General features: G+C 39.0%; 7 protein-coding genes and 2 long non-coding RNA genes across 18 annotated transcripts; 5 read left to right on the forward strand and 4 right to left on the reverse strand.

Moving 5' to 3' along the window:
* The first annotated feature begins 4753 nt into the window (after positions 1-4753).
* LOC124071078 lies at positions 4754-7579 on the forward strand. Its single transcript, XM_046411511.1, has 5 exons — positions 4754-4808; positions 5051-5356; positions 5742-6062; positions 6636-6764; positions 6978-7579. The coding sequence occupies exons 1-5, from the start codon at positions 4754-4756 to the stop codon at positions 7067-7069; spliced, it is 903 nt and encodes a 300-aa protein (XP_046267467.1). The 3' UTR covers positions 7070-7579.
* Positions 7580-9307: 1728 nt separating this feature from the next.
* LOC124071079 lies at positions 9308-11790 on the forward strand. Its single transcript, XM_046411512.1, has 4 exons — positions 9308-9529; positions 9872-9924; positions 10274-10579; positions 11408-11790. Exons 2-4 carry the CDS (start codon positions 9876-9878, stop codon positions 11788-11790), a joined length of 738 nt encoding a protein of 245 aa, XP_046267468.1. The 5' UTR covers positions 9308-9529; positions 9872-9875.
* An 11159-nt stretch (positions 11791-22949) lies between these two features.
* LOC124071029 lies at positions 22950-31947 on the reverse strand. Of its 2 annotated transcripts, XR_006845281.1 has the most exons (4): positions 31453-31947; positions 31230-31354; positions 29419-29493; positions 22950-23044 (listed from the first exon to the last, which is right to left on the reverse strand). It is a non-coding gene; the product is annotated as an uncharacterized LOC124071029 (long non-coding RNA). The 2 variants fall into 2 exon arrangements; XR_006845282.1 differs by lacking the exons at positions 22950-23044; positions 29419-29493 and adding an exon at positions 26245-26292.
* On the forward strand, positions 24872-32627 carry LOC124071027. 2 transcript variants are annotated; one of them, XM_046411454.1, is made up of 4 exons: positions 24872-25384; positions 25970-26308; positions 31943-32074; positions 32493-32627. In XM_046411454.1, exons 1-4 carry the CDS (start codon positions 25114-25116, stop codon positions 32606-32608), a joined length of 858 nt encoding a protein of 285 aa, XP_046267410.1. In that variant the 5' UTR covers positions 24872-25113; the 3' UTR covers positions 32609-32627. The 2 variants fall into 2 exon arrangements, with proteins under 2 accessions (XP_046267410.1, XP_046267409.1); XM_046411453.1 differs by lacking the exons at positions 31943-32074; positions 32493-32627 and adding exons at positions 26465-26596; positions 27029-27588.
* Positions 32628-33626: 999 nt separating this feature from the next.
* Positions 33627-40197, reverse strand: LOC124071030. The gene is made up of 3 exons (XR_006845283.1): positions 39852-40197; positions 39179-39257; positions 33627-34205 (listed from the first exon to the last, which is right to left on the reverse strand). It is a non-coding gene; the product is annotated as an uncharacterized LOC124071030 (long non-coding RNA).
* LOC124071028 lies at positions 35580-39074 on the forward strand. Of its 2 annotated transcripts, XM_046411456.1 has the most exons (5): positions 35580-35724; positions 35964-36025; positions 37343-37663; positions 37818-37949; positions 38180-39074. In XM_046411456.1, exons 2-5 carry the CDS (start codon positions 35971-35973, stop codon positions 38260-38262), a joined length of 591 nt encoding a protein of 196 aa, XP_046267412.1. In that variant the 5' UTR covers positions 35580-35724; positions 35964-35970; the 3' UTR covers positions 38263-39074. The 2 variants fall into 2 exon arrangements, with proteins under 2 accessions (XP_046267412.1, XP_046267411.1); XM_046411455.1 differs by lacking the exon at positions 35580-35724 and having other exon boundaries at positions 35923-36025.
* A 1606-nt stretch (positions 40198-41803) lies between the features above and the next one.
* On the reverse strand, positions 41804-63391 carry jakmip2 (janus kinase and microtubule interacting protein 2). 3 transcript variants are annotated; one of them, XM_046411404.1, is made up of 24 exons: positions 63107-63391; positions 54974-55222; positions 53639-53893; positions 53120-53362; positions 52392-52601; positions 52074-52172; positions 51753-51899; positions 51481-51621; positions 50668-50724; positions 50166-50288; positions 49926-50054; positions 48361-48444; positions 48062-48124; positions 47599-47697; positions 46758-46859; positions 46471-46524; positions 46319-46384; positions 46141-46209; positions 45580-45657; positions 45404-45454; positions 44805-44957; positions 44595-44660; positions 44136-44212; positions 42725-42856 (listed from the first exon to the last, which is right to left on the reverse strand). In XM_046411404.1, exons 2-23 carry the CDS (start codon positions 55100-55102, stop codon positions 44162-44164), a joined length of 2469 nt encoding a protein of 822 aa, XP_046267360.1. In that variant the 5' UTR covers positions 55103-55222; positions 63107-63391; the 3' UTR covers positions 42725-42856; positions 44136-44161. The 3 variants fall into 3 exon arrangements, with proteins under 3 accessions (XP_046267359.1, XP_046267358.1, XP_046267360.1); XM_046411403.1 differs by lacking the exons at positions 42725-42856; positions 44136-44212 and adding an exon at positions 41804-42154; XM_046411402.1 differs by lacking the exon at positions 44136-44212 and having other exon boundaries at positions 41804-42856.
* A 1571-nt stretch (positions 63392-64962) lies between these two features.
* Positions 64963-72932, forward strand: LOC124071014 (sodium- and chloride-dependent GABA transporter 2-like). Of its 2 annotated transcripts, XM_046411435.1 has the most exons (14): positions 64963-65369; positions 65456-65590; positions 65791-65931; positions 66398-66485; positions 66738-66870; positions 67389-67523; positions 67620-67723; positions 68031-68155; positions 68937-69049; positions 69135-69272; positions 70163-70265; positions 70457-70557; positions 71099-71269; positions 72146-72932. In XM_046411435.1, the coding sequence occupies exons 1-14, from the start codon at positions 65180-65182 to the stop codon at positions 72278-72280; spliced, it is 1812 nt and encodes a 603-aa protein (XP_046267391.1). In that variant the 5' UTR covers positions 64963-65179; the 3' UTR covers positions 72281-72932. The 2 variants fall into 2 exon arrangements, with proteins under 2 accessions (XP_046267391.1, XP_046267392.1); XM_046411436.1 differs by lacking the exon at positions 66738-66870 and having other exon boundaries at positions 65188-65369; positions 65888-65931.
* Positions 72933-79179: 6247 nt separating this feature from the next.
* On the reverse strand, positions 79180-102447 carry p4ha2 (procollagen-proline, 2-oxoglutarate 4-dioxygenase (proline 4-hydroxylase), alpha polypeptide 2). Of its 4 annotated transcripts, XM_046410933.1 has the most exons (16): positions 102124-102288; positions 95298-95403; positions 93602-93698; positions 92514-92665; positions 91226-91363; positions 90505-90744; positions 88208-88404; positions 87095-87271; positions 86524-86594; positions 86271-86370; positions 85932-85985; positions 84434-84493; positions 84303-84368; positions 82360-82428; positions 81929-82025; positions 79180-80267 (listed from the first exon to the last, which is right to left on the reverse strand). In XM_046410933.1, exons 1-16 carry the CDS (start codon positions 102172-102174, stop codon positions 80197-80199), a joined length of 1746 nt encoding a protein of 581 aa, XP_046266889.1. In that variant the 5' UTR covers positions 102175-102288; the 3' UTR covers positions 79180-80196. The 4 variants fall into 4 exon arrangements, with proteins under 4 accessions (XP_046266889.1, XP_046266888.1, XP_046266887.1 ...); XM_046410932.1 differs by lacking the exons at positions 84434-84493; positions 102124-102288 and adding an exon at positions 102315-102447; XM_046410931.1 differs by lacking the exon at positions 84303-84368.
* Positions 102448-119398: the final 16951 nt, after the last annotated feature.

Consider the following 119398-nt stretch of genomic DNA (forward strand, 5'->3'; position numbering starts at 1 on the left):
TGATTATATCCCTTAGAGGTTGTTGATTGTTCTCCCATCCTGTGTTTTTTTATCATTGTGTAAGGTCCTGAGATCTGTATGTATGTCTTAACATATATTTTGTGCGTCTGGTTTTCAATTAAACCTTCCTGGCCTGTGTATTTTATTATTGTAGATTCTTTAAAAACCATTAAACATTTCCCTTCATTCCTCACAGCAGCATAGAGCAGTAGTGTGAACCTTTGGAGCGTGACCAGGATGATCAGGAGAGACAAAAACTTACATTAAAGACCTTTTTTCAGATGCTTGGATTAGCCAGATAAAAAAAAAGAATTGAGTTCAAAGCTGCAGGAGAAAACACACTTCAGCACCACGCTGAAGCAGTTCCCCAATGATTTAGATTGTAATATGTCACATACTTTTGCTCCTTTAACACTCTGAATTGCAATTTGGAAATTTTGTCAAAAGCTTAAATCCTGTCCTGAAGAGTTGGAGAAATGAATCTTCTCTCTCACTGTAGTTAAAAGATGAAGCTTACAAGTGAGTTGCCAGTCTCATGTGTTTAACAGGAGTATGAGCCATCAAGTCGGTGTTGCTAAGCAGCTGAACAGAACAAACTGGGCAGCTGCATCCGCCTGGGATGGTTTGGCTGCTGACCAGCTGCTGCTGAAATAAGGTTAAGGAGCCTCTGTGGATGTGCTGTCAGACATTTCAATCTTTTATCCCTTACAGCAAGATGGGCCATCTAGCACTCAGTGACACAGGGGTTCCATGTCATGCAGAATGATTCATCATTAAAATAAGGGTTTTAAACTGTCCACCCTTCCCCGGGCTGCGTAAATGGGTTTTAGCTGAAGGTCTGTGCAGCAGATTTTGTTGCAGAAGAGTGAAACAAATATGTCATCAAATATGTTCAGAAAATGAAAAATACACAGAATTCAAACAGAGTGAAGAAAAAAAATGCATATAGACTCTTTTCATGATGTATTTTTTTCCTTTAAAACTTTATTTTTCTCCTTGATGCCAGTTTTAAAAGATAGCTTCTGTCAGACAGCACAATTTCTGAGAGTGACCTCTGTGTGGTGATGCAAGGAGGACAGATAAAAGTGCTTTTAGAATAGAAATCCTTTGGCAGGGCTGGAGTACAACACAAAACCTCGACCCCTGTTCTCATCTGGCTTGGCAAAGACAGTCATGACTAAAGTAAAGTGAAAAGACAGACTGTTATCCTGGACTGACTCTGCTCTGTGTCCTGCATAACTAGAAAAAATGTGGTAAAGCCCACTCTTTTACGATCTTGAGAGACAACTGAAGCCTTCACTGCCTCAGCGTAGGAAGGTTTCATGAGCCTCATAATAAACCACAAGTCTTAAAACTGTATTATAACACTGAACACTTGTATGTACATTTGTGTTGAAGAATAATATTGACTTGAAACAAATTGTATGTTGTGCAGTAGCTACGCCTGCTATTTCTGTCTACTGAATGAAACACGTGCGGTGGATGGAAGAATAACCAATACCAGTCACAGCTCAAAGCTTGTTTCCCTCTTACTGACCTGAACAGAGCAGAGCAGAATTGCATTAACCAGGACATCTGATGAAAGATACTCAGAGTGACAGGAGTCAGCGCGAGCAGTAAAGTGCAACAAAGACAATAGTATGGTACGTTTCGTAAAATTGAAACCTTTTAACAAATCCATGTCTCTGAGCTCTTTAACTTGATGGAAAGCTCCAAAACAGTTTTCTTCAGGGTCATGAATGAACCTTCAGTGAATTTACAATGAAAGAAAAACATACAGAGGATTAGAAATGTTCACTAAATTAAAAAGCCTTCAACATACTTCTAATAAAGATATGAATAGAAGACAATTTGAAGGCCTTGATTATTTTGACAGCATTGTTCAATTTTTTCGGTTTATTTAATAATCTAGACAGAGAAGTGGGAGGAGGTGTTAAATATATATGTACACACAATACATTACATTATGATAATATCAACCGCCTGAAAAAATAATTGTGGAAGAAAAGGGGGAAAGTGCATTTAAGGCAACTGCTAGTTAGCTGAGTTTGCACAACAACAGTCTCTGGTAAAGTGAATGGAGTGGATCATCGCTGCTGTCCGCTATGAATGGAGCCAGAGGGGTGGCAGGATGGCAGATACACTGGCTCAGGTATACAAGGAACAAACATGGTCAACTAGTAAATATTGCAGCAAGTCAGCCTGACAAAAGAGAAGTGGAGCAGGTGTAGTGTTGCATTCACTTTCTTCTGTTTCATTTTGTGGAAGTGGACGTCTGAATGTCAAGTTGTGTTTAAAAGAAGTTTGTTAGTCTCAAAGATGTTTGGGTTACTGTTCTTAGGATAAAGAAATGGCTACAAATATAATGTTTCTCGTACGGAACTCAAGCAATGAATTTACCTTTCGCTCATATTTTGGGGAGAAGGTGAGGACGTGCTGATTCGGCTGTTAGACTTGAAATCAAATCGACCAATCATCCAACCAAGAGTAAAAGTTAAAGATATTCTGCAAGGTAGTCTGAAAATATTTACTAGTTTGTTAAAAGGTCATGCAACTTTAAATGGTGAGTTGAAAATCACTCAGTTGAAACCAGCATCCCCTGCTGGTCAGCTGGAGTAACACATCTGAGACTGTAAAATAATAAATACAGTGAACTGTGTGTGTTTGATCGAGGACAGCTTATAGGCTTCAGGCTCATACAATAGGGTCTACCTCTTCTAAAGTTTTCAGAACTTGTCCTGTTAACCAGCTTTTCTGTTCTGTATTCTTACTCACGGCAGGCAAAATGTTGAAGTAAGTAACTGAACCATCAAAGGAAATCAAAAAATACTCATACACACACACTCTGTCACTTTAGGTAGTTCTTATCATGTTGATGTATGTTCAAGTGTTCATTTTTTTGACATGTTTGGTTTTAAATAGTTATTTGATGCTATAAAAAGAAGTATGGGCGGGAACTCCACCCCCAGCTCCATCACCTGTCAGGTGTGAAATGGCAACTAAAAGACACACATTTTGTATGCTTTGAGTTAAAACCATGTTAGTATGTCAGTGCCTTCCTTTGTATTCTCAGTGGAAACTTTAGCAAAGATTTCCACATGGATCTTAAAAACTCCATGTAACTGCTTGAAGTTTGACACAGCATTCGGGTGCTGCTTAAAATACAATCTAATTTGCAGTGTTTTTGGTAAATGATAATCTTTACTGACTAATTTAGACAGAGTTGTGATTGGCTGTGTTTACAGCAGAGAGGAGGTGACTCTCTTCTAGAGCCGCAAGTGTTTCAGACGTGGCACTGTGACTGAGGGGGAAAAGTTACTGTGGTTTCTAACTGTCAGGCTCACACAAGGTTTAATTTTACATACTGCACTATGTGTTGCCTGTGAGAAAGTTTCGTGATACAGATTTTTGTGAAGTGTATCATGTTTCTGAAAATAAACCAAAGCATAACAAAAGTTTATGCGTCCTTTACAGAAACATAACACCTCTTATCTGGCTTATCTTATAAGAGAGGTTTAAATTGTGCAGACAAAAAAAAGGAAATAAAGCAATAACAGGTCTCCATGCATGGGTGTTAAGCCCATTTGTTTATTAAAATGACCGTTTTGTTAATAAAAATCGATTAAATTCCTCATTCATTAGCACTTGTAGCAGTAGCTGTAGTTCTTGTGTCTATGTTTTTATGAAAAACGCTCTGTATTCAAAGAGCAGTGAGCAGTGTTCAAAGGGAATTTTCATGTTTTAGGAGTCATTATAATCTGTGTCTGTGTGTGTGTGATATCCTGTCCTAAAACAGCCATCCATTATCATCATACTGCAGTTTTTTTCAAGGTCAAGTGAAGAAAATGTGTGCTGACAACTTCAAAAGCAAAGCAAACTATCACATACTTTCAGCCAGGCTTCTAAGATGCTGCACTCTTCATTGCATACACCTGTGCAACCTGATGCAGTTCAATACAACAGCTCTGAAATAAATTTTACCTTAAGTTAAAGTTTATATTATTGAGACGGTGGCCGTTAAATCATATAATTATGTTTATTAATGGGGCACTAGTTAAATGTGTTGTTTTACTGGACTACTTTATACTGAGATTCTTATTCTGTTTCTGATAAGTTTCTAATGTTTTGTCCTCCTTAGTTACATAGTGGCTGATACCACAGTACATATGTATTTATTTTCACAAGTGTATAAAAATCAATGTCTTTTGGTTGGTATTCTTTAAATTGACTCTTAACTAAATTATCAAATTTGTTATTCTGTACAGTTGATAAAACATACTCGCCTCTTCTGGTCATAAACTTCCAAAAATATGTAGTAACCACAGCAAGCTTAGCACACTGCCAAATGGCAACTTGTAGGTGACAGTGCATTAACCGCTTCCTTGATTCTGATCAGACAACATCAAGACAAGAGCACAAACTAGCCTTCTGTCAGAGCAAAATTCACAGTTCAGCCTGAAACAATCAAGAAGAAGACATCGCACCATTGTGAAGGCGGTGAGTGACGTTTTTCAATTTTAATTTTGAGCTGACTTGTCTTTTTTTTCTCCATGATTTCATGATGTGTAAGATAAGATAAGAACTTTATTGATCCTGCAGGAAATTGTTGAATTGTTGTGTAGAGGGTGTATTATCATATTAATGAAAATAGATACAAACTAACAACATGTATCTAATCTAGTGATGCTATAAGAAATCTAAATTAGAAAGAAATGGAATAATGTTTGATTTATGTGTTGCAACAGAAAAAACAATGATTTGCATCTACATGATCTTCACTGCGCTGGGAACAGCAGCTTCGGCTAAAGGTACATCTGAGTGTAAAAGTTACTACAGTTAACAATACAGTGTAGACAATAATTCAGTGAAAAGTGAATCAAATGTTTACAGAGACATTTGCTAAATTTAGAAATAAAATTAAAAGCAGATTTAATGTTTATTCTTTGCAAAGGAAAAAGCATAACTTTCGCAACAAAAGGTTAAAGTATAATAATATCACAAACATTATAATTATTATTAATTATTTCCATGTTTTTAACATGTTTTTTAGGGTCAATTGAATGCAATTTCTCTGAACCCACCGGAACTCTGTGTTTTGGAGCAGAGGGACAGATGCTGACTTTTCATCTGCCACATGGAGATATCAGACTAAAAAAGAATAATTCTCTTATTTTAAAAGCCAAAGACCACACAGGGACTTTGTATGAGGAACATGTGAATCAGTCTGAACTCTTCACCAATGGAACATTCAAATTAGGCAAAGCAATGAAGAGACACTCAGGAGATTACTTGTTGGAAATATATGAGTCTGATGGAGTTCTGGTGAAAAAACTCATAAAGCACCTAGAAATACAAGGTAAGTAAAAATGTTCTAAAACAATGAATTGATTGTGGATTAAAATCTACTGTACATGTAAAACAGGAAGAAGGCATTTACATTCTTTTATCAGGCTGGTTAAAAAATCAAATCAAATATCTAAAAAATCAAGTATCCAAATATTTTCGACTAAAAGTTTCCATATTGTAAGGATGACTATTGGTGCTTTCATAAAATATTAACAGATATAATAATGAAATAATAATGAAGAAATAAAAGAAATAATAATGAGTAATGTGGTTAATGACTTAATGTGTAAAGATGAAGTTAGTTAGTTAACTGTTATCAGTTAACACATTTAGAAGTGGATTTTATTTTGTATTTTGTACTGGGTACTGGACTTGTTACTCTGTTTGTCCTCCAGCTCCAGTGTCAAAGCCTGCTGTGTCTCAGACGTGTCTGTCACCAGAACAGATGATCATCAGCTGCTCCTCTGAGGGAGATGAAGTAGAGTTCACTTTGACCTTGGATGGTCTCTTACTGGTGCAGACCAGAAACCACAGCCAGTCCCAGACAAACTGGACAGCAAACATGAAGCCACTGGCTGGGAGTGCAGCTGAACACAAAGCCAGCAGTTCAAATGTTACCATCAGCTTACATGGTCAAGTGACAGGAAGCTTGAAGTGTCATGTTGGGAACAAAGTCAGCAGAGACGAAACAATCTTTCACCTGACAAGCTGTGAAGGTACACATTTTAAAGTAGTGTTTCCCAATCTTTTTCCTCACGCATCCCCAGTGGTTCCACTCAAGGGTACATGGAACCCGGGTTGAGAAGCACTGGCTTAAATGTTGCTTCCTTAATTTTCTAAAGATCATCTCTTCAATAGTATTTCACATGTTTCCCCCACATTTCAAAAACATCATTTAAAAAACTGTCCATGTCCATCCAAATTTTAGTTACTTCTTTTAACAGTTTTAATAATTAGACTTTCATTGCAACAGTTGATGTTACTGTATATCAAATACCTGATGGAGGACAAAATAACTGTAGTTTTAGAAGAGGGAATATCATGTAGACATGAATGATCTGTTATTTCTTGTGTTATAACCTTATTGTATTATAGTTTGTGTTTTGTATTCTCTGTGTTGAGTTCTGAGTTTTGTGTTTTTCATGGGTTAGAGTATGCTGGGGCGGGTGGCATCTTTATACAAACCACATTAAGACAAGAAATACTTCAGAGATTTGATTTAAAGAATTTCCTTTCGGTGATAAATAAAGGAATTCTGATTCTGATTAATATTTGTTCATGTTTTCTAGATTTTTCTTCGTCTTCTCTTTTGATTGTGGCTGTGATAGCAACTGTTGTCACTCTCCTTCTGCTATCGGCTGTGTGTCTTGGTATAAAACATCTTCGTAACAAACTGCAACCCACGACTGTGGATGAGGGTAAGTGGAAGATGTTCTCCCATGTCTTCATTCGTCTTAGTAAGGAACATACTGACATGAAGTTCAGATGATAGTTAAGATAAGAAGATTTTTTCCCAGATAGATGTTGCATTACATTCTTTTAATACCTTGGAAATAATTTTGTAAAGACTTGTTCTCTGCAATAGGTTACCACTCTTAAACACAATTGACATCTGGTTTTGATTTTTCCAGGTAACTCTGAAGACAGAGTTGTCTACACAGAAGTGAGAGTGTTACGAAAATCCAAGAGTGACAGACTCAACCAAGATCAGAATGCAACATAACTTTGTTCGAAAACATTATAAAGAGCTCTAATTTCAAGCCAAACTAGCCTTGAGATAAATAAATTAGCGATTAAGGATCACTGTGTTTGGGGCTTTAAAGGAAAGTTGAAAACAATTTCTCCTGTATTTTTCAGTTCACACACTTGTTTCCAGATCCACTGTGCACTATTTTCATGATAAACAGAATTGTTTTTTTTCCTTGATTTTTCAACTACCGATTATGTTTTAAGCATGTGTGCACTGATTTGATAATATTTATGATTTCCAGCTTTTCCAAACAAATCATCAAATCAAGGTCACTCAGAAAGAAATGAAAAGGTTAACTCTGTTTTAAAGTTTTCATAGAGCTATTTTTTATGAACTGTCTATTGCTTTGCATTGAATTTGGTTTGTAAGTTCTATGATTTCTCTGTTCTCAGAGTTGTAATGGAGTACAAGAAATGTGAGAAGCCTTTGTCAAAGAAACTGCACTGTGCTCTTGGTCAAACGTAATATAATGTGTATGTTCAAATAAATCAGAATCAAACAATCATACACTATTGTGTAATTAATAATAAAATTATTAGTATATATTTTTTAGAACCTTTAGTCATTTGTAAAGAAATTGATGAAGAACAGAAACATGGCTTTCAGTTTGCACCATACTTAAAAATCAAAGGTTTGGACTTTGAACTTATGAACTTCATGGCTGACATCCAGAGGTTGTATGCTGTTCATTCAGGTACTACCAGAGAGAACATGCAGCAAGCAATGTTGGGATACTTTTTTCTACAAGATGGAGCCAAAGGTCTTCATATGTGACTCAACAATGATCATGAAAAAAAAATAAATAATTAAGATAAGTCCATCCAATCATTTCATTCTGCCCAAATGAAGTGATAGGAAGGCCTACATGTCTATCTGCTGACGCAGCTGCCTCCCTGCTTACAGTCTGCTCTTGACATCATTGTGCATGACCGAGTCTTCTAACTGTTTACTCTAAACAATTTTGCATTTTTATGCTACACCAGAAGAAAAGTGAGCCTTTACTGTCAAAGTTTCGAGTCTGGCCACATGACCTATTGTTATTGGTAGATGGATCTCATGGCGTACTTTAACAATTTGAGAAAATTATTGAGTTTTAAGTCATGGCCTACATTACTAAAGCTTGCATATTCTCCAGTGTGTTGATTCTCCCACAAGATCATTCAGTCTACTACAGCATGGCCATATCTGGCTCATGCTGTATTTTTCTATCTTTGATCTGTAGCCTTTGAAAATCTAACATATACAAACTGGTCTGTGGCAGAAGCAGAGACAGAGAATGGAAAAAGTTGTGGTTCACAGCCTTTTCCGCTCTTGTTGTTCCGACAACGTCAGATATGAGTTGTTGGGTGTTATTTCCTTTGAGTTTCCTCTACCAAACTCTAATAGGTACACTATAACCCAGCAGCACTAAGCATAGACAATCTGGTCAAAAATCAATATAATGATCTTTTTAACTGCCACCCCAATCCTTAATCTGAATTGCAATCCTTTCTTCTCAATTTGTGAATGTCACGTAGACTATAGGTAGACATGGAAAAGCTTACAGATCAACTTATTTCATGAAGTTATGTCAAGTATGGAAACACAAGTACATTAACACAGGACATTAAATATCGCAAACTCTCCATGACTCGCCTGAAAAGAAAATTATGGACCCCTTCAAGATCCATCAAAATTTAAAATCATCACATCGTCCACCCTAAATAACAACGAGCTGCTGAATTGTAGCGTGAGTGTGACACCACCACAACCACACAAGCACACTAGTTCTATTCAGACCACATGTGCAAATGAGTAGAAGATGGAGAAGAAAACCTCTGCCGGAACAGCACTTACAGGTACATTCCTCTGGCCTGCAGTCAGTGTTCACTTATGACATGTAAAAGCTACATGGCATATATATGAAATTAGGTCCCAAAAATTACAATTTATTAACTTACATACACTTTATGGTATCCCCACATTTTGCTTCCTTGTGATCATAGCCGGCGTGTTTCTTTTCAGTAAAATATAAGGAGATCCCATGCATATAAAATAAACCGCTTCAAAGTAATCTTTTTTCACTTCCAACAGCCTGATCAGTTAAGATAATTTTCTGTGCCATCATTTCCTAAATACTAACTGCATTCAATCAATCAGAGTCAATCAGATAGCGCTAAGTTCTGTCCACACTGGAAGCTTGCAAATGCGTAGTAATTCAGAAATGTGAAATGAAACTTCTCAAATAAAAGCCATTTGCACCAAACACTGAGACTGTACGTTAAAGATGAGCAGCTAAGTGTTTCAGTTTGACTGATGACTGCAGAGGTGTAGCAACAACCTCTTCCTCAATTCTCTCCACACAACAAAAAGCCAGAACCAAAAAACATCCTTTCGTCAGTGCTTCGTGGTCCAGTCAATAAGCCACAAAGAGGACATCGTATAGTAAAAGTGGTGAGTTAAGTTTATTTGAATTTTAGACAGTTAGATGAGTGTGAGTGTGTTGAAAATTGGTAGTTTATTTATTATTACAGGGTTTCCAAAAGACATCAATTCTTATTTCTTAAACTGTCTTCTAATTATGCAAATAATCCAAATATGGTATCTAAACTGTCAAAACATCTTTATTAAAGTGCAGTTTTCATTTTAAGCACAGACCATGCATGGTAAATGCCCTTGCATTTATATCGTGATTTTCAAGTCTGCTGACTCCTCAGAGTGTTTTACACCGCCTGCCACATTCACCCCTTCAAGTGAAATGCATCATGTTTAAAAAGATATTTTGTGTTGCAACAGAAAAATGATTTCCATCTACATAATCATCCTGGTCCCAGCGGTCCTGGCAAAAGGTACATTTCAGACTAACTAGGTAGTTAAGAGTACGGTTTGTGGCGAGTTTCTAACATAATAAAGTTTCCTAACATATTTGGTAGTGTTTTGTAAATCTGAACTTGCCTAAAGCACTTATCAAATATTTAATGTATTAGGCCACTGCCTACATTGACTGCAATAAACAATATGTTAAAAACATATTCAGATCGAATCTATGGCTTTAAATTTTTGCTGGTCAACAGCACAGAAAACAAAAGATATTTCATATTTTTATTACATGTGAGGGAAAATGCTCAGGTATGTTTTGCATTTACCGACTGAAATATGTGGCACATTTAAGTTTTTCACTGTTGTTGTCTCTATCAGAGTCTATGGAATGCAATTTATCTGGATCCATTGGAGCTCAGCAGTGTTTTGGAGCACTTGGGAAGCCATTGATTTTTCACCTGCCAATAAATGGAACAAAGACAATATTGAAAAATAAGACGCATACCATTTTAAATGCAGTAGTGAATTCACATGGGGAATACATCAGTCAATCAGCATTGTCCGCCAATGGAACGTTCATGCTGAATGCAGCACGGAGGACAGACTCTGGAGATTACCAGCTCAAAGCATATACAACTGAGGGTAAACTGCTGCGTGACATCAACATGCATCTTGAAATACAAGGTGGGACTTTAAGAAAAAGAAAAGAAAATATTGTATGTATTGTATGTTGCTAAAATAGAAACTGTCAATAATAACGGAAAGAAGGAAGAAAAAAACACATAATTATTCAAATGTGTGACTTCAGATCAGTTAAGAGATTTAATTACAAAAAGATAAATACATTTACAAAAAAGTTTAATATTAAAACTTGGTTATTTTTTGGTTACTTGGTTGTTTTAAAATAGCAACATTCTTTGGGAACATACACAGAAACAAAGACCTTCCTTTATTATTAATACACAAATGCTGTAGTTATTGTATTTAGTATTGTATTTAACTGAAAGAGAATTTGAAAAATCAGTAAAATTCTGAATTTTGTTTGGAAATACCAATACAGTAGATTACAGTATAATTTAACAGTCATGTAAATACAATTAATTTCATGTGAATTTAACTTAAATATATCACTTTTATTTAGACTGTAAAAATTAAAAGACCTGAAAATAATAATTCAGTTTTATTATTGATGCAGTTTGTGCTCAGATTTTTGTTGAAATTGAGGTGCTGAATTGCTGTTTGTGAAGTTGTGATTATTGGTGCTGTGTTATACTAAAAGGTGTTTTCAGTATCTAGTCTAACTTCATTGATACACAATACTGTATTGCATTCACATCAAATATTGCATGCAATAAAATTTCTTCATATTTAAAAATCCATCCTAATATCCATGTAACATACCTATACATGCTTGGTTGCTTCTTAAATATTGTCCTAAAATCACTTTCAAAGTTACACATTTTTTAATCTCTTGTATGATTAGTTAGTGGTTAACTGTATGTTGTCTTGCAGCTCCAGTGTCAAAGCCTGCTGTGTCTCAGACGTGTCTGTCACCAGAACAGATGATCATCAGATGCTCCTCTGAGGGAGATGAAGTAGAGTTCACTTTGACCTTGGATGGTCTCTTACCGGTGCAGACCAGAGGCCACAGCCAGTCCCAGACAAACTGGACAGCAAACATGAAGCCACTGGCTGGGAGTGAAGCTGAACACAAAGCCAGCAGTTCAAAGGTTACCATCAGCTTACATGGTCAACTGACAGGAAGCTTGAAGTGTCATGTTGGGAACAAAGTCAGCAGAGACGAAACAGTCGTTCACCTGACAAGCTGTGAAGGTAGTGCAAATCAAGGAATTTTATTTATATTTATTGATTTACTTATTTATTTCATGAGTTAGTGTAATATTGTTGCTGCAATTACAAAATTTTGGAATAATAAATAAAACTTCTTGTTTATTTGGGTTTTTTTTGCTTGTTTATTTGTTGTTTTTATTTCCTAGCTTCCATTTCTCACTTCTCTCTCTTGGCTGTGGCTGTGATCGTTGGCGTTGTCACTCTGCTTCTGCATGCGGCTTTGTTTCTTTGCATCAAACATTTAAATAAGAAAACAAGACCAACGACTGCCAGTGAAGGTAAGACAAATATGTTCCTCCCTTTAGAACTGAAAGCATTTTTCTGCATCTGAGGTAGCTGTTGCACGACATTCAATTTAGTGCCCCATGAAAATGAATATGGGAAAACCTAAATTGCTTGTATCCATCAAAACTTTCTATAATAATTTTTCATCAATAAAAAGTATTCACCTCCTTGGATGTTTTCCCTATTATTGCTTCTATAATTGGAATCATAGTCAATATAATTTGGATTTTTTTTCTTTTTAAATGAAATATTTTGACAAGACCCAAAAGTTACATTTCAGATGTCTGTGTTTAGTTCTTTCAGACAACCCTGAAGATGAAATCGTCTACTCAGACGTGAGGGTGAAGAAGAAAACCAAACCAACCCAAGCCGACCCAACAGTTTGCTAATATCATTAGATATTTGATATTCGACTATTGAACATATCGACTGTATGTTTGTACATCATCAGCAGACAGCAGCAGCACTTCCTTCAGTAGGTCTTTTGTGTTTTTATTTTTCAGTGGTCTATGTAGCTACATAGCCTGCCCTCCAGAGCCTAATTTTAAGCTTGCTGAAGATCCTTTATGTAACCATGCAGACTTAAAAAAATCTATTTCACACATTAAGTTTTGTGTATGTGTTGTATTGAGATAAATGCTACCCTACCCATATATCATTTTACATTTTTCACCGTAAACTCAGTCTCAAAAACTGTGACATTCTTTTTTAAAGCACCCATGTATCTGTTTGTCATGCTGTATGTAAATACTTTTGCATGTGTTTATGATTTGTTTTGCAGTAAGTTGTTACTGGTTTTACAATATCGTCATTCATTTTGCACAATACAGAAGACAGGAGTTATAGTTATACAAATGCAAATACATCAACATTTTAAATCAGTTTACATTTTTAAAAACATTTATTAAATGTTTATATACAATTGTAAATACTAAACAGGAGACTTCAATAAACATGTGGGCTCACATGTTCTGTAATCTACTATGACTTTTGACCTAACAGACTCAGTTTTCCACTGAGTGTTTAGTTATTTCATCTTTTGTTGTAATCAAAGTCCAAGTCAAGCATAAAGTCATAGCTTCAAAGGATGTTTTTTAAAAAGGTGTCGGCTGTCCTAATGCTGTAGTCAGAGAGAGCAAAGTTCAGACTGCTTTGCGTTACCTCGGATTGAAATTAGTCAGAGATTTAACAATAGAAAAGTGTAGCTCATGGATGACATTCAGAATATCTGCAGTCTCTTGTATTGATCTTTTGCACTTACTGTAGATGCAAGTAATGTAGTGATCATTACTGACACAAGATGGAGCCAAAAGCCATCACAAGAAACAAGAGAATTATGAAGAAAGGAACTCGCTATAATCTTTTGTCTTTGGTAACTTCTTGGTGCCGTTTAGTCCTCAGTTGATGCAAAGCACTGCATCTTACTCAAATCACAGAAGAGTCCAATTTAACATGTTGGCTGTTGTGTATTATAGACTATATGGCCAATAATAATTACAGTGGAAAGGGTAATGCACACCAATTCAGCACTAACTTTGAAAAATGTTTTTAAAACATTTTCCGATTCTGCTTTATAAAATCAAATACATACATGAGTAATTGACAAATTGATTTTTTTCATTTTGTCCACAAAGTAGCAACAACATACAACATCATACAGAGAAAATTAACAGCTTGGAAAAAACAAATTTTCACTTTACATTTCCACGTTTTGAAAGCACAAATGTGAGCGCTATTTTATTAAAATGTTAAACAATAGTTTTTGAACATAACTTTTAAATGATTCTGTTATTTCACGGCTTATTCCCAGAAACAGAAATTCGTGGCAAATAAGGCAAACAACAAAAAAAAAACATAACCACAGCCATGTCAGATCATATAATATAGATTATATAATAATAGTTGTTGTTGTTGTTGTTGTTTTAAAAAAGAGTCGTAACAGTCATTTTAGAAATGGACAAGTAACCTACTATGCAAATTCAATACAGCCATCTTGTTTTATCATCCTGGTACTTTCAGAGCACCAGGTTGTAAACCCAACTCTGACAGTTAATTCATACATATATCGACAAAAGTACTGAATTCGGGTGTGGTGTGGGGCAGTTTTCAGCGGTTGGTCTTGGCATCTTACTTCCAGTGAAGGGAAATCTTAATGCTTCAGCATACCAAGACATTTTGGACAATGCTATGCTTCCAACTTTGTGGCAACAGTTTGGGGAAGGCCCTTGCCTATTCCACCATGACTGTGTCCCAGTGCACGAAGCAAAGTCTATAAACACATGGTTGGATGAGTTTGGTGTGGACGAACTTGACTGGCCCACACAGAGCCCTGACCTCAACCCCATCGAACACCTTTGGGACGAACTGGAACGGAGATTGCCGAACAGGCCTTTTCGTCCAACATCAGTGCATGACCTCACAAAAGCTCTACTGCATGAATGGGCAAAAGTTCCCACAGAAACACCCAAAAATCCTGTGGAAACCTTCACTGAAGTGACTGCTGGTTTAATGGTCACTTTTCCCAATACTTTTGTCTACATAGCGTATTTATGTAAATAGCTGCTTTAACCTCAATACCAGGGTGACCCTCATTGTGCAAACAGGGAAGAGACAAACATCTGAAGTGAGACATTTCAGTTCAGTTCTTTACTGGCTAAATGATTAAGATTTTGTTCCAACTCATGCTCTGTTCTGTTACCAACTAGTGACTGTGTACAAAAGGAACTCAAGTGCTCCAAAACAAGTGAAGTGATAGGATCTTGATTGCCCCCTGGTGGCTGGCTGTAGTAAAGGTCATAAACCACACCCAAATCTTCAAGTCATATGTATTATTCCCCATTGGTGGTTTCTGTCACTTTAGGTATGGACATTGATGTATGTTCAAGTGTTCATTTGTCTCATAGAATTGGATTTAATTTGTTATTTGATGCTATAAAACGGGTGAAACATCAGCAGCTGAGTGCTGCTCGTGCTTGGGTCAGACAGGTATACAGAACTCCACCCACCGCTCCACCACCTGTCAGGTGTGAAATGCAAATCAAAGACACTCGTTTAGTTTGAAACTGAATGAAATAACGTCATCCATTTAAAGAGCCCAATCTGTGTCAATCTTCAATCTGTATCTCTCAGACAAAGCAGTGCTATGTGCACAGGAGCGGCCAAAGTCAGTTCCCTCAAAATCTATGCACTTCATGAAGGAACATTAACTGTAGTTAAATGGCTGTTTGACAGCCGTTAAAGATGAAACATTCACACCAGGAGGCTTTGTGAGCAGTGGTCACATCTGAACCTTAAATGGAAACTATCACTTTGAGCTGAGTAAAGACCTCCACCAGGTGCATGTCTTTGTTATTCAGCTTACATTTCATGCAGATGTGGTGTATGGGGGGAACACTGGTGTGAGCAGTGGTTATTTCTATATCAAAATTAAAACTGTTGAAGCTTATGTGGTTACATTGGTCTCAGTGTATGTAAGGACAAAGTAGTCTCACACACAGTTTAATTTCACATTATATGTGTTGTCTGTGAGAAAGTTCAATGAAGCAGATGTTAACGAGTAATGTGTAGAATATGTTTTTATTTTTTAATAAATAGTTTTGCTCTAGAATATGTTGTCACAGTACATATGTCCATTGCATCTGTCCCTCTTCTCTGGGCAGGTCTAACATGCTCTTAGAACACTGAGAATAAAAAATAAAAATGTTTGAAGGTTTACATAATTGTTCACTACTTTATACTGACATTCTGCTTCACATTCTGAGATGGTGCTAAAGTTTTGTCGTCCATACATAAATACTGGCTGATCCTACAGTATATACATACTTATTTTTAGGTTTGTTTCCTTTATACTGGTTCTCTCTGTAGACATGTGCAAGAAGCAGCTCATGTCAATCATCAAAATTTGTTATTCTGTATAGCTAACAAAACATACTCTCTTCTTCTGGTCATAAACTTCCAAAAATATGCTGTAACCTCAGCAGTGAAACTTAGCACACTGTTAACTTGCAAAGTGTGGTTGATAGTGCATTAACGGCTTCCTTGATTCTGATCAGACAACATCAAGACAAGGACACAAACTAGCCTTCTGTCAGAGCAAAATTCACAGTTCAGCCTGAAACAATCAAGAAGAAGACATCGCACCATTGTGAAGGAGGTGAGTGACGTTTTTCAATTTTAATTTTGAGCTTGTGTCGTTTTTTGTTTCTTTCAAGATTGTAAAGCATGTACAGAATGTAAGATCTTATGATGAAAATAGAAATGACCTCCATTACTACTATTCATGTTGTTCATACTTACTTTTTAAAATTAACTTCAAACTAACACCATGTATCTAATTTAGTGATGCGACAGGACATTTAAAACAGAAAGAAATGGAATAATGTTTGATTTATGTGTTGCAACAGAAAAACAATGATTTGCATCTACATGATCTTCACTGTGCTGGGAACAGCAGCTTCGGCTAAAGGTACATCTGAGTGTAAAAGTTACTACAGTTAACAATACAGTGCAGACAATAATTCAGTGAAAAGTGAATCAATATTTTAACTAAGGCAGAAATGTTTACAGAGATATTTGCTAAATTTAGAAATGAAATTAAAAGTAGATTTAATGTTTATTCTTTGTACAGGAAAAAGTATGACTTTGGCAATTATTTTTGATTTCCATGTTTTTCAATATGTTTTTTAGGGTCAATTGAATGCAATTTCTCTGAACCCACCGGAGCTCAGTGTTTTGGAGCAGAGGGACAGATGCTGATTTTTCATCTGCCACATGGAGATATCAGACTGAAAAAGAATAATTCTATTATTTTAAAAGCCAAGTACCACACAGCGACTTTGTATGAGGAACATGTGAGTCAGTCTGAACTCTTCACCAATGGAACATTCAAATTAGGCAAAGCAATGAAGAGACACTCAGGAGATTACTTGTTAGAGGTGCATGACTCTGATGGAGTTTTGGTGAAAAATGTCATAAAGCACCTAGAAATACAAGGTAGGTAAATTTTTTTTAAAACAACAAATAGTTTCAGTTGATTGTGGATTAAAATCTATTGTGTATGTACAACAGGAAGAAGACATTTTACATTCGTTTATCAGGCTGGTTAAAACACACTAAATCAAATCCAAATATTTTCGACTAAATACCTCTGTTACGAATGTAGGGATGACTATTGGTGCTTTCACAAAATATTAACAGAATGAGCTTTTTGATAAATAATAATGAGCAATGTGGTTTATGACTTTATGTGTAAAAATAAATATTAGAACAGCCAGAATACAGCTCAGAAAATGATATCACTTTAAAGTTTAGCCCTCAAATATCCTTTTCTTCTTTTAAAAGAAAGAATCAGTTAACACATTTAGAAGAGGATTTTACTTTGTATTTTGTACTGGGTACTGGACTTGTTACTCTGTTTGTCCTCCAGCTCCAGTGTCAAAGCCTGCTGTGTCTCAGACGTGTCTGTCACCAGAACAGATGATCATCAGATGCTCCTCTGAGGGAGATGAAGTAGAGTTCACTTTGACCTTGGATGGTCTCTTACTGACAGAAACCAGAAACCACAGCCAGTCCCAGACAAACTGGACAGCAAACATGAAGCCACTGGCTGGGAGTGAAGCTGAACACAAAGCCAGCAGTTCAAATGTTACCATCAGCTTACATGGTCAACTGACAGGAAGCTTGAAGTGTCATGTTGGGAACAAAGTCAGCAGAGACGAAACAGTCGTTCACCTGACAAGATGTGAAGGTAGTGCAAATCAAGAAATTTTATTTTTATTAATCAATTTACTGATTTATTTCATGAGTTAATGTAATATTGTGTATTGTAATATTTTGGAATCGATTTCTTAAATGAAACAAACATTCCAGTATTTGCTTATTATTGTTTTTCTTTCCTAGGTTCCATTTCTCACTTATCTCTCGTGGCTGTGATTGTGAGTGTTGTCACTCTGCTTCTGCAGGCGGCTTTTTTTCTTTACACCAAACATTTAAACAAGAAAACAAGACCTACGACTGCCACTGAAGGTAAGGAAATATGTTCCTGTCATCATTTACTATCTGTTCAATACTGATTCAAGATTCAAGACTGATATTTATTCATGCTAATGTTTGCAAAATTAGCATGCATGTTTGTGCATGTTCTTTGACTTTTTTTTCTGATAATTTTGTAAAGCACAGGCTACCAGAGTTCTATAGATATTTAAAAGCACTTTTCTGCATGTGAGGTAGCTACTGCACGACATTTAATTTAGTGTCCCCTGAAAATCAACATGGAAAAACCTAAATTGCTTGTATGAATCAAAATTTCTTTTTGTAGCACCATTAAAAAGTATTCACCTCCTTGGATGTTTTCCCATTTAATTACTTTTATAACTGGAATCATAGTCAATATAATTTGGATTTTTTTCTTTTTTAATGAAATGATTTGACAAGACCCAAAAGTTACATTTCAGATGTCTGTGTTTAGTTCTTTCAGACAACCCTGAAGATGAAGATGTCCACTCAGACGTGAGGGCGAAGAAGAAAACCAGACCAACCCAACTCGACCCACATTTAACAGTTTGCTATTATCATATGATATTTGACTATTGAACATAACTACAGTACGTTTGTACATCAACAGCAGACAGCAGCAACACTTCCTTCAGTAACAATGCCTTTTGTGTTTTTATTTTTCAGTGGCCTATGTAGCTACATAGCCTGCCCTCCAGAGTCTAATTTTAAGCTTGCTGAAGAGCCTTTATGTAACCATGCAGACTTAAAAAAATCTATTTCACACATTAAGTTTTGTGTAGGTGTTGTATTGAGATAAATGCTACCCTACCCATATATCATTTTACATTTTTCACAGTAAACTCAATGTTGAAAACTGTGACAATCTTTTTTTTTAAAGCACCTATGCATTTGTTTGTCATGCTGTATGTAAATGCTTTTGCATGTGTTTATGACTTGTTTTGCAGTAAGTTTTTCCTGATTTTACAAAATCGTCATTCATTTTGCACAATACAAAGTCCAAGTCAAGCATCAGCTCAAGCTCAAGCTCAAGCTTTACTATATTTTATGTAGCATTTTACTATATTTTATGTAGCTTATGTTATTTAGTATATGTTTAGTCTACTCATGATCAGTATAGTCTGAATATCTAAATCTCTTCTACTAACAGTTAGGCCTTGATTGTTTACTTTTTGACTAACCTACACTGCTGTAATGTGCTACTGGATGCTTGAATTTCCCTCGGGATCAATAAAGTATCTATCTATCTATCTCAAGCCACAGCTTCAAAGGATGTTTTTTAAAAAGGTGTCGACTGTCCTAATGCTGTAGTCTGAGGGAGCGAAGTTCAGACTGTTTTGCTTTACACCGGTTTGAAATTAGTCAGAGATTTAACAATAGAAAAGTGTAGCTCATGGATCTGCAGTCTCTCATATGGTCTTTCTGCACTTACTGTAGATGCAAGTAATGTAGTGATCATTATTGACCACAAGATGGAGCCAAAAGCCATCATGAGAAACAAGATAATGGTGAAGAAAGGAACTCGTTATAAATTTTTGAAAGGGTAATGTACGTCAATTCAGCATTGGAACTCAAATAATGTTTTTTGTACATGCTTTTTTTTCCAGTTCTGCTTTATGAAATGAACTGCATACACTAGTAACTGACAAATAAGTTTTTTCAATTATGTTCAACAGGTAGCAATAATATGCATACAGAACCATTAACAGCTTGGAAAAATCTAATTTTTACTTCAAATTACCACTTTTTGAAAGCACAAATGTGAGAAGAATCAAGGAGAATCAACTTTTATTGGCAGTATATATATTTTTACATACCCTGAATTTTTCCTCTGCATTTAACCCATCCTTGGTTGAACTCACATGCGAACACCCAGCAAATTACATACAGTGAACACACACACACAGGAGCAGTGGGCTGCCACTTTCCGGGAAATTGGGGGTTAAGTGCCTTGCTCAAGGGCACTCAGAAAATATAGATTATATAATATATATGTATAGTTTTTATTTTAAATAACAGTCAAAACGGTCATTTTAGAAATGGACAAGGAACCTACTATCCATCCATCCATCTTCATCCGCTTCATCTGGAACCGGGTCGTGGGGCGAGACTTCCCTCTCCCTAGACACTTCCTCCAGCTCTTCCGGGTGGACCCCAAGGCATTTCCAGGCCAGCTGAGTGACACTGTCCCTCCAGCGTGTCCTGAGTCTTCCTCGGGGCCTCCTCCCAGTAAGACATGCCCGAAACACCTCCCCAGGAAGGCGTTCAGGAGGCATTTGAAACAGATGCCCGAGCCACCACAACTGGCTCCTCTCAATGAGGAGGAGCAGCGGCTCTACTCCGAGCTCCTCCCGTGTGACAGAGCTCCTCACAAGGGAGCGCCCTGCCACATACCTGCCACGAGGAAGCTCATTTCAGCCGCTTGTATCCGAGATGTCGTTCTTTCGGTCATGACCCAAAGTTCATGAGCATAGGTGAGGGTAGGGAGGTAGATTGACTGGTAAATTGAGACCTTCACCTTACGACTCAACTCCCTCTTTTCCACGACTGACCAATACAATGACCGCATTACTGCTGTTGCTGCACTGAACTGCCTGTCAATCTCACGCTCCCATCTTCCCTCACTCGTGAACAAGACCCTGAGATACTTAAACTCCTCCATTTGAGGCAGGAACTCTCCTCCAACCCGGAGGAGGCAGACCACCTTTTTCCGGTCGAGAACCATGGCCTCGAATTTGGAGGTGCTGATTCCGATCCTAACTGCTACGCTCTCGACTGCAAACCTCCCCAGTGCATGCTGAAGGTCCTGGCTTGAAGAAGCCAACAGGACAACATCATCCACAAAAAGCAGAGATGAAATCCAGTGGTTCCCAAACCAGACACCCTCCGGCCCCTGACTGCACCTAGAAATCCTGTCCATAACAATAACGAACAGGACCGGTGACAAAGGGCAGCCCTGCCATGCACAGGGAACAGGTCTGCCTTACTGCCGGCAATGCGGAACAGACTCCTGCTCCTGGAGTACAGAGACCGCACAGTCCTTAGCAAGGGGCCCCGGACCCCATAACCCCGGAGCACCTCCCACAGGATGCCGTAGGGAACACGGTCGAATTCCTTCAACAAATTGGAGCACACCCTCCAGTCCCCCTTCTTAAAAAGAGGGACCACCACCCTGGTCTGCCAGTCCAATGCACTGTCCCCGACTGCCATGCGATGCTGCAGAGTCATGTCAACCTAGACAGCCCCACAACATCCAGAGCCTTAAGGTACCCAGGATGGATCTCATCCACTCCCGTTGCTCTGCCACTGAGGAGCTTCCCGCAAGAGGGTTCAGAAGGGGCTGGTGCAATGTGGCTTGGGCGACAGCTGTGGACGGGGAACCCGGCGACCCAAATGGGGGGGGGCAGGAACCTACCTTGCGATTTCAATTGCAGCCATCTTGTTTTATCATCCTGGTACTCTCAGAGCAGCAAATGGTAAACCCAACTTGATTCATACACTACATCGACAAAAGTATTGAATTCAGGTGTGGCATGGGGCAGTTTTCGGGGTTGGTCTTGGCAATTTACTTCCAGCGAAGGGAAATCTTAATGCTTCAGCATACCAAGACATTTTGGACAATGCTATGCTTCCAACTTTGTGGCAACAGTTTGGGAAAGGCCCTTGCCTATTCCACCATGACTGTGTCCCAGTGCACAAAGCAAAGCTCCATAAACACATGGTTGGATGAGCTTGGTGTGGAAGAACTTGCACCTTTGGGATGAACTGGAACAGAAATGGCTAGACAGGAAACCTTCATTGAAGTGACTGTTTGTGTAAGGGTCAGGTGTCCCAATACTTTTGTCTACATAGTGTAATTATTTAAACAGCTGCATTAACCTCAATACCAGGGTCCCCCTTGCTGTGCAGGAAGGGAAGAGGTAAACATTTGAAGTGAGACTTTTCTGTTCAATTCTTTACTGACTGATTGATCAAGTTTTTGTTTCATCTCATGCTCTATTCTGTTACCGACTAGTGACTGTGTACAAAAGGACCCAAGAGCTCCAAAAAAGTGAAGTGATAGCACCTTGATTGCACCATGGTGGCTGGTTGTAAAAAAAGTTATAAACCAAACCCAAATCTCCAAGTCATATATATTTTTTCCATTGGTAGTTTCTGTCACTTTAGGTAGATCTTAAGGCATTGATGTATGTTGAAGTGTTCATTTTTCTGATACAATTGGTTTTAATTTGTTATTTGATGCTATAAAAAGTCGCGTAAAACATCAGCAGCTGAGTGCTGCTCATTCTTGGGTCAGATAGGTGTATGGAACTCCACCCATCGCTCCACCACCTGTCAGGTGTGAAATGGAGAATCCAAGACACTCATTTAGTTTGAAACTGAATGAAATAACATCATGCATTTAAAAAACCCAATCTGTGTCAATCTTCAATCTGTATCTCTCAGACAAAGCAGTGCTATGTGCACAGGAGCAGCCAAAGTCACTTCCCTCAAAATCTATGCACTTCATGAAGGAACATTACCTGTAGTTAAATGGCTGTTTGACAGCTGTTAAAGATGAAACATTCACACCAGGAGGCTTTGTGAGCAGTGGTCACATCTGAACCTTAAATGGAAACTATCACTTTGAGCTGAGTAAAGACCTCCACCAGCTGCATGTCTTTGTTATTCAGCTTACATTTCATGCAGATGTGGTATATGGGGGGAACACTGGTGTGAGCAGTGGTTATTTTTACATCAAAATTAAAACTGTTGAAGCTTACCTGTGGTTACATTGGTCTAAGTGTACGTAAGGACAAAGTAGTCTCACACACAGTTTAATTTTACATTATATGTGTTGTCTGTGAGAAAGTTCAGTGAAACAGATGTTAACGAGTAATGTGTAGAATACGTTTTTATTTTTTAATAAACAGTTTTGCTGTCGAATATGTTGTCACAGTACACATGTCCCTTGCAGGAACACCCCTCTTCTCTTAGCAGGTCTAACATGCTCTTAGAACACTGAGAATAAAAAAAAAAAAAAAAACTGTTTGAGAGGTTTACATAATTGTTCACACTGTTCACACTGTGGCTGTTTTCAAGGTTACATAAAGGAAATATATCACATAGTTTCATCAATATACTAAGATGCAGTTCAATACAACAGCATCTGCAATAAATTTTTACCTTGACTGAGTTTATAATGTTGAGACTGTGGTTCAGACTGTGTCAATTCAGTCTTATAATTCTGTTTATTAATGGGGTGGTGGTTAAATGTGTTGTTTTACTGAACTACTTTATACTGACATTCTGCTTCACATTCTGAGAAGTTTCTAATGTTTTGTCTTCCCTACATAAATACTGGCTGATTCTACAGTATATACATACTTAATTTAGGTTTGTTTCCTTTATACTCGGCCTCTCTGTAGACATGTGCAAGAAGCAGATCATGTCAATCATCAAAAATTTTTATTCTGTATAGCTGACAAAACATACTCGCCTCTTCTGGTCATAAACTTCCAAAAATATGCTGTAACCTCAGCAATCAAACTTAGCACACTGTCAACTTGCAAAGTGTGGTTGATAGTGCATTAACCGCTTCCTTGATTCTGATCAGACAACATCAAGACAAGGACACAAACTAGCCTTCTGTCAGAGCAAAATTCACAGTTCAGCCTGAAACAATCAAGAAGAAGACATCACACCATTGTGAAGGCAGTGAGTGACGTTTTTCAATTTTAATTTTGAGCTGGCGTTTTTTTGTTTCTTTCAATGTTGTCAAGCATGTACAGAATGTAAGATCTTATGATGAAACTAGAAATAACCTCCATTACTACCAGTCACATTGTTAATTCTTACGTTTTTTAAAATTGACTTTAAATTAACACCATGTATCTAATTTAGTGATGCTATAGGATATTTAAAATAGAAACAAATGGAATCATGTTTGATTTATGTGTTGCAACAGAAAAACAATGATTTGCATCTACATGATCTTCACTGTGCTGGGAACAGCAGCTTCGGCTAAAGGTACATCTGAGTGTAAAAGTTACTACAGTTAACAATACAGTGTAGACAATAATTCAGTGAAAAGTGAATCAATATTTTAAGTACTTTAAGTACATTTAAGAAATGTTTACAGAGACATTTGCTAAATTTAGAAATGAAATCAAAAGTAGATTTTATGTTTATTCTTTGTAGAGGAAAAAGGTATGACTTTGGCAACAAAAGGTTAAAGTATAATAATAACACAAACATTATTATTATTTTTGATTTCCATGTTTTTAACATGTTTTAGGGTCAATTGAATGCAATTTCTCTGAACCCACCGGAGCTCTGTGTTTTGGAGCAGAGGGACAGATGCTAATTTTTCATCTGCCACATGCAAATATCAGACTGAGAAGGAATAATTACCAGATTTTAAGAGCCAAGTACCACACAGGGACTTTGTATGGGGAACATGTGAGTCAGTCTGAACTCTTCACCAATGGAACATTCAAATTAGGCAAAGCAATGAAGAGCCACTCAGGAGATTACTTGTTGGAAATATATGAGTCTGATGGAGTTCTGGTGAAAAAACTCATAAAGCACCTAGAAATACAAGGTAGGTAAACATTTTTCTAAAACAACAAATAGTTTCAGTTGATTGTGGATAAAAATCTATTGTGTATGTACAACAGGAAGAAGACATTTTACATTCGTTTATCAGGCTGGTTAAAACACACTAAATCAAATATCCAAATATTTTCGACTAAATACCTCTGTTTCCAATGTAGGGATGACTATTGGTGCTTTCACAAAATATTAACAGATTGAGTTTTTTGATAAATAACAATGAGTAATGTGGTTTATGACTTTATGTGTAAAGATAAATATTAGAACAGCCAGAATACAGTTCAGAAAATGATATCACTTTAAAGTTTAGCCCTCAAATATCTTTTTTCTTCTTTTAAAAGAAAGAATCAGTTAACACATTTAGAAGTGGATTTTACTTTGTATTTTGTACTGGGTACTGGACTTGTTACTCTGTTTGTCCTCCAGCTCCAGTGTCAAAGCCTGCTGTGTCTCAGACGTGTCTGTCACCAGAACAGATGATCATCAGATGCTCCTCTGAGGGAGATGAAGTAGAGTTCACTTTGACCTTGGATGGTCTCTTGCTGACAGAAACCAGAAACCACAGCCAGTCCCAGACAAACTGGACAGCAAACATGAAGCCACTGGCTGGGAGTGAAGCTGAACACAAAGCCAGCAGTTCAAATGTTACCATCAGCTTACATGGTCAAGTGACAGGAAGCTTGAAGTGTCATGTTGGGAACAAAGTCAGCAGAGACGAAACAGTCGTTCACCTGACAAGCTGTGAAGGTAGTGCAAATCAAATATCAGAATATTTTTGACCAAATACGTTTGTATCCATATTGCGACCATATTGTAGGGATGACTATTGGTGGTTCCACAAAATATCGACATTTATTGAATTTGAGCGCAAGGGAAATCAGGAGCCATCAGTACAGACTGCTGCGTGTGATGCCACCCAGTACTGCCTGAGAAACCCTGACACTAGTCCTTTATACAACTTGAAGAATGCTCAAGATCGTTTCAACCATTCTTGGCAAAAGTCCAAAATAGACAATAAGGAAGGCACTGAGCATATACTTCACTGTGAAACAGCCAAAACAGAACAGTGTAACGCACAGAGTCAAGACTCACACAGTGAGCATCCAATTATCTGCCACTATCAAGGCCTTGCTATCTGCCGGCTCCCCAGTTACCTCTGGGAGAGACGCCTGTGTGTCTGTCACTGACATTTTAGAACAACGGCGATGACCAAGGTCAACCTCTAATGTAAAGGGAGAACGAGAGAGAAGTAAAAGAATTCTCTTACAGTAGGAATTGGTCAAATGACTTCACAATTAACAGCTTAGCTGTGGATTTTACATTGTTTTGCAGGTTCAGTGTCAAAGCCTGCTCCAGTGTCAAAGCCTGCTGTATCTCAGACGTGTCTGTCACCAGAACAGATGATCATCAGCTGCTCCTCTGAGGGAGATGAAGTAGAGTTCACTTTGACCTTGGATGGTCTCTTACTGGTGCAGACCAGAAACCACAGCCAGTCCCAGACAAACTGGACAGCAAACATGAAGCCACTGGCTGGGAGTGAAGCTGAACACAAAGCCAGCAGTTCAAATGTTACCATCAGCTTACATGGTCAAGTGACAGGAAGCTTGAAGTGTCATGTTGGGAACAAAGTCAGCAGAGACGAAACAGTCGTTCACCTGACAAGCTGTGAAGGTAGTGCAAATCAAGGAATTTTATTTTTATTTATTGATTTACTTATTTATTTCATTAGTTAATGTAATATTGTCACTGCAACTGCAAAATTTTGGAATCGATTTCTCAAAAGAAACAAACATTCCAGGATTTGTTCATTATTGTTTTCTTTCACAGGTTCCATTTCTCACTTGTCTCTCTTGGCTGTGGCTGTGATCGTGAGTGTTGTCACTCTGCTTCTGCAGGCGGCTTTTTTTCTTTGCATCAAACATTTAAACTCGAAAACAAGACCAACGACTGCCAGTGAAGGTAAGGAAATATGTTCCTGTCATCATTTACTATCTGTTCAATACTGATTCAAGATTCAAGACTGATATTTATTCATGCTAATGTTTGCAAAATTAGCATGCATGTTCGTGCTTGTTCTTTGACTTTTTTTCTGATAATTTTGTAAAGCACAGGCTACCAGAGTTCTATAGATATTTAAAAGCACTTTTCTGCATGTGAGGTAGCTACTGCATGACATTCAATTTGGTGTCCCCTGAAAATCAACATGGAAAAACCTAAATTGCTTGTATGAATCAAAATTTCTTTTTGCAGCACCAATAAAAGTATTCACCTCCTTGGATGTTTTCCCATTTAATTACTTTTATAACTGGAATCATAGTCAATACAATCTGGCTTTTTTAATGAAATGATTTGACAAGACCCAAAAGTTACATTTCAGATGTCTGTGTTTAGTTCTTTCAGACAACTCTGAAGATGAAAATGTCCACTCAGACGTGAGGGCGAAGAAGAAAGCCAAACCAACCCAACCCGACCCACATTTAACAGTTTGCTATTATCATGTGATATTTGACTATTGAACATATCGACTGTACGTTTGTACATCATCAGCAGACAGCAGCAGCACTTCCTTCAGTAACAATGCCTTTTGTGTTTTTATTTTTCAGTGGCCTATGTAGCTACATAGCCTGTCCTTCAGAGTCTAATTTTAAGCTTGCTGAAGAGCCTTTATGTAACCATGCAGACTTAAAAAAAAATCTATTTCACACATTAAGTTTTGTGTAGGTGTTGTATTGAGATAAATGCTACCCTACCCATATATCACTTTACATTTTTCACAGTGAACTCAATGCCGAAAACTGTGACATTATTTTTTTAAAGCACCCATGCATTTGTTTGTCATGCTGTATGTAGATTTTACAATATTATATAATTATCATTCAATTCGCACAATACAGAAGCCCACAGTAGGAATTATGGTCATACAAATAAAAATGTATCAACAGTTTAATCAGTTGTTAAAAACATTAAATGTTTATATACAATTGTAAATATTAAACAGAGGACTTCAATAAACATTTGGGCTGACATGTTCTGTAATCTGCTATAACCTTTGACTTAACAGACTCAATTTTCCACTGACTGTTCAGTTGTTCCATCTTTTGTTGTAATCAAAGTCCAAGTCAAGCATCAACTCAAAAAGGTGTCAACTATCATAATTCTGCAGTCTGAGAGAGCGAAGTTCAGACTGCTTTGTGTTACCTCGGTTTGAAATTAGTCAGAGATTTAACAATAGAAAAGTGTAGCTCATGGATGACTTTCGGAATATCTGCAGTCTCTCGTACTGACTTTCTGCACTTACTGTAGATGAAAGTAATGTAGTGATCATTATTGACCACAAGATGGAGTCAAAAGCCATCACAAGAAACAAGATAATGGTGAAGAAAGGAACTCACTATAATCTTTTGTCTTTGGTAACTTCTTGGTTGATGCAAAGCATTGCATCTTACTCTATCTATCTATCTATCTATCTATTTTCCCAATACTTTTGTCTACACAGTATTTATTTAAACAGCTGCTTCAACCTCAATACCAGGGTGACCCTTGTTGTGCAGGCGGGGAAGAGGTAAACATCTGCAGTGAGACTTTTCTGTTCAATTCTTTACTGACTGATTGATCAAGATTTTGTTCCATCTCATGCTCTGTTCTGTTACCAACTAGTGACTGCATAAAGGGACACGAGAGCTCCAAAAAAGTGAAGCGATAGCATCTTGATTTCCCTCTGGTGGGTGGATGTAGTAAAACCAAATCCATCCATCCATCCATTTTCTATACCGCTTATCTGTCAGGGTTGCAGGGGGGCTGGAGCCTATCCCAGCTAACTACGAGCGAGAGGCGGGGTACACCCTGGACTGGCTGCCAGTCAGTCATTTTTCCATTGGTGGTTTCTGTCACTTTAGGTAGATCTTAGGACATCGATGCATGTTCAAGTGTTCATTTTCTCATAGAATTGATTTTAATTTGTTATTTGATGCTATATAATTGGGGAAACATCAGCAGCTGAGTGCTGCTCGTGCTTGGGTCAGATAGGTGTATGGAACTCCACCCATCGCTCCACCACCTATCAGGTGTGAAATGGAGAATCCAAGACACTCATTTAGTTTGAAACTGAATGAAATAACGTCATGCATTTAAAGAGCCCAATCTGTGTCAATCTTCAATCTGTATCTCTCAGACAAAGCAGTGCTATGTGCACAGGAGTGGCCAAAGTCAGTTCCCTCAAAATCTATGCTCTTCATGAAGGAACATTAACTGTAGTTAAATGGCTGTTTGACAACCGTTAAAGATGAAACATTCACACCAGGAGGCTTTGTGAGCAGTGGTCACATCTGAACCTTAAATGGAAACTATCACTTTGAGCTGAGTAAAGACCTCCACCAGCTGCATGTCTTTGCTATTCAGCTTACATTTCATGCAGATGTGGTGTATAGGGGAAACACTGGTGTGAGCAGTGGTTATTTTTACATTGCAATTAAAACTGTTGTAGCTTAGCTGTGGTTACATTGGTCTCAGTGTACGTAAGGACAAAGTAGTCTCACATGCAGTTAAATTTCACACTGTATGTGTTGCCTGTGAAAAAGTGCAATGAGGCAGATGTTAACGAGTAATGTGTAGAATATGTTTTATTTTTTATTAAATAGTTTTGCTCTAGAATATGTTGTCAAAGTAAATATGTATCATCACACTGTGGCTATTTTCAAGGTTACATAAAGGAAATAAATCTCATAGTTTCATCAATATACTAAGATGCAGTTCAATACAACAGCTCTGCAATAAATTTTTACCTTGACTGAGTTTATAATGGCTGGCAACCAGTCCAGGGTGTACCCCGCCTCTCGCCCGTAGTTGGCTGGGATAGGCTGTTTAAGATGGATGAATGAGTTTATAATGTTGAGACTGTGTCAATTCAGTCTTAGAATTCTGTTTATTAATGGGGTGGTGGTTAAATGTGTTGTTTTACTGAACTACTTTATACTGACATTCTGCTTCACATTCTGAGAAGTTTCTAATGTTTTGTCGTCCATACATAAATACTGGCTGATTCTACAGTATATACATACTTATTTTTAGGTTAGTGTCCTTTATACTCGGCCTCTCTGTAGACATGTGCAAGAAGCAGCTCATGTCACTCATCAAAATTTGTTGTTCTGTTTAGCTGACAAAACATACTCGCTTCTTCTGGTCATAAACTTCCAAAAATATGCTGTAACCTCAGCAATCAAACTTAGCACACTGTCAACTTGCAAAATGTGGGTGATAGTGCATTAACCGCTTCCTTGATTCTGATCAGACAACATCAAGACAAGGACACAAACTAGCCTGAAACAATCAAGAAGAAGACATCGCACCATTGCGAAGGCAGTGAGTGACATTTTTTCAATTTTAATTTTGAGCTGATTTGAAGCGTTTTTGTTTTTTTGAGGTTTCAAAGCATGTACAGGATGTAAAATCATATATCTCCATTACAACTATTCCTGTTGTTCATACTTACTTTTTTTAAAATTAACTTCAAACTAACAACATGTATCTAATTTAGTGATGCTACAGGATATTTAAAATAGAAAGAAATGCAATAATGTTTGAGTTATGTGTTGCAACAGAAAAACAATGATTTGCATCTACATGATCTTCACTGCACTGGGAACAGCAGCTTCGGCTAAAGGTACATCTGAGTGTAAAAGTTACTACAGTTAACAATACAGTGTAGACAATAATTCAGTGAAAAGTGAATCAAGGCAGAAATGTTTACAGAGACATTTGCTAAATTTGGACATGAAATGAAAAGTAGATTTAATGTTTATTCTTTGTACAGGAAAAAGTATAACCTTGGCAACAAAATATTATCATAACAATAATTGTAATTATTTCCATGTCCATGTTTTTTAGGGTCAATTGAATGCAATTTCTCTGAACCCACAGGAGCTCAGTATTTTGGAGCAGAGGGACAGATGAAAATTTTTCATCTGTCACATGCAAATATCATACTGAAAAAGAATAATTATCCGATTTTAAGAGCCAAAGACCACACAGGGACTTTGTATGGGGAACATGTGAATCAGTCTGAACTCTTCACCAATGGAACATTCAAATTAGGCAAACAATGAAGAGACACTCAGGAGATTACTTGTTGGAAGTATATGACTCTTATGGAGTTTTGGTGACAAAAGTCATTAAGCACTCAGAAATAAAAGGTCGGTAAAAAAAAAAAGAAAGAAAGAAAGAAATTGGTGGATTGGTGATGGATTAAAATCTACTTCATATGTAAAACAGGAAGAACACATTTACATTCATTTATCAGGCTGGTTAAAACGCACTAAATCAAATATATGAACATTTTCAACTAAATACCTCTGTTTCCATATTTTAGGGATGACTATTGGTGCCTTCACAAAATATTAACAGAATGGGCTTTTTGATAAATAATAATGAGTAATGTGGTTAATGACTTAATGTGTAAAGATAAATAGTGGCTATAATAGAAGCTGAACACAAAGCCAGCAGTTCAAATGTTACCATCAGCTTACCTGGTCAACTGACAGGAAGCTTGAAGTGTCATGTTGGCAACAAAGTCAGCAGAGACGAAACAGTCGTTCACCTGACAAGATGTGAAGGTAGTGCAAAGGGCCTTGCTATCTGCCGGCTCCCCAGCTACCTCTTGGACAGACGCCTGTGTGTCTGTCACTGACACTTTAGAACAACGGCGATGACCAAAGTCAACCCCTAATGTAAAGGGAGAACGAGAGAGAAATAAAAGAATTCCCTTACAGTAGGAATTGGTCAAATGACTTCACAATTAACAATTTAGCTGTGGATTTTACTTTGTCCTCCAGCTCCAGTGTCAAAGCCTGCTGTGTCTCAGACGTGTCTGTCACCAGAACAGATGATCATCAGCTGCTCCTCTGAGGGAGATGAAGTAGAGTTCACTTTGACCTTGGATGGTCTCTTACTGGTGCAGACCAGAGGCCACAGCCAGTCCCAGACAAACTGGACAGCAAACATGAAGCCACTGGCTGGGAGTGAAGCTGAACACAAAGCCAGCAGTTCAAATGTTACCATCAGCTTACATGGTCAAGTGACAGGAAGCTTGAAGTGTCATGTTGTGAACAAAGTCAGCAGAGACGAAACAGTCGTTCACCTGACAAGATGTGAAGGTAGTGCAAATCAAGGAATTTTATTTTTATTTACCGATTTACTTATTTATTTCATGAGCTAATGTAATATTGTCACTGCAATTACAAAATTTTGGAATCGATTTCTTAAATGAAACAAACTTTCCAGGATTTGCTTATTATTGTTTTTCTTTCCAAGGTTCCATTTCTCACTTGTCTCTCTTGGCTGTGGCTGTGATCGTGAGTGTTGTCACTCTGCTTCTGCATGCGGCTTTGTTTCTTTGCATCAAACATTTAAACAAGAAAACAAGACCCACGACTGTCACTGAAGGTAAGGAAAATATGTTCCTGTCTTCATTTACTATCTGTTCCATACTGATATTTATTCATGCTTATGTTTGCAAAATTAGCATGCATGTTTGTGCATGTTCTTTGACATTTTTTTCTGATAATTTTGTAAAGCACAGGCTACCAGAGTTCTATAGATATTTAAAAGCACTTTTCTGCATGTGAGGTAGCTACTGCACGACATTCAATTTAGTGTCCCCTGAAAATCAACATGGAAAAACCTAAATTGCTTGTATGAATCAAAATTTCTTTTTGCAGCACCAATAAAAAGTATTCACCTCCTTGGATGTTTTCCCATTTAATTACTTTTATAATTGGAATCATAGTCAATATAATTTGGCTTTTTTTAATGAAATGATTTGACAAGACCCAAAAGTTACATTTCAGATGTCTGTGTTTAGCTCTTTCAGACAACCCTGAAGATGAAAAGGGCGTGAGGGTGAAGAAGAAAACCAGACCAACCCAACTCGACCCACATTTAACAGTTTGCTATTATCATGTGATATTTGACTATTGAACATAACTACAGAACGTTTGTACATCATCAGCAGACAGCAGCAGCACTTCCTTCAGTAACAATGCCTTTTGTGTTTTTATTTTTCAGTGGCCTATGTAGCTACATAGCCTGTCCTCCAGAGCCTAATTTTAAGCTTGCTGAAGAGCCTTTATGTAACCATGCAGACTTAAAAAAATCTATTTCACACATTAAGTTTTGTGTACGTGTTGCATTGAGATAAATGCTACCCTACCCATATATTACTTTACATTTACATTCACAGTGAACTCAATGCCGTGACAATCTTTTTTAAAGCTCCCATGCATTTGTTTGTCATGCTGTATGTAGATTTTACAATATTATATAATTATCATTCAATTCGCACAATACAGAAGCCCACAGTAGGAATTATGGTCATACAAATAAAAATGCATCAACAGTTTAATCAGTTACAAGCTACATTGTTAAAAATATTAAATGTTTATATACAATTGTAAATATTAAACAGAGGACTTCAATAAACATTTGGGCTGACATGTTCTGTAATCTGCTATAACCTTTGACTTAACAGACTCAATTTTCCACTGACTGTTCAGTTGTTCCATCTTTTGTTGTAATCAAAGTCCAAGTCAAGCATCAACTCAAAAAGGTGTCGACTATCATAATTCTGCAGTCTGAGAGAGCGAAGTTCAGACTGCTTTGTGTTACCTCGGTTTGAAATTAGTCAGAGATTTAACAATAGAAAAGTGTAGCTCATGGATGACTTTTCGTAATCTCTCGTATTGACTTTCTGCACTTACTGCAGATGAAAGTAATGTAGTGATCATTACTGACCACAAGATGGAGTCAAAAGCCATCACAAGAAACAAGATAATGGTGAAGAAAGGAACTCACTATAATCTTTTGTCTTTGGTAACTTCTTGGTTGATGCAAAGCGTTGCATCTTACTCTATCTATCTATCTATTTTCCCAGTACTTTTGTCTACACAGTATTTATTTAAACAGCTGCTTCAACCTCAATACCAGGGTGACCCTTGTTGTGCAGGCGGGGAAGAGGTAAACATCTGAAGTGAGACTTTTCTGTTCAATTCTTTACTGACTGATTGATCAAGATTTTGTTCTATCTCATGCTCTATATTGTTACTGTTAACTAATGACCGTGCTAAAAGGGACTCGAGAGCTCCAAAAAAGTGAAGCGATAGCATCTTGATTGCCCCCTGGTGGGTGGATTTAGTAAAACCAAATCCATCCATCCATCCATTTTCTATACTGCTTATCTGTCAGGGTTGCAGGGGGGCTGGAGCCTATCCCAGCTAACTACGAGCGAGAGGCGGGGTACACCCTGGACTGGCTGCCAGTCAGTCGCAGGGCCGACACACAAAGACAGAGAACCACACACTACGAAACCCAAATCTCCAAGTCATATATATTTTTCCATTGGTGGTTTCTGTCACTTTAGGATCTTAGGACATCGATGCATGTTCAAGTGTTCATTTTCTGATAGAATTGATTTTAATTTGTTATTTGATGCTATATAATTGGGTGAAACATCAGCAGCTGAGTGCTGCTCATTCTTGGGTCAGATAGGTGTATGGAACTCCACCCATCGCTCCACCACCTGTCAGGTGTGAAATGGAGAATCCAAGACACTCATTTAGTTTGAAACTAAATGAAATAACGTCATGCATTTAAAGAGCCCAATCTGTGTCAATATTCAATCTATATCTCTCAGACAAAGCAGTGCTATGTGCACAGGAGCGGCCAAAGTCAGTTCCCTCAAAATCTATGCACTTCATGAAGGAACATTACTGGTAGTTAAATGGCTGTTTGACAGACATGAAACATTCACACCAGGAGGCTTTGTGAACAGTGGTCACATCTGAACCTTAAATAGAAACTATCACTTTGAGCTGAGTAAAGACCTCCACCAGCTGCATGTCTTTGTTATTCAGCTTACATTTCATGCAGATGTGGTGTATAGGGGAAACACTGGTGTGAGCAGTGGTTATTTTTACATTGCAATTAAAACTGTTGTAGCTTAGCTGTGGTTACATTGGTCTCAGTGTACGTAAGGACAAAGTAGTCTCACACGCAGTTAAATTTCACACTGTATGTGTTGCCTCTGGAAAAGTGCAATGAGGCAGGTGTTAATGAGTAATGTGTAGAATATGTTTTATTTTTTATTAAATAGTTTTGCTCTAGAATATGTTGTCACAGTAAATATGTCCATTGCATATGTCCCTCTTCTCTGGGCAGGTCTAACACGCTCTTAGAACACTGAGAATAAAAAAGTAAAGTAAATAGTAAATGGTAAAGTACCTCAACTCAAAACTGATTTGAGAGGTTTACATAATTGTTCACAGGGAATCACAGAGAATTGTAATGTTTAAGAAGTCACCATAGTCTATGTCTAAAACTATGTGATACCCTGTGCTTAAACAGTTATCCATTATCATCACACTGTGGCTATTTTCAAGGTTACATAAAGAAAACAAATCTCATAGTTTCATCAATATACTAAGATGCAGTTCAATACAACAGCTCTGCAATAAATTTTTACCTTGACTGAGTTTATAATGGCTGGCAACCAGTCCAGGGTGTACCCCGCCTCTCGCCCGTAGTTGGCTGGGATAGGCTGTTTAAGATGGATGAATGAGTTTATAATGTTGAGACTGTGTCAATTCAGTCTTAGAATTCTGTTTATTAATGGGGTGGTGGTTAAATGTGTTGTTTTACTGAACTACTTTATACTGACATTCTGCTTCACATTCTGAGAAGTTTCTAATGTTTTGTCGTCCATACATAAATACTGGCTGATCCTACAGTATATACATACTTATTTTTAGGTTTGTGTCCTTTATACTCGGCCTCTCTGTAGACATGTGCAAGAAGCAGCTCATGTCACTCATCAAAATTTGTTATTCTGTTTAGCTGACAAAACATACTCGCCTCTTCTGGTCATAAACTTCCAAAAATATGCTGTAACCTCAGCAATCAAACTTAGCACACTGTCAACTTGCAAAATGTGGGTGATAGTGCATTAACCGCTTCCTTGATTCTGATCAGACAACATCAAGACAAGGACACAAACTAGCCTGAAACAATCAAGAAGAAGACATCGCACCATTGCGAAGGCGGTGAGTGACATTTTTTCAATTTTAATTTTGAGCTGATTTGAAGCGTTTTTGTTTTTTTGAGGTTTCAAAGCATGCACAGGATGTAAAATCATATATCTCCATTACTACTATTCATATTGTTCATACTTACTTTTTTTAAAATTAACTTCAAACTAACAACATGTGTCTAATTTAGTGATGCTACAGGATATTTAAAATAGAAAGAAATGGAATAATGTTTGATTTATGTGTTGTAACAGAAAAACAATGATTTGCATCTACATGATCTTCACTGCGCTGGGAACAGCAGCTTTGGCTAAAGGTACATCTGAGTGTAAAAGTTACTACAGTTAACAATACAGTGTAGACAATAATTCAGTGAAAAGTGATTCAATATTTTAACTAAGGCAGAAATGTTTACAGAGACATTTGCTAAATTTGGACATGAAATGAAAAGTAGATTTAATGTTTATTCTTTGTACAGGAAAAAGCATAACCTTGGCAACAAAATATTATTATAACAATAATTGTAATTATTTCCATGTCCATGTTTTTTAGGGTCAATTGAATGCAATTTCTCTGAACCCACTGGAGCTCAGTGTTTTGGAACAGAGGGACAGATGAAAATTTGATGAAATATCATACTGAGAATGAATAATTATCTGATTTTAAGAGCCAAAGACCACACAGGGACTTTGTATGGGGAACATGTGAATCAGTCTGAACTCTTCACCAATCGAACATTCAAATTAGGCAAAGCAATGAAGAGACACTCAGGAGATTACTTGTTGGAAATATATGACTCTTATGAAGTTTTGGTGACAAAAGTCATTAAGCACTTAGAAATAAAAGGTCGGTAAAAAAAAAAAAAAAGAAAGAAAGAAAGAAATTGGTGGATTGGTGATGGATTAAAATCTACTTCATATGTAAAACAGGAAGAACACATTTACATTCATTTATCAGGCTGGTTAAAACGCACTAAATCAAATATATGAACATTTTCAACTAAATATCTCTGTTTCCATATTTTAGGGCTGACTATTGGTGCCTTCACAAAATATTGACAGAATGGGCTTTTTGATAAATAATAATTAGTAATGTGGTTAATGACTTAATGTGTAAAGATAAATAGTCGCTATAATAGAAGCTGAACACAAAGCCAGCAGTTCAAATGTTACCATCAGCTTACATGGTCAACTGACAGGAAGCCTGAAGTGTCATGTTGGGAACAAAGTCAGCAGAGACGAAACAGTCGTTCACCTGACAAGATGTGAAGGTAGTGCAAAGGGCCTTGCTATCTGCCGGCTCCCCAGCTACCTCTGGGAGAGACGCCTGTGTGTTTGTCAATGACACTTTAGAACAACGGCGATGACCAAGGTCAACCCCTAATGCAAAGGGAGAACGAGAGAGAAGTAATAGAATTCCCTTACAGTAGGAATTGCTCAAATGACTTCACAATTAACAGTTAATTTATTTTACCTCTACATTTTTTTGGAACTGTTTTTGCACACTCTTTGCTTTTTGCACTCCTCTTCTGTCCTTGTGAGCTGCCACAACAGGTGAATTTCCCCACTGCGGGATCAATAAAGTTCATCTTATCTTATCTTATCTTAGCTGTGGATTTTACTTTGTCGTCCAGCTCCAGTGTCAAAGCCTGCTGTGTCTCAGACGTGTCTGTCACCAGAACAGATGATCATCAGATGCTCCTCTGAGGGAGATGAAGTAGAGTTCACTTTGACCTTGGATGGTCTCTTACTGGTGCGGACCAGAAACCACAGCCAGTCCCAGACAAACTGGACAGCAAACATGAAGCCACTGGCTGGGAGTGAAGCTGAACACAAAGCCAGCAGTTCAAATGTTACCATCAGCTTACCTGGTCAACTGACAGGAAGCTTGAAGTGTCATGTTGGGAACAAAGTCAGCAGAGACGAAACAGTCGTTCACCTGACAAGCTGTGCAGGTAGTGCAAATCAAGGAATTTTATTTTTATTTACCAATTTACTTATTTATTTCATTAGTTAATGTAATATTGTCACTGCAACTGCAAAATTTTGGAATTTTCTTAAATGAAACAAACTTTCCAGGATTTGCTTATTATTGTTTTTCTTTCCAAGGTTCCATTTCTCACTTGTCTCTCTTGGCTGTGGCTGTGATCGTGAGTGTTGTCACTCTGCTTCTGCATGCGGCTTTGTTTCTTTGCATCAAACATTTAAACAAGAAAAGAAGACCAACGACTGTCACTGAAAGTAAGGAAAATATGTTCTTGCCTCCCTTTAGAGAACTGAAAGCATTTTTCTGCATCTGAGGTAGCTGTTGCACGACATTCAATTTAGTGTCCCATGAAAATTAATATGGGAAAACCTAAATTGCTTGTATCCATCAAAATTTTGTTTATTTAATTTATGTCCCCATCTAGCATGGACTGATTTGACAAGTCTCAAAAGCTACATTTCAAGTGTTTGTTTACTTCTTTCAGAAAACCCTGAAGATGAAATTGTCTACGCAGATGTGAAGGTGATGAAGAAAACCAGACCCAATTTGCATCAAAATTCAAATTAATTTTCTCCTAAAAGATTATTCATCTTAGCCTCTATTTAAACAACAAAAATGAATCCCTGACTTTTTGTCTTCAACAAGTAAAAGTAATTTTCCCTGCCAAATAAGTAAACATAAATAACATAATGATTTAACTGTTATTAACTGCTATCACTGGATATTTGTCAACATACCTACTGGACATTTCTACTTGATTTCAGAGCTGCCAGTTAAGAGATTAAATTTGTTGTTCATGCACTGACGCACTTCCTCCTGTAATAGCCTTTTGTGTTTTCAGTTCTGTTTCTGTGTTATACCAAAAGAAACCCTCAAACCAAGGTTAAATATATAAGTGTTAATGAAAAACAACATTGTAGTCTGGGACAGAGAGGTTAAGGTTAAGTTTTGCTTTGCTTTGTAATTACTCAGAGACCTAACAATTTAAAAGTGGAGCTCATGGGTGACATTTGGAAAATCTGCAGTCTCTCGCTTTGACTGTTGTGGTTATTGACGTTTGAGATGTCAATAATGTAGTGATTATTACTGACCACAAGATGGAGTCAAATGCCTTCACAAATAACACAATAATGGTGAAGAAAGGAACTCACTGTAATTTTTCTTTGTCCCTGGCAACCTCTTGTTCATTTTGTGTGGCTGGTGACTTCCAATCCCTAAAAGCTGTTCTCCTGTCTTTAACCATGAACACAGTCCTGCCCTAAACCTTAATCAAGCATTTTGCCATTGCAGCCATTTTGTTTTTTCATTAGAACATCTTGGCACGTTCAGGGCACCTGGTGGCAAACCCAACTCTGACAATTCATTTATATTTATTTAAACAGCTGCTTCAACATTTTGCAAGATTTCCTGCCTCACTTTGTTCTTATCATATCAGAAATCAGGTCATCATATCACCTTGTTATCACTCTAATAAACAACTCACCATGTCTGCACTGTCAGGAAAGCCTGTTCATTCAGCTTCATGGAGCAAAGTGTCGGTCACTCTTTGGCTGAGGGAGTAACTGAGTAAGAGAGGGAGAGAATGAGGGAGGTTTAACAGAGTGCAGAGGGTGAGGACTTAACTTTGTGCAAATATTCAGTGTCACATCATTAATAACTGCTCACAATGCAGTGGTTAGTGTACTAACCACATCCTTATACTCCATGGCAGCTCCAGGTAATACACAATCCGCACTCACGTTGACGTGCTTTCTTCTGCACCGTCTCTCCAAATGTTTTAGTATCTTATCAAAATTGCACACAGAATATGCTAAGTGGGCAGCGTTTTTGCAGTCCACGTACTTTAGCATGTCCTAGAATAGAGTTTGTCGATAATGTTTTGAAATTTTTGTGACAGTACTCACATTCTTACCTTGAAAACTTTATGCACAAATGAGGCTTTTTACTTTACTTATTACTTCTCCTCATTTTCTGAGCAGTTAAAGCAGCCTATACTCCTTTTAAAGTTGTGAGAGGCACCTAAGTTTTCGTTGTGAACTTTGATTTTCATCGTGGGACAAAACGTGCCTTAATAAGAAACGCAAAGGTGTGTCCAGTCACGTTAATGACGTTCAGCCAGCCACGGCAGTGACCCAAGCACAATACAAAGGTCGTACCTTACGTTCATCTGCGCTTTTCCTGCTGTGTTAAAATGAGTAACTGAAGTCTACAATGCTACGATTGTAGTGTTGTACATTTTAACAGCAAACCAATTATTAATCACGCTCCAAACAGGAAGATTAACGCCGTCCCGTAAGAAGCCGAAACACAACTTCCGCTGACGGTCAGCCCCTCTTGGCAGGTCTCACCTGTGTCTTCCCGCGCAAATGGGAGGACCTCTGCAGCTCGATGACGCCCAGAAGTACTTCAACTGTTGTCATCAATTATAGCTCCTAATTAATCTTCATAACTTAGTAGAGTACCTGAAGCAATGTTAAAAAGAGTTAGCTAAATGTTGCTCAGACTTACTGTTCGAAAACCCGAGGGATGACTTCAACTTTATTGTTTGCAAATATCCTCAGTTTCAAATGTTAAACACCAGATGTCAGACTTAATTAAAGCTGAAGTGCAATAAGCTAACACTTCGTTGCTAATTTGTTTTGTCCTGGACTCCAGGTTCTGTCCCGATCCTACAAGGTCTGGAAAACCCTCCTCCCTTAGAATCAACTCACGACTCTCCCTCATAAGAAAAATAAAAACAATAATAAATACGTTAAAACAAACCCACAAAACTGCATGACATGTTTATTCCTTGAGAACTTCAGAGGGTTAAATGCTCACAAACCTAATAAGACTTTGCAACATATCAGTAATAAAGATGTGAAAAGAAGACAATTCATCCGTTATGGTCAAAGGCCATGATTTTTATTTTCTATTTTTACAGCATTGTTGAATTTTTTCAGTTTATTTAATAATCTAGACATAGAAGTGGGAGGAGGGGTTAAATTCTTACTGGAAGACAGACGGGGTAAAGATAAAAAAAATCCTCTCTGACATAAAAACAAAATATATTTATATATACTGTATATAAATTACATTATGATAATATCAACCGCCTGAAAAAATAATTGTGGAAAAAAAGGGGGAAAGTGCATTTAAGGCAACTGCTAGTTAGCTGAGTTTGCACAAAAATAGTCTCAGTCATCCCCCATGGTAAAGTGAATGGAGTGGATCATCGCTACTGTCCGCTATGTAATGAGATGTCTAGATCGCCTACATCTGTGAATGGAGCCAGAGGGGTGGCATGATGGCTGTGTGACGGCTCGGATACACAGGGACAAGCACGGTCAACCGGTAAATATTGCAGCGAGTCAGCCTGACAACAGAGAAGTGGAGCAGGTGTAGTGTTGCATTCACTTTCTCCTGTTTCATTTTGTGGAAGTGGATGTCTGAGTAGCAAGTCATGTTCAGTAAGAGAAGTTTGTTAGTATCAAAGATGTTTGGGTTAGTTAAAAGAGGGATAGAAAGAAACAAAGAAATGGGTAATTATATTGTTTGTTTTTTTTGTACTGATGTCTCAGCTGTTAGATTTGAATTAACCAACCAATCATCCAACCAAGAGTTCATTAAGATATTCTTCAAGGTAGTCTGAAAATATTTACAAGTTTGTTAAAAGGTCATGTAACTTTAAAGGGTGAGCTGAAAATCACTCAGGTGAAACCAGCACCCCCTGCTGGTCAGCTGGAGTAACACATCTGAGACAGTAAAATAATAAATACAGTATACTGTGTGTGTTTGATCGAGGACAGGAAAAAATGGAAAGGGAAGGCAAATATTCCATTGTTCCACATTCATATTCCAACAATTTTTTAGTTATAATTTTTTCAAGGAAATAAAGTTCATCTTTGCAGCAATCACCACAATAAAACAGAGCAATTTTGAGTCATTTCCAAACTGCCGAGTACATCAACTGTTCAAGCTGCTTCAGAGAGTAAAAGAGAGTGCAACTATTCACAGAAATCAAAGAGGAGACTACATGAAATAATTTAGACACATGTACATATCAACAAATGCATATCTTACAGTACAGGATAGGGATGTTTTTTTTTCTCAGTGGAAATTGTGGGCCACAGTATCTGAGTGGTAGGAGCTGTAAAAAAGGAAGGAGAACAAAAGATAACCAGTGAGTAAAGCTCTTGCAGTCTGCTGGTTTTTAAGACAAATCAAGAAGCAGTTTGACAATCCGTTGGTTTTTGTGGTGATCCAGGTTGAGTGGTGCCGGATAAGAGTGTCACGTCTCTCCTAATCTTGTCTTTCTTTTTAAATCAGTCTTCACTCATGTGCATCCGGTGAAGATGTGTCAACCTGAGTGTCCTGTATCCCCCTTTAGTGTCTGTACACACCAGTCTCTGCCGTGCAGTTCTGTTCTTGTCCAGGCGTAACCTCTGGAGAGTCCAAGCAGTCTTGTGTAAGCACCATTCTGGGAAGAAAGAGGGCAAGCCAGCTGGTGACACACCATGTCCCAAGTCTTCATGATTATTATCTGACCTGAAACGGCCTCTGCACTCATGGGCCCTGAGTTTGCTCGCTTCTAGTCACCAATACGTTGCATTCATGGAGAACGTCCTTTCAGGTTTGGAAAGGAAAGAAGAGAAAAAATATAGAGGTTGTGGCCTGGCGGTTTATCTGTCTATGACTTTTTCTGTCTGTTATATTCCCACTGTGGCTAAATGGTGGTGAATGATATTACCCTGCATAGCAGAGAGAATATTTTCCAGGCTTTGGTTTGGATTTGTCAAAGCATGTGTGTGTACATGCGTGTCTGCATCTGCATGCACACGTGTCCATAAACTCTAAGCGTGGGTGTGTGTGGGTGTGTGTTTGCATCTACAGTCTCTCTGTTGTTCTCCCAGTCTGTTGGGAGAGTCCTTTAATGTCCAGCTCTGAAAAAATGTCATCATGAACAGCATCCTAAGAACTCCACTGCCATGGTTAAAAAAAAAACAAAAAAAGATCAAATCCAAAGTGTGAACGTCCATGGCCAACACACGACACATCCACCTATACCAACAGCAGTCACTGATATTACACTAGAGGCCACTGCCACACAGACTGTTCCACACCTGCCCAGAAAATAAATAACACTGTAGTCACAAACAAGATCTTCAAGTTGACACACCACCTGAGAGACAGAGAGAGAGGAGTGACAAAGAATTAGAGGACTCAGAGCTGTCCAGCAGAACTTATCATCTTATCTACAACCGCTGCGTTAATGTTTAAGTTTCACCACGGTCACAGCAGGTAAAGGTGGGTCTAATTTCATTAACATTTTATACTGCTTATAATTAGAACGATATATCAGAATTTATTAGTTGATTCATATTTTGTAAAAATCTCACTCTCACAGAGTTAGAGGTTAGTGAACATAATGGAGCATTTAGCAGCTCAAAGTACAAGAATTTTTTTCTCATTAGTTGTGGAGACCATAACGGAGCTAAAAAGTGAGTTAATGTTCCATTCTTCAGGTGACCGGAAACAAGAACGCAATACTAATGTTGCTCCATAGGCGCCGCATACACAGGCCTTAAATAAGCGATTGTTTTCTCACACATTAGCAACTTCCAGGTGATAATATGTCAGTGTTGTTTTTACAACTTATTGAATTGCCTTAAGTGATGTAAAAACCTATAAGGTTTAAAGGTAAATGCTGAAATAAATACATAAAAACAACCTCAACAACTCAATTTTCCTGCACAACCACTTACAAACCCTCAAAGACTGACTGCATAATTTTAAAAACACACTTGGAAACAGAAGTGACAATAAACAAATGCCTTAGAGAGGGAGACACTGTGGTGTTGATGACACTGTTTGCTTTCTGAGAAGTCTGCTACCAGGAGTAAAAATGACAGGCTCATGTAATATGGAAATAAACAACACAAACAAACAACAGAAATGCCTGAGTGGGAAGAAGAGAAAGAAGGTATGACTGCTAAATATTTCCAAGCGAAGGCAAGATTAAACAGCTTGAGCAGACCAGGGTCAAATAAGTTTTGCTTCTGGTAGGCACTGAGCTGCAGTTTCCTTTTTAAACAACTTTTAATTGATGGTGTGAGGGTTAAGCATACGCTGTACGAAATTTAATTTGTTCCAATTAATACTGTTTCCTCATAAATATGCTTTAATTTAATTGGTATGATGAGTCACTAACAAATTAGATTACTTAAAAATTTCAAAATATATAAATAGCATATAAAGTGTTCCCTGTAACTGTGAAGGCCAGAGGTCCATACCAGGAAGTCTTAATAAATGATCCTATCTGAGTGATCTCAGATTTGACTTTAGCGGCTGCACAAAGCCAAAACACTTGCTATGCAGGTTCCGCACTAACAGAGAAGCTTTTGACCAAGGTCCAGATGAGAGACGGGACTCACTTTCTTCTCAAAGCCCTCAGGACTCACCTCTGCTATGGGACACGCCAAAGACTTCAAGGCCAAAGGATAAAGGCAAGAGAAAAGAACAAGAACAGGAACAAAAACTGGAGGAAAAAAGGAAGGAAGGAAGGAAGGAAGGAAGAAAGAAGGGACAAAGAAAGCAAGAGAATTAGAGAACACTCACGATATGTTAGTAACAGCTGAGACAGGAACAGACGTTCACAGGGAACAGTATTCATGAAACCATCTAAAATATCACTTGGAGCTTTCATGAGAGGGTTTCATATAGATCATATCACAAAAAATAGTGCACACAATATCTTCTATACACTCAATTCAGCTTCAACATTCCTCAGTTTTTAGGTTGAAACATCCCCTACTCTCAGCAAAGGTCTTTAAACTAAGCATATGAGTGAGTGCTTAAGCTGCTGCTCTTTAATTAATGTACACATTCACATTTATAGAGGAACATCAAAGATGACCTACTTTTTCCTCCAGGTCTTTAATCTGCCTCCTCTGGATCTCTGTCTTGTCTTCAAGGTCACGAATTCTCTGTAATTCAGAGAGAAAACGGCAAGGCAGATTTTACCTTTAAAAATGAGGGTTCAGATCTCTCATACAAACTTATTTCCACGCAAAATCTTTTATCACAGCCACATACACACACATCTACAACCAGCACAGACAGAGGCCGACCTGGTGCGCCTGGTGCAGCAGTTCCATCCTCTCCTGGAGGATCTGGCAGTCGTACTCTCGACTCTTCCTCAGCATCTGCCTCCTCAGCTTCTCCACTGCCGTCCGCAGCTCGTCCCTCTGGAGCTCATCCAGAGGCTCACCGTATTTTATTACCTGGAGGAAGAAGACGCAGATCATCAAACACAGAAGATACCATGATAGATGAAACGAAACCAAAACCTTCTCATACAGCTCTTGTATCAGCAGAGGCCTCAAGGAATTATGAGATTCCTTGGAAAGTCTCTGTTCTTAATCTGTGTTCAAAATTGCAAAGTCTCCAACATCCAACTGCAAGAAAGCATGTAAATCAGTCACGTAGACTTCATACAGACAGTGCAGATGTTTCAGAAGAGCTGAATGAGCATGATCACAAGGAAGAATGTCACAAGCAAATTATTAATAACTGTTTGTGAAGAATTTCATTGCATTTTCTAAACTGTCTTAATATGATAAACTTCATACAGACATGTTGACATAAATGCTGTGCTGTTGATGTTTTATGAGAAATTGACGTATTACATATAAAAAGAAGCCTGTAATAACATTGTGATATGAAGCACCTTGTCCTGCTGCAGGGCGTTGTATAACGTTGCTTCCAACTCCTGGATTTGCTGTTGGGACATAAAAAAAAAAGAGTTGTTATTACTTTTGATGTTAAGTCCCTGCAAGCATAAACCTAACCGTAACCACTGCCTGGATATCCCCATCCCACACAGACACACACACACACACTTACCATGTAGGCCTGGTCCAAGGCCTGTTTTCTGTAGTCCAGCTCCTCTTCTAGATATCCCTTCTGTTTACAGAACATCTCCTGTTCAGAATAAGCAGGTCAGAGACAATGGTTAGGGGAAAACAAAGTAAAAGATTATTATTATTTTTATTTTATTTATTTGTTGTTTTTGCAATTCAGTTATCACAAAATAGTTCATTTAAACCAACGTTCTACTACCATGTTCTACGAGCTATGAGGGACATTTAATAAACTCGCTGCAAATTGCTCTCAAAGGTGCAAACATCAGTGTTGGTTCAACAGGGGATTTAATAAGACCTCAGAATTAGTCCATCACCACTTCATCTGTTTTGCATTAAGTACCACTAAATAAGGCCAGATGGTAACACACGTGGAGTTCATGTCTCAAAATCACTGGAGAGGACAACAAAGTGCTTTCTGCCGCTTGAATACCAGCTGAAGGCGACTTCAGAACTGCGAACACACATTCATCCTGCAAGATGAAGACCATATCTGACTAACTACATCTGTATCCACAGAACACGCAGGATTATTGTGACTCACCATCTCTATCTCCAGGTCCATCATCTTCTGGTGCAGGGCTGCCTCGGTGCCCTCAATCTGCTGAATCCACTAAAGGGCAACAAACAGCACAACATGAGTTGGCACAGCATCAGCTATCCTGCTTGTTGATATTTTCACGTCATCATGTCAGGAACCCTGATTTCGATTCCACACGTACCTTTTCTGCTAGTGACAAAACAGTGCTAGCCTGAATGATGGCCACTTGCTCTTCATTTCTTAAGTTCTGTACAAAAGAAAATAAATATAATGATATAATAATATGCCTGTTTTAGCATCATATGTTGATGTGTTCAATTGTGTATGACTTACCCCATTGTCTCCCAGGATGTCTAGAAGTTTGATGAGATCTGGGATGCACACGTCCTGCAAAGTAAACAGAATAAAGACCTATCAGGAGCATGCAAACAAAGTATTAATTGCCTTTCATTTTTACATTTTTTTCCCCACTATAAAAAGTTCAAAGTGTATTAATATTGCTTGTTAGACTTTTACTGCAAAACAAAAAATATTGCTCTCAGTTTTGCTGCAGTTGAGAAGCCTGCTCTACATTATGATTAATTACTGTGATAAAGCAGATCTATTCTCCTCTGGCATACCTTGACCCCCTCCTTCATACAGTAGATTTGCAGTGCACTAACGCCCTCAGAGAAGGGATGCATCCTTAGGTGGTTGAATGGTGGGGACCTCCTCTCACGCTCCTGCAGCAACAGAAGTGTACACTTTATTAGACCAAGAACACCTGATGACTGTACCGAAGTTGTATGGAACGACTTTTATTGGCTTGTTTTCAGCTGTCCACTTCAGACACTGCGGGTGAGACATTCCTCTAGGGTACAAAAATAGGTTACAAAAATAATTTATCTCCTGCTGTTCTGATCCCGCTGCTCTGGGTCAACGGTCATCTGCGCTGCTAACTCCACTGCCATCAAACTATAGGCCACTGAACCGAATTGAAGCAGTAACTAACTTTTTATCATTTCTTTTTTTCAGTGCTGATGTTTAAGTTTCAGTGGTTGATTTGTTCAGCCACGAGCAAATGCTGACTCTACGGCCCAACGATCTATTCTGAGGTCAGCTCAGGTCCTCAAAAGCTGCTGTAAGTACCTGCACTGCAGCACAGCGTGTGTTAGTCAGTGACGTCAAGTCATGTCATTCCACAACGCTGGACATTTTCCCAATTAATCTCTAGATTTCAGAATATAATCCTCTGTCCTTCCTCTGAAGCAGAAGATGATCTATGGCGGAGAAACAGTTCAGAGACCCCCCACCACCACCACAAATAAAAAAAGAGTGGCTGAGATCTGATTTTTTGCCAAGTATGATATGGTTTATGGTCTAATTCATCATAGATAAGATCTTGTTTAACACAAAAAAACAATTCCATTAAAAAACATGTGGACATTTCTCCTTCATAAGAATCTGATCTTCGTGACTCACCTCTAACTCCAAGATCCTAAACTCTAACAGTTCATTCTGGTCTTTGGAGTCCTGTAGCTCCTGTTGCAGCTGACTGCATTCTGACTCCACCTTTTCCACCTGGACCCACCATTAAGAATTAGAATTAATACAGAGAGAGGAGGAGGCAGCTGTCTGCACATTTGGTTTGTAGCTACTACAATGTTATGCAATTAAATAAGTCAGAAATGTCAAAAACTAATTCAGGGTTTGAGGCAGCTTTAAATAATGCCAACTGTCAAATGTACCATCTGTAACAAGCATCATCAAAATGATAAAAATCATTGGACCAGTACTGTGACAAAACATGACATCTTAAATGAAAAATTTGATTTCTTGTCTTAAAGATTTTTAACAATTCAATCTAGACACCACAAACAACTTAAGGAACACTGCATCTGTTTGATTATCGAAAAAAAAACAACAACAAAAAGTTGAGTCCAACCTTTTCTAAAAGCTCCTGGTTTCTTCGTAAGAAGAGCTGCTTCTCCTCCACCCATTTGGAGTCCTGACAGAGCACAGAGACACTTAAAACTACTTGTTGCATTGATTTCAGGATAGGAGAAAGATGGCGTGAAGCCATTATTACATCTGAATCTTATCATCCTGAATGTTATATAAGTTAGGCTTTGTGCTATGACGACTATATTACATTCAATTATCCTGTCAGGTGTTGCTGCTGAAAGTCCACCACTCTATGTGTACATTCATCTGCCTTCACTGACACGTGTTTATGTGCCCTACCTGTCCCTTCAGGGTCAGTTCCTTCTCCAAATCCTCTATTTTGGCTTTATACCTGAGAACGTCAGCTTGGAGCTGCTCATGAGCCTGAAATATGAACAAAGAAGGCATTCATTAGCCACTAGACAGTTGTTTCTCGTTTGCTGGTGCAGCAGGAGGTAGGAATTTTCTGATCTCTGCCAGGCGAAAGCCTGGAGGGGATCATGAGTTTGGTCATTTGTGTGGCTGTGAGTGAATCTAGCCACAGCCTCGCATACTACTGCAACCTCACATTTTTATGTGTATTTATCACAGTATGCTCAAGGACTTGTCATGGTTGATTCGGAATTTTTGAAAAAGCTATTTTATTGACTGCCTCTTTATATAAAATCACTGACTGCTGACTCTTCACTTTTCGTTTTAACTGACCAGCAGGGGCCACAAGTGAACAGAAGACGCTTCAGTTAGCTCGCAGACACACATGGTGAAGATCTGCACCTTGCTGAGTATGCTCTTAGGGCTTTTAATTTGAAATTGCTCATTTAATTTAGACATACACAAATACAATGTATTGTCATTTAAAAACGTGTCATTATTAGATTGAAGAACAGATTAAATTCGTGTCTAACATTCATTCCTCAGGCTGACAAACCTGGTGCAGAGCCTTCACCTCGTCTAAACGGTCTGTGCCAGCTTCAGTCTTACGTCACCGTAACTCTGCATCTGTTCAAGACAATACTAATGTGTTTTGAGCACTATACATAATGTGGCAAGGCACAGAAGTGGTAAGAAGCCTGAAAGGGTGGCTTGCAAACTGTGGGCCACAAACTAACCAAGACGTATTGATCAAAGTTCAAGCACATATGAGGCGTATGACACAAGCAGCTGAATGTGTTCTCTGATGCTCCAAAGTGCAATGGCAGCTTGTAGGTCCTGTGGTATTTTGGTAACTTTTCTGTGAACTGTATATTTCTCTACTGCTGAACTACATCTCCCTTCTTCACAGTATGGTTTCTCTTCTTCCCGTCGTATGATTTCTATATAAACTCCACAGTGACATCCTCAATGTTATGCTGAGCAGTTACAGTGATTTATCACCCTGTTAAAAATGAAGCTACATAATAAGAACCAACATGGTCCTGGAATAACAAAATGAGTCTTACATAAGTTGTTTACAAAATCCCATTCATAATCAAATTCTGCACAATTTCCACACCCATATAACAACCGTATGACACAACCATGAAAGTATCATGACCTTGAGTTAACCTACTTCCAACATAACCATTCATAATTAGAAGATTTTATATATATATATTTGCACAGCTAAACTGAGTGAATCAGACCAAAATCTCAAGGTTATTTAAAATGTGTTAGTGATGGTAGTTTACAGTTTCAATTCGATTAAGTACAAGTAGTGGTTAAACATGGCATTTTGGAGAACATGAAGATCAGAAAACCGTAGATGCATTTTCAATCCAGTTTCCATTAATAGTTTCACGATTGTATCTTGTAGCTTACAGTATTTGGGTGCACAAATAGATTATATAGGAATATATATACCATATATAAAAAGATTGTGACTGTACCTTTGCTTCCATCTCAGCGTCCAGAATGCCTCCTTTCTGTTCTTGCAGTAGGGCATAGGCTCGCTGCAAGGCCTGATACTCCCTGGTCAGCTGACGGAAACGCAGCTCCGACTCTTCATTGGATAGACCCTATGGTATGACACACACAGTTTCAAAGTATATTGATGGTTGATGGAGACACTGGAAGTCAAGGAATCAAAACATGATTTATATTGACATGATGATGATGTAAATTCTCACCACTTCCATGTCTTCATCAGGAGTAGCAGGAGTTCTGTCCATCCGGAACGAAGCCACCGAGGACGTCTCCGAGTCCATAGACTCTTCATCATAACCAAAGTAGGTGTCTACTACGATGGGCCTCTGCAAAGAAGCAAGTTCGAAAGATTTACAGATCTATAAAACCTCCATTATGATCTCAGATCAAAGTGACAACTTCCTGTCCTCAGTCTTGGGTGAGATTTTCCTTTTCCGTTAACAATGTTAACAATGTTAACAATGTTGTATTCAGCTAAATAGACCTTTTTGTATCCTTTACTGCACAGTCAGCTCTACTACATGACTCTCCAGTTCTGCTTCGACACTGACTCATGCAGATGTGTTCAAAGCCTTGAAATTAAGAATAATTAACTGGCAAATAAGCATAGAAATTTTACAAAAGTGATTAAAGATATGTTTCTGTGTTTTTACAGAATACATTGTCACAAAGAATGTTTTTTGGTTTTACAGAAACAAATTCTACCTTTATTGGCCTTGAACTTCTTTTATGCCTTTTCTTCCTAAGTAGTTTTTCTCGGTCCTGGAAGTGGAAAGAAAGAAGATAACACAACACTATAAGATAAACACACTGTTATTTTTTCTTCTGTATTTTTCATATGAAATCAGCATCAGGACAGCGGCAAAATGAACTATTTGCCAAACAACAAACTCTCTGAAGCAGGATATTAAGAATCATTAGATGTTCATACAGTTCAGTCATGTTTTTTTATTCATATTTTCATCATAGTAGTTTGCTTGCTTGTGTAAAAAGTTAAGCATGGGGCAGCAAGAAGAACACATCCCATGACTGCTGATTAAACCATTTGTACACATTATTCCTCGCAGTCAGCATTTCTAAATTTCCTTTTACATGACAGGCTCTATTAACAGGTTACGTATCCCAGTCCTTTAAAGAAGCTGAAATCAAACCTCTCCTTAAAAAGCCTACTCTTGATCCAGAGTTTTTGGGCAATTATAGACCGATATCTAACCTTCCCTTTCTCTCTAAGATCCTTGAGAAAGCAGTTGCTAATCAGCTACACAACTTCCTACATAGTAATAGTAGAGTAAGAATCCCCCAAGGTTCTGTGCTTGGACCAGCATTATTCAACCTAGGTATGCTTCCAATTGTTGACATTATTAGACATTTTCATTGTAAGGCAGATGACAAACAATTATATTTATATTTTTTACATTCAAGAGTAGACTTAAAACTTTCCTTTTTGATGAAAGTTTTTTTGATAAAGCCCTTGTTATGCTACTGTAGGCTTAGACCCAGGGAAAGTTCAAAACATACTCTTGTCAGTTCATCTATTATGCTTTGTTGCTCCAGGACTTGAAGCTTGAGAAAGGCTATTTCCTGGTCATCGTGTGCTTGGTCCAGGTCATTCAAAGACTTCGGCTTCTTCATTGGAGGATGGGAGCTGATCTTCTCCTTCTGCAGACACACAACATGCAGACAAAAAAGTTAATTAAAGATCACAACATCAACTTGTTTGTCAGCTTGTTCCTCTAGCCAAAGAAATTACATATATGATGCTTATGTGACTTATGTGACTTTGTGCTGACCATCTCGAGGTTCTCCTTGGTCAGGCTCTTGAGTTTCTCCTCCAGCTTCTGCATAGTCTGAGTAAGATCATCATTCCTCTTACTCAGCAGTTTGTTCTTGTCCAGCAGAGGCTTACATTGCTTCTCCGACTCTCGAACGCGTTTCAGCTGATGGGGAGAAAGGGACACAAGGATATACTAAGCTGTGACTGACATGAAGAAGGGGGACAGCAAGAGACAGAAGCTGGGAGATCTGTAGGTAGGGCAGAAAGATGGAGATAAGTGACGACATGAAGACCGAGCTGGAGATCGATCATTTTTAACTAAATCACTTGGTCATACCAGTTCATTCCTCTCATCAACCAGCAGTGAGTTCCGATCTTCTAATTTGCGTATAGTCGAGTTGAGCTCAGCAATGCGCCTCTGGTTTCTCCTCATATCCTGAAGCAAACAAACAGAAATAACAATTTATCGCTTTCTAACTAGAGAGTTGTGCAACAGTTCAGTATTTTGCTCAGTAATTCCATTAACTACCAGTACAATATAGAAGTCAGACGTCATTTGAGCTTCACACAGTTTTTGAGCACTTTGCTCATCTTCTCTACCTTCATGCCTAAATGCATCATGCATGAAACATCTCCTCACTACCCCTCGACTTACTGGACTACCACAGTGCTCAGCTCCATCTCCAGCTCTGCCTGGAATCTCTCTCTTTGGGCTTCCCAGACCGCACTCTGCCTCCTTGACAAGGAACAGTTGTTCATCCAAGGCGTCCTTCTGAAGCTGCAGCTTCTGTAAGAAGCCAGTCGTTGACTCCAGTTCCTTCTCCAGAGCAAAGATGGTGCGGTCTTTAGACTTGATTTCATCCACCTATAAAGATGAAGAAGGAAATTATAGACTATTTAAGAACTTGCTGAAGGCACATTATTCGACTCTGTGACTGAAAAGATCCCATCTGGCACACATTATTTTCACGTTACAGGTGAGGCTCTGTGCAGCATTTGCATGAATATGTCACAGTTATTTTTTGAAAATAATACCAAGATTTACATTTTTTGAAAAATACGTTAAAAATGACTGCATGCTAGTGAGTTAAGTGTGAAAATTGTATCGCAAAAGCCCAAAAAACTCAAAACAACTGCTCAGTATGTTGAAGCCGAAAATGTTTCCCTGTAGCTCTACCAAAAATTCTTTTACACAGTTCATTCACAACAGAAATGCAGCTGATATGACAGGAAAAAAACAGACCTCACTGTGTTTATACTGCAAGGACATCCAATTTAACATGAGCAGTTAGTCTTATGTATATTTTTTTTATATTTATGTATATATTATATGTATAACAGTTGTTATATTCATTTTAGTGTTTAGACCGTGATTGTGCGCACCAGTCTGCGGATGTCCCTCTCACAATCCCACTTAATCTTAGAGATCTGCTCCTGGTGCTGCTGGTGCTCCACCCGCAGGTCGCCAGCCTTCATCTTGTCAGCCTGGATCATGTTGCTGAGAGCCTCGTCGGTCTGCTTCTTAGAGGCCTTTAGCTCATTTATCTCCTGCAAAAGCTTCACCCTCTCCTGATCAAAGAAGCGTCGGGCCTCCTCTTTGGCTTCCAGGGTCAGTGCAGTGCGCACCTGAAGCAGAAGAGGAACAAAGAGGGGGGTTGTTGGTGTGGCTTGGCAGAATTTTTACAAAACAGGTTATGTGTGAAAGGACAGATGAGTAATGACTATTTATTTCCAGTGCTCAAGGCCTGTTTGTCAGAAATGAAGGTGACTGTCTGATTCAGTTCCACAGCTGCTGCTTTGGGATTTTGTTTTGGATTAATGCATCAGTATATTTCTGTATATCTTTTTCACAACTGCAAAGTCAAGTACCACTATAGCTTTTATTCTCTATTTTAACCTCACCTTCTCTCCGCTGCCATCGCGAATGGCGCTCAATGCAGCTTTGAGCCTCTGGTTCTCCTGGTCTTTGATTTTGGCATGGCGGGCCAGCTCCTGCTCATGCTGCCTTGTCAGGTTTTCCCTGAGGGCCTGGAGCTCCTTTTGCTTTTCCTCATGCCACTTGGCCCGTTGCTCGGTTAACATGGCAGTGTGACGGTGCTGCTCCTGCTCTCGCACCCGCTTCACCTCCTGCACCTTGTCGCGTTCCAGCTTGCTCACCTTTGAGAAAAGTAGTGGAGGAAGAGGAGAGTGGAATTAGGTTACTTTACATGACAGGCATAACTAATAATGTACCTAGGCTACGGTCATTTTTTGTGAATATTTGACTCTGGTTTATATTTATCTTCTTTGATTTCACCATAATGAATAGAAAATCAACTTTCAAAAGGCTGTGGAAATTGCAGCATTACTAATGCACCAACCCAATCATCAGGTTTAGTCTTCTTGGTTGACCTCTGTGACTTCATGAAAAATAACACTTTACTACAAAGAGCATTGCCCCTGAAGTTCAGTTGTAATAATAATGTAATGTCTTTTTAGGGCATTAACTGCAAATAAAACACAATTTAAATGATTGTTTTAACACAAACAACACTTGGACACTTGTTTTTATTTTTTCACCCGAGAGATTGGAACGGCATCTTCCACACAAGGTCCACTGAAATCTGAACCCTGTGGAGTTGCAACCGTCATGCCCATGAGTTGCAAGTGTGGCAAAGTCTAAACATTTGGATTCAGTCTCAGAAGGGCAAAAAAAATCTCAAATGTTAGAGTATTATGGGTTAAAGAAAATCCTCCACTTTTCCAGTGACAAAAAAACTAAAACATGTTCCTCGATATTTAACCTGACCAGCCTAATGTAAAGTGCATCAAGATGTATTAACAACTATATTGCAGAGGCAAAGGCAAACAGTTTACTGTACAAGCGCACAGTGTGCATTGTAGTATACAGGTAGCATATGCAGCACTTTACCATTAACTGAAGATACGCCATACATGCACAATGTCTGAACCTAAACATATAAGCCTGTCATATATGGTATCATGTCATAAGATGAACTTGTTCTTCAGACACTGGTTAAGTCTGTGTGACTTACAGTGTCCAAGGGTTACTCTAAAGATTCCATTTTATAATTTTTAGGATCTCAGTTGATCAGCTTTGTAAAAATGAGCTAGCCACTGCAACCTAAGACTGTGGAAGTAATAACCCGGTAAGCTTTTATTCAAAGTGTCCTGCAATATCACAATATCACAAAAATATTCAGGGAAAATCTCTGTATTTTTGATTTTGTACAGTACCTTGCATTTTTCTTGGTGTAGCTCTATCTGAATGTCAGTCAGTTTGGACCTGAGATCTTCATTGGCTGCCTGCAGGGCAGAGATGAGCGCTTCGGGCTTCTCGCCCTTCGTACGCCCTTTCTTGGCCATTGAGTCGAATACTAGTGAGGCTCTTCTGATGCTTTCATTGAGACTTCACGAAAACTTTCCAAGGCGCTCCCAAAATTTTCCAGGTCCTCCTCTTCCTCATTCTCCTCTCAGACAAAAGGGCTTGGGGGATGGAGGAGAGACAGATTGAGACATAGTACAGATCACAGGTGTTGATGTTTAGTCATTGTCACGCACACTGTGTGAGCATGCTAGCATTTCTAATCCATTTATATTCAAAATACAGCTGAGGCTGGTAGGAATGCCTTTAGCTCGATGATGGAAAGATTAAAAAAGATTCCACTAGTTTTGCACATTAAAGTCTGTTTGCATAGTTGAAAATAGTAGAGATGCATTGATCGACCGTCCAGGGACCGGAATCAGCATTCTCTGACCAGACTGGAGACCGGTCAGTCAGTCTCTCTTATCTCCAATTCCAAGCTTGTTCATTTTACGCATGCGCATACACAGAGCGGCAGTAACATCATAGCCACAAGTCTTAAGCATGGATGTCTTCACTGCAGACACAAAGCTCGCAATTTGTAATACATGTAAGGCCAAAGTAGGCTGTGGTGGACTACCACGAAAATATTCAACAACAACAAACCTAATCAGACACTTATTTCAATTGTAGTCCTCAGAAAGAAAATCGGACTAGGCAAAAATTGGTATCAGGAGGTCACACTTATAAAAATTGGCGCACCTTTAGAAAACAGTCACCTAAACCCTCCAGGGAGCTGCGTGAAATCTGAAAAATGTCTGCAAATGAAGGAGGCAGTGTCAGTTTAGGATGAAAAACAAGATAATCTGGGGGAGATGGAATCATATGAAGTCATCAGACCTGTGCAGTCTGCTCCTCATGGAGGCTAACAGCTCACCTGAATCTCCAAAAGAAGTGCAGTTGAAGTGAATTATGGGTAATATGGACGACATATTCTGACAAGAAAGAAGAATGCATGGAATATGACTTTTTTTAGGAAAAAAAACTTTTCATTTTGAGCTGGCAGTTTGATAAAAGAGAAATGTAAAATCAGTGGCGTACTCCTTTAAGGGTTCATCAAAGTTATTGAATTTATTCAGTGGTGAACATGAACATATGCACTAAAATCCATGTTAGTCCATTTAACACTTACAGAGTTCACTCAAGACCATACAGGTCAACCTCGTGGTACTGAGAAGTACCATAGGACCACGTTAGCACAAATGACTATCTTTAGCTGCATATCATTCTTAGTTTGTAGGAGCTTATTTCATGGAGCTTTATTTCATTTCATTGTTACCCAAACGAATGAATGTAATGGCATTTATTTATTCTCATGACTCCATGTTGCCACAAAACACTATGTAATAGATACACGTGGGATTTTCTGATTTCTATTCACCTTCTGTTGTCACTCAGACCACTTTACTAGCTCAGCCCACAAAGCATCATATTAGTCTACTCTTATTGTAATGGTATAAATTCTTGCTGTCAACGCCAATCTTATTAGAAGGGAGTTCGTGACTGCTGTGAACTCTATTGCACAAACAGTCACATATATAAATGTGATCTTGGGTCCTGGCATTCCTGTGGATGCTGCTTGGATGTGTACCAGCCACTGAAAAACACTTCTGCAGACCAAGTACACCTCCCCATGGCAAGGGCAGTGGTGTGCATTGCCAAGCTACAAGAAACATTCTGGAACTGCTTGCGGGACATGACAAACAGTTCAAGCTGGAGTCTAACATATCAGGAGATATGTTAGATGGTTTTGGAAGAACTGGTTGTCAGGGTAAAGTGAGTGGTAAATCTTCCTCCCATACAATGTGTCTTTTCTTCATGCATTGCTTGAGGTCAACTGAAAGCCAATGACCTGCTGAGTACCGCAGATAGTCATGCTTCAGGCTTATATAAGCTGGGGGGTCATACTGTGACAAAGAGTAAACACATCTGATGAAATGTGGACAAGCCAATATTTTGTTCTGTTCTGTTTGTTTTGTTCATAAGTTTGTCCTTCAAGTACTGTCTCAGTTGTGTTGGGGTACTATACTGTACATGTCTGATTGATTGCCCACAAAAGCGCACATGCATGTGAACGTGTGGCACCATCATGCATAGCTATGATGACTCATGAGGAGTTGGATGGCATCTGTCATAATCTGAGGAGGGATGACATAACATCGCTTAAAAGATTAGAGATGAAGCCACATCGTCGCATTTAGTCTACAAGGGCTCAATGCTCAATGTGTTGCAGGGGCTTTTAAAAGTTCTCTTGCTCTTTTTAAGTATCACTTATGGAGGTTGTCCAAAGAGACACTGATGAAAACCACTGGATAAGTAACTGGACACAGAGTACAGTATATGACAGCACATCCTCCAAGGTAAAAAAGGGCAAAGTAACAATCTCAAGCATAGCTTACAAAAGGCAAGAGTTTAAATGCTAATGCCTGTAATCAACAACTATTGGGTGAATATGCAACATTTTGCAAAAGGAACCTCGGTTTTACTTGATTTTACCCTCAAATTTAAGCTTAACATAATATCAGTATAACTGCATTTACACACTGAGTAATATAGTATTTTTGCTGCAACTAACATTTTTCCTGTCAATTCATTCATAGTTTTTAAAATAAACATATACCCAACTGTACGTTAGCCATAGTGATGAGTCACCGTGAGTTTTCAGAGGAAAATGACTGTCCACCGTTAAACTGTCATGACTTCCCGAGACACTTGAACTGATCAAATTCACTCTTAGTGCTATGATTACACCTGTGCTTCTCCTGACATTAGAAAATGAAAAATGTCTTTTGTGTTCCACGAGTAAATGACATGTCAGCTCTACATTTTTTCAACACATTTTTTTAAGCCTGTTTTTGGTATAGTCCTTGCAAAGTTTTGGACATTTCTGATGATGCAAATGATATCTTTACAAATGTAATCAATGTGGTAAATGTGGAATATGCACACAATGGATTTTCTAGTACATCGCCACCCTCTTTAAATCAAAATAAATCTTGTTTTACTGTCACATACACAGTCTAACGTATAGGCCTTGTGAAACCCATTCTCTCACCCAATAATCAAGACCAGGAGCAGCAGTGAGCAGCCATTATGGAGCTCCCAGGGTCCAATCTGAGTTTCCATGGCCAAAGGCAGGAAGATAAACTGAACTTATATGTTTAGCCCATGAAACTGCAGTACCCACAGGGAGCTCAAGAGAACATGCAAGCACCACAAAAACACCCTGCTCCTGCTGGGATTTGAACTCAGGGCCTTCTTGCTATGAGGTAAGAGTGCTGACCACTGAGACAACATGATTTATGAGGTATGTACATTTACACTACGTTTTGCTACGTGATGTGACACGTTGATTACATAATGTACTCCGTTTGTTTTCCTATGAGTGAACCTTCCTTTCGTTGGCTTGCAGATTTGATTTCCTTAACAGTCCCTTCTACACCAAACAGCCTTCACATGCAGGGTTGGTTTAATACTTTAACACACATGACAACAGCAGAAAGTTTAAGATGTTCTAGACCTTCCTATTTTATATAAATATATTATTTTATATATTTAATTTTGTCTTTTCACAAAAAGACAAAATTGGTGCGGTTGCCTTTAAAGTTGCCTTTAATAAAGGGTATAAAAATAACAAATGGCTTCCTAATGGTTAATCAGTAGTTAAATATTTTAATATAAATATTCATAGATTGATAAACTTCAGTAAGAACATCTTTTAAGTTTGACAGGCTGTGAAAATACATTTGGCTGGTGTTATTCTTGAGTTTATCTTAAGTAAGTTCAGTTAGAGATCCAACAGCTACTGTTGCCATTAACAGCAATACTTATAACTTACAGTATAAAGCCATCAAGAACAAAACCTTAAAAAGTAGTGCAATATATTTAAGAAGTGAAAAAGTTGTATAATTAAATTATTCATGTTTCGGACCGTTGGTTGGGCAAAATAACACATTTCCAGATTTAACATTGGACACTGGAAATATACAAACACATTTTTAAAACACTTATGCAATCAAGAAAATGACAAAGACAATTAAAACAATCCTTAGTCGCAGCCATAATACATTCCATTGTTATTATTATTGCACTTTTGTTTTTTTTCATTGCCTAATCAAGCTACATAGTAATACGTTAAGAAAAAAAAAGGAGTTCTCATAGAGGAGAAATACTTCACAGTAGTGGCAGTGGTGATGATTCACTGATGATTCATCTGGTCCAGCTCACCATCACACAAGCCAACCACAACTCACCATGACTACTAATGCTGTATTAACCTACAAACCATTCACAGCAGCCAGATACTGTCCTAAAGGGTTAGACTAGATATGAATTTGCTGCGAGCCCAAGTCAATCTGATTACTGTCATATTCCATTTGCAGACTGCACTGGAAAATAATCCGCTGGCTAGTCAAATGAGCATAACACACCCACAGATGGGCATCACAGGCAACACTGGGCCAAGTACCTGATGTAGCCTCAACTGTCTAACCTACTTTGACTTCCATTTCTATTTTTAAATGTATTGCTTCCACTGTTTATCACTGTGATCTGTAACTGACTTTGGGACAAGGAGTAGAGCTGCATGCCACAGTTAGTGAATTAATCAAATCCTTGATAGAAAAAAAAACTGTTACCAACTATTTTGATAACTGATTAATTGTTTCGGACACTTTAAAAGCAACGTCTGCAGGTTCCAGCCTCTTATAAGTATTTGCTACTTTTCTTTGTTATTTATGATGATAAATGAAAAGTTTTTGGGTTTTGGACAAAAGAGTACACACAATATAAAAAAGAACGAGGAGTTAAATGCCGAACATGCTGAAATGCTGAGAAAGGATAAGCTAAAAACTCTTTATCAACCACAAGGATTTCCATCTCTTTACAGCAAATATAACAAACTCTGGACCACCATATACAGAGTCTCTCCAAATGCAACATCACGAGTCAATTACAGTGCAGGACCCAACAAGAAACAATATTAAAAAGAAGAAGAATTTTACATTACCTGTAAGCGCACCTTACACAACACTCTGGGTACCAGTCAAAATGGACAAGTACACCCACTAGCTCTTCCGACAAGAAATGGCACAATCTGACAAAACTGAAGACGAGTTTATATGGACTGACACAAGTAAACGAATTTGCTGCTGTCATGCCAGAAAGGGTTTAACTGGATCTCGCAAAAGCTGTTTACAGTATTCCTCTAAGAACTAGCGAGCAGGTCAAGCAGATAAACCATGCATGCTATCATCTCTTCAAAGATGATTTAATGAACTTAAAAGGGAAAGTTGTGCCAAAGTAATCACATCAGAGTGAAACTTGACACTTTTGTCTTCTTTTGTATAACATACGTTATTAAGCAAGCAGCATTCCAACACAAGTCCTTTAATTTACAGCTCTGTTTTGGTCTCAACCAACTCTTCAGTGAAATAAATACCCTACTCTTTAGCAGCCAGGCACTAACTTTGTCTGTCTGCCGTGCGGTGACAGGCAGGTAGCATACAGGGGGGCTGTTCTTTACCAGTGGCCTGGTCCTGCAAAACCAGGCCAGGGGAGCTCTATAAGATGCTGACAGAACCTGACATAATTTCAGTTCAATCTATTTATATCGCACCAAATCACAACAATAGTTATCTCAGGACACCTTCCAATCTGAGCAGATCTAGACCATATTCTTTAATCTAATGGAATAAAGAGAGGCCCAACATTCCTCCATGAGCAGAAACTCAGCATCAGCAGTGGGGAAAGACTGCTAAGTTCTTACGGCTAACATGATAGCAAAGCTGCACACTTTGACATACACTGGAGTGAGTCTGATCAATGGGCTTATCAGAGCGTATCAGTGGTACAGGCTCTCAGCTGCCTATACCAGTGAAGGAGAAGAGGTTGATTAGAGTGGTGAGAACCATACACTGAATCTGTAGTCCATTAAGCCAAAACAATGAGCTTAAAGATGTAAGATACTGAGCTGGAGAGTTAGGTGACAATTCTCTGAGGGTTGTTGACTGCAGCGCCTTTCACATCAAGCACACTGGCACCATGACCTATTTTTGGCATTAAATTTGGCTGTTAGCCGTGGAATTTCTAGACAGAGCCCACCAAGAGAACAGTAAGCAAGCTGTGCTGCTACCTGTTGGCTGCAGTCTGACGCAAGGATGCTCTAAAAGGTAAAAGCCATGTAGAAATGTGTGCTGGTTGATGGGTTTCAAGGACATGTCAAAATGTATCTTTAATCATTTACCTAAATATGGAGACTTCTTTTTTAAGAGGCAGATAGATAAATCCAAGTAAGAAAAATTATACAAAAAGTAAGTCAGTAAAAGTTAGTCACACTGAAGTTATCATGTTAAAATACACCACAGCTCTTAAATTATTCGTATGTTCAAAATCCAATGTATTAGTTGTCATATACAAACCAAAGCTACTTGGATGTTCTGATTGAGACTACTTACGTAATCAAGTCGGCAAAAGTTAGTCAGACCGATGCCAGCACTGCCCTAATGTCAGTGAGCAACTTGGGTTTAATCAGTCTGGGATCTGGTTGTGACGTAAGACGGTTTAAAGTGTCATCACAGTGGCTGAAGTCAAGCAGCATTCTCCTGCTTGTTTCTGGATTATGTTTTGTCTGCTTCTAAATTCAAGCCAAAACTGACTTCTAATTTTTGACTTCAATTTGCATAGTGCTTTCAAGCGTTACACAATTTATCAGCCCTACTGGGATGTCCTGGTGGAGACTGTGTTTATACAGATCATCACTGTTTATGTAATCTGACTCTCCAAGCTCAATCAGATGTTCTTTTAGTCCTTTGCAGTCGGTTCAACGTTTTGACCTTTGTTAGAAGTCACTTTGAAAACATTAAGTTGTTGCACTGTACAGCTGAAATCCAAACGAATGTTTCGCGTGACATCTGATTGCGTGAATGAGATTGTCCTCTGATGGCAGATAAGCAGTAAAATGAAGTGAAACACCTCTGCTCAACTGGCTGACACATCACAAAGTACCACTTTAAGATGTCATATTCCAAGTATCCAACCAAACTGTGACAAACAATTAAATAACCAAAAGGCCACATAGGAAACATACATTTTGAATGTATCTGGTACATTACTGTGATCCCTTTGCTCAATTTTGCTCCATCAGTGGGTCATATTGAACGGTTCTTCTTTTCCAGTTCAATCTATAAACTATTAACGTGTGTGCAGTCGCCAGCTCACATCTGTGCTGACCCTAAAACAACAGTGTGACAAATGCCTTCCCAGCAGGGGTGATGTGTGTTAAATCAGGCCAGTGTGACAGCCCTGAGGCAGTTGCAGCCTGCATAGTCTGGAGGCCCCGCCAGCCCACTGTGGACTAGCATCCTCTTGCAACATCACTGCAGCATCCCCTCAGAACATGTCCAGTAACGTATGGTGTGACCTGTCAAGCAGAAAAACGCACATACCGCCGTACAGACGTGCGTAATTATGCGCAGAAGCCAATGCTGCATTTGGTTTTACACCAGGCGAAGGCATCAACAGCTAGAAGCTCCACTGCACAACAAGTACAGGCTACCAAAAAGCCTACCAGCCGCAGAAATCCTCACACGGATGGTGCTCGGTGCAGCGTGAGCATCCGTCGTGAGCAGTGTAAGATGGCCCTGCACGTCGATGGTTGGAAAAAAAAAAAAAAATCACCAAGCGGCATAAGATCCATCCTCGTCATCTTCGAGGGGCTTGCTAATGTAGGCCAAGCTCTGCCACTTCCGACATGCGGGCTGAGACGCTGCTACACGCTCAAATCAGACAAGATCGCCCGTTTATACGTTACCGCACAGTGTGATTTCATGCACGGCTGCAACGGCACCTTTACGAAACAAAAGCGAGCCCGATATGTAACCTCGCGTCGCTGCTGAGATGATCAGTCTGACAGAAAACCAACAGGCCCGCTAGTCCCGTTAACTCCCACTTCAGGCGATGTTAAAGCAAACAGCAGCGGTATTTCCGAGCAGCTTTCGCTGCCTTACCTCGCAATCATCGTGTGTGGACTCCTAATTTGTGTGAAACCGTGTCCATGACATGTTCCTCTTTCGGGGGGTAAAAGGGGGGGGAGAAAAAAATCGCCACCTCCGCTATGATCTCAGCATCAGCAGCACCCCGTACAATGAAGCAGTGATGGCTGGTGGTGATGATGATGCTGGGAGCCCCGCCCTCCATGCAGCCAAAATGAGCTCACTGGTTTCCAGCTCAGCCGGCTCCATTGCCGTCGCAGTCCACCAGCACTCGCCGTGTTCACACCCTTCATTCAGCTGTCCGTAACGCTTCTGTAAAACAAGTTCCGCACATGTTGAATGGAAAACTTTTTACCTTCCTCGTTCAGGAATAATACAGATTAGTGCGCAACAATTAGTTAGAATTCCATCCAATATAATAAGCTTAGTCCCCTGATGTAGCTGTCGTTTTTGCCATTATATTGTTTCAATATTTAATTTTATTAAAGAATAGCCTAATTATAGTTTTTGCCTTGTGATATTCTAACTATACTCAAATTTTAACAACTAAAATCGCGTTTTCTTAAGTGCTGATGGGCCCATTCGTCCAACTGGCTGAAGTAATTCACTGTCAACAAAAGGGGGCATTGGAAGTAAGTCAACGCCCCATCATTAAGCTTGTTTGACTGCACTCCATCAGCAGGATGCTCATCTCCAAGTGGACAGGGGTCTCCTGCTATGCAATGTTGTATGGCTTGGACTGAATGGTGCAGGCCATCTGTTCAATTTACATTGGAATTATCATATAATTCCCAACAAGCTTTGTCAATACTGTACTTGCACTATGCCAACAAAGCGAATGTGGAAACATGTGAACACCGATGGATTCTCACTGTAACCTTATGAAAATGACAAACTGATTTCTGATACTGAGGTAGGATTTTAGCAGCTAAAGATTTGCACTGTTTAGGAAAGTCTTTTTAATCTCCAGAGCCTACAGGTTTAATGAATATCTTTCAAGTCAACAGCAAAAATGCAAGCATTGTAACATGTTCTCAAAAAAGGTTCATTTGTATGGAAATGAACGTGACACGTTGGTCCAAAAATGTTGATTTGAATAAATCGAATTAATTTATACCATATGTTTCAAATAGACATACAGAGAAGTAGCACCACCTAACGGTCGGTTGGAGAACTACGATTACCAGACGCGTTCAGGGGCTTAACTTTGATTTCTCTCTCATAATCTAATAAACACGTAGATTATTCAGATGGTTGGCCCGTCTATACTCACAGATGCTTGGATTTTCCTCGCACTCATCTCGGACTTAACGTTTCTAGATAAAAATTTTCAAGGTGATTCTAATCTGAAACACATCAGAGGTGTAGCCTGATTCAAGGTCCAAGTAAGACAGCGCATCACACTTAAAGTTTCATAAACCAGACTTGGTGGCTCCGTCACAAACTGTAAATGCTTTGGGTGGTGTATTGGATGAGATTCACACCTTCACTAGATCTTATGTACCTACAGCTGGAAATGATGAGGCGCACATCCTGGTCAAAAAAGTTTTCCTGTTGATTCTAAAGACTGGAAAAGAAATCTTCGGATGAGAAGTGTTTTTCTTTTCTAGCTGTTTTGAATTGCAGATGTTTTGTGCTGCTGTGCGTCTTGCAGCTGCCACTCATGTTTAAAATTAACATGTGACCTCCCATGTGCCTGTTTGTAGGCCTACACAGACAAAGACATGAAGAAACAATTGTGTATCCATCACCGAGAAGTTCCTAACACCACCAGGCATTACTGCTTTGCTTCGGTTCCCCCTTAATTAAGGCAGAATAGACAATTTGTACCGCCTCATATGCGCGGATTCCGAGCTCCTGTCATGGAAACCCCACCCCCGGGACGGATCCTCCCCTCCTCCAGCACATAGAAGCTATTTATCTGCAAACTTTAACAGCCGCTGTCTCAGTCATCAACATTCACAGTGACGGGATAATCAGAGCTGCGATCACATCTACTCAGTCCCCAACACATTTTCAGCTTCACATTTTTGTGCGGTCTGTGACTGAAGACAGTTTGTGACTTGACAGTGAATTGACAGGGGGAAGATGGCAACGAACATAAAGAGTGGCACCTGTACAGCTCCTGCGTCTAACGGATGCTCAGAGAAGCCAAAAGAGGGAGAGGGACGGGGGTATTGGGGGACCAAAGCCGAGTTCATCCTCACTGTCATGGGGGCGATCATCGGACCTGGGAATGTTTGGAGGTTCCCCTACCTGTGCTACAAAAACGGCGGAGGTGAATGATTTTACACTGCAACTGTTGTTCTTGTTCGTGTTTCAGAGAATACGCATTAAGAGGTGAGGATCCTCCCTTTTTTGCAGGTGTGTTCTTCATCCCGTATATCTTGTTCATGTGTACATGCGGAGTCCCCCTATTCTTCCTTGAGACTGCATTGGGACAATACACCAGCCAGGGGGGCATCACGTGCTGGAAGAAGATTTGTCCGCTTTTCCAAGGTAAAAATGTCCCTATTTTCCCTTTAGTCACATTCAAATCTATGATGACGCGCGTAATTGCGCAATTGTTTGTGTTTTGATTTGAAGCAAAGCAGTTAATCTTTGTCTTCTTTGTAATCATACAATGTTCCTCAGTGCAATAACAATATTATCTCTTCGTTACGCTCACTTGTACATGTACTTTCCTTTTTTTTTTTCAGGCATGGGCTATGCCAGCCACTTAATCATCGCTTTCAGTGCCACCTCCTACATTATCATAATTGCATGGGCGTTTTTTTACCTGTTCTCATCCTTTAGTGCAGATTTGCCTTGGGCCACATGTGGACACTACTGGAACACAGGTAGGTTGTCCTACACCTTTTGTCAGGGCTTTGGGAATCTGCAAGAGTAAAGTGTAAAATGTGTTTATAAAATTACCCAAATTTGGCATGCAGAGCTTCTTTTAAGATTAGAAAAAGTAGGATGTAGGTTAGGCCACAGATTGGATCATGAATTTCACTGCAAAATAATAAGAGGGAAACAATGACCAAGAGAAAACTAAACCTACAGAAGTAATTCTTTCAGTTTCCCAGTTTATAACACTGTTCTTAACTAAATTCACATCTTCTTTCTTTAATTCAGTTTACCTTAGAAAATATTATTGTCCTCAGACATGTACAGAATCCACAAAATGCACAATGATAGCTGCAGATACTTTGCATATTTTTGTCCTTGAGGGTTGTAATCTGGCATGCTTTAGGTGCACCTTATAATTTAACAATAAACATTTTTACGTTGCCAGCTTTTTTTTTTATTTTCTTACGCTAGACTCATGCTTGGACCTCAACCATCCAAATCTGAGCCTCGCCATGACATCCAGACTGAACGCTACTCTTCCTGTTGCAGAGTTCTGGCAGTAAGCATGTAGTCAAATCACACAAGCTTAATTAAGTGCTAATTTCTCTTTCAATCCCTTTCTCTTTCTTTCACTGCCATCCCTGTCAGTCCAGATCCTCCGTTGGTCCCTTTCACTCAGTCCACCTCTGATTTTCTCCCCTCCATTTCTCTCACTCGGCCTCCCTGTCACTTTCTCTCCCTTTCACCTGTCATTCATTTTTGCTCTCCCTTTCACCCTCTCACCCCAATATTGCTCCCCTCCTCCATCCAGACGCCGGGTTTTAAAAGTCTCTGGTGGTATCGAGGAGGTGGGCAGCTTGAGATGGGAACTGGTCTTTTGTCTCGTCTTGACATGGATCATCTGCTACTTTTGTGTTTGGAAGGGCATCAAGTCAACAGGAAAGGTTTGCTGCTCAGACTCTTAACTATTTTAATAAATGTTTCACACAATTTCTCCCCAAAATGTTGGTCCAAAAGAAGTTTTCATGAGTCAAGGATTTGCTACTAAGCTTTTCATTAATCTTACTGCCAAAAACACTTAGTATAAAGTCTGACAAAATCCGGAGAAGCCAGTATGACGCTGCGGATGAAGGGGTAGTACATAGTCTTCAGTTAGAACAGTGCAGTCCAAATCCTGTGACAAGCTGTTTTTGCCAACCATATTCCTGGGATCAGTAGCCCATTACAGACTGGACCATATGAGCAAGTTTTAACCACAGTTACCAACCGGCCCAGTCCATCTGGTGCCTAAGCAATGAATCAATTGATAAAAAAAAAATCAGCAGATCAATAATGAAAAGAATCATGAGTTGTAGCCCAAACCCCAGTACAGTTAGCCCTAAACCCAAGATGCTGCAGATCTATTGTGCTACAGAGTGGTGACAGCTGACTCTCGCTTTCTGTGTTTCCTCCTTTCCTTCAGGCAGCGTACATCACAGCCACCTTCCCCTTCATTATGCTGCTGATTTTGTTAATACGTGGTGTTACCCTACCGGGAGCACTGGATGGCATCATTTACTACCTCTACCCTGATATCTCTCGCCTTTCAGATCCCCAGGTGAGAACACACAAAAAGTCTTTGGGGCCATGCAGTTTCATTGTTTCCTCTACAGCATCGTGCATATAGACACATGTATTTTCATAACATTTTCAGGTGTGGATGGATGCTGGGACTCAGATCTTCTTCTCCTATGCAATTGGCCTTGGTTTCCTAACCTCTCTTGGGAGTTACAACACTTACAACAATGACTGTTACAGGTAGGTGCAGGGCTGATTGGTCAGAACTATCCTACTGGAAGTGAAAAGTGACTACATCTTAACATTTACGCTTAATATGTAAGTGTTTCTTGTGTTTCATATAATGTCCCTGCAGACTTGTTTGTTTGCACTTGAGTGTGGCCTCTTTTCCATCATGCTGCAAAGTCAAGAATTTCTGCAGAAAGAAACAAAACATTTGACAACCAAGTATAATGAGTTCATGGTCCTTTAACTACCATTAGATAATAAAACGAGAAACCACTTCTGCTTTGTCACACCTCGACTGCTTCTTTCATTTTTCTTTCAGGGACTGTTTCTACCTGTGTTTGCTGAACAGTGCTACCAGCATTGTGGCAGGCTTTGCCATTTTCTCTATTTTGGGATTCATGACTTATGAACAAGGAGTGGATATTTCTGAAGTAGCTGAATCAGGCAAGTACTCAATCAGATAAGACCAGCTTCATGCTGAGCATTAAAGTGACAAACTGTTTTAATGCTTTATTTGGGGGGAGCTTGTAGTATAGATAGCCAGACAACATAAACTGAATAGGTAGTCCAAATTCTCCCTGTGTGAAAATTCTGGCAAATCATGTGATAATTCTTTATCCCAATCCTCTTATCCTTCTGATCTAATATCCTTCTAGGCAGACTTAATATTTTCTTCTCTCATCTGTATGTGAGTTTAGGTGAGCATGATTACTGTGAACCAGCAGTAATCGTGTAGTACTTTGTGCCGACTTCTTTGCCAAACCGTCAGAATTATAAGTGCATCCACAGGTCTTAGTGGCTGCTACACACATTTCTCACCCTACCTGTAGACATTTGCAGCTGAGCCGCACTGCAGACCATAAGTCAAAGATCAACCGTCGCTGATTCACATTTCAAATAAACAAACAAAAATCTTTTTGTTTAATGAAGCTCAGTCACATCCTGAACTCCCCATCCACTTCCCAAGCTGAAAATATCTGAAAAACCGAAATATCTCAACAACGACAGGATGAATTGTCATGACATTTGGTACATTCATGTCTCCCTCACGATGAGCTGTAATCACTTTGGATGAACTCGACTGGTTACTTTAGTTATAGTTTGCGATTTTTTTCTGCCACTACAGCCCTGATGTTGCTGCAACTCCATACATTCCCAGATTCCCAGTTACCAGTATATGCAAATTGAATTGTGTGTGTGTGTGTGTGTGTGTGTGTGTGTGTAGGTCCAGGGTTGGCATTCATTGTCTACCCACGAGCTGTAGCCATGATGCCCATGCCACAGCTGTGGTCAGTGTGTTTCTTCATCATGATCATTCTGCTTGGATTGGACAGTCAGGTACTAGCAACAATGAGAGAATGAATGAATGAATGAATGAATGAATGAAGATCTGACTCTCTTTCGTCCCACTGGTTCTTTCCAGTTTGTAGGTCTGGAGTGTCTGATGACATCACTGGTTGATCTGTTCCCGACTTACCTGCGCCAAGGCTACAGACGTGAGCTGGTCCTGCTGGCTATCTGCAGTGTCTGCTGTTTGCTGGGACTCTCCCTGGTCACCGAGGTTTGTACAGTACACTCAGAGCCAGACAGCGAGGAAAACGTCTCCTTAGCGTGGTCTAACATATTATTTATGTGACATTTATGTAAACACTGACGAAATATTACAGAAAGCAAAGCAGAGCCACTGAAGCAAACTAAAATCTGATGAAGTAGGACAATCCAAGCAACACTTACATGTTAAATGTAGTTTGCTGGAAAAAACAAAACAAAAAAAGTGTGCTTTTACAGGACGGTAAGCATGAATCTAATGTTCTGTAGCTCCAGTGTAATAAAGCATAATTCAATATATTTTACTGCCTTGTCATTGTGTTTCATCAGACAGACATACATATTTGTGGGCCATACACACTGTTTAGTGTTCTTACAGTGTGAGAGACTCCTGTAGTTCCTGCACACTGGTTTAGTCAGCCTGCCTCTGTTGCTCCACAGGGCTTCCAGGAAAGCCTGCCAAATCCTGCAGTATCAGGTGTTAAACAATGCGAACATGAGTGCCGCTGCTTGTCAGAAAAAAAAGTTGTAGTTTTCCTGGTTTTCTTTTTTTTTTTAAATGAAAGGATATGTGTCACTTTGCTGTGTCCCTTGCACTGCTCCTTCAATTTCAATATGAATAAAATATTGTCATCATTTTTGTTTTTACATTCACAATTGTTTTAAATAAGATATTCAACCACACAACACTGCAGAGGGGATCTGCCTTTAATAATAATGCGAAGAATATCCATGGGGAAACCTTTTGATAATGTGTTAAGCGTTTTTTTTTTAACTTTGAAAGACCCTGGCCAATGCTGTACAATCAGTCTTGGAACAAAATGTATTGGGGAAAAAAAACAGTTACAGTTAGCTACTATTAGTCCTTATTATCATGGTTTATATCCACTTCAATATTCATAGGGAGGGATGTACCTGCTCCAGCTGTTGGACCATCACGTCTGCAGCGGCACCACCTTACTCCTCCTCTCCCTTTTCCAGTCTGTCAGCATTTCCTGGGTGTACGGTAAGTGTTCAACAACATAACCCACTATGAATAGATCCTGTACACAAAAGAGACAAAACTTTTAGTCAGAATACGAGAAGCCTGGATTAGACTGGATTCCAACGAGGCAAAAACTACTGTATGCACATTTGATATGCTGATATTTTAATCTCAAAGATGAGATTGAACTTTAGTCTTTCCTTTCCCAAAAGGTGCTGATCGTTTCTACAGCAACATCGCAGATATGATTGGTTATCACCCAAACCCATTCATGAAGTACTGCTGGACTTACATAACTCCCCTCATCTGTTTTGTAAGGGCTCATTCCTTTCAGTCGTTCTCATGGGGTTGATTTGTTTCTTCCACGTGTGTTGCTGTCTTCCTCATGTCTGCTTTCATTTTGTTTTATGATAAATGTACATTCATAAGTGAACAGGAGACCCACATAAGTGAGAGTCGTGTGCAGATTAATCACAGGTGCTCATGCACTCAGATGTGAATACACACACACACACACACACACACACACACACACACACATGCAAATGGTGGATTTATTGCATTGTAATGTTCATACATCACTCACTTTACATCTTCCCGGGTCAGTCCTTTAAGTTGCTACCCCTCTCTGGTGAACTTAACACCTCAAACGTGCCCTCTCAACCACTGCCATCAAATTAACAATATGTATGTCACAAGGTGAATATCCAATAAATCATGGATTACATCTCCCACCTAAAGATGTCCAGTATGTAATGACTTTATAGAGAAGAAGTAGGTATATTGTCTTTTGAGTTAAGTAATCTCAAACTGCTATGTTTAACATTAATCCTCTTTGTCTCCTCCTATCACAGGGCACATTCATCTTCTCTATTGTTAAATACTCCCCGCTGAAGTTCAGCAACACTTACGTTTATCCACTCTGGGCCAATATCCTGGGCTGGTTCATAGCCACCGTCTCCCTGTCCCTCATCCCACTGTTTGTGTTATATAAAATAAAACAGGGAGAAGGCACTCTACGACAGGTGAGCATGAGCCTCTAGTTTATCTCTCAAAAAACTTCAAGTGCTGTTAAGTTAATTTTGTTAAAAAAAATAAAATAAAAAAAATAAAAATTAGAGTTACACTGGAAAGCTCGTAGTAATAAAAATCCTCCCTGACTCACTGATATTGACCAGTGAAACTCCTCTGACATACACTAGAGCATTTGGTCATTTTGTGCTTTTTTTGTACTTTAAATCTAACTTCCTGCTGTGAGACAATATTTAGCAGATAAACAGTGTTTGATTTGTAAAAAGGTTGTTCGGCTCAGGTTTCCACCATTCATGAAAGAGCTCCATGGTATGGGTGAATGACAGCTGAAAGTATTTGTGTTGGCCTCACTCAAGTCTTGCCTCTCGTCATGAGGTAAAGCTCTTAGTGTATGTGTAAAGTATGTGTATTCTTTAGGTACAGCTTGGTCTATAAAATAATATTCCTGGCATTTCTCCAGGATTTTTTAAGAGAATTTCTCAGAATCTCTTTCAGTGAGTATTTAGGCAGAAGACACTAGTGGGATTATCTTACTTACAAAACATTTAAACCTTTCACTTTTAACCACAAGTTAAGTTGTTGTCCCTGTACATGTAGACAACAAAGCATAGTCTTATCATTCCGAGGTAATGCAACCTGCTAAAATACTCAGATACTAAGATAGCTAAAGTAATACACTGTAATCTGCAACTTATTTTTACAAGGAAAAATAATTTAACTGCACACTATTATCCAATTGTACATACATAGGAGTAATGGTGCAACAGAATGACTCATGATATGCATGATGTAATAAATAATGCAATCTGTTTTGCTTTTAGCTACTAAGTGGCACTCATGTGATTATTGTATCTCTTTTTCTCCCTCAGCGATTCTTGTTGCTCTGCAAGCCTGTTGACAATCTACCCTTGCAACCAAAATGTCTTCCTAAGATGGAAACCAATGGCATCACTGGCCACACAGAGCTCAAACCTTTATCCCACAACGAGGAACTTGCGCAGTGAACACAAACAAGCGGTTCACCTGAGAGGTGTGCTGTACTTTATTGTAAATAATGGGCATTTAGTACACTAAAGGGCACAATAAGAAGTGCCTCCTTGGGAAAGGCAAAAGCTATCTACAATCTACGACAAAGTAGCAAATGCAAATAGTAGGCTAGATGCCAATGTGTATTATGTTACATTTTCCTTATAAAACAGAAAATTACAACTGCATGCTTTTTGAATTCAAATTTCTCTATTTTTGAACACTTAACGTAAAACACACTTCAGTCAAACTCAACAGAAACAAAAGAAAGCTCACCCAAACTATCTCGGTTTGTGTTTTAACCTTTTCCAACAGTCGTATTCCTAGTCTACATGTTGCTCTTTCATGCTCATAATGACCAATCTACCTCTTGATCCTCTGCTCCTTCCAGTCTCTCTGCCAACACCTGCAGTGTCTTTGTTGTCCAAACAGTCAGAGTCTTGGTTGCAGCCGATGTACATTACCTCAACAGTGTATTTTACGTTACTAAAGTGCCATCCATTTGTCTTGGAGGCTGTGCTCAGTCCTGGTCCGTCTGTGTACACTGGATGGCTACTGAGCCCAGATTCATTGCTCCTGGTCCAGGGAGACTTCAGTCAGCTAATTGCCACTATATGTATGGACACCGGATCAGCGGTTAGGGTGTCGGACCCGTAACCGGTGGGTCGCTGGTTCGATTCCCCGTCCCGGTGTCCATGGCTGAGGTACCCTTGAGCAAGGTACCTAACCCCCACTGCTCCCCGGGCGCTGCACGCGGTCGCCCACTGCCCCGGGTTTGCTGTGTGTGTGTGCACGTCACTTGGGTGGGTTAAATGCAGAGCACGAATTTCGTTGGAGTGAGTTCCCTCCAATGACAAAATATGTCACTTTCTATTTCTTTCTTTCTAGCAGTTTGTAGCTACAACCAAACATAGCTATATCAAAGAGCGAGCAGCAGTCAGCAATGATTTGCTGCAACTTATTTGGGTGAAGGGATCTTCAACAGGTGGCCAAGTCTGACATATTGCACCTTTAAAGAATTATTTTTGGAAGTCAAAGGAAATTTGACAAATAGTTTGAGTAGGAGAACAGGTGAGGAGTTAGTCAAATGTTTCTCTCCAATCTAAACTGTAATTTTAACAACAGCTGTTGAAAAAACAAAAGAAACAGTATCTTTCAGGCATAAAAGAAATTATGAAATGAAATTGTTTGATGGCAATGGATTTTATTTGTTTCTCCAGAATAAGGACTTGATTTGTGCAAGGATTTTACAGCTGTAACTGTATTATGAAATACAACACACGCACCATTCAAAGCTTACACGCACGTTGAGATCACAAAGGTCACTTTGTTGTTGATAATTAGCTGATGTGTTTGCATTTGTATTCTTTATGATTTTCATCCTGTTTGAGTAAAATGTGTGATTTTTTTCTCTTTTTTTATATTGTGTATAATGGGGGCAATTTTCCCCTGTGTATTACTAAAATATATGCACCCTGTTAATGCTGCATATATCTTCATGCAGTATAACTCGATTCTTAAAACTATACGGAGTGCCTTACAACAACAAGAAGTTAATTCACTGTAATGTTGCTATATACTATTTCTGTACTGTAACTATTTGCGCAACCATGCATTCTTTAGGGGGGGTCTTGTTCCCCCAGTACTGGGAAAATATTAAATATATTCTCCTTTATGAACAATGTCACTGGATCAGTCTCTTGTTAATTCTTATTTACTTTGATTTTATATCCATTTCTGTTCGCCCAGGACAACATAAGATTGTGTGTGTGTGTTCTACATCCATAGAACAAAGATGGCCCCTCTTGGTAAAAGCAACAATTTGCTTTTCTTCTCCAAAGAGTGAAGGACATTAAAAGATCTGCAGCCCCAGGCCATTGGCAAGAGGAGGAAAATTGCAAACCCAGCCAGTCAATATGTGTGTGTCTGACAAACACTTCATCACAGGTTAATTAATGATGCTAATGAGTAAAAGATGCGTGCTGAGTGCACCCACAGATCCAAGCAAATCAGAAAACAGTTGCAGTGATTGGTTTGATTAAAGTTTTTACTGTAAACTGGTCATAATGTAAAACTCCACATTTGGGAATGGAGTTTGATTTAACAGTCTGTCCACTTGAAAGATCAAAATATTTCAACCTTGTAAACTGTATAAAGTAGTATGGATAGGGTTTTCTACTTCTATTGGTTTGTATTAAAAGGTTGCATAACAATGATAACATTTTCTTTCTTTATCATCACGCAGAGGGAAACATACATTTTCTCATTGATTAGAGGCTAGCTAACTAAAATAGCTAATCTTACAGGTCAACCAAGAACGACACAGTTAATGTTACATCTCAAAGCATAAATCTCTCATTCATTTTGATGATGCACATCTTTTTGGCACTTTGAACACCACATGCAAAGTTGGTTAGGTCACTGTGTTCCATAACACAGTGACAGTTTATACACAGTTTGGTTGTTAATGTGTCATCCAGATTACAGATAGACATGCTATGCGGGAGCATCAGAATCAGAATTCCTTTATTTATCCCTGAAGGGAAAGCAGTGTGTTCTCTGGGTCTGTGATGCATAATGTACTGATAAAACACTTCTTGTTCTTGGAAAAAAATGTCCAATGACACCTCTCCCCTTTCAAATTACACAAAATGGTTTGAAAGCAGACGCAGCTTCCGGCTCAGCAGGCCTGTCTCCCTGTCTCCCCGTCTCCCCTTCTCCATGTCTGTCCGTCTCCACATCTCCCCATCCCCCCTTCCCCATACCCCTCCCAACTCAAGGAGATGAGCAGTATCAGACTGACATTTCAGTTAACATAATTGCAGGGGGTTTGAAGCATTGAGTGACTCTTTCTATATGTAGCTCGTTTCACAGCAACAGACACAGGTCAGTTCCTTTAAACAGGCAATTATTACTTGAACATGTCTTTATCACGCATCCTTGCCTTTGTCCCTTAATGGAAACTACATGTGAATGAAGTACAAAATAGTAAAAGATATTAATAAATTGTAAGTAGGCTACATCATATGAAAACAAATAAAAATACAAAAATATTGCATAAACAAAGGCTTTAACAGGTATTACACAATACTTCGCTGGCCACTTTCACTTATAATACAATATATGAACCTTGTGAGGCTTTTGCCCACGCTGAACTACACAGAGTTCCACAATGAATGCCATTAGATTAAATTTTCACTTTAGGCCAAATGAATTATTTATTTATCTATTACATAGAATTGTGGACTAGAGATATTTCATATCAAACAGCATGTATCGGACTACAAGAAAGTTGCAAGTGAGTTTAAAGCTTTGAATGGGTCAGCGTGAGATGTGCAGGTATGGTCCCAGCAACTGTGCAGAGTTGGCATGGCCTGAGGTGGGGATGGTGAAGTCCAATGTAGCGTTTTCACAGGATTAAAAATCCCAGGCGGTGCCCCAGCTGATAGCTGATACAGATGAAACAGGTCTGAGCTTAAAAATAGTTAATTAAACACATTAAGCTTAAGAAAAATGGCTTGTGATGTGACTCGGGGCCAATATGTCAAAATATTGAGAAGCATTAATTCTGCTGGCACAATGCCGATTTTAATTGTCAGTCACAGATGAGAAGTAATGACACTGCAATGTGTCAAGATAACAGGTTGTCATTACATCTGAAATACACTAACCCCCGTTCACATCATGTCTCTAGGAAAAGTCAAGTCATTGCACACCTGAAGGCATACAGGGAACAATCAGGAATGTGAACAACTGCCAGAGAGCCAGCCAAGACTCATCAAAGGTGTGAATAAAAGGTGGGGTTATGTCAAAACTTCAATGGCTGAACACATATTAACTTTTGTGTTTTGCTGCCGTCACGTTATTTAATTTCTTGTTTCCCAGGAATCACAGGGCTGTGATATACCAGTCAGCCATCATTTTATGGCCACTGACAGGTGATGTGAGTAACACTGATTATCTCATTACAATGGCACCTGGCAGTGAGTAGTATCTATTAGGAAGCAAGTGAACATTTTGTCCTTGACGTTGATATGTTGGAAGTAGAAAAATGGGCAATGATAAGGATTTGAGCTACTGCGTCAGAACATCTCCAAAACAGCAGCTCTTGAGGGATGTTCCCAATCTGCAGTGGTCAGAACGTACCAAAAGAGGGTCAAGGAAGGAAAACTGGTGAACCGCTGACAGGGTCATGGATGGCCAAGGCTCACTGATGCGCATGGGGAGCGAAGGTTGACCCTGTTGTCTGATCCAGTAGAGCTACTGTAAAAACACATAGTGTATCGCAGTTTGTTGTGTACGGGGCTGGGTAGCTGCAAACCAGTCAGGGTGCTCACGCTGACCCATATCCATCACCAAAAGTGCCTACAACAGCCACAAGTATGAGAACTGGACAACAGAGCAACAGAAGAAGATTTCTAGGTCTGATGTATCACGTTTTCATTTCCATAGTGTGAATGACCAGGTGAGTGTGTGTCGCTTAATTGACTTTTTTTTTTTTTTTAAAGGCTTTGCTGGGAAACCTTGGGTCCTGCAATTCATGTGGATGTTCGTCTGACAAATAGCTTGATAGCTATTTGCTGGCCATAACAAGCTCTTTTCACTATATGACAAAGGATGAAAGGAAACTGAGGTCATGAAAATGAAAACTTCTGGACTGAGTATTTATTGCTTTATTAGTGCCATAACCTGGCAAGATTCAGTATAGCTCCAGGGGACCAGACGTGTGAGATTACACTGTGAGGAAACAGGGTGTGTGTGAGAACCGAAAAACACATTAATCAAGGCAGGCCAATCTCATTCAGGGAGTCCAACACCAATGTTTTCTATCCCACAGTGTCTCATACAGACACAGCAGGCAGTCTGTAGTTTTTTTCTATGAGATCCCCCAGGCCTTTGAAGCAACTTTGATGTAAACTCCTTTCTCTGAAGGGAAACTCATGCATCTGTATGAGTTGCTCAGGGGTGCGACAAAGTGGCGTAAGTATTTGATGTCCTGGGATGAGAATGTCTCACATCGGCAACTTAAAGTTGCAGTGACTAAACAGTTGCAAACAAAAAAGTGATAAGTTGGCATTGAGTGTTTTCTGAGAAGACAATCGACTGATAAAAATTATTTTGCAAGAAAAAGCATGCAAGGCCAGGTAAGAAAAACATCTGAAATGTGATTAAGTGGGCATGTGTTAAGTGTGAAGTCCTCACTCAATGCATGAACTATACTCTCTATACTGTTAAATTGCAATAAAATGTATCCTGTTTTAAGGTAGTTGTTGTTGTTTGTCCGAAGCTGAGGCCTCGGTCACAGTAAGGATCTCGGTGTAATTATGTAACCAGTCTTCAATACGAATCCTGTTGCGGAGTCTTGCTCTGCATCATCATATAATCTCTCTATGCATCTTTGTATCTCTGAACATATGTTTACACACACACACACACACACATGCATTGTCAGCGTCAAATCAGTGTGATTTGACATTGACAATGCACATACGACAAAGAGCCACATTCACTTCCATGTTGTGTTCAGGCGTTGTTTGCTGCAATTGTTCATTCAAAATCATCAAGAAAATAAGTAAATCATCTTTGTCTCCCACTTCTTTCTGTTTACTGAAAGGCTTTAATTTGATTTGTTTTCACTTGCGTTATTGGTGCAAGTTTCTGAAATGAAACAATAACATAATCATTAGTCATATTAGTTCATAACCCCAAGAATGACAACACTCTCCATGGTCCATCTCAGTGAATCAGTAAGCTATGGCACCGTAACTTGCTTGTGAACTCAACGCAAAGTTCATGACTGTTTGGGTGTCATAAATCTGCATGTTGCTCAATCGTGTCTCTCTGTTATCCAGTGTACATTTCAGCGTCTGTAATTCAACAGGGTAGCCTTGCAAAGCCCACAGTTCCCCTGGGCCTCTCAGCAGTCACATAGAACATTCCAGGCTCACAAAGCTGTCTGGCACAGTGGGTGTGAGAGTTTCTTAAAATTAAACTGTGAACGCTAATGCAATGAAGATGTTCAGTTTTGCCAAACCTGGTAAGCATTAGCAACATTTTCGGTTGGTGCTTTACATAGTTTTACATGCAATGTACGTATATTCACAAGTAATATAATAATATAATATAATAATGATGAGACTGGTAAAGTTGTTTAATGTCCATCAAAGCAAAGCATTTTTTTGGTTGAAAATGTAAGACAAATAATAATAATAATAATAATAATAATCTGAACAGTTATATTTTTTCATTATTTCTCCTTTTAACTTAAATAACATCAGTTATCATTATTACTGAAATGTTTAATTTTATTTTTTGTAGTCACCATATAATAAACAATATTTTAATTTTAATATCAAAATTGTTTTTACTAACTAGTTGCCCCTGCTGAAACAATAGAAGTTCTACTTGATTTGACTTTATCATCAGGCTTTCCAATTAATTAATGTAGTCAAATTTCCATTTTCTTCCCTGGAAGTAGCCCAAATTATCACATGCGAAAAATATTACTGGCCTAATCTGGCAATATCGGCTTTTATACTTAATAAAAATGAGAAAGAAAAGTCAATAATCTTAACCCACACAAAACTTTAAGATTAATGGGTAAGGAATCCATTCAATTTGACACATTAATCTGGACTCAAGGATGACAGTTGTGTGTGATGGCAAAAAAAAAAAAAAAAAAAAGCTGCAAACTCACTGGTATGATTCTGTAAAAACAAATACAGCCACTAAATTTCAGCATAGGCTGTCAGATTCCTAGAATGCTAGCAAAATTTACAGAAATTTTACAAAATTTCCACTTAGAGCATGGTCTTGGATATCCAGTGTGATAAGGAAAGTGAGAAACTACGTAAAATCTGAATTAAGAAACAGTACATTTTAATAAAAGACACTGTTTATTGACTTTTTGTTGGTTGCAATCTTGCAGAAAGAGCACACAATGAAACAACAGTGTAATAATTTAAACACTATAAATAAAAGGGAAAAAAACAAGGACGTGGTTTGGAGGAGTGTTTTGCATGTTTCTGTCAGGTTTAAAGGAGAATAAAACTTTTTATCACAAAGTAAAGCTGTTAGCAATGAAGATACAGTAAAGTCAATTTGTGTCTGAAAGATTTGTAACTAAAAACCATTTTTTATTGAACAAAAGGTTTTCCTCTGAATTCTTCCCAAATTATCCTCTAAATAAAGCCAAAACCAGCCCATAATGACCATGACCAACATTTTGTAAACTGACATTTCTGATACTTGGCAGCCAAATATTTATGAAAATTCTAATAGTATTAAAATGTGCGCTGCAGCATCATGTATCAGAGGTCATAGTCAACTCTGATCTAATCTGTAATATCTGAATGTGATGCAAAGTCTACATTTGGATCCACGAGTTTGAGTCCATCAACAAAATTATTTTTCATTATTTATCAAAAATTTATGTTAATCAGTCTTTTTCTTTCTCTTTCTCAAATGTGGATCTTGAATTGATAAATAAATCTGAATAACCTGCTCAGACACCATTTGGTGAGGTTTCCATCACACCTCCTGCACATTTTGGTGTTTTTTTTAAACATCGGATATTAGTGATATGAATAATAAGCTTCTCTGTATCATTAATGCTAATAATTTACTTTGAAAAGTTAACAGTTGCTATGTAAATGTGTAAAGGAGCAGTAACAAATGGTGACAACAGTGACTTTCACCTGAAAGTTTTAATTTTTGGTATCAGTGGAAGAAAGGTTTTGGCAGAGGGCTCACATGTAGAATTAATTGTGTGAGGAAGTCTGAGTTACAACTTTGCCAGTATTAAGGCACTACCAAGGGTGTGTGTGTGTGTGTGTGTGTGTGTGTGTGTGTATGTATGTGTGTGCGTTTGCATGTTCTTGTTGGATGTCAAACTTCAGTCCACTTCTGTCAGGCCACAGGGTCTCCTGAACTCTTGACCTCGCTCGTGAATCCACTTGTTTGACACTGACAAAACAAAAGGAAAAAGTGAGGACCAAAAATAGCTCAGCCACTTGAGTAAGGCCCATGTGACAGGATTAGAAAAGACACAATAAGTCTTCACTACCAAAATTCACCAACATCGCTCAAGTATATTTTATTGAGCATTAACTTGGAAAAAGAAAAAAAAACTGTGGTGGCTGAGGGATTTTTCCTTCCTATTTCAACGCCGTAAGCATCACAAATAACATCCCATTCACTTTCACTACTGAAGTGATATAGGAGTTTCAGGGGCTGATGTCACAAAATCTTTAATAAAATATAAATAAAAATGAGATGACCTTTTAATGTCTCATTAAGCCATATCTAGAAAACAAAATGTATGAGTTTCTTCTGTAGACTACAGAACCAAAACAGGCAGAGTATCAAATGAGAGTGCTACAAATACACACCTTGTATTTGTACATTGTACATGTGCAAGTAAAGCAAATGCAACATTTGAGTATGTGGTTTCTTGAGATTTCATTTTTGGTACACACTGAATGAATGCATGGCAGAAGGAGTTTCTGAGTCTCTCAGGAGGAACTGTGTACTAATCTTGCCTCCTTTAGTGGGATTGATAATTCATGTAGTAATGTAGTAATGAACTCTGATGACCTCTAGAGTCATTCTACAGTTGCCAGTATTGCAGCTTTGTCAAAAATTCAAGAAAATTCTGTTAAAATATCTTCTTAGCATCAAAGATCGAATAGCTATACTGTGGAAGCCACATAATATAACCATAATCATCCACAGTTTTTCCCCGCTCTTTTTCTGCTGGGATATTTCAGTCAGGAACACAGACAAATTGCTGACAACATTTTGTCTGGCTTAGCAAGACCGATAAAAATGGTCACCAAAACTTAGTTAAATTAACTTATCTGCGACAAGCTGAAGGTAAAGATAATGAGACATTTTTATTTTTTTTTTATTTCAAGGACTAGAAAGGAAATGTGGTATCCATGTGTGACTTTTTTTTTTATTAGATTAAGAAAACATGAAAAAAGACTTGAGATTATGTAATAAAAATCTGGAGGACTGAATCAGTCCAACATTTCTCTGTGCTCTCTGTGTTTGAGAAATCTGCTAACAAATATGGATGACGCTGCAAAGAAGTTCTAAAACACGGATGTTTTACACACAGAAGAGCTATACAATCAGCACAGCTTCAAGGTGGACAACCAAGATTAGAGTCAAGAATTCAGTATCCAAGTATGGTCACAATCTCCCCTTCTGTTCCAGAGTTACGGCATTGTATAACAGCCAGAAAACACAATGAATTCTTGAGTTAAGGTTCAGTGAAGATGACATTTGACGACCAAATTCTACCCAGTTCCAACAAATGGACAACCCAGAAACATAATGCCTCCGGCCATGGCTTTCGCCAGCACAGGGACATATAAACTGAGTTAATATCACAATCTGTGGGAGGGCTCAGAAACAATCCATTATGACCCTTATAATCCATATCCATTATATATATATTATACTTGCTATGGAATAATATTGGAATAACATGACAAAAAGATGCTGTCATCTAAATTGTAAAGAAAACTGTCATTTAAAAATTTGGTTTTGCCCAATAGTTTTGTTATGTAATGTGAATGTATCAATACTTCATTGTGATGAATGAATGAATCTTGACTCACCCCACTTATTTCCTACTAAGACGGGACAAGCTGCATGCCTGGTCCTATAGTCTCCTTCCCCACTCTTAAACAGATTGTACCAAAACACTGCTGTCCCCTGCGGAGAAATGAGCAAAGTTTAAGGCACCATGTGATGTGAACAATGTGTTCAATGAGAAAGATTTATAGCAGCAATGTTTTAACTCAGACTTTTGGTTGCTTGACAATTACAGTATGCTGCTGTTAGCCACAATGACAAAAAAACATAAGGAGCTGAAATTAATTTGTAATTACAAAAACCTCCGATACACTTCATAGAGTCTAGACACAAAAATGTTTTCATCTTTCATAATTTTAAATTATAGGACAGTAAGTAATATTCAGTGAGCCTTTTTTGGTATTTCTTCACACACAAGCATTCATAAGTGCAAAGAAACACACTCTCCTTTCACCTTTCTAGGCCAGATTGCTGCTCCAAAGTCAGGGAAGACGGTGGCACCTCCTGCCTCCACGTCACTCATCTGAGAAAAGACAAACTGGTTGGACACCTGCGTCGTATTTACAATTCAACAATCCTCAAAGTGTGCGTTTTTTTGGGTTTTTTTTTTCAAAAAAAGTTTTACTTTTCAAAGCAGCATATTAAATTTCAACTCTCAACACACATTTCTAGTAACATAAACTTTGATTAAAATGAAACAAATGAACTGACAATAAAACAGATGTGTACCCATCCAATTAATACGTGTAAATGACAAATACATTTTTTATTGTTATATTAATATTTTTATGTCATTTCATTCAAAGAAAATACACTAACTACTGTTTGATGCAGAGCACATAATAAAAAAGTCCTGTCAAAGAAAAAAGGTACGCAAATGAATACATTAGGGATTTTTACACTGCTGTGTAAAAATGTAGTAGTGTAAGATAGTTGCTATGTCAGCAACAATGAGAGAAGACAAAACTGAAGAAGATCTTGTTTCAGAGTAAAAGACACATCAGTTGTTCCACACCCAATTTCCCAATTTTCCCAAAGGTAAGGACTCATCAGTGTTTGATGAGCCCTATGGGAATGAGACACAACAATTAACTATATAAGTAGTATATTATATATATTAACTACAACAATTATCCATAATTAGATATAACTGTCTTTCTTCCAGAATACGTCTATTTCTCCACGAGTCAAAACATGTTTACTGATCTGACGTGACGGTCTCTTCTCTACTACACCAGTTTCAAAAATGTTGGGAAGTTGTGTCAAACAGAATGCAAGCAAACAAACTGCGTTTACTGGCCACAGTTTTCCAAAGTGTTCCAGAGTCCATGTAGTAAAATCTTTTATACGGTCTGGCCCCATCGTTACTCATGTATGACTGAGCTTTTCGTGGACCATCACCTGTGTATCTGAGTACTGTTCCCAACAGGTGTTTGTTTAACATTCCACAGCTTTCCCGGTCTTGTGTTGCCCCCGTCCCAGCAAATCCACAATAAGCACATATAAAACATTTAATATGTTGTCACTGCAAATCACCACATTCTGTTTTGTTTATGTTTTACACAGTGTAACAGCTTTTTTGGAACTGGGACTGTAAAACATGCACTGTACTGTCCTGTCGCTTAGAGAGGAATTTATCTTGTATCATATGCTTAAGTGTCAGACAAATATTGTCTTGGCCACTCTTGAACATACAGTGTTTTGATATGCATTTAACTGCTTTGTCTTATATTTGTTGCTGCCTGGCCTTAATCTCCCATCAAGCATTTACTTGTATTGTGTCTTGATTTATCCTGTCCGTATCTCACAATCAACCTAGACTTATTAATTTTGAAAAGTCACAAAAAAAAGTCCCTCTAATGATATAAATCAATAATCATCATCAGCATCATCATCTTGTACCAAGGTGAACAACGGACCTCAATCCATCGCTGGTTCTATCAGAAAGACCATTCAAGTTCACAACACATTCAAAATTAATATCCATTTCCTCTTTCATGGGTGTAACTTTCATTTATTTTGTATAACCCAGTGTTAGCAGGGGTAGAATAAAGGGTTGCCTCTACATGAGTGTGTTAATGGGGTATAGCCAACACAACTCTCCACAATATGTACTGGAACTGATTGACAGAAAAACTTTATTGTTAGATATTTGTCTGTGAAGTTTCTCAGTCATCCAGCTGATGAAATACTTTTTAGGGAATTGCCTCTAATTCTATATTATGAACTATAGGACTTAAATGCCAATTAGCGAACCTCTATGAAAGTCAATCAATCCAAGTCCAAGATTGAACCAGAGCTTATGCATTTGCTCATGAAGCTACAACAAAAGAAGGTGTGCGGTGTAGATTTCAGGGGATTGCAGCCAACCAACGGCGACCGGATGCACATACTCACGTAGTTCAAAAAAGTTGCCACACGATTTCCAGTGCCTAATCTTTTGAAAGCATCAGGCTCATCTTTCTACAAAGATAAAATTCAAGAATGAAAATACACGGTGAAAACGTCGCTCACTCACACGTACTTACGTAGTTTAGGAATGTAGCAAGTCTATTTCCATCGGCCTTGAGGTTGCTGTCAAAAGGGCGCTGCAACAGATGTTTAAAACGTTTAACCCGTTACTAAAAAGACTCACACTCTGAGTCCGCCAGAAAAGGCACCAACTACGCTCACATCAAATAAAATCTGTCCTATTATCTGTCAAACTGTACTGAATAACAAGTGAATTACTTTTGTCATCTAAGCTGAAAATAACAGCTTTACCTTAGATGCCTAAAAGCACCAGAAGCACATATGAATGTAAAGATAACATGGAGTGCTTATTTAAACAGAAAGAAAGAATCATCAAGACAGTTATTTCTTTTACTGGTGTCCACAAAAGACAAGGACCGTGAATCATTTCCATTATTTTGCACATTCTTAACATTTTTTAACAATGACCCTTTATATCATATTTATAATAAATCCTTCTGCAGGAAAACTTCAGCAGCACATGCATTGCACAGTACATGCAGCTGCAGATCAAGTGAGCTTCACAGTAGGTTGCCAGATTTAACACACAGAGGGTCCCTCTGCTCATGCTACAGTTGAAAGCCAGCAATAATCACTTCAGGAGGAGAAGTGTCCACGACGAGCTCACCCCTTATAGTTTAAAAGATGTTCATAAGGAGAAAGCAGAGGAAGGATTTAAGATAACACTTAATTCAAGAGAGGAAGATGAGCATGTAAATAATATCGGGTCTGATATGACCAAAGCATGTTGACATAGAAGTGCGTTAGGGAAGAAATAAAGATTTGCATGAGAGAATTTGCAAGAAAGCAGTTTGAGAATATTTCAGGATCAAAACATAATCACAGGTAAGACCTACCTATAATCACTTCCTCTGTGTATAATATTTGTGAAACAGGGAATGCAATGCAAAGTTTTAGGGAAAGGGACAGATCACCTTTCGAAACTGCTTTCATATGCCAATATCTGTTTATACCAGTTTTTATCTTCCGTTCCCTGGCCCCCTATCCTTTATGTAGAATGAGACTCTGAGGTGCTTCTGTTCTTTCACAAAATTCATAATTGGATCTGGCTTTTTCATATATTTCAGATCCCTGTGCTCTCAGGATACAGAGCTCCCATCTGTCCCCAGAGTTAAAAGGAAGTCAGCAGGCTACAGGGTCTTATCCTATCATGGAATAAACTTCCTGCTGATATCTGCCACTTTGACCCTGTTGAGGGCTTTGAATCCAAACTTACAATCCATCATTCCACCTTAACTTTCACTTGGTTGATTATTCTTTGATTACTTCAGTATGTAAACCTGCTACTATCATATCAGTCTCAGTCTCATTAAATCTATAAACATTTGTACTGTAGTCCATAAAGTACTGCATGGACCATATAGTATCACAGTCCTATAGTACCGTTTGTCCTGCTGACAAGAATGCTGTAAACTCTCTGACCTCTCTCTCTCTCTATCTCGAAGCATGTCACTGAAATTTTCACTCTTTCGCCAACAAATATATCGAACTCACCCTCGAGAAGTCATAATGTGGCTCGTACTGTCCTCCAACTCCATAGTTTGCAACCTGCTCAGCCGTTGACAAAGGTGAAAAGAGCAGGACGATTAAAAATTCACTGGCAAACTACAGTTCAGGCATTATAGATGAAGCTTCAAAAGGTTTCCTTCTAAAAAGCTTTCCATCCTTCAATCCTTTCTCTTATTCTGTCTGTTTGTGGTGTTCTTTTTTACCCATTTTCGTACATAACATAAATGCTGTCTTTACTTTTAATAAAAATAGAAAAATGGGTATCATATTTCTGTGTAACAGGTGACACGATGATACGTAATTCTGTATTATGTTTTATAGTACCTGTAGTAGCTCTGCAGTATCTACTGTGAGGCCTGTGAGGTCTTCTATTCTCTGATTGACTCTTTCAATGACAGGGTCCTCCTCTCCTTCCAACCATGCACTGAGAAAACAAAAACACATACATGTATAAACACAGTGGCTGCAGGAGACACTACTATTACTCTACTACTAACACTACACTACTAATACTTCAAACTGCATTAATTATACATAATTTAAAAAACTGAGGGCTACCCAAGGAACCTTTAGTTACCTTTTGGACACTCGGTAGTTAGCTGTGGTCAGGACACCGGTTTTAGGGTCACGGACAGTAGCTCTGGCAAGCTTTAAAAAAACCAAAAAAAAAACAACATATGTCATATGTCATCATAAACATTACACATCAGAATTTATCAACTCTTTCAGTGTTTTAACATGTAAGTATACTTAATATAATATTCAATATAATATATGTTAATATTATACTATAAACATTACATACAGAATATTATTATATTTGAGGATTGCAGATGGCCTTTTCCTTAAAGAACTGCTTTTAAACGTTCAGAAGGTAATACTGATCGGTCTGTAATTTATTTTGAATGTGTTAATCTCATTGATGTTTTTCACATGTGAAGAAGAACTGGAAATTTCCCTGGTGAAAATACATTTTTAAGCCATTCAACCACCTTGTGTTTGGCCTTTGTTTCAGTGTTTGTAGATGATATGAGAATCTTCAGCAATCACTGTTGTAATCTAAGTCCTTTTACACAGATACGTGCCTAGAATGTAGTATGAAAGTGAAACAGTCACATTCTTTTTAATTTATTTATTGCTCATCTCACCCTGGGTTTAGCCAGCTCCTTAATCTTCTCAATCTCCTCATTTGACAGGAAGTCGAGGTAACGAACAATGCGGGGGCTATCCCACTCATCCTCCTCTCTAATGGGCTTCAGCAAGAGACGAGGGTTCATCTTACCATCCTGGTAGCGACAGGACAAACGGCTTCGCCTTGCTTCGTTCTGGAAAAGAATACAAGATAAACAGGAAAAGAACAAATGTAAAGTTATTATAGTAACATCTGCTTAAAAGTGCACTCGTGCCTTTACATTATGAGCGGCTTAAGTTCAAGGAGCTATAATCTCACGTGTTGCTGACAACCCCCTGCAGCTGAAATCTAATTTCACAACATGATAAGTTGCCAATATTTTTCTGTAAAAGCACTTGCACGCACATGCAGCAGCCATAGATTTTTTTCCCCAATAACTAGCGCGTAGTGACACCTGTTAAGACAAGATCCTTATGCAAAAGTAATTACTTAACACCCTTGTGCAACCTCATGTAACTCCTCCCAATGTGTTATAATAACTGAAAAACACCTGCGGGTAACTGAAACTGCATGTGTGCTGTAGAGGTTTCATAAGAAAGATGCATGTAAATTCACAAGGTGTGATTTTTTTCCCCTCTGCCTATTTTTTATTTGATTTTTTTAACTTAAGCAAAACATTTCCAGAACATGGATGCCTGTTTTGTGTCTGCAGCTATTGCAAAGTTTTTTGCTTCATGTGTCAGTGTCACTGTATTGCAGCTTCTTGTGCATTGTTCCTTAATATTAAGTACATTCCTTGCTTCACTGTTGGACTTTGTACTGTGTAAAGCCTTGGCCAATGCTGGTTTGCATTCATACAATATAAGAAAAGCAGCCTGAAATGACAAACTTAACTTCCCTTATTCCAGCGCTGCTTTATAAGATTAGATGCGTGTAGAAAGTCAGTATATATCAAATCTCATCTGCCCAATTAAAATTAATTTAGACCAGAAGCATTTTGTTATGAAAATAAATCTTCTTTTACTTCTCTTACAGAAGTATATTTAATCAGGTATAAGCTACTGCTTATCTTCACATTACATCCTGCCTAATGCTGAACATGACTTTATTTTTCTCTTCCATGTCTCACCATTTGAAGCCCCTCTCCTCTGCAGAGCGCCTCGTATTCCTCTCTCTCCGGGAGATGGTCTTTCGGTCTGCTGTAGGTTCCCAGCTGGATGGGCTCCTCAGAAGCAGGCTCATAAGCCTGGTTCATCTCATTGAGCTGCTTGACCAGTAACTTCTCAAAATAACGGAGATTTCCTCCTGCCCTCTGGTGGCCGGGGTCTGTCGGTACAAGTGCAATTCAGTCAGCGTTGGCTCTAATCTCAGCCCAGATGACATGGAAATAACTTGCAGAATTGAGGAGATACTGCATTAAATGTTTTAAAAGGCTTTGTCCCCTTCGTGTGGGTTGACAGCATACATACAAATTCCTAAAAACAAGTTCTTGCTTTCATCTAGTCAACAAAAATGCACAAAAATAAATAAATAAAATCTTGATAACAGATGACTGATATGTAAGCTTTACTAATTCACTTTAATCAAATACTGTCTGGTTTAATTCAAGACAGAAGCACTCATTCCTTTGTCTTGAATTAATTGTGGACATTACAAATTAATTAAAGTATGAATGAAGCATTTGTATTTTCAGCCACCTACTTCCACTTCTCTACATTTTAGAGGGAAATACTGTACTTCACCACATATTTGCAACAACTAGTTACTTTGCAGACGAATACAGTACAAAACAAAACGAATACAAAACATTGACAAGCTACGATATTAAATTACAGCTTATATGTTAATGTCTCAATATTAATGATCTAACTTTATATGAATACTACAATGACAAGAGCCATTCTGCATAAGGAGTAGTTTTACTTTTGATACATTTGATGCTGCTACTGCAACACTTATTCAAGTAACATTTTAATTAATTAATGTAATAATTTTTGCAGTAATTGCAGTAATTTATGGTGTAGTATTGCTATCTGAATACTTTTTCCAGTACAGTAAATCCTGAGAGTCTCACTCATGTCATTCAATTAATGTTTTGTGTACTGAACTTGGTGGACAGTAGAGAAAGGGCCCCCCCTTGTGGAGTTTTGGGAAAATACACTGAATCCTCACAGAGCAGAGAAATTACAGTGACGTTCTGTGTGCCTCCTGGTTATTTTCATGTGGGAGCAAAGCTGGCATCTGTACCAAAATTACGGGAACATCAACCATCAACAGTAAACAAAGTGTATCCTAAATATGGACTTGGCTAAGGTTCTTCTTGCAGAAAGAAAACAGGCAGTTTGCTGGAGGTTATAGCAAAAAGACCACTGGAGATACAGACATGATAAAACATGACAAATGAATATGCATGCTGTTTCTCAACAGTGCTGTAGTATACGTTTTTATTTAGTCACACAAATTCAGTCCTGGCACAAGCCCGGTATGACAATATTTCCTACTGATGGCGATCCTTTGGGATAAACTGGAAGACAGATTGTGAGCCAGGCCTTTTCATCCAACATCAGTGCCTTAGATCACAAATGCTCTACTACATGAATGGGTAAAAATTCCCACAGAAGCACTCAGAAATCATGAGTAAAGCCTTCCCAGAAGAGCTGAAGCTGTTATAGCTGCAAAGCTGTCTATGTGTTTAGAACGCAATGTCATTAAAGTCTCTGTTGGTGTAATGGTCAGGTATCCCAATACTTTTGTCCACATAGTGTAACCGCAAATGAGATCAATGGTTTGCAGAAATTTAACTGCATTAATTATTAATTCATTTGAAAGCACTTCACCAGTGAAAACAGAATAAAAGTGATAATTTGATTTAGCCTCCGTTCTTCCTTTTCTACATTCCCACTTAGATTTCACTTGCTTAATCAAGACTATTCTGCTACTTTTCTACCTCTGCTAAATATGCTCAAAATCATTTGCTTTCCCTTCACGTGAAACTAGCCTACCACAGCTTAAAATGGTGGCCTTCAGCTGTCAGCACAGAGACTAAAATAACAATTACAAACCACTTCGGATGGACTACACCCTGCTGCCCTGGCAACCCCACAGCACTGCAGCGACAGAGGCCTCTCTGTCGCTGCTGTTCTGTAGCGCTTAGTGCAACAGCAGAGATAAGCTAACTGGTCTCTGCATGTGTTACGGGAGGCAACTGAAAAACAATGCACCTTAAATACACGTCAAAGGTACTATTTTAGATTTCTAAAAACTGAGAGCCTACTAAACCCATTCACCCATCACTTATGGTTTCAAACACTGTGGTTGACTCAGGCCGAAACTGATGAATGAGAGAGTATGTGTAATGTCTATCAGTGAGCACAGTGATTTGAGCTGATATCTTTTGTCTGTACACTTGTGCATGTTGTATCTTACCGATAACCACAAGCCGGCGTGTCAGTTCAATGGCTCGAGGCAGGTCTCCCATTTGGTAAACAGAGTAGCTGAGGTAGTCCAAAATGTCCGCCTTGGAAACCACAGCTTCCTCCCCGGCATCCAGCTGCTTCAAGGACTGCTGCATCCACAGTACAGCATGGTAATAGTCTGCATCGTTGTAAGCCGTCTTTCCCATGTCGAAGCAGTCGTCCACGGTCAGTATGGCACTGGAGTAAACGCCTGGGGGCAGGATTCATTCGTTCAGATTTCAATACTGATTCAACTGCACTCTGCATGTTATCTATCCCAGCAGTTGTTATATGAAATAAGTCCATGGTGCAGACAGCAGTGCATGCTGCTATGCCTAAGCCCTTAGATTTGTGAAGTCGTCTGAAACCTTACAGCGATGAAGCACTGTATTAACAAATAAAGCAAAACTTGAGGTTGAGGGATTGAGACAACAGAGGCACGTCTATCCTAAATATAATCCGGAACCATGACCTAAGTAAAACCATTTAAAATAACCCGTCACTTAAAACAATCTTTGTAGGTCCAAAACTCAAACTGCTTATCACAAGGAGAGCAGAATAAACACACAAAAACACATCATTTAAAAATCATTATGGGCGGGTTCAGTTGGTCTCTCCTGTAATTCCAGCCACTGGCTCACTCTTCTTAATAAAGACATGTCCCCTCAAATGATCATTGCACACTCTGTTACCTGGCAGCTTTCCTCTGGAGAAAGCCTCAGAATCCAATTGGTATGTGTCCTGAAGACGCATCAATGCCTTGGCTGCACCAGTCTCATCCTCTTCGTCTGGGAAGTACTGTCTGTGTGTGGATATGTTAGCTACGAACCCTGGAGAGTGAGCAAGCACAAAGAGGAAGAGAAATACGCTAAATGAAAAAGGAATTCAAGACCAATGCCACTGTCGATTCTGCATATTTGTTTGTTAGGGATTCCTTTATTGATTCCTGATACATGTAAAAAAAAATCAGCTAAGTCCATGTGTGTGGTGTTAATATTGTTACAGCAAATAGCATGGCATTGCAGGAATTTAAGGTTACTTTGGATTAAAACGTTTCAGCACATTGCTGGTGTTTTCAGTCTTACTTGAATCATTTTGCAGACGTTAAAACTAGCACTGCTGTCAACTGCTGTCAACCGCTGTCTGCTCTTTGTGAACTGAAACCAAGCACTGGGACCATTTCATCCTCTCTGCCATGACTCAGCATAGACACATGCACTGATCACTGCTGTTTTTGAAAGGCACAACTGTCAGAAAAACAAGCAGGCGTTGATAAAAGGAAATAATAAGCTCAGAGGCTTATGATTCTACTGGATTGGACAATTTGGAACAGGTTCCAACTGGAACCAGTTCTTGATTCCCATTCCCACCCTGAGTCATGGCCAAGTATACAGATTCGATATGATTTAAGCTTATTTTACCTGCCTCACATAGAGGTCTTAAGTGTAAACACACACACACACTGAGAGGAGGAACATCTGCAGCTAAAATCTGACAGCCTCTGGAGCTGAAGTATTTGTGAAGAAATTTCCACTTTGGATTCCATTTTGGATTTTCCTTTCACACTCTCCCTCTCTCTGTGCTCAAGCCGAGAGAAGCCCCATAGAAACTAGCGGTGAATGATGGATGTCAGATGTATTATACTAGGGGTGTCTAATGCGATTATCTGCTAATAACTCAAGCTTCAACAAGGTAGTGTAGGCAATGATCAAAAGTGTATCTGATATGATTGAAACATTGCCAGATATACCAGCAGAGACTTTTTTGTAACATTAACTTGTAAAAACATTTACCCAGCAAACGCAGGCAACAGACCTGAAGCTACTTGTGGCCAAAAAATACACCGATACTCCATGTGTCAATTTCTATGCCTGTACAGCATTTCACAAAGGCAAAGCAACGCTCCAAACGACACAAAATCACACCACTAGAGTACAGCTCCACTCCTTCCTTTCTTCCTTCCCTTCTTCCTTTCCTTACCATCAGAGGGGTTCTGAAGCACCAGGCTCTCCAGTTCAGACCACTCCGTGTTGAGTCTCTTCATCAGCTTGTATGCGTTCACCGGGTGGCCCAGGTAGCCCTCTGGGTCAGAGGTGGACACTCTGGTCAGATCATCAAGTTTGTTGGCCCAGCTAAGAGACAGACAGACCAAGTCTTGTTATGACTGTAAAAGCTCCACATGTAAGATATTACACTTCACGCTGACATCAAAGTAGATGTTCTGCTATTTTTCAGTCATGTGGATATATCTTATGCAAATGCATTGACCAAAACAATAGACTTAAATTATCTTGCACTGTGTACAAATGAATTAAAACTGTTACAGCTCTGAACAAGGCATGGTGACACAAAGTAGAAACCCAGAGTTCTAAATACTTAATCATAAATATATTAAATTGCTAAGTACTAATAGTACAGATATTTTTTCCTTAGCCCTGATGACTGTTAATGAGACTGACATTTATAATGAATGTCTGCCCTATCAAGATGATTTTGACACCTCAATCCACAAGGAGGGATATGAGATGACACACTCTCCAGCCTCCACCATAAGGACACCAGTCTCATCATGGTCAGGGGTTATAGAAGTACTCCATTCCTGTAGTTTAATATGCAGTGCATCATTTGTGCCATTTGTCTCTCCATCAAAACAAAGCAAAAGTTGTGCTTTGATGATGTAGGAAATGAGATCATTGCGGTTGTTGTCATTCATGTTACGTTAAGTCAAGTTCAACAACTTGGGATAATACGAGTACAAAACTCAATAAAGGTCTTGTAGTTTTTATAAGTCTGGAGATGTTACATGTCACATCTTTCAGTAAAAGTGCCAATACAACATGGTAAAATTGCTCCTACAAAAAACATCCTGCATTTGGAATCCTGCTTAAGTAAAAATACAGAAATATTACCATAAGGCATACAGAAATATTAATCATAAAATAAGTAGTAATTATAACAAGTATAGTAAAGTAAAAAGTACAGTATTTTCCACTGAAATGTAGTGAAACAGAAGTATCAAGAAACATAAAATGGAAATACTCAAAATTACACTGAAGCACAGTACAGACCTTTTGACAGCAGCAAGCTTGGACTCTTCTGCTTTTATGTACTCCCTCAGAGAGTGGACCAACTCTTTTTCAGTGTGGATCAGGTCTGTCATGTGGCCTGCACAGAGACAGATACTGCAGATGAGAGAGAGGTTTGCCCTGAAGATAAAATCAACACAACAAGCTGCTTTTAAATGTCCTTGAACAAGTGCCAAAAACCTACACAATTCCTTCAATTTCTTTTCCAGGATTGCAGGATTCCTAGACATTTCAAATGTAAAACTCAAAGAGTTGCTAGTACTGACGATTTTCACTACTCTCATGTATGCTACACTTTGCTTCAGAGGCCTGTAAAATGCATTTCTGATAACACTCTTTTGTCACAGACGTACACTGAGGTCAAAATAAATCCTCAACCACAAGCTGCGGGGTTGTGATTGTAGAGAATTACAGTGAGAGTGTTCAACCATCAGCCTCTGAGGAGACGATTTGGCTCCAGCATGCATCCTTAACAAGTCCATGGAAAAAAAAAGGTGAGCCATGGTGAATTCACAGCGGCCTCCAGGGAAACACTTTCATTGTTTAAACACGCAACCAGCATGACTAACCAGCCAAGTGCAGTAAATCAGTGTGATTTAAGTGACTGTTTATCTGATGAGACGCAGCCTGCTGACTGATGCAAACCACATATAAAGACCAGCGCTTTAAGACTGCGATCCTTTTCTCAGATAGTAGGTGAGGGAAGGTTATTTTACTCCAATCTCACTGACAGTGTTTGAACGCTGCACACAAACTAAACCTATTGATGAACAGATTTAATTTAAGGAAATTTTTATGGTCCACAATTTCTTCTCTAGAAGTTATTAAGCATACCTCAAAATAAACTTTCTGGTCTCCACTTCCTCAATCTAAAACCTTTATTGCAAAAGGAAAAACATCTCTTTGTCAACACTCTTTATTTTCTTCAACATGTGGAGCCTTTTTGATGTTCTTACTATAGAGTCGTGACAAGCTCCAGTACCCTAATCACCAATAATAACAGACCAGTTAAAGGTACACTTTGGATGTACTGACCTCTGGTACAGTCATGAAGGACTCATACTGCTAATGCTAATACTTTTTTGTGTTGTTGTGGTCAAAGATAGAAGGTCTGGATTATGAGTGACACTATCAATAGGTGGGCCTGGCATCAATCATAATCACTGTTCTCAAAAATGGCATTGAGGTCTGATGCTCTGAGGTGAATTCAGACTGAATGTGATGCAAAAATAAAAGTGATATGATTAGTAGATGTGGGCGCTCATCAGTTGTAATTACCACAGTGAGATGAAAGGAATGCATAAACAATATAACACAGGCATACAAAAAAAATGCACATATGGAAGTACACAGTCTCAGCCTATAATAGTTAGCAAGCCTGAAAATGCGACATTATGAATACATGCCTACCGTGCCTATGCAGGACAACCTGCTTAAATATTTGTGCCTTTCAAAGATATCACATAATCATAATAATAAGGGTTTAATGTTTATTAGAAGTCTTCTGAGTTCAATATGCTTAATAATAGCAAAGTATTGACCTCAGCGTCAGTTCTGATGTTTAAAGAGAGAAAGCCTCAAACAAGATCGGCTGGCAGGCTTGAATTCAGAAACTCTCACAGTGGAACAAAGGAAAGCTGGAGGCAAACCAAAATTTCACAAAGCTCTTGAAACCTACTTATGGAAGTGAAGATCTCTGCCTGTGATGTCCAGCAGCAGCAGCCCCACAGCAGAGCCCAGAGGATGTAAGACAGAAGCTTCCTCATTCTGTCTCTCTCAATAACCTGCAAGGACGAACATAATAACATCACGTCACCATAGATTTACGCTAATTTTCATGCAGCAAAGCACTCCTGTGCAGCCAAAACAGTCTGTTATTCTTCATAATATTACTAAACAAATTGTGCCAGACTCTTCGAAATACTTTGACTATATTTTTACCCTTCACTGACTGCATGAATATTGTTTGCATACAGTTCTTCTTCCTCTTGTCCAACACAAAAGTCCAGCTGTTCCTTTATTTAACACAATACTGACAAACAACATCTAGATGACAAATTGTCCTTCTTATTCTTAAACCACACATATAAATGAACTTGCAGTTTGAATTACACCGAGTCAACGCTTTTTGCAGTGACGCAGTGTTTCCGTACTGAAACACATGATGGTCTAACAATAATCAGAGTTTCCAGTGTGTTTTCTGTAAATGAGTGACCAATCCTTGCTGGGAGGCATGCTGTCATAATAGCCTATGTGGCCAGTTCTCATTCTGAAAAAATAAGCTTGAACGATGTGGAAAAAGAATAGTGTTTTTTGTAATAAAATATTTGTCGGCTCCACACTGAGCTGAAAGAATCAAAAGCTCCGTAAAGCCAAGATGAGATTTGTGAGCCGAAATTTGGATGATAATTCTGCATTCCCTGACGAAGACTAAATGAATAAGTAAATGACTGGCAGTTTAATCAATACTGTAAACTAATCACTAGTTGCAGCCCTACAATTGCCCTAATAAACAAAAAATACCAAGCAAATAAACACAATGTTGTTATAAAGCAGGCAGGCTGTATAAAGCCTATTGCTTCTCGGTTTATTATGATTTTCTTGTCAGAAGCTGCCGCATTTCCTCCATTTAATACTTGTCCTATTAAATAAACCGTGGAGTTATCAGGGCAATATGAGCTGAAAAAGCCAAACAAAACAATGTTGTGTTACCAGGCAGAGACTCTCTGTTTCCAGTGCAGCACTGAGGACTGGCTTTGTCTGGTTTGGTGAGGTGAAAAGTGACACGGCTTCACTTTCCACTCTTTAATTTCATCTGATTCTGCTTCACCACATCACTTCTCTGTGATGATTGTTGTTTACTGTTGCCTGTGTAAAGCATGCACACACACACTACTGCCTGCACCACAATCTAATCAAAAGCTTGTTCAGAAGCAGAAAAGGAGCAATTTAATTGTTAGTGTAGTCATAACTTGGTGAGGAATTTGCTCCAGGTGAAAATTACTTCACTTATGTGGACACCTGCTGAGCTTTTTAATGTTGCCAAAAAAAATGGAAAGGAAAGGAAAAAAGTTAACGCATCAAGCAGAAGCAGCATGGGAGCCTTAAGCGAAAAAGAAGATGAAGGAAGTCATCAACACCTTTACAGAACAAAAAAGTCAGCGTTTAGTGGATCCTTTGTGAAGTTCTCTGCAAAACAAAGATGGTGGACAACGGAATTTGGCTTACTAGTGAGAAATTGATCCTTTTAATGAGGCAAACATTAAGACAAAAACCCCATATGGTACAAACAGTAGGTGCTATTACAGAAGGGCTGTGAAATAGCTTTAAAACATGAATTCTACTTTCACTTCCGCAGATGTTCCAGCCCTGCATGTCTTGTAAGAAAACGAAAGATAACTCCAACTCCGAGCTAAAATTAGGTTTTTAATAACACACTGATAAATCTTAAACAGGAAAACAAAAGGAGAAATTCACTACAATTATGATCTACAAACATGCTATTATCGGCTATTTTTGCTTAAAAAAAAAAAAAAAACAACTGTGGAAGTTTTCATTTCGGTATAGTTTCTTTAAACCCAGATTTAGCGTTTTAAATTATAGTCATTTTACAGGAATGTGACATTGGCTGTAGGTATACCAGTTAGTGCCTGTAAATCAAATGTGTCAGAGCAGAACACCACCATCACACATTTGGTGTTAATTTTTGGCTTGGAAGTAAAAGCATTTGATCAATTTTCTCAACACAGGAAAGTCATTCATCTCCTCACTGATGCAAGAGCGGCAGGGCTGTCTGCATCTGAATTTAAGAAAATACAGCTACAAATGGAAACAGCTCCGGTTCCATGCACACTGAACGTTTTTCCTCCAGCTAACATGATCACTGAAAGAACACATATTGGTTATGCATGCATGATCATTGTGGTCAGTTTCAGCTTGGGTGCACATGGACGCTCCTGGATCATGACTAAGCAGGCCATCGTCGGTGTCCAAGCATTGCCTTAACTATCTGTGTTGCAAGATAACACTTTGACATTTAGGGTTTCCTACACAATAAACTGTGCAGCAGAACACAAATAAATTCATTTCAGTGCCGCAATTGTCGCGATAAAGAACTGCTCTTGATGACAGTCACACTAAGGCTTCATAAAGCTCTAAACATTCTAGTCTCATACAAATGTAATTTTACTTGCACTCATGAAGCTTTCAGTGTTTTATAACAGAGGGCTGTTGGTTTGAAGTACCAGCCCAGATAACTATTATCACACATCTAAATTACAAATGAAAGGACCAAATCTTTCTCCTTGTAATTTACCGGCCGCGCCATGACGCAACCCGAGCACAGTCTTGCCTGTTGTTGCAGGCTGTAACACCCATGTTACATTCCTTGAAAGAGGTCTGTTGCATTTATGAACCAAAGCTCACAAGCCCTGACCCTCACCTGGCATTTCTGGCAAGGAAGGCGAGGAATAGCACTGAGGACAGGACAAGATACGATGTGAACAAAATCATGAAGGGACAGGACCAGACAGAGGTTTGCTGAGCACAGGCCCATCCAGTGTAACATGCCTTATTGTGTTTCATGTATTAAATAAAGCTGCAACGCTACAAGGAACCGTTTACCATTTCCCTTCCAAATAATAAGAGAGGTCAACAAAGACTGTCAAAATTTGAAATAACATGACCTTGCTGGATGTAAACAAACTATAATCGAGTAGACTTTCTTCAGCCACGGTGTCTGTGTTTTCTTTTACCTCATGTTGTTTGCCAGCATTGCAGGAAGGAAACAAAATCTCACAAGCTAAGTTCTTGCTATGAGATACTGGCCTGTAAGACATTTCTGAGCCTGGGAGCCATAAGCTGAATTAGTCAGCTAAATCCAAGCACTATTTACTGCATGTCAATATGCACTGCAGTATTTCAAATTTATTCGGCACACAGGTGCTGAGCAGTTATAAGTCCATCCAGTATGCTGCAAAATAGTTCTGGTCTGGTTTGCGAAGCTTCTTATTTGCAGTGTGAAAGACATTCATAAGTGACAGTAACAACTTTTGCCATCGATTTCTGCCTGGATTGGATGATGACAGCAAACCACAACTATTGCTGTTTTACATGGGGGAGTGAGAGCGATAACAAACCAGAGCAGCACAATCTCTGGCAAAGCAGTCGGGATCCAAGGACTGCAGTGGGGCAGAGTTTCTTACAAGCAAACTTTTTCTCAGACAGAAACATTTTCAACATCTGTGATTATTTTGTTCTCCTTTTCTGCTGGACCTGACAACGAATCCACAGAGAAAAGCCTGGATGGTCTTAGCAACAGCTGTCTTGACTCACACCAAGTGCCAGTTTGGGAAGCTATTAAAATACATCTTTGTCTCAGTCTTGAGAGTAAGCAGCTTAAAATACATGCCAAGCTGACTGAAAAAAAGTTTATTCCTAAAACCTCATTAACAATAAAACTGATGTTTGTCATCCTTCTTTTCCTGGTCAGTTTAAAAAGAAAAATAATTTCACAGGAAATCCAAACAAGAGCAACGCCAAAAAGCACTGGACGATAAGTTCAGTATTACTGCAACAGATCAATGCCAAACTTTTCTAAAGCCTTCAGCAGCTGTAGGGAATGTGCTCTGCAAAATAAACTAGCTTTTTAGTACCATATATACAAAATATATTTAGTGTAGTAATGTAGGACAGTTAAAATGGAAAAAGATTATGATAAAAAAAAGATGAGGACAAAGTGGAGGCTGAGGCAAATGATGCAAATAAATACGGATGGCTCCCATAGTAAAATATGGAACTATTTAACTCACAGAGGAGGCAAAGCTGACCCCTGTGCCTGTCTGCAAGTGTTACAAAGCTGTCCAACTCAAGCGGGGAAACACCCAGCTTTGATCGCTTTCCTAATGTGCAGAGGTATCGTGGCAGGTCCCATTTGTTCTACATTACACTTTGGCAGTGAAGACCAAATTCCAGTATTTTGCGTGAACTAGTTGGGAGTAAGAAATCAGCTATCTATAAAAGCCTGGGAGTAACAGGCCAGAAAACTGAATTCCTCATAATACAAACAAGATACTTGCCAACTTTTTCCACTCTGTGAAAAATAAGTGGTGTACTGGTTGGTGCAAAAAAGGTATTTTTCTAACTGATGTTAATCAGTAAGCAGGACTCCGGACCCACGCACAGGTGAAGATAAAACACGGACATAAACAATCATGGTAACACACACATGCGTGCGCTATGCGTGCATTCATGCAGTCCACACAGGCTGTGAACATGCTCAGACAATCCCTTGCCTGTCAGACTCAGGGGAAGGTTTCTCCACTAAAGAAAACACATTCAAACCAGAAATTTGCCAGCGCTGCTGCTCTGTGCCTCTGGGTTTTACAAAGAACAGAATAGTTCCTCTTCAAATAGACTGCACTGAACCTAAATTAAAAATTACTGGGACACGTGTCCATTACACCAACAGAGGCTCAAATGACATGGCATTCTAAATACATGGACAGCTTTGCAGCTATAACAGCTTTCACTCTTCTGGGAAGGCTTTCCACAAGTGTTTGTGTGGGATCTATGGCTTTGTGGACAGGACAGTGGCACTTTTATTCACTATTTGATAATACAACACATCCTGCATGGTTGCTCTCTGTTTAGTATCAGCAGCAGCAGCAGATTCATTATAAACACAGTCAAGGCAAACTAAGTGTTTCAGCTTTCACTTCCACTAAACATCGGGAGAGGTCAGGGCAGTGTGTGGTTTTCAGGAAATTTTGCAACTTCATGCAGACAGCCTAACAGAAATACTACTTACTTTGGCATTTTACTCGTTCCCTGCTGAGATACAGGAAGTCAGCATTTCTGACAGCTGACCCTGTAAACTATATATCATCTAGTTTTTGTCCACGCATTTTACTGCACTTACTGCCACCCACTTCGGACAAAATCATATGAAAGCAATGTCATGTAATGTCAAGAAAAATCAGGGTTGCAAAGCTTTTTCTTCCTAGTCCAAGGTTTCTGATGACCATATGTGGCTGACATTAAAGCAAATTTATTTCAGATGCAATGAGAGAAAAAATAAGACATATGCAGCCATATTGTGGGACAACCATTTCTAAATGATCCTGCTTGCCTCTGCACTAAACATCCTTCCATCAGTGAAATGCTAGCAGAACAGGTTCATCTCTGCCTGGTGGAGGAGCTCATCCACTACATACCACAGGGTCAATGTTTACAGAGCGTGGCTTATGTTAAACCCTGTATTAACATGACGAGGCAGATAGGCTCAGAGTTGCACGCATTAGTTTACATAAGCAAGCACATCTCCAATGTGCAAGAATACACCATCCACTTCCAAAAGCCCTTTCTGGTATCTAAACACTGAAGGCTCATATGAAACATCTCTAATAAAAACAGACACAAATGTTGTAATAAATACAAATTACGACAGGCATCACTTCAATATCTATGACTTGGATACTGGATGCAAAGTTAGATCATCAGATAAAATAAAGCTAGTCTAGGTTCATTCATTCAGCTTATCCGCCAGGGTCGCGGGGGGGCAGTGGAGCCTATCCCGGCTGACTACGGGCTGGAGGCGGGGTTCACCCTGGACTGGTTGCCAGTCAATCACAGGGCTCTAGTTCAGGTTTTTCAGCTGTTATCCAGCTTGTCACCTGCCATTCAGCCCAATTACTGCTGACAGGTGTGTGGTATCACCCCATTTAAGCAAAAACCAATGGCTGCCACATCCATTTACTGCCATCGCTGCACTACATCCAAATCACTGCAGGGCATCGCTCACCTGGCGTACATACAAGCCTTTGTACTGGGACTGGGTGTCCAGTGACATTTAGTTCAATTTGCCATTTGATCTGTGGACAAACCTCTTTAACACAAAGAGCTCTTTCAATACAGCAGTCTGTTAACAGTTTATACCACAATCTAACCACCACGTTAGGGTTTTTAATCACATTCAGGAGCACGGAAGAGAAACATTTAGAAATGGTTGTCACTTGAATAAAAATATCCAGCCTATCTATCTATTTTTAGCTGCAATGTGGCTCTTATAAGAAAACTAAAGACTAAAGACGGCTGATTCCCAGTCAGCTCATTCTCTCCAGCTGGACAGCAGCCGTCCCGCTAACGTCATCCCAGTTGTTTCTAGAAAGTCCCAGCACTTGAGCTCTGATTGTCTCCTTAAAGTCCTCCCATCTACACTGAGGATTACATGAACTTAACTGCGCCGGAATTTAAAAAAATAATAATAAAATAAAAAAAATCCGAGTCTGCTTTGAAGAATGTGCGTAGTAAACATTAACGTGCAGGTAAAACCGTCTGAGATGCTGTATCACAAAGTTTCAAAACTTTCTCCCATTGGGTGTGAAACATTGTAACGCGACTGCCTCGCGTTAGCCTACAATGTCGCCAATACGTCGGAACCACACACACACACACACACACACACACACATGAAATCATGAAATAACAAGTCGCTGTTACTTTACCTTCCAAATACTACGAGGTGTCGACCGCCTAGAAACACGCTTAGTCTCCATAAAAAACCCCTCAGCTGGACCCAGTTATTGACAGCCATGCCAGCATGTTTTGTAGGCAAGCGAGCACACGATTCAGCCCCCTTCCAGATGAGCATAAAAGCTTTGTGGGACATTAAACACAATATTTAAGGTTATCTTACCTGTATTCTCTTGGGTTTTAAAGAGACCGTCACAGTTTGTTATGTGGATGCAGTTCCACTTAGCACCCCGGGGGTAATGAGTACGGCAGAGAGGGGTTTTGCTGCCACGTACAGAGCCTCCAGGAGGGCTGACCGTAACACTACGAGTAGATGCGCAGGGGCATTCTTTCTCGAGTTTTATTGTGTTGCCCTCGAGTGCGCCTCGTAAACTCGGATTCCTAAGCTTTAAGTTGGACAGCCGACTCCTCGTACACAGATAAAAAGGCAAAGCTATTTTTTATTTAGAACAAGGGAGTGCTGTGGTCCCAACGAAAAGATGTGTTATGTTGTATTTAACAGTAAGAATGCCATTATACATGCTCCACAAATAGTCTTCTTTTCCAGTTAGTGGAGGGGTCGTACTTAAATCATTTAAAAACAGTGTATTTGTATTTTTACTGCAGTAACAGTACGCAAAATGTAGCCTACTGAAGGTATCAAAAGTAGTGTACTCATCAGCCAGAATTGCCCCTTTCAGATTGAAGCATGAACATACAAATAACCATTAAACTACATTGCTTTGTCAAAGTGGGCTTTCAGTCATGGCTACTCTGCTCTTGGGCAGTTTAATGAATTCAGCATGATTTATTTTTGTCTCCTAGATCTGACCCGGTAACATAACTATTGACTAAAGCTGTCAGAGAAGCAGCACAGGAAAAAAGTTAAAATGATTCTGAGGTAGAAATATAATGTTGGGTGAGTGTAGTGTTGTTTACATCACTGTTATCAGCCAGTTCAAGCAATGATGCAAGAATCCGGCATGTTGCACTATAAAATCTATAGCTGCAATTGACAATCGTGTTGATTTGAATTGAAAGTGGACATGTGTTGAAAAATAAATAATGATCTGAAAGAGTTTGCCCAAATAATGTATGGATGAAAGGATGTAAGGATGAAAATTCATAAACCCCCTCCAGTTCGATGTTTTAGAATATTTACGGTATTGTACTCCATGCAAACCGTCACGTTTACAGCTTGGATCAGGGTTTCCAGGGCTTGTTCTGTGCATGTTCTGAAGACCATCTGGAGAAAAACATGCAGACATGGCTTTTCAGTTTTCTGCTGTTCTTGAACTTTCTTTTTTCTGTGTTGTCCCTGTCTCTGACGTTTCTGAATCATGTGTAAGTGAGAGCAAAGGGAGAGAGCAGACTTTGTTAACACCTTTGTTAAGGCCATGACAAGATTTAAAACAACATAACTGAAGGCAGTAAGGGGACAAAATGCCTTTGCTTTGGTAGAGCAACGTCCTTATACATGTGGCAGCCTGATGCACACATGATGAAATACTCCTTGTCATTGCTCTACAACCTTGCTCAGTATCCACAGTGAATAGTAATATGATTTAAGCGATAATGTGGGGGAAAAAAGACCAGTTTAGCTCAAGTGTTATCATAAAAATTACATTTTGGTCAGTGAGAGATTTTTGTTATTGTATTCTTTAATTATACGCCTGTCAACGCAAACCTTTTCACATTATGCACGTTGTATTTTGGTTTCAGAAATCAAATTCTAATTTAATTTATTAGACTCACGAGTAGCAATGTAATCCATAGATTTATGCTGCTGAACATCTTGTGTATGGTGATACTTGTGATGGAGTTTGACCAGTAGGTGTCACTGTGGATCAACGGAAGGACATCCACCCACCAACCCACAACTGATAAATACCATTTCAGTCGGCCCTCAGACAAACATTACAAAATAATGATTAGAATTATTATTGAAGATAAATGGGAAAATTCTCTTCCTCTAAGCTCTTTTGTCCCCTCTCTCTATCTTATATCGAATCTTTATGGTTGTGCAAGGCCTTGCATGGTCTTCCTCCAACATCATGACTCATCATTACTCCAGGAGGCAAGTTATATTTAATTACAGGAGAGGGCACCAGTGTGTTGCACATCAGTACATTTGTCTGTGTCAGACAGATTATCAACTTTGCTGCTCTGATTATTTTTTTTCCCGTAGTTTCATGAAAATTGTTTACAGACATGATTTTGAACTGATGACATGTTTTAGAACTCCGCTGTAGAAAATAAAGCATTGGGAGTCAAGCACCGCCGTTTGTGGCCCCTCCTATGGCGTCTGATCCATCCGTTAATGCACTGAATGACTTTTTGAGAAGCAAAATTCATATATGTTCCGTAATGCATAACGTATAAAACAAGATGGCTTAAGAGAATGAGTGAATAGTGTACATACACTCATATTGGTGCCAGGAATGACAAATTACATTAAGCAAACGACTAAGAGGACAAGTTTAATTGAATTAACGATTTTAAATTTGAGTCAAACAATTTTAAGGTTTTCTCACATTTATATTCAGTAGAATCACTGGACAGTGCTGGAAACAAACAGTTGGTCCCTTTGCTCTCCAGGGAGACGTTATGATTGTTTTACTCTGGGATTGTAAACCGCCTATGAGTCACGATAGAGCTGCACTGTTCACTCTTATCCACCAGGTGTCAGCAGTGTCCTATGGATAATAGACAAACACCCTCACTTGACTTATTCTATATGAACAAAAGTATTCGGACAAACCTCTTTTTATTCAACTCAGGTGTGGTATGTGGCTGATTTTCCGGGGTTGGACTCAGCCCCTTACTTCCAGTGAAGGGAAATCTTAATGCTTCAGCACACCAAGAAAACGCTTCCAACTTTCTGGACTGTCATGTCCAAAAATCATATAGGAATTTAGTGAAATCAGCTAATATTTTCTCATTAACTCAACATAGATATAGAAGTTTTATTCATCTCAAGTCAATTAACCTTAAAATTAGATTTTTTTATTCCTAGATGTTAGATTTCAGACTCCTTCACTTCACTTCTTATAAACACAATTTTGTCTAATTTAAAGTACTTTGCTTTAGGCTATTGTGCTATAGAGAGATCAGTCGACTTATTTAAAGGACGAATCGCAGCAGGAAAAGGAGCAAAAGGAACATAAAGCATCTGACTTGCAAGAGTGACTCCCAAACTGTTTTATACTTTGGTCAACAGGTGTCGCTCTTCACCTAACGTACTTTTCACACAGTGATAACACTCAGTGTACTATAAATTATCACAGTTTTATATCGTCTGTTACACTCTCGAGTGAAAAACAAATAAAAGAGCTTATCTGTTTGTTTGTGGCATATCTGCACTTGTAGTGAGCCACTTTTTCCACAAAAAAAACACAATAATGAATAATGAATGCTATCATAAATCTGGCCTTGTTGACACAACAGGGCGTCTCTGTTCTTAGCTAAACACAAAAGTATTTTGCCTGCCATGCTGTCAGGGTTGAGGAAAAACACGCCAACCATCAGGTAATTTTCACACCTGAGTAGAAGTTTTGTGCTGAGAAAAGGCTGCAAGACTGTGATTTAGTAATTACACGTAGGGAACTGAATGTCTGGCACGTCACACATCATGACACACAGAAACCAATGAGAGAGAAGAAAACAAATAGTAAAGCAAAACTGAAGAATATGTCATCCATCTCTGATGTAAAGTGTTGGAGACACTGTACTGTGAACGTGACGTCAGTGTGCGAAATGTGTTTTCTGGCTCCGTCTGGAAACAACGGCATTGCGCTTTGTGAGTGTCGCATGACGGCAAAATGACTACAGAAAACCGAGCATCTCCTTCCACCCCTTCATTTCGTGGGGGTTAAGTTTTTCCAGATGTTTGAAGCGCTTCCTTAGGTTAAGCCTCATCCTGTGCTTGGCTCAGGCTGGTAAATCATACACTGGAAAGGTCACAGGGTCAAAGATGCTCCCTTGTTTTGCAGAGATGATTTAGAGAGGACGCACACACACACACACACACACACACACACAAGAGACAATGCTGTACATGTGTATTTCTCCCCTCTCGTGTACTTCCTGACCTCGTGCTTGTGTGCGAGCCCGGGTGATTGAAAGTGAACACACACAGAGGAGGTTTGGGGTTTCATCCGCTTTAATCAAACCTCATCAGATGAGCTCAGGGTGCTTGACGGTGACTCCAGCCTGTGTGCCATTTGTTCCACCCTGGTGAGAGTTTAAACAACGCAGTAAGACACAGAGTAAACTATTCGGTGAGTGTGTGTCTGGTCCAGTGACTCCAAGCAAGGTAATGAGGCAGAAAGAGGGTGTTAAAATCACAAAAGAGGAGATCATGCAGTCTGCTGTGTGAGAGGAAGCCTTCTCATGAGTTATGTTTCTTTTAGGTGATGTCCTTAAATCGTTAGTGGTTTCAAATCAAGCTTTAAAGTTTTTATGAAACACGCACGGCATGTTTTCTTGTGCTCCGTATGAGTGTGTGACTTTGGCGTCGAGTAATGACTCAGGGCCGTCTGCAGTACCTAAGGATTGGGTTACATGAGCTGTCTGTCAGCACAGACAAAATGAGCCCCCTCGGGACAGAACAGGCACAGTGTTGTTCACACCACACTGATGTCAAATACTATTCAGAAGTAATCCTTCACATTTGTTTTAGGGAGGTTGGGCTCGCCAGTGGGTGGAGTTTGTGACATCAGATACCTGTAGAAATCACAGGAATGTATTGTGGAGTTAGCTTGATTGGTGTGTTACTGACAACTTTACAGGCAGCACGTGAAACCAAGCGTTTTCTGTGCCCACTTATCACGTTCGGGGTCGCAGGAAGCTCATGTGAGCGAGAGCTACACACTATCACAGCGCTGTCACATAAACAGAGAACAATTCACAAGTTCACACTTTAGAGCGCAATTTAGAGCCACTGTTTCTTCGACCTCCACCTTTCTGTTTTCACGTCTGTGGACTGTAAATGAGCCGCCGTGACATCCAGTCCGAGAAGGTACAAATCCAAAGCCCGAGCAGATTCAATCCTTTGTTAATGATCAATAATAATTAAAAAAAAACAAAAAAACAAACAAACAAAACAGAAAGGCCTGAAAAAGATGGAAAATCACAGAATAGTTTGGAAAATATCACTACAACTTTGACATGACCATGAAAAAACTGGCAATAGCACAGAAATAAGTATTATATGCAATTCTGTAATAGGTTAAAAAAATTTGGAGCTCATGCACAAAGGTTGTAACCTGCTGTGAGAAAGTCAGGGATAGCATGGAAAGGTCATAGGTAACCTTGAAACCACCTCTTAAAATCAAGGAATGAGAGTCCAGTGGTCTGGTATTATCCCTGTAGATTTTAAAATCGAGAGATACCAGTTTATTCTCTAATTTTTAGGGTTCTTATTCCTGACTTTTTTTGGATTATCCCTTGTTTTTCACCATTACCTCTGATTACCTGGTGTGAGATGTGAATAATGAACAGCATAATGTTGAGTTTATGTGCATCCGTTCTCCTTCTCTCCTCTTCTTCTTCTTCTTTCTCTATCCATGCCAACCTTTCCCCTTCTTTTAATGTGCACAAGCATGTAAGTACATGTGTGTTTGTGAATGCTGCTGCGGAAGTGTATTTGTTTGCACACACCTCATTTGACCAAAGGCTCCTGTCACCAAAGCATTATCTAACCATTCGACATATCAGTGAGTTACGGCTTCACCAATATTGACACAAGTTCTTTTCAGTGAGCGAGCAGGCAGCTCGAGCAGAAGCACAAACAGGTCACAGCCTAATAGAGTCATGAAATACGGAGGGCAGGACAAATGGGTGAGACTTGACTGGCCAGGCCCAAGATGGTCATTTGTCTTTGTCACAGGAACGTATCCTCCCTTGATGATGCAAGTGAAAGTATACCAAGGTTTTGCAATCATGGTTACGAGAAAATACACTTAAAAACAGTAAAAGAAAAGTGAGTGAGTGAAAATAGTCCGTAATTATTCTGATAATAGGTCGCCAAAATGCCAAACCTGCCACTTTTGCTTCATGTGGTAGTTAAATCAAAATATTCATGTTTTGTCCAGTTAGGCAGACAAAACATCTGAGGATGTCACCTTAGCTTTTTAGAAAATTTGGTCGGTATTTTTCCATTTTGCTTTCTTTTCTATTTCGTGGCTCACATAGTTGTAAAACATAAAACAGAAATGGGTAGAATAGATGACAGTAACAGAGTTTGGAGTTTATTTTCACCTGAAGTTCTGAAGTAGGAGTTCTCTGTCCAGGATCACTGACAAGGTCACCTCTACCTATACATCATTTATTATGACCTGAAAGGCAGTGAAACCAACACACCCTCTTCTCCGACAACTGGCCCCGAGTTGGTTTATAATGCAAACAAGGCAGACCTTATTCTGAGGGGGTGTTAGGGGGACCAAGCCTCAGTACAAGAACCTTGACAAACATGAGCCAGGAGGTTGTGTCTCCAGAGAGAGAGGGAAGGACTCTTGATCCAGAGAGGCTGGTTGTGGGACTTCATACTGCACAAGGACTGGAAAGCTCCCTCCCGTCTGCTGCTTCAGTAGTTCCCACAGCAATAAAAGAGGCAAATGAGAAAGGCAGATTAGCAGACGTTGACTAGCTTCACTTCTCCTTTTCTCTGGTTGGCATTGTTGCTTCTTTTGCTCATCCATTAACACGTTTATTTCATTTGATTCTTGTTTTATCCCTTGAAATTTAACTCCTGTTCACATTAAGAACTATGAAGTTCTAAGAGATGTGATTTTGGGCCACAAAAAGCTGACTCACGGCTTGGCAGTAGATCGAATCATCTTCCCCTACGTAAATTATGAGCCCACCAAATCCGCAGAAACATACTTTTGCGTGACCTTGGGTTTGTAGTACTGCTGCTGGCTGTCAAATTACATTGACATCCAGAGCACTTTGTTCTCATTTGGAAAGGGTGGTTGACTGGTAACAGCACGGGGAGGCATAGAAAAATACACTCCTTCAGACATGTGCTGAAGCAATCAAGGAGTCGAGGGAGGATGGCAACCTTTCAAAGAGGAGCTTATGCAGAGAGAGAGAGAGAGAAGGGGGGAGTGCAGGACCCTGGGTCTTCTTCCCATTTTGTACTGAATCACACTTGATCACTTCAGGCCAAAAACCGCATGTGTCTCAAAACCACAGTCTGTTAAAGGAAGTTGGGCCGATTCCTGGGAGAATGAGCAGAGAAACAGAAGGAGGAGAAAGATCGTGGACGCGTGCCAATCAGATATGATGGTGAAGATTCGGTTAGTTATTATTTTAGGTACTTTCTGTTTATCTGTAAATCTGAGCCCTTTCAAAACAAAACCGAAAACATCATGTCTATCTGTGAGGGTTTTTATTTTTTTCCAGCCAAAGATTTAAAACACATCCAGACCAGACATGACGTCACTGACATCAGCAGGACTTCAGAACTAAAGTAGCTGAAAAAACAACCACCTAAATGGCAAACATTAATGCACCTGTAATAGAATTAGGTCTTAGAGGTAGAAGGAGTGGAGATTCAATTACATGACTGCTTCTCGGCAGAAGGCTCTGCTGTGACCGTAATGAGCCCACAGTGGCCCAATTGTTGAGGTTCAGCTACTGAGACATTTCCTAAATATGTTCCATTTGTGTGGGGCTTTTGTTTTTCAGGTCTATTTCTGTCCTTGTTGTTGTGAAGAACTTCTGAGATTAACCTGCTTTGTAAAAAAAAGTCCTTTTGGAAACAAATTTGATCTGGAGCTGACCTAAATTTGAGAAGTTTCATCTCTACTGGGAGTCGGTGTAATGAAAACATGTTGTTACTCTTGGCAGGTGGGGATCCACCGCAAAACCCAAACTCAGCTGACCCATTTTAGCTCCCGACAATGACTGACAAAACACTGACCTGTACAGTTTGGGGAGGAAACAGATCCTGCTTGAAGACCAAAAAAAGATGTAAGAATCTGAATTTGAAAATCAACTGAATACTTAAGTTTGACATTTAACCACCACAGAAAACTTGTTTCTAATTTAACACATGACAGTGAAATATTTTAATTGGAATTCATGTGCTTTGAGTTCATCTTTTTAGCCAAAAACTTTAGAAAAAAACAAACATGGTTTCCAGTGGCTGATCTCCAGTTTTTCAGATAGAAACAAGCAATTAACAGCCATGTGAATTTAGATTAAACACCCTACACAAACTTATTTCAAGACATTGACATTTTACAAACTAAAGTGACCCCTTTCATATTTCATGTATTTCATTAAATCTGTGATATTTTACGTGGTAGTCTGAGTGGGCCCAATAGCTTTGCTTGAGATATAAATCAGGAAAACCCCAAATCCATGCCATAAAGTTTTTGTTTCACAGAGGGATAAACTCAGTGATTCACCCTGATGGGGGTATGCAGCATGAAAGAAAGGCAACACGCGATACTCTGGAAGTCATCATGCAAAGATGGTTAAATCTCTCCCTCGTTTAGTCCCCCTAAAGCCACTGAAGCCCCTGAAGCCCCCGACAGGCAGTAAACAGGCCCTAAGAGCATTCTTTAGGAATGTCTCAGAAATGTTCAGATCCACTCATCCGAACAACACACACACATATAGAGAGTGAAGCTTTTAAAATGTGCATGAAATGACATGTGAAATCAGGTAAACAGAACGGCTGGTAACAGTGAAAAGATAAAGGGACGTTTCGCTGTATTTGGATGCTTCTCGCTGTTGATGCTTCTTTAATTGTAATCGTCACACCTTACCTGCAGCTCAGAAATAAGATTTGGAGCAATGCTATGAAACAAATCTTTTTAGGTTAAAGTGCTTTATTTAATATTTTCTATGTGTTCATGAATTTTCAGTGATGATAAAATGACAGCATTCCTCATAAGGATGGAATAATTTCATTAAAACTAAGGATTTAAAATGAAGATGAGATTCCCAGCTGTGCCTGGAAGAAATCATTTGTCATTCCTCAAAAGCAATAGCAAACACTAATGACTGTTGATTTTAATTATTTATTTGGAAAGAAAATAAAAGAACAAATGAAGCCACAGAGTCCACTCAAAGTTGTGTATGAGGTTTCCCGCACCACTGTTGAAGCTGTGCAAACTGCAGCCTGGTTTAGCTCAGCTGATGCTTTTGGTGCAAAGAGAAGAGGGCAGGTAAACAAGCTCTCAAGAAACGAAATGAAACAAAAGCCAGACACTGGGTAATTTCCTGAGAGTGTGTGAAAGGGGTGGCTGTAGACGTTTGTGTGAGAGGGTGGGGGAGTCCGTGTATGAGTGCGTGCTGTTTGATAGTTGCCTTTTTGTTTCTTTCTCACAAGTAGTGTTTGACATTCCTGTACAGGGATGGACTAACGTAAAGAGGGGGACAACAGGAGGGATGGGAAATAGAGGAGGAACAAAATTTTTTATGCAGTCATATTCACACAAACCTTTTAAGTTCCAAGTGGCGTCTGCCAAAACCTCACAAATGCTTTTGTTTTCTTTTTCACATGTTTTTGTTGGCATGATTCTAACTGCAGGCCAAAAGTACCTTACTGTGACATTACGTGCTATGTTCACAACAACTCCGAAAGAGTTTTAATTGGTCTGCTTTTTTTGTGTGTGTTGTCTTCTTGTATGTGCGTGCAGCTGCTGACCAGTAGCTCTGCTAAAGGTACGAGTGACTCTGTGTTAAAATCAAAGTAATTTACGAGTCTTGTGGGAAACGCTCCAATACTTAACACTGGTTTCCCCTGCTTCAGTTACAGACTGTGTAAGACTCAGTCATAGATGCACGTAACTACCAGCAACAACTACAAAAACAGGGAATGTGTCAGATCCAAAAATGAATACACAAGGCTTTGAAAGTGTAGGAATATACAAAAAAATCCTGTTTGCATACGGACAAACTAATAAAACTTAAAACTAGGTACCTCAACCCATCAATCGTTGCCAAGCTCAGGGATTTTCAGAGGCATCTTTTTTAAACCCAGTCTGAGGATCGTTTCATTCAAATTTAAGACAGCCTCATTGTAGGCTGACACGAAAGTCATCCTGACAGGACATTATGACGCTGAAGAGGCATAGCAATTGCTTTAAGGTACCTGTTGCTGTTATGTCTGGCTGTGCCTCTGGGCTAACACAAACCCTTTGTCAGTGTGTGTGTGTGTGTGTGTGTGTGTGTCTGTGTGGGACCAGTCCCTGTGAAAGTCTTGCTCCTCCCCCCAGTCTTGTTGTTAAGTCTATCATTTAACTGCTTGTCTCAAATTCAGAAGCAGGCCTGTCCAACAAAACCCTTGATGCTGCTGCACTGTGTATTTGAAATGCAAGTGTGTGTATGTCTGTGCAACTGTCTGTGTATTGGAGGTGGTCATGTGGGTGGTTGAGTCGGTAGTTAACTTGAGAGAAAGTTTGCTGAGTGGGCTGCCACATAAAACGTCAAAACTCAATGGCCATGAAATGTGAAGTTAAGAGGAAGCTTCGCTCAAATGACTTCAAGAGACGCAGGGCATTTTGTGGTTTCATGTCACACTCAAGGTGAATAAAATACCAGACTTTGAAGACACAGGTTTAAAGCTGAACTAAATGCACATCATGACACATATTATGGCAGCATTAAGGGTCTAAGTTGTAGGCCATTTTCATGTGAAAACTGTTGACATCCACACTGTAGTTAGACCTGAAAATAAAAAGCATAAAAATTCTTCTTCGCCTTCTTTTCACTTGGCAAACATGAAGTCGTATAACAGTGATTATCTGTGAAGGAACAGACAAATCCAGCTGCCCATATGGTTAGTGACATTTAAACTGCTTAACCAGAAGAGTTGACGGGAAGCAGTTTTACTTCACTTCACTTCCACACTGCCACAGAGCCTGTTAGTCTGCTGAGTGACACTCCACCTCCATTCTGTCTCCTCCTGCTCTCTCTTTGAAAACAACCCAATCATTTTATCACTCATATTATTGTATGTAACATAGGAATCATAAATGTACACTATGTATTTGGACACACCTCTGTATTATTAAATTCAGAGGTGTATGAGACAGGTGTCCCAATACTTTTTTTAGTGTAGCTGATCTCTTTGTGAACAAGAAATAAAAATAAGATAAAAAGAAAAGAAAAATGAAAAAAAGACAAATGGAGAAGTGGGAAAACAAACAAACAAAAACATAATTTAATTACAGCAGGAGACCAGCCTGCCTTTATGTTCTTCACTGCTTGGTGTATTACTTTAGTATCCGACACAGTATGTGAGTGTTGTGCATTTTGCAATTCATAATTTGAGACTGGAGTTGTTTTCATTTATATGTTTTTCTGTCTCTGTTGTCAGACCACTGACCAAGTATGAAATAGTAATTTAATCATGGCCCATAAACACTGCAGATGTTATCCAGCAGTCAGAGCTGAAACAGAGAGAAAAGCTAACCAACTTGCTGTACACATCCTCTCAGCCTTAACCCAGCCTTAATTCAGGTGGCTTTTCCCCCATTTGAAGACAGGATTTTTTTGTGATTCATCGCTTCATTCTGTATATGCAAAACTACAACAGAATAGCAGAATTTTTAACGAAAGAATAAACATGAAATCCCAGTTCAGAACACAGCAGGTCAAACTACAAATTCTAAATTTGTTGGCATTCCTACATCAAAGTATCAAATAAAGTTTGTACTTATAATCTTTCTCCTTTTCTCCTTTCTTTTTTTAATTAAGATAGATACAGGAGAGGATTTCAAATGCCCTTCCTGCCATAATTTTCCAAGTTGAGAAAATTCTCATGTCACAAGTTCATATTTTCTTCAGCTTATATTCTTCCCCTTTTTGTCTCAGCACTCAGCAGTGTCTTCCTGATCGCCATGTATGGCTGAAATGGGTAACTCAGCTATGTGGGATTTGCTGTTTGGTTTATGATTTGTGTAATCTTTCAGCTTCACAACACCTGCTCCTCATGTGAGTCAGAGTCAAAGGTGAATGTTTGGCAGTTTGTGTTTGTGTGGTAACACAGTCAACAACACTGCTCCTTTTGCTTGTTTTCTTCCTTTTGAGGTTAACACTTCAGAACTCCCTCTCCATATTACAAGCTTAGCAGTTTTACAGGCAAATGAGAATCACCAACATACAGCGCAAAGCCATGGAGCGAGCTTCATAACATTCCCATAACCAACAAAGAAGTTTCCAATTACTTACCACAATTAACAGACAGAGGGATCAAAGAGCAGTGAGCTTGTTAAGGACTGCAAATACACAGCTACTGTAAAATACCTCACTACAGCATGCTGTTTTGGAAGAAAGTGCTCAGATGGAAGCAACAAAACATATGTAGGTCCAGGAGCTGAGATATAAATCTTTGAATCGACTGCAATGCAGGTGAACTGAACTGTTCTACCTACGTATGAAACTGGTCTCAGTGAAACCTGTAAATTACCCAGATTATCTTTGGGTGGAGGTGGAAATGTCAGTGACTGATATCCTAAAACCACTTTTTTTTTTTTTTTCCGTGTTTGAAGAAACCCCGATGGGAGTAAAAAGTAAGGCAGTAGATTCAGAGTGGATTCATTCATGTGAGACACATCAATTTTGCACTTGGTCCATTGTTGGACTATTAAACGTTCAAAATTGTAACAGGCAATATTTAACTTTGAAATGTAATGGAAAGGAATGATGAGGTTCCACAAAATTTAAATATTCAAGTAAATTACAGGTACTTCAGATTTGTACTCAGAGTATTGCTCGTATGGGTAAACCAGTACATGATTTGTTTGGTAAACATAGCGCACAAAACAGTCCACGATTGGATTTGCAGAAAATAATTCTTCAGTTTGGTCTCAGCCTGTGGCTTTTGAAGAAATTACAAACTTATGTGCTTGCCTTCAATAGCATTACACACAAAATACTTTAAAACCAAACACGCATTCTAATGTTAAAGTCACATTATATGTATGTTATATTTACATTACATGTGTATGTACAATGTATGTACCAAGAAGGCTGTAGCTGGCAGAAATGATGACGGCCTTCATCTCTGTGGTCCTGAAGACCAACTGTAAACACAAACAAAGTGAGCAACGTGCTGAACGCAGATGTCAGCAGCTGACGTGCACAGGTGCTAAACATTTGTCTGTTCAGTACATCAGGACAAAGAACACATTGTTTCTGTTTTGATCTGCTGTGGTATCTCTGTGTGGGCCACTTAGTAATAATTCAGTTGCATCTGAATCAAGATCAGATGGATCCAAGTCCAAATTTGAGTCCAGGAACATAATTTCCCTTCATTTGAATTTTCTTTATCTCGACCAGTGAAGGCTCAGTTCCTGGTATCAATTTATTAGTTTCTTTTTTTTTTTTTATCTGTAAAGCAAATGAAGATCAATACAGTCAAGTCTTCCACATGGACCCACAATTGCAGTTATTTGTCAGGCACATTAAATCTGACAGCTTTAACATGTCATCATCAGTGTGGCTGGTTTGTAACCAGAAAGCCATACTACTGAGGCAAACCAGTTGGTTCAGAATCATCTAAATAGAAGTGGGGCTGGCTGTACAAACATATGGTTTAATGAGCTAATAGCCAAATGTGAGATACAGAGTATGTCCAATAAGTCCTCCAATGTAAATGACAAAATACCTTTTTTGTTCTTGTCTGAGTGTTTTCTGATCAGGATGTATTTTATCATCAGGATGATATCATCATTCTATCTATCAGTTCTATCATATGACAGGCACAAAAAATTGAATAAAACAAAAAATATCTTGGTTAGGTTTAGAAAAAGATTGTCAGCCTTTGTTAAAGTTAGAATAATAACCATGGTTATTATTCTAACTTTAACAAAGGCTGACAATCTTTTTTCACATGCATGTGATTAAGGTTATAGAACAAATGTGGTCATAGTTAACTAAACTAGCCTTGAGTTTTGGTAGGAAATGGAAAACAAACTGTGGTCTCTTGACTTCAAGTCCAACTTTTTGTTGACCTCGATGAAGTAGTGGCATCCACATCCCATCCTATGTTTAGCCCTCAAGCAGGAAGATGGTGAAGAGAAAAAAAACCTGTCTGCACACTGGGTTTTGGCTTCATAAGGCTTTCAAGCTAATGAGTTTTTAGGAGCTAAAGCCCACATCAGTTGGTTGCACAATGCTGCATATTCTTGAATACTTAAGGAGAATTAAATCGCTCTGTGTACTGGCAAATTCTGACCCAATCTCTTCCTTTTTTACCAATCAACTCAATCAACACCACCAAAACATCACTAATGAAGTGAAACTAAAACTGGCAACATGCAAGATAACATGGTAATGACATCTTGATGGCAATGTAGAGTCAGTTATATTCATTATCGTGATTTTGATTGATGTTGTGATGGTTTCCTCTAATCTCAACATTAATTATTCTCTGTGTCAGAGCTGATGTGGCTCAGAAAGCAGTTTTGGTTAAAGAGAGGCTGTAGGTTTCAGAATCAGATCAGAATCAGAATTCCTTTATTAATCCCTGGAGGGAAATTCTTGTTTCTACAGACAATTGCACATGCAGTATTCCCGACCAAGAAAGGAGAAAAGTGCAGAGTATATAAATAGGATAAACAAAAACTAAAATCTCAAGTACAGTAGTATTTACAAAAACTGTATTCAAAAATTTTTTAAGAAAATTTAAAAATACAGGTATGTGCAATGTGTAAAAGTAGCCAATATGTACATTGTATAAACAGTGAGTGTGTCCGTCACAGTGCTGAGTTTAACAGTTTGATGGCGACAGGCAGGAATGATTTCCTGTGTCGCTCTGTGGTGCATCGTGGCAGTATGAGTCTGTTGCTGAACGAGCTCCTGTAGCCGATCAGCACATTGTGGAGAGGGTGAGAGGGAAAGTCCAGTATAGTTCTTATTTTGGACAACATCCTCCTCTCAGACACCACTGTCAGAGAGTCCAGTTCCTCTCCCACAACATGGCTGGCCTTCTTGATGATTCTATTGAGTCTGTTAGTGTCCCTCACCCTCAGGCAGCTGCCCCAGCAGGCAACGGCATATGTGATGGCACTGGACACCACCGACTCGTAGAACATCCTCAGCATCGTCCTGCAGATGTTGAAGGACCTCAGCCGCCTCAGAAAGTAGAGGCGGCTCTGGCCCTTTCTGTAGACCATGTCCACGTTCTTGCACCAGTCCAGTTTGTGGTCTAAGTACACCCCCAGGTATTTGTACTCCTCCACCACCTCCACAGTGTCCCCTTTGATGTTGATAGGGGTCACTGGAGCCTTAGTCCTCCTCAGGTCCACCACCAGTTCCTTGGTCTTTGTCACATTGAGCTGTAGGTGGTTTTTCCCGCTCCATGTGACAAAGTTGTCCACTACCGTCCTGTACTCTCTCTCATCCCCCCCAGTAATACACCCAACCACTGCAGAGTCATCAGAAAATTTCTGAAGATTTGTATCCCTTCTGGATGTTTTTAGTACCAAAAGACTAATTGTGATGCCTTAAGCGTGCCTTAAATGAAAAAAGTTGAACATGCATGCTGTCAACCAGCCCCTAGACATTGAATTTAATTGAAATAGTGGCCCCATCATTTCCTTGTGCCTCTCCTGTAGCTGCTTGCCCATCTGATGATGGCTCTTGTTACAGATTGTTTACAAGAGGGTACAGAAGTGGTGGTTTAGGCCTTAGTCACATCAGATTGGCTCACTCTGGCATAATGAATGGCCTTGGTGTCAATTAGGGTTTCTGTGACAACTGGAGAGAAGTTATCTATAGCGTGTTTAGGTTTCAGTGGGCAGTGTGGTGGAAAAGGTTTGATGATTCATGCTGTTGAGCTTAATTAGATACTAAAAAGAGAAGAATGGAGAACAGAGTGTAAGAAGAAGGAGGAAGTCACGGTTTCCTTGTAGGTAAAAGCAAATATAAAGTTGTGAAATAAGTTCACAACTGCTGCTCAAGGTGCTTTTGTGAAGGGTTGATTGTTACATAAGAATGTTTATTACACATTATGATGATGAAACTAACAATGCCTTGTGAAGCTCTTCCTCAGAAAAACTGTGGACATAATGAAGCTGCAAAGAAAACTATATCTCCAGGTTATAGTCCAGTCCAATACTCCAGATCGTGCTTTACTTATATATTCAGCTACAGGGTTTCAGATTAGGTTTCAGTGGATGATTTGGTTGAAATGGTTTAATGATTTATCCCAGAGAGCCTATTTAGATACTCTCTGTGAGAGAACATGTGAGGGGGGTGGAGAGAGAGAAAGGTAGATAAAGTGTGAGAAAACAAGGAGGAAGTCACAAGATCAAATCTAAGCAGTTGTGGATCACAAGTGCAAGCCTATCAGCCTGGCATTTGTGTTAAGAACCATGAAGTCACAGCAGGTGTGCCCAGAAGGTGTAGGAGCTGCTCAGTACAAACACATTAAACTGGTTGCCATTTAGCAGCTTGACTGGAACATTTTGGGATTAAAGTTCTGGCTTGAACAGCATATAAGCACTGGGTTTGTGTTCAGAACAACAAGTGCCCCATCCATGTCCTGAACAAAAACCCCCAAAAGTATTTTATCTGTCACTCCTATGGGAGGACAACATCAAAAGTGTTTCAAATCACTGTTGGAAAAACAAAAAAGAAGAAAGAAAAACATCTTATTCAGAGAAACTGTGGATAATCGAATTTCCTATTGTTTTTTATTTTACAAGGAATTCAATCATCTTGGTACCTGTTGTGTGTTAAGTCAGTCTGGCATATCTCCTACATGTCTTAAATTGTATGTATACACGTAATACAAACAGGTCTGCAACATCTCCAGACAGGAATGCTGGGCCACTGATGAGATGTGACACACTGCAGAAACTACATAATAACATGTTTTAGACACATGCAAACACCCTGAGAACATGTGTTCACATACCACATACTGTACTGTTGCTCTTCACATGCCTGGAAAATTTTATTCCTTCGCAGTGTTACCGGAAAAATCTGTTATCCATGCTTAATGAGCAGACCCACTTCCTGCTCCTCCAGCCAAACACTGAGAAAGATCAGCGAAGGCCTGTAACTGTTTTGCAGTCCCTAGTGATGTCCAGCATTTTTCTCTACTGTGGTTGGTGTGTTCAGTTAATACTGCAATGATGACAGTGTTTCAGTGTGTTGCTGAAAAGTTCTTTGTGACGGTTAAACTAATCGGTCACTTTATTCAACATTAATCCATACAACAATAACATTTCATACGACTCAAAGAAATAAAAAGAATTTATCATTTAAACCAAGGCTCTTCGTCTCTCTTATGTTCAT

This window comes from Scatophagus argus, chromosome 14 (assembly GCF_020382885.2).
Source record: "Scatophagus argus isolate fScaArg1 chromosome 14, fScaArg1.pri, whole genome shotgun sequence".
NCBI classification, from domain to species: domain Eukaryota; kingdom Metazoa; phylum Chordata; class Actinopteri; family Scatophagidae; genus Scatophagus; species Scatophagus argus.

Excerpts from the sequence above, each read along its gene's own strand:
- LOC124071014 (XM_046411435.1), top strand. The coding sequence starts at position 65,180 with ATGGCAACGAACATAAAGAGTGGCACCTGTACAGCTCCTGCGTCTAAC. Across the intron at positions 65,591-65,790 it reads GATTTGTCCGCTTTTCCAAG|GCATGGGCTATGCCAGCCAC; the intron begins GTAAAAATGTCC and ends TTTTTTTTTCAG. Across the intron at positions 70,266-70,456 it reads CAGCATTTCCTGGGTGTACG|GTGCTGATCGTTTCTACAGC; the intron begins GTAAGTGTTCAA and ends CTTTCCCAAAAG.
- jakmip2 (XM_046411402.1), bottom strand. The coding sequence starts at position 55,102 with ATGGCCAAGAAAGGGCGTACGAAGGGCGAGAAGCCCGAAGCGCTCATC. Across the intron at positions 46,385-46,470 it reads ACATCCTGGGAGACAATGGG|AACTTAAGAAATGAAGAGCA; the intron begins GTAAGTCATACA and ends TCTTTTGTACAG. Across the intron at positions 44,958-45,403 it reads ACGCCCTGCAGCAGGACAAG|GTAATAAAATACGGTGAGCC; the intron begins GTGCTTCATATC and ends TTCTTCCTCCAG.
- p4ha2 (XM_046410933.1), bottom strand. The coding sequence starts at position 102,174 with ATGGAGACTAAGCGTGTTTCTAGGCGGTCGACACCTCGTAGTATTTGG. Across the intron at positions 88,405-90,504 it reads ACGCCGGCTTGTGGTTATCG|ACCCCGGCCACCAGAGGGCA; the intron begins GTAAGATACAAC and ends TTGTACCGACAG. Across the intron at positions 82,429-84,302 it reads TGGCAACTTTTTTGAACTAC|ATGAGTGACGTGGAGGCAGG; the intron begins GTGAGTATGTGC and ends GTCTTTTCTCAG.
- LOC124071079 (XM_046411512.1), top strand. The coding sequence starts at position 9,876 with ATGATTTCCATCTACATAATCATCCTGGTCCCAGCGGTCCTGGCAAAA. Across the intron at positions 9,925-10,273 it reads CCCAGCGGTCCTGGCAAAAG|AGTCTATGGAATGCAATTTA; the intron begins GTACATTTCAGA and ends TGTCTCTATCAG. Across the intron at positions 10,580-11,407 it reads CATGCATCTTGAAATACAAG|CTCCAGTGTCAAAGCCTGCT; the intron begins GTGGGACTTTAA and ends GTTGTCTTGCAG.
- LOC124071027 (XM_046411453.1), top strand. The coding sequence starts at position 25,114 with ATGATCATCAGATGCTCCTCTGAGGGAGATGAAGTAGAGTTCACTTTG. Across the intron at positions 25,385-25,969 it reads TCACCTGACAAGCTGTGAAG|GTTCAGTGTCAAAGCCTGCT; the intron begins GTAGTGCAAATC and ends ATTGTTTTGCAG. Across the intron at positions 26,309-26,464 it reads TCACCTGACAAGCTGTGAAG|GTTCCATTTCTCACTTGTCT; the intron begins GTAGTGCAAATC and ends TTTCTTTCACAG.
- LOC124071028 (XM_046411455.1), top strand. The coding sequence starts at position 35,950 with ATGTGTTGTAACAGAAAAACAATGATTTGCATCTACATGATCTTCACT. Across the intron at positions 36,026-37,342 it reads AACAGCAGCTTTGGCTAAAG|CTCCAGTGTCAAAGCCTGCT; the intron begins GTACATCTGAGT and ends TTTGTCGTCCAG. Across the intron at positions 37,664-37,817 it reads TCACCTGACAAGCTGTGCAG|GTTCCATTTCTCACTTGTCT; the intron begins GTAGTGCAAATC and ends TTTCTTTCCAAG.
- LOC124071078 (XM_046411511.1), top strand. The coding sequence starts at position 4,754 with ATGATTTGCATCTACATGATCTTCACTGCGCTGGGAACAGCAGCTTCG. Across the intron at positions 6,063-6,635 it reads TCACCTGACAAGCTGTGAAG|ATTTTTCTTCGTCTTCTCTT; the intron begins GTACACATTTTA and ends CATGTTTTCTAG. Across the intron at positions 6,765-6,977 it reads ACCCACGACTGTGGATGAGG|GTAACTCTGAAGACAGAGTT; the intron begins GTAAGTGGAAGA and ends TGATTTTTCCAG.